Source organism: Eublepharis macularius, chromosome 6 (assembly GCF_028583425.1).
Source record: "Eublepharis macularius isolate TG4126 chromosome 6, MPM_Emac_v1.0, whole genome shotgun sequence".
In the NCBI taxonomy this organism is placed as follows: Eukaryota; Metazoa; Chordata; class Lepidosauria; order Squamata; family Eublepharidae; genus Eublepharis; species Eublepharis macularius.
The window spans coordinates 105,482,622-105,626,800 of record NC_072795.1 but is presented as its reverse complement, the minus strand read 5'-3'; the positions used below and the strand labels follow the sequence as shown (position 1 = coordinate 105,626,800).

Here is a 144,179-nt window from a genome sequence, read left to right as displayed (position 1 = left end):
ATGGTATGGCAGGTAGCACTTAGGATCACAAGGTGGCCAAAGCCTGCATTAAGACTGGCAACAACTGTGTTGTATAAATACTTAACAACTCTGGCAATACTGAAGCCTAGAAAACAGCTAGTAGTCAGGTGAACCAAACAAAAAGAATAATGAATCCTAGGCTTGCCATTCTCCAGCTGGGGCCTGGAGATATCCTGGAATTGCAACTGTTCTCCAGACTACAGGGATCAGTTTCCCTAAAGCGAATGGCTGCTTTGGAGGGTGGCCTCTGTGGCATTAGGTTCCTCTGGTTCGACTCACAAATCAAACAACAAGTCAGCAACCCTTATCAGATTAATTAAAAATTAGCCAGATAGAAATCCTGAACTATGGCTGATTCCACACACGTTGGATAATGCACTTCCAATCCTCTTTATAGATCATTTGGAATGGATTTTTTTGTGTGCGGAACAAAAAATCCACCTCAAACGATTGATAAAGTGTATTGAAAGTGCATTATCCAACGTGTGTGGAATCAGCCTATAAAAAGAAAGAACATGAGTCAGTCCAACACATCTGTCATTGATGAATAGTATAACCACACATAAGTATTTGGCTAGGGTGATATAAATACAGTATACTTAACAGTTTTCTAGAAGAACCAAGCAGGCCAGCAGCAGATCAAAAGTATGAATTGTAGCTGCATTAAGATTTTTGAATTATACCAAATGATAACTGGGTCTGCTTTTGAGTTAAACTTTTTGTATGGGGGGAAAAATCACAAATTTATACCAGCAGAGCACTTCACCTCTCACAGCAAACCCCCATTCACCAACATCTGAAAACCACGGTTCATTTAAAAACTGGATCTGCCAAAGTTCAGGTTTCTGTATCAGTTCCACACTGTCCTCTAACATTCACAGTCTTGGGTAAAATGATGCCTGAAGTCTGCTACTGTGCTGACAAATGGTAATAGTGCCATTACCTCTAAAGATAACACCAGGCTGTTAATGCCTTCTGATGTACAACAGCACATTTAACCTTGTCCTGCTTGACAGAATTTCCACTAGAAACATTGACCTACTTACTGTTAGGCGTCAATAGCAATAATGATTTTTCAGCCAGGGTATAAAGGCAGGATGTTGGATGCTGTGAAACTCTGCTCTTCTCCTCCCCCTCATCCCTTTGGGTAGACCTGCAGCAGCTTTTCCTGGACTGTCTGTACCACTTCAAACTGCAGGAAGGGAGGCTTTCATCTTTCAGTACTCCTGCAGAAAAACATGGGAAAGTTGTGTATCAGGAAGAAGTGTTCTAAGTGGCATTTTTCTTGATGATGCTAGGTTTCTACTTGCAGGGAGTCTGAATACTCCCTGTAGAGATATATAAATGTGTAATTTCCCACTTTGCAATCTGAAGTACCACAGACCAGAAAAATTAATGCAAGCTATTTTATTGTTATTTATTTAGCTACTTATACCCTACCTTTATCTCCAATGGGAACTCAAAGAAACTACTAAAGAGTCCAGTAGCACCTTTAAGACTAACCTACTTTACTGTAGCATAAGCTTTCGAGAACCACAGTTCTCTTCGTCAGATGCACATGAGACATCTTACATGAGGACTCTCAAGTGAAGAGAAACACAATGTTAGCCGGGAAGCTGAGTTTTAAAAGACGTATCAGAAGGTTTTTTCAATTTCACCTCTCTAGAGCTGGCAGAGATGCTCCTCAGAGGGTTTGTTAATTTCCTCTTTGCCTCCCTGAAGGCTCTGTCAGTTTCGCCTCCCCATCTGGGATGCAAAGAGGAAATAAACAAACCCTCTGAGGAGGAATCTCTGCCAGCACTAGAGAAGTGAAATTGACAAAGCTTTCCAATCTTTCTTTTAAAACTCGGCTTCCCAGCTAACATTGCACCTCGCTTCACTTGAGCATCCTCATGTAAGACGTCTCATGTAAAGAGGCTCCAGGTCTGCAATCCTAACTTGAAGGTCTCCATGCATCAAGCACACACCCACAATTCCTGCCCAGTGGGCAGAAAATCATACATGTGGCACACTCTGGACAGCTCCCCACTCCCCTCTTGGCTTTCTACCCTCATGATTGGTTTGGTTGTTTAAAGGTGTTTTAGAGTAGGGAAAGGATGCTTACCTGAATCTGTGAGGATTTCTGATGCAGGAAGTGCACTGCTGCACACCACCCTCCTGCTGATATGGAGCTTATAGGATCAGAAGCTTGGGCTACAAGGGTTCTCTCCTGCTCCTCCTCCCAAACCTCCCTTGCTTAACCCCCAAGCTTCACTCCCCTGTTAGAAGGTCATCTCAAAAGCACTGGATGTAAATCCTGTGATGCAATCTCCACCATAAAACCTGTGTGCCTCTTAAAGACCTCCAATGAACTCTGCTTTGCAGCTGTGAACTGTGGCTCCACCCCCAGCAGTGAGCCAATAGGAGGCAGATGACTCCCCTCACTCAGCAGAAGCCCCCCCCCCAATGAGGCCAGATGTTTCTAGAGCGCTCACCAAAAACTAGAATGACATTTTCAGACAGACACATTCCAAACAGCTTATAAGCTACACAACCTCAACCAAACCAGAGGCAAAAAGTCAGACACATCCATCTGTGCCTCTTGCACCAATATGATGTCCCTGTTGCCAGACTATGAGCAGAAACACAAGTGACAAAAGGCACAGATTGGACACTTGTCAGCTTCCCTCAAGTTTTGATGGGAAATGTAGGCATCCTGGTCTCACAGCTTCGCTTTCTGACTGCTGTCCAATGGACTTTTCAACTGTCACTTGTCCAACATTCCGCCAAGCTGCCTACATTTCCCATCAAAACTTGAGGGAAGCTGACAAGTGTCCAACCTGTGCCTTTTGTCACTTGTGGTTCTTCTCTAAATTACTCCAGATTGCAAGTTGGGAGGGGCCAATATTAGCAAGTTTCCTCTTTAAAAAAACAACACTGTCTGAACTTACAAAACTTGTCAACAAAGGTTCAAGACTTTCTCTGTCATGCTATGTTTCCATACAGGAGCGGACAAACATTCAGACATTCACCTCAAGTCTCAAATGGTACAGTCCAGAAACAGAGATATGATGCAAAAGTGTAGATTATGCTGTTTGTCTTTAAGGACAGCTTTTTAAACAATATGCAGATGCCCCTGGAAATAGCCTCTCTCTGGTGCCTGCCTTGTGACAAGCTATCCTATGGGTCCCAGTTTAGTAAGCCTATTTTTAAAATGCCCAACTCAAAGACCAGCCTATATCCCCAAGAGGAGAATGTGTGCTAGGGCCTGCCAGTTAGATCCCCAGTTACTTCACTGTAGACACTCCAAGAGTCCAGTTAAAGTTTCTTTATTAGAGATCCATCAGTATCAAGGCACTCAGACCACAGCATTGGCAGAAGTGACGTAAAGGGGTAAAGCAATGTTAGTTATAGGGCAAGGTGATAAGGACCGTTAGAAATTAGGCGTGCAGGGCCTAGAAGGTTGAATGGGGGAGGGGGAGAGGAAGACAAGGATGAGCTCATTTCATGTCTCAGGGAGATACGGCTCTGACCGGCATTCCAAGGACACTTTCCTATGCCAGTCGAGAAAGTGAAAGTAGCCACCTGCAAGATAAGTGATTCACAGCTACACAGATATTTCTTTACCCATTCTCAGAGCCTGAGAATACGATACAGAGTATAATAGACACACATGGCAGATAAGCAGGGCGCATCTGACAATGTGAAACAATCAGCATTGCGTGTCTGAACACTAGGATTCAGCTGACCTGCAGAACTACATCAGCACAGGCATCAAACTTGCTTCATGCAGTGCTTCATGCAGTGATTGTATCCTACTCGTATTCGAATACTAGGAGCCCCTTGCACTGCACCATCTCATTGATTTTTTTTCACCCATTGCTGCCCAGTTTGACAGACAGCACCTCAAAGGGCACTGCTGCCTGGGTTTACAGACTAGAAAAGCTAGTACCTTTCCAAGCATCTTATTGAATGGTATCCATGCTGATTCCTCCACCCATGTGGCAGGGAGCCTGGCTTACAAACTGTTTCTTTGTATTGTGGTAAAGAAAAGGGGTTTTTTTCCCCTTGGTCTGGTTTGTGAGCAAGGAAATGCCAAGAGGAAGAAATGAAAAGGAAAGGCAGGGGAAGCAAATTTAAATCTCGCTGAAGTAAACGGGATGTCATTCAAGTCATTCAGGGTGTGGGGTTGGACAATTGCCTGCCTAACCCCTGCCCAAGGAAATTCTGTTTTGCTGCACCCTGATTTCTGTCTTGGTGGTGAGAGTTGGCTGAGGATTTGTTTTCCCCCACCTGGCTATTTATAGCTTCTCATCACTGCATTAATTCTGAATTCTGAGTGAACCAAGTGGTGCTTTGTCTCCCAGTGGGAGAAACAGGTAGCATTACAATTAGGTTCTCACTGCCTTCTTAATGAGGAATCTTTATTTATTATAGAAGTGCTGTACTCCCACCACCACACAGGTTTCAACTGATTTAACTCATTTCCTGTGAGAAGACCTCAAAATAGCCTTAAAACCAGCGAAGTTCTAGAAGGGAATAGCATTTAAAAAAATTTTAAAAAATATATACAGACACCTACTTTTCAGTCCTAAATATACTTAAAGCATAAGACACAATCTAGCTTCAGGCGGTAAGCCTGCCAACTGGAGAACCACGCTGTCCTTTAAAATTTCCGGATGTAGCAGGCAGCTGCAACTTCTCCCACCTATCCATTCCCTCTTCCCTCTCGTGACCCCCTTCCCCTGCTTGCTGCCAGAAGGACTTCATGTGCGATCCACAGCAGGTGTGGGGGGGGGGAGGCAACAGGACCTGCAAAAATTAAGCAGGAAAGCAACAGTTCCCTCAGAGGGCTTTAACACACTGTGGAGTTCTCTGGCTTAGCAGTCCCCATTCAGTGCAATGGGACTTGCACTAGAGACTGGTGCCTGCTAAAATTCCCAAAGTCAGGGAGATAGGTGAATAAAGATTTTCATTTGTAGGAGGCTGGTAGGCAGTGACCTTGCCCTTCTCCCATGACAAGAAACCAGAATGAATTGTGTTGCAATCTTGCTGTTTTGCTTTGATTACACAAAAGCATAGAATCATAGGTTTGGAAGGTACCTCCAGGGTCATCTAGTCTAAACCCCTGCACAATGCAGGAAATTCACAAATACCCCTACACACACACACACACACACACACACACACAGAGTGATCCTTACTCCATATCCAGAAGATGGCAAAACACCATCAGGATCCCTAACCAAACTGGCCTGGGGGAAATTGCTACCTGACCACAGGGTGGTGATTGGCCTTACTCTGGGCATGTAAGAAGGGGCCACAAGAACTAAGCACAGATGTAACCCTAAAATAAGAGACATTTCACTAGTTTGATCACTTGGCATAAAGGCACACGGATCTCAGCTTTTTGTGGCACAGAATTAGATCTGGGTGTAGAATTTTCATTTTGCACCAAGAACATAAAATGTAGTGGATATCAGCTCCTTTTATCTTCGTATGGCTTAAGTGTCTTCTGCACAAGGCAGAACCTTCGGGACAACAGAGCAAGCAGTGTGGCCTCCTAGGGGCAAGCAGAGCAGCCGCATTTCCCTGGTGACAGCTCAGTATACAAGCAAAAGCAGGATTAAGAGAAGTTAGAGGAAAGGAACTTGTAAGAAGCAGGGCACCACTGGATAGCGCTACTGTGAACACTTTCCTGGAATCCCCTCTGGTTGACATAACATTACTCCCTCTGCAAAGGTACTAAAGCTTTTATTATGTTGATGCTTCATTTATATCTTTGGCTGTTAACACCCTTTTTGGGAAACCGTTTCAGCTGGTGCCTAGAAAACCAGAGAGCAAACCACTTCTCAGACATGCCATCCACATCCAAAAATATGCACACCTCCTAGACAGCTATGTACACATTGGCACACATGCAGACTGCCCTTCCTGCTGGCAGCCCAGGTGCCAACCAGAAAAAAGCTGGAAAATCATCACGCTAAACAAACTTTGGGTTCTTTCAATTCACCCATCATTTTCCAGGCAGTTTTATGAAGAAGACAATCGGTCCATAAATTGTATTTTTTGTTGCTGTTGTTCCGATGTTTACCAAGCAGAGCTGAACAGGTAGAGCTGTTTGTGGTAGATGATACCACTTTCAGCTGCAGATAGTGGCTCATGTGACTGGATGCACTCTCTGTTCCTCACTCGCACACACAAAAATCCCACTGCATGTAGAAAGCTAGCCTGCCAGCATAGCTGGAGGCTGTGTGGTAAAATAGCTAGCATGTCAGACTAGAACCCTGGGAGTCCCAGGATCAAATCCTCAAGAAGAGGAGGGGCCATGGCTGAGTAGCAGAGTCTCTGCTTCGCACGCAGAAGGTCCCAGGCTCGATCCCCGGCATCTCCAGTTGAAAGAACCCAGTGGAAAGACCTGAGACCCTGGAGAGCTGCTGCCAGTCTATGTAGAGACAATACTGGCCTTGATGGGCCAATGGCCTGATTCAAAATAAAGCAGCTTCACATGTGTTCATATGCATGTGTGAGAGAGACACTAATTTTCTGTCACATCTTTTCCAGGGCTGGGCCGTCAGCCTTGCATTGTGCTTGGCACTCAGTCCCCAGATCCGAAGGGGCCTGTCCAGATACCACATCAGGATAGAGGGCTAAAGCCTTCCTGCCCGTCTTGTTTTCCAGTCTGAAATGGCACTGGGGATTGCTATTTACCTATCTGAGATAACTTAAGTTTTCCCAAAAGGTCAAGTAGCATACCTCTCACCACATAGGAACAGAAAAATGATGTGGGCGGTGGGGGGGGGAGCTTAAGCCCTGTTTCCCCGTGCACTGCAGCTCTAACGCAAATAGACAGCCACGCTTCTGGGAACCGAGTTCCCAACATGGGACATGTGTGTAGTTAGACCATGAAGTTATCTTAGAGACCTGGAGTCATACACTCTTTATTGGTCTAAGCGACCCTACAGGGCTGTAGTGAGGACAAAACAGGAAAAGGAGAACCATGAATTTTGTCCTGGACTCCTTGAAGGAATTGGTGGAATAAAAATGGACTAGAGTCCATCTGGGAGAAAGTTATCCATTTCCCTCCATAGAGTTGCAGACTGGCATATCATGTAAATGTCTATCATCTTATTTTCTTGCTTTGCACCAAACTGCAGCCCAAGGCAACATAAATAAGTTGACTGGTTTTTTTTTTCACTCTGAGCCTCTTCAAAGGAAGATGCCAGCCTGCAATTCCATTGACAACTTTCTTTAAGATGGGATTGCTTTTATGTGGAACACCAGTGACACTGAGTGGTTGACTGTACACATTACAGCTTTGCATTTTGAATATGCCAAGCAGCTTTGTAAGCTTGGAGAGAGTGCCTACTTGCCTTTTCCTTTATTATTAACCCTTCATTTGTGCACTCATTTGTTCCTGGGAATCCAGATGACATTCTAACAGTTGCATTCCTGGGGTTTTTTGGTATTGTTTTCAAGAGCTTGTTTGTAGCAATTTAAGAACTTCTAGTGCAATTGCAGCATAAATCTTTCAGGTGTGAACTGATGAGCGCTGTTGTCTCAACTGGTACAGTGATGTGGTTGTGATGTACTTAGGGGTTGCCTGTCGGCTGCCCAATAGTCCACCAATTAGCTCCACCATCCTCCCTTTTAGTTCATTGGTGTAACTGACAAGGGACATTTTTGTCAGTTTTACTATTTCCTTCTCAAAAATTTAAAATTTCTATAAACACATAAGTTTTGGTGCACACACATGCCCTTTCTTCAGTTCAAGGTTTTAGCTATCACATACAAAGTCTGTCATGGCCTTGGCCCCTCCTGTATCATAGAATCAGCCATGGAAAGGGCCTTACAGACCATCTAGTTCAACCCCTTGCCCAAAGCAGGAACAGCCTAAAGCATCCTTGACAGGTACTCATCCAGCTGCTCCTTGAAGACTGCCAATGAGGGGGAACCCACCACATACCAAGGCAACTGATTCCACTGCTGAATTAATCTTAACGTGAAGAAGTTTTTCCTAACATCCAGCCAGTACCTTCCCTCCTGTTGTTAAAATCCACTGTTTCAAATCCTGTCCTCTGTTGCCAACAGGAACAGCTCCCTTCCCTCCTCTAAGTGACAGCCTTTTAAATACTTAAAGAGAGCGATCATGTCTCCCCTCAACCGCCTCTTCTCCAAACTGAGCATATATGGGACCGCAGTTAAGTGGCTGGCTTGTGAATGAACACTCTGCTGCTTTGATTCCCATTACTGCCATGAGCTCAGCAAGTGTGTAAGCCACTCTTCTCAGCTCCCCAGTTGTATTTTGGGTATAATAATAACACTGACTTGTTCATAACTCTGAATGGGGCACTAATTTGTCTAGAAGAGCTATTATTAATTAAAATGGCCCAAATCAACAGCTACCCATATATGTGCATTCTCTGTGGGGGGGGGGGCACCTTATGGAATGGCCTGCCTGAGGAGGTCAAGAAAGCCCCCCCCCCCTCTCCTGGCCTTCTGCAAACTATGCAAAACTGAATTATTCAGGAGGACTCTTTTTTTTACACAGGTAAAAGGGTTGTGTTGTAAGGAAATAGTTCAGAGAGATGCTTTAGTAAAGGGATAGAGAATGTAGACTCTTCTGCTGTGTACTATCTGCCACTGCAGGTATGCTCCTAGGAGGTATTTTCCATGCCATTTTAATATATCGTGCCAAATGTTGTTGATGTTCTGTTTCAGCTCTGTATTCAGATTTATGCTTGTTTTCAAATTTCTGCAATCCATCATCTATTATATTGTTTATTGAATGTCCCACCTATTGATTACACTGGAACTGTGTAATTTACCTTGAATCTCAATGAGAGAGGTGAACTGTAAATAATGTAAATAAATAATTTTTAAAAATATATTGAACGTTGAAGAAACAAATAGGTTCTGGAAGAGAGAGAAAGAGAAGGCTATCTGGAGTTTGCAGATGGGAAAGATGAACTTCTGTGAGGGGAGCAATTTTCCTTCCACTGTGTTGCATTAGTAATATGGCCTTCCTCGCCCCTTTCTTCCAGATTGCAGCTATGGAAACAGGTCCCCTCTGTGCCTTTTCCTCACTTGCTGCCACATCTCCCCTCAGCATCAGTGGGAGGTTGTTCCCTCACCAGCTGAGCACCTTTGCTGCATCCTTTTTTGTTTGTAGTACAATGTCCTGCTTTGCAGTGGCGGAGACTACAAGAGAGGCTTGCTTGGCTCCAGCCAGAGTGGCCAAGAGAGGAGGACTGTGGAGACAAAATTCCCAGGGCCCAGAATCAGCTCGAGAGCTCTGAGCTGGGGTTCTCTGTCAGCCAACACAGTTCCATGGAGCTTCCCTGGATTGCATCTGCTCTCTTCTGCCCTTTCAGCTGTCGCCAGTGCACCGTGATTATACAGACAGACAGTGAGATGTAAAGGCTGGGGGTTGGCTCAGCTTCCCCTGCCTGTTCCCACAGCGCACCTGCATAGCCAGCGAGCTCCAAAAGCCAGGCTCCCTCATACAATGATCAGCAGCAGCCAGTCTATTATGTTCTGTGATTTTGGCCCATAGTGATTTCAGCTAGACAGTGATTTCAGCTCATAAGAACACCTTTATTACCAATTACAACTAACAACTTGCTCCCAAGAGAGCCACATATATGCACCCAAACTGCGCCTCTTTTCAGTAACCCTCCAATAAGAACACATGCTACTAGGACCCTTCATTTGCATGCACTAGATACTACATAACGTATTTACAAAGCAGCAATTGGTGCTCATCCAGGAGAATCGATTGGCTGTTGCTAATCCTATTACCCAATAGGATTGAGGAGGCCCTCTTTACTTGAAGCCAGTCCAATACATAGCACCCCTCCCTTCTATGATCAGGACACCCCGCTCCAAACATAATCCCCTAGATAAAATGGTGGTTGGCGAGCCCTCTGGGACCTGCACAAACCTTCTGTGCTTGGGGTTTCCGCGACTGGGGGCCCAATGTCCATCACTGGCTCCAATGCAGGGGTGGCAAGGTCTGCCGCGGCAGCGCCTGTGCTGCTTGAAGTGCCGGCATGCTTCTGTTGTCCGCATGTGGCTGGTCCCCGCAGTTCTTGGCCACCATGGCTGGCTCAGTCCTTGACTCCGTGGAGAGTGGAGAAAAGTCCCCATCGTGCCCCTGCTCCTGCAGCAGCCAGTGCTGCTGCAGCTGGTTGATGTGCCGGCAGTAAGTCTTGCGGGCCCCGTGGTTCTGGTGACAGTTGCAGGAAAACAGACCAGCCCGTTCCCAAAGTTCTTGGCGTAGACAAGGTCGCCCGGTTGAAATGCCCGGGGCAGGTCTGACGCTCCCACCTCCCGCTTTGCGTCTGGGGCAAAGTCCGGATGAAGCTGATCCAAGAGGGTGATCAGCCTTCACCCTGTTAGCAACTCTGCGGGACTCCAGCCCGTTGTGACGTGCGGAGTGATACGCTGTCATAGAAAAAGTTCCTTCAGCCACTGGCTAAAATCCCTGCAACCGAGCTTGCGTAGTGAATCCTTCGCGGACCTCACCATGCATTCTGCTTGCCCGTTAGTGGAGGGATGGAAGAGTGCCGATGTTATGTGCTGGATGGCGTTGTTGTCCAAGAACATCTGGAACTCTCGCAATGTAACTGGGCAGAGTTGTCTGACACGATAGTGTCCAGTACTCCATGCGTGGCAAATAGGTGCTGCAGGGTGCGGATGGCGGTCTCCCATGTCATGGCCGACGCAGGGCTTACTTCCAGCCACTTGGAGTATGAGTCCACAATGACCAGGAACATGTGTCCTTGGAAGGGCCCAGCAAAGGCTATGTGAAGCTGCGACCATAGGGTATGCTTTGTCTCCCAAGCTTGCACTGATGCCTGCGGCATGTTGGGGCAGGCTTCCTGGCAAGGCTGGACCTATCTCTCCACCGCTGCATCCATCCCCGGCCACCACACATAGCTGCGGGCCAGAGCCGTCATCTTCACGATTCCTGGGTGCCCTACATGCAGTGCCTTGAGCACTCACTGGCGCAGCTTGGGGGGAACTATGACTCTGCTTCCCCAGAGGAGGCACCCTTTGTGCACTGACAACTCGTGCTGGTGAAAGCTGTATGGCTGGAACTCTGGTTCTGCTCTTCCGGCCAGCCACCCCCTCCACACCCAACTGAGGACCTGGGAGATGGAGGGGTCCTTGGCAGAGAGCACCGTGATGTCTGCCGCTAGGAGGGGTGGCTGGGGCAAATCCTCTATCTGCATGACCCCATGAGTGGGGGAGGGGTCAGTGGTTGGTCCAGCAATGGTAGGCGGCTGAGGGATCAGCGTGCCTGATAGCCTTACCTGGCCTGTAGAACAGCTGGTAATCATAGGCCAAAAGGAACACCAACCAACGCAGCATCCGGGGTGACATAATGTGTGGCATCTGCTGGTAGGCTGCAAAGAGGCTGAGGAAAGGCTTGTGGTCAGTTGTGATTTCGAACAGATGCCCGTAGACGTAGGCATGGAATTTCTTAACTTCTGCAACCAGCGCAAGGGCCTCTTTGTCAATCTGCGCGTAGTTCTGCTTGGCTTGCAACAAAGACCATGAAAATAGGCATCCAGTGGCTTAGGACTGCACCGATTCCGTATGGCAAAGCGTCGCTGGCGAGGATGAGCAGCTTACATTCATCGAAGTGTGTTAACATGGCGTTGAATGACAATAGCTCCTTGACTGCCATGAACGCACGGGAGTGCTTCTGGTCCATTGGGCGATCTTTTCCAGTAGCCAGTGTACGTGCTCCGCCAGCGATGCCTTGCACAGTAGGAATGCATGGTAAAAGTTCAGGAGCCCTAAAAACACTTGTAACTCCTTCTTAGAGCGAGGCGGCAGTGCATCAGCTATAGCTCGCACCTTGCTGTCTGTCAGGTGGATGCCATCGGCATCAATGAGGAAGCCGAGGAACTCCATTCGCGGAATGCCAAACTGGCACTTCTCTTTCTTGACCTTGAGTCTGTTGTCCTGGAGGCGTCATAGCTCTTCTCGGAGGCAGGCAGCGAGCTCAGTGGGGGATGCTCCTGTGATCAGCACATCATCAAAATATGGAATGACACCCGGGATTCCCCACAGCAAGCCTTCCATGAGTCCCTGGAAAATGCCTGGGGCTACACTGACCATGAACTGAAGCCTCTTGACCTCGACTGCCCCGCGGTGTGTCACGATGGTCTGAGCTTCCACTGTGGTATTGTCCACAGGGAGCTGCTGGTATGCTTGTGCTAAGTCAATTTTTGTGAATGTCCTCCCTCCTGCTAAGGATGCCAGGAGGTGGCTGACGACTGGTACTGGATATGCATGCTGCTGCAGTGCCTTGTTGATCGTGCACTTGTAGTCTGCACAAATTCGAACAGCCCCATTGGCTTTGATGGGCGTGATGATCGGTGTCTCCCAGTGGGTGTGCGACATGGGCTCAAGGACTCCTTGGGTGATCAGGCACTCTAACTCTTCATCTATGTGTGGTTTGAAAGTGAATGGAACCCGACTCACCTTAAGGCAAATTGGCAGTACTGCTGGATCGAGGTCGAAGGAGACGGGCGCCCCTTATAATATCCTAACGAGCCATCGAACATGGCGGAAAACTCCTCGCAAACTGCATCTATATCAGCTTGGTTAACTTGTTGGACTCTGGTGACTTGGATGCCCAACGCCTCAAACTAATCAAGTCCCAGCAAACTAGTGAGGCACCTCTTGACTACAACCAAGAGGAGAGGCGCATGAAACTCTTTATAGCTGACCACAACTGGAACCCGCTGTCCCTGGAATTCTGTCAGGATGAGGTCACATGGCTCCAACTGTCAGTTCCTCTGCAGGGGCACACTCGGTTGAAGGTGTCCATGGAGACAATGGAGAGTGTTGACCCAGAGTTCACTTCCATCTCACATGGAGTCCCCTCGATGTGCACCATAATGCAGATTTTTTGCTTGACGGCTGTCTGGGTGTTCAGGACGAGAGTCCTGCTGGAACACTTGTTTGTGGCATTACATTCATCGGACCAGCACGAGCCCTTCTCCACCGGCCGCCGGGGGCACAAAGGGAGGCATGGAGATTGTGGAGCTTCCCTTCTTGGATGCCCTACAGGCTCAAGCAATGTGGCCCTTTTTTCTGCATGCCTGGCATTCTGCGTCATGGAACGTACAGTACCTTCTCTTGTGGTTCCCCCGCAACTGACACAAGGAGGACCCCTATACAGCTGCTGCGTGAGGCGTTTGGGCCACACGGTTTGCGTTCGGTGGATCTTCTCTTCCTCTTCGATGTCGCACTCAAGGCTCTCATGGTGTACTTGTTCCGCCTTTTGGGGAAGGGTCGAGGCTCTGCGACTGTCGCACTTCCTTGGTGGACTGGTCTGCTGCTTCTGCTGCTAGTGCCTCCTCGAGAGCTTCCTTAAACATGAGTTTTTTCTTCACGAACAGCCACTGCTGCAGCTTCTCATCTCACAGGCCGCACACCAATCGGTCCTGGAGCACCATTTTGAGCTCCAGGAAGTTGCATTGTCCCGCCATTGCTGGAGGGCTGTGGTGAAGTTAGTCACCGACTCGCCTTGGGCTTGGTCTCTCTTGTAGAAAGCATGCCAGCTGGCGATTTCAGATGGTTGTGGTGAGAAGTGATCTCAGAGCTTGTCTTTAATCACACTGAATACCGTTGCCTGAAGCTGTGCAGGTGCCACCAGTGCCTGGGCGACATCAAATGTAGACCATCCACAGATGCTAAAGAATGTAGCTCTCTGCAACTCCGCATCCTCAAGCTTATTTGCTTCAAGGTAGAACTCAAACCTCATTATGTAGGACTCCCAGTCCTCAGAGGCTGAGTCAAACGGTTCGAAGTGGCCCGCATGGCCATAACGCACGTGCTTTGGATGGAGGAGGGAGTGAGTGCTGATCCGGCTGAGGCAACAATTCCTCCCCGGTGCATGCTTCAGCTCCGTGGCATGGAGCTGCCTACCCGCCTGAAGTGATTCCGCACTGGCTGTGGGGCTGCATACCCACCTTAAATCCCATCCTCATCACCAGTATTATGTTCTGTGATTTTGGCCCATAGTGATTTCAGCCAGACAGTGATTTCAGCTCATAAGAACATCTTTATTACCAATTACAACTAACAACCTGCTCCCGAGAGAGCCACATATATGCACCCAAACTGCGCCCCTTTTCAGTAACCCTCCAATAAGAACACATGCAACTAGGATCCTTCATTTGCATGCACTAGATACTACGTAACGTATTTACAAAGCAGCAATTGGTGCTCATCCAGGAGAATCGATTGGCTGTTGCTAATCCAATAGGATTGCAGACCTGAGGAGGCCCGCTTTACTTGAAGCTAGCCCAATACATAACACAGCCACTTGCCATCCTCCTCCTCCACCTTGCATCTACGTTGAACAAAGCCCATGGTTTGCTGTTTGTTCCCCACCTCATTTTCTCAGCTGTGTGAAGAAGCATGTTTTCTCCAGGAACAGAATTGTCATCTGGTAGACAAGTCCCTAGCTGGAAGATGTGGAGTTCGTTCTCACTTTATCTCATGCCCCAGAGAAGAATATAATGCAGGCGGTAGGGCTGTGGAACCTCACACTGTGACACTGAAGAGGCAACAAAAGCTTTCAGAATGAGCATCAGGGCCGAGGAAATACAGATCAGTTTCTCAAAAGCAGTGAGAGCTCCCAATAGGGTTGCCAACTGATCGAGGAAGAGGCTTCGTTTGCTCCTCTGCCTTTAATGGAAGCCTGATCTACAGAAATCAGTAAGTGGAACTTCTGACAAAAGAGAGCAAATGCTTATTACTCTTGCATTCCTGCACTTCAAGCTGCTGTCGAAGTCACAGTAGGATCCAGTAAGAAAAAGACCCAGTATCACTTATAAGACTAACAAAACTCGTGGTAGGGTAGGAGCTTTCACAAATCACAGCTCTTTTCTACTGTTGCAGACAGACTAACAGGGCAACCCCCTTGATCCAGAGTGGGATAATTGGAGGGGTGTGTGATGAGCGTTTGTTGCTGACGGATGTCGCTTTCTAAAGTTTGTGCAGATGCAGGAAGACATTATCATCTGTTGATTCAGATCGCCTGATTCTTCCCCATGGAGGATCAGATGGACTTTTTATTTGTCCCCTATTTTCCTTCCCCCCTTAAGCATCTTTATGTCTTGTGTCTCATTCTGTTCAATGGAGCTTATTTCCAGCAGTCACTCGTGTCTCACATACTTTTTATTTATAGTGCATATAGTAGTGTTCTAGACAGGTCGCTCAGCTGGGGAATCTTATTGGTTCTGCTTGTTCTTTTTTTTAAAAAAACACTGCAATCTTTTCTGTTGTCCACATTGGTCAGTATGGGTGCCTGCAGGGACCACTCATTCAGAGCACCCATACTGCCCAATATGAACAACAGAAAAAATTACACTGTGTACTCTAAGAAAACGCTCCTGTTTTTTTTTAAAGCACCTGCTTCTAGAGGTGAGGGAGAATCAGGACTCATTTTTTGTTTTAGAGAAGAGATACTTTTGAGGAAGAAGAAAGCAGTTGCCCATCAACACACCTGTGGGTGCCACAGTGCCCACAGGTGCCAGTTGCGGAAAACAATATGCCTACTAGCTTCAATCATCTTCTCTCTTCTTTTCCTAAGCAAGAGAGTGAGACAGAGTGAGAGCCTGTAAGACAGGCTGAGAATAAGTAAGAAAGTAATGGTGCCCCAAAAAATGGATCACCACCACAAATACCTTATCACAATGTGCACTGTGTAAATAAGTAAAATTTGTTCTTTTAGTAAACCTGTCCCTTTTTTCATTTCCCAGCCTTTTGGCTATGATCAGTTTAATAGGACAGCATGTCCCCCATTGGCTGGTGGCCAGGTTGCACATATGATCTTTGAAATATACACTTCCTCTCGATTGCGTTGAGAAGAGGCGATGCAAACATTAGCTACTGTCTCTTTGAGACGGAGTTAAGTCAATCTGTTCTTATCAGTTTAATAGGGTGGCAAGTTCCCCCACTGGCTGGTGGTCAGGTCTCCCATATGATCTTGTTGTATTCACTGCTCCTCTTGTGTGCTGAGATGAAGCAATACAATCATCCTCTAATAAGTCAATCTGTTTTTATAAGTTCAGCACTGGCTACTGATCAGGTCTCACCTATGATCTTGTTGTATGCACACGCCTGTTTCTGAATTCTTGCATCTCTCTTGTACTGTGTTTAAATGCTGCTTGAAAACTGGGACAGAGAGAGATAAATGTATAATAGCAAGCACATTATTCCAAAACTAAGAATCAAAAAGTGAAAAGGTCCAAAGACATGCAACAAAAGAAGAAACCTTTGGCAGAAGAAAGAGGCTGGAAGAACTTGTACATTATGACAAGTCTATATGGCTTTCCATGGAAATGAGGGGTATAAATGTGCAGAGCCAAAAACCTGCAAAGAGATATGCAATGGATGGTTATCATGGCATGACAGGATACAAGCACCTCTTGGGATTTTCTATATAACACCCTTATTAAAATCACAGCAGTGTCTTGTTTGAAATTCAGACAGTCTTGGAGGAATTGCTCACCTAGTGTCTCAAGAGGCATCGTTATACTGTTCTTGCCAATTTCCAGAAGTGTTGGCTTATTTTCTCTTCTGCAAGGAAAGTGTGATCAGTTTGGAATAAAAATTTATACAGTCAGACAGATACTACATTGCAAGGCTCAATTGTTTTAATGTATAACTTCAGAATCCGGAGAACAGACTCTTTGCTGCTGTTCAAAGAGCACTTTGGCCTAAGTTGCATGATGCTGCATAGAATTCAAAATTGCATTCTTTTAACTCTTCTCTTATATGAAAAATGCCAAGAGACTCAACATATTCAAGCAAACCTCAGCTATGCTGCAAGTGGTTTTATACCAGAATGCTCTTTTTCTTCCTACACTATTATTAGTGCAGCAATGTTTAATTAATAAAATTAATCAATCAAAGACAATGCCAAGCAATTGAAAAAATGCCCCCATTAATCAGATGCTGTTTCACACAAGGAAATCATGTGCCTCCTTCTAAATTGGGATCTGGTTTTCTTTACCCCCACAGTCTACTTGGGAGACTAGATGCCAAAAGGAATTAAATAAGAGTTGGCTGCCATGGATAATTTTTGCTAATGGAAAGGGGAGACATATTCCAGTTTCCCCTTCCACTGAAGATTTCTGGCTCCTCCTTCATGCTGCTCCTACAGGTCTTCTGTTCACCGGGAGGAATAGGCAAATAAGTCCTGTCCCACAGATGAAAATCCTTTCTGTTTTCCATGAGATTTTCCATGAGAGTCTACCCACAGTCAGGGGGGCTCAGACTTCTCCTATAACAACAACAACGTTTGATTTATATACCATCCTTCAGGACTACTTAACACCCACTCAGAGCAGTTTACAAAGTATGTTATTACTATCCTCACAACAATCACCCTGTGAGGGGGGGGAGAGAGCTCTGAAAGAGCTGTGACTGACCCAAGGTCACCCTGCTGGCTTCAAGTGAAGGAGTGGGGAATCAAACCCGGTTCTGCAGATTAGAGTCCCATGCTCTTAACCACTACACCAAACTGGCTCTTCTACATTTCAGTATCACTCATTGAAACAAATAGAAACTACAAAAAGGGATTTGGACACTTGTGTGCCTAAGCAAGAAGTTAGGCATAGGTTCCTTTCCAGAATACAGTTCTCTCTAGGTTCCCACTCTACTGGAAAATGTACAGAACTTAAGTGGGGGCCATATCCAAGGATATGTGAATGTGAACGCTATTGAGTGAAAGCCAGTGCTGCACAGTGATTGAAGTGTCACATCTAGGCGCTGGATGAACAGGGTTTGAATCCCCACTCTGCCAAAGACACTCACTTGGTGACTTTGGGTCCATCACAGGCTCTCAAGCTAACCTGCTTCACACAATGCTTATTGTGAGGATACAGGAGGGGAGGATGATGCGATAAGTTGCTTTGTATCTGCCCTGGGGAGAAGAGCTGGGTATACATAAAATAACTATTGTATTAGCTAAATTTTGAACCAGGAATTCCCTGCGTTCAGGTCTCTGCCATTAAGGCCTCTTCTGTATGGTGGACTTTACATTAGGCATCCTGCGTATTCAGCCCATGAGGATTGGATCCACTTTATTCATCGGTTCTGGCCCCATACTGCTTCGATTCTTTAATTCTACACTTTGAGGGAGTAGAACCAAAGTGGTGTCTGCACTAGAAAATGCCCCATTTCTGTAGCAGATTTGAGAACTCGTCAATTTCCCCAGTTGATCCCTGAGGAAACTTACAAACGTCTTAATGGCACCAACATCGCAACATTGCTACCTTGCTGTTCAATATTTTTTTAAAAAAATTCCAAAAAAGAATGGGCTAAAAAGTTCAGGAAGCACAGGTGGGACTGCACTGAAGACCACAGATGAACTTTAAAATATCAAATGGGATTCAGAGCAGTCTGCAGAGTTTTTATGTTAGCCATATTGCAGCATTCCCCAGGTTGCTGGGAGGTTTTCCTTTTTTTCCTCTAAGGCACCAACATTGTAACATTGCTATTAATTTTTTTTAAAAATTCAGGAAAAAATCTGATTGGCTGCTGTTCAACCATTCAGGATGCATGGGATTAAAGGGGAGGGTAAAATGCAGTGCCTAGATGAACAACAGTTAAAGGTAAGTGCAACCCTGTTTTGATCTATGGTCTTCAGTACAGTCCCAGCTGCTCGAAACAGGATTTTCTTAGCTTTTCGGCTATTAAGTGGGGGGGGGGTGACCTCCCCTGCAAACCACTCCGAGCCGATTTTTCCCACTGATCAGTTACATGGTTTGAAGAAGTTTCCCCTTCTTTCCCTAGTTCTCCTGTACTGCCACTGCTCCCATTAATATGTGTCAGAGAGCCTAATACCAAATAAAGCTTTCTGCGCTTCAGAAAAGCCTTGGTTTGACTTAGCTGGATAAACTTTGGGGTATGTATGCAGGAAGAAAAGCTTTAAAATGATTGTGGCAGATGCAGAGTTTCTCTGTGCGGAATGCAAAAAAGTCTGTGAAGCAGTTTGGAGAATGATTGAGATATTTTGACCTTGCGTGCAGAACTCTGGAGAGGAAATCAATGCTGTATGGGGACAGAACCAATGAAAAAGCTGCGTGCAGAAAAGACCTAAATCACTTGATGGTCTTAAACAAGCCTCCTTCTCTCAGCTCCCTTCTGCAGTATGAAGATAACAGTGGTGGCCTAGCTTATTGTTATTGAGATAACAAAGATAACTGAATACTCCCCAAACATTTTGCAAAAGTTTAGAGGTTCCATTTCTCCGCCAACCTACTCTCCTCCGTCTTTGAGACACAACAACTTTTTATAGCCATGTTCCAGTGCCTTCCAATCCAGGTACGGGTGGGGGCGTTATATGTGTATGAGTGCATATATTAGTACTGTACAATTACAGCTTAAGTGTTTGCAGGAAATCTGATATTCTTAAGAGTCTGCAAGTACTTTCAGGCTCTGCCTGTATGTGTAAGTATGTACCCACACACGCACACAGGCAAAGCACTAAAGTACTTAGAGACATTTAAGAATATAAGAATTCCTGCAAACAGTTTAAATATACAGTTCCAAAATGTAGCCCTTTACTTCCCCTGTCCTGGATGCTGCTACAAACAGTACTGATGCAAAGAGGAGGAAGGGTGATTTCACCCGTTTCCCTCCCTCACTATAGCTCCCCCCCACATGGCTTTTTGTATGAATGGGTGGGCTATGATCTCCTTCAGAGCTTTCTTGGGTGAGTCAAAATAAGCTGACATGATCCAACCCATCATGTGTCTCACTTTTCCTCTACTGATAACTCTCAAAGCAGCTTACAAAATCACAACAATAAAAACAATTTTAAAATTGTGAAGCTGGACAGACGCAGGGGTAGTCTGTTCTGACAGGTTAATCCTTGGTTTGAATACAAGGCTCTGACATTTCCCTGTCATTTTTGGTGAAAGTTAAAGCTAAGGGTAAACAGTTGGATTTTGATATATGCACTGCTGAAAATCGAGTTGCTTATCAACATTCTCTGTTGCTACATTTTCTAAAACAGACTCATTTATTGAAAAATGTAGCCGTAAACAACAGTATATAGGACATTCATTGCTGGGAAATTCCAGATTTTGCCAACCAGAGTTCTGGAATGCCAGTTCAGTAAGACCAGTTCTGATTTGCATCAATGTTGGTGGAGGATGGGGGTGGCAGGGTCTCCGTCTTCTAAAATGTGCGTCCAACACAGTAAGGTTTCCTGCTGCGCAAGATGGGCAATCTTTCCCATTGTCCATAAAGAAGATTGCCTCATTGAAGATGGCACCAACATCAAAAACAAGTTACACTTTTTAAAAAAAGTCTTAACTAAATAATTAGTTGAGAACTCTTTGATTGGGCAACAAGCCTTGCTTATCAAACACATAAATAAAACACAATGTGTTTGTGCTATCACATGAGCTTTTTAACATTCATCATTATTTAGAAAAGATATATTTTTCTTTTTGTTATTCAGCTGTCTTCCCTTCACGTTTATTCTCTAGCTGACAATTTCAGCATTATGTAGAACATGACTGATTTTTCAAGCTAATTAAAAAGCCTGTAGAATGTTTTGAGAATTGTCCACTCAAGAGTACCAACTTGTTACATCTTCCCATGTTCACAGGGGGCTGAAGTGCTATTTTGGTTACCTTCGGTTGAATTTTGATGGATTTACTTTTGTTTGCCTTATAACCAGAAGTCTGTTAATGCTGTGTCAGGGTTATTTGCAATGAATAATACATTGACATTTTATTCTCCCGTGGAAATGCTGATTTTTTTAAAGTATGTGTTTTGCATTTTCATTGATACTGGAACATTTTGTACATTGAGCTGTAGGAAACAATCTCTAGCTGCACGCTTCTGCTGAAGTATTGTTTATTATTGGGATCCCATCAATAATACACATGCCATATAATTAGATCCAGTCATGTTTCCGTTTACTGTCAATAATTTCACTTTAAAATTTCAATTTTTTTTTAAAAAAACCTTCTTCCTGACCTTACTTACCCTCCTTTCAATTTGTCACTGCCATATTTTACTGAAAATTGATTTTTATTGTCCCTCATGTTGTCCTGCACAATGTAGGGAAAATTAAAGAACTACCTTTGGCTGCAGTAAAACCAAACACTGTACCCTTCCCCCAGGGCCAGATAAAGACATACTGAGGCCCTAAGGTATGGCAAAGTCAAGAGGCCCCACAGTATTACAAAAAATGAGTAAAATCAAAAAGAGTCCAGTAGCACCTTTAAGACTAACCAACTTTATTGTAGCATAAGCTTTCGAGAATCACAGTTCTCTTCGTCAGATGCATGCATCTGACAAAGAGAACTGTGATTCTCGAAAGCGTATGCTACAATAAAGTTGGTTAGTCTTAAAGGTGCTACTGGACTCTTTTTGATTTTGCTACTACAGACTAACATGGCTAACTCCTCTGCAAAAAAAAATGAGTATTATTCTTAGAATGAAATGTAGTATATTTTTCTATTTAGAGGCCCATCATAATCTGAAGTCACAAGCTGTAACTTACTTGGCTTGTACTTAAAATCCACCTTTGCCCTTCCCCCTGGGAGGCTTGGCCTTCACTGAGAGGGATCTTCCAAGAAGGGGATCAGGTATCTAACCTGTGCCTGTTCAAGCTTTGCAAGAGAAAAACTGACCTTCATTTCTAGAGCTGCTTGGCCCAGGGCAAGACCAGCTTCTTCAAGCAAGATTCGGCTTGTAGAGGAGTCAGGAAAGGACTGGAAGTCTCTGTCCCTTCCCTTTCCTCCCTCCATCAAATGCCAGGGCAATCTTGCTAGCGGTAAAATAATGATCATGTACTTTAATACATTAATTTAAATACAACCATAATAAAGAACATTACACCAGTGTTGTTAGTTTAGGTAGGCAGCCATGTTGATCTGCAGTAGAACAGCAGGATTTGAGTCCAGGGGCACCTTAGAGACAAACAAGATTTTCAAGAGTGTAAGCTTTCGAGAGTCAGAGCTCCCTTCTCTGACTCTCAAAAGCTTACACTTGTCTCCAAAGTGCCAATAGACTCAAATTGTGACACCTGTGTGGTGTAGTTGCTACAGAGACAGATCAGGATCTGGGAGACTCGGGTTAGAATCCCCATTCTGCCAAGGAAGCTTGCTGGGTGACCTTTGGCCAGTCACACTCTCAGCCTAAATCAACCTCACAGGGTTGTTGTGAGGATAAAACGGAGGCAAGAATGATGTAAGTTGCTTAGTCCCCACTGGGAAAAAATGAGAGGCCTAAATAAATGAAACCTGCTGTTTTGACTATTATGCAACAAAGTCAGATTTTAAAGTATTCTAGTCCATTGACCTACCTAATCTTATAAAAATGTTCATCACTGATATTCAAGTTTTTTCTGGTCTTTTAAGGTACAGCTTCAGGTGTCTGAAGAAGGGAGCCCTGACTCTCAAAAGCTTGTCTGAAAATCTCATTGGTCTCTAAAGTGCCACTGGACTCAAATCCCACTGTTTCTTTGGTATACTGTTGCCCCATCCTTTCTTCCAGACTATTGCTTTTGCCTCCTTCGTTTTATCCTCCCAACTATCCTAGGAGGTAAGTCTGAAAGAGAATGTCTGCCCAGGTCAATCAGTGGGTTTCATGGTAGATTAGGCATTTGAAACTGGGTCACCCAGATACTTCTCAACTACTACACCACTCTGGCTTTATTGATCAATGAACTAGCGTCTTTTCCTACCTCCAGTCTTTGTCCATTTTTCCACTTGACTAGTCCTTGAACACTGAAGAATGTAAACCAAAACTAAATCCCAGAGAATTCTGAGTGTCTTCCAGCACAGCACAGAGAAATAGAACACTACATGCAATTTTTAAAGACTAACTTTCAATATTAAGTTCAACACAGTACAGTTATCAGGATAGGAAAGGTTCCTGTGAAAAGCCACCAGGGGGCTCCAAGGGGCAGTTCAACTTCAAAAGGTTTTGCTGGATTCCTATGTTATACATCTCTAATGCTGATGCCAAATTTCCTCAGTCAAATCTTGTAACAAAACTACATAGTTGACACTAATCCAAGCCAACAATACATTTTGTTTCAATAAATGGCATTTGTTCAAGTCATGTCTTTTTTAATGAATTCCAACTAGGGTTACCAACCTCCTGGTGGTAGTTGGAGATCTCCAAAAATTACAACTGATTTCTAGATCACAGAGATCAGCTCCCCTGGAGAAAATGGTTGCTTTGGGGGGTGGACTCTATGGCATAATACTTAGATGAGGTTCCTCCCGTACCCAAATTCCACCCTTTCCAGGCTCCATCCTCAAAATCTCCATGAATTTCCCAACCTGGAGCTGGCAACCCTAGTTTCAACCCAAGCTATGCCTATACACACCCATGAATTTCAGCAAAAGGAAGTTTTCAGTAGAAGCACACCTGGGATTATACATGTTTCATTACAAAGGGCACATGTGGAAGAACATTTTCCATGTACTTTCACAGAATACATTTTTAAGTCTCTTACTTGCCATTTGCTACTCATTTCTTCCTCCAGTGGCAACTAGTTATCTCCTATCCATCTCACTCTCATACATCTTTCCATGTTACGTGTCTTAGGGAAGTACGCTCATCCTGTTCCCTAACCTGATAACTCTTCCTATCCAACAATAGTGGATCATCAATCACTGTTTTTACTGATAATTCCACCTCCCAAGTATACTCAATTGAGCCTTTCCCATTTTATTGTCTCACCTCCGGAGACAGCAATCAAGGCATTGTCTTTGGGAGCAAGATGGCGGTTTTGCCCCAGGGTACATTCTGCAGTAAAATTGGGCTCTCAGACATGTGCTCCATGGGTATTCTGGATCCTTCCACACACCCTCAGGTTATGTCTGAGCTCTCTCTTTCCCTTCCGTGAGATGCTGGCCATCCTCGCTGCTACTTCCATGGACATTATTCTCTCTCCAGGACTCATAAATATCACCCCATCTCAATTACACTTTCCATTTTCCTCTGTTTTCTAGTTAGCTCTGTGTGTATGCTGTGTGATTTCTTGTGTTTCCTTTTGCTGCCCTGTAATAAAAACTGCTCCTGTTGAACACCCGCCTGGTTCTTTCAGCGAGTCCTCTAAGGGAACAATCCTTGTATACATAGGTGGAGATCCCGTTAGTTACCTCCTCTCACTGTTTCTCCTTGTATGCTAATTCCACAGGCCTGAAATAACACAGAAAGACATCATTTGGAGGTAAGAACACAGTATCTCCTAGAGAATCTGTTGTCTTAAGTAGTTTGTTTCAAGGTAGGCTGACTGTGACTAATAGAACATGTCTCACCCCAAATGTGTTTAGAATCAGAGTACTAAACCCTTAAGTGCTGACCAGTAGCATGAGTGAGCCTTAAAGAAGTCAAGATTATCTAGCCAGTGGTATTCCCTATCAACTATGAAGGCTAACAGTGTATGACATCAGATGTAAATCTATCTCCAAAGCTATACCCTTTCCTGGATTACCAGGAAACTCCACATATGCTACAAAATTCATAGAAACTAGAGCAGGTCCAACTGGAATGGTCAGAATATAAATGGGCTGAAGATATTCAGTAATGGTTAAGACAATAAACAATGGTTACAAGGAGAAGAATTGTTTAAAAGCTGCTTTTATTTTCCTTCACCATTATTGTTTTACAATACAAATTTCACCTTGTTTGGAACACACAAAAAACCCTACAGAAGATAACTCTGCTTCACATAAAATACAGAATGGATATATATATATATTTATATATATATAGATATATATATGCTTCTTCATTCTTAAAAAACTATTTTGTTCTGCACATTGGCAATTATAGGATAGAATACTTTCCCCCAAACAAAATATGTATGGCAGGATTGAAATTTTAGAGTTACATGCAGTTTCTGCACAATTCTGTTTTCAAGAAATCAATTGTTTTTCAACAATATTTTCATTCAGGGATGAGACTATATTATTTGATTTCTGATTTGCTGATCATTTGGAGGAAAAAATAAATCTCGTAAGAAGGAATTCATGGCTGTTTTCTTGCTATAGTAAAAATTCATGTATGGAGTAGACAATAAAATAATTTAAGAAGCATATTTCACTTCAACCCACCAAAAAAGTGTGAAGACTTGATCATATTTGGTTTTCCGTTCAGACTCGGTCTTTCAACATTACAAGCTGATTTCCAGGTCAATTTAGATATAAAATCAAAATGTAGTAATGTGTACAATACATATAACACCTTGGTTTCATGGAACATTTTATTTTAAATAAAAAATTCTGAAGACTGCCTACTGACCATACAATCAAGACAAGAAAGGCACTAGAAACAGACAAATCTCTCTCCCAAGAAGCATTTTTTTTATTTTAACTCTTTTCTCTTACATGTAAAAATCTTTTTAGATTTTATTTTTACGCATATCATTTTGAAAAATAAAGTTAGGAAATACTTAGAAAATCACTTTACAACAGAATAATTTTTTTTTGCACTTTTTGACACTGTCACTTGCAGATTTACAAAATCAAAGTTTACCAAACCTTTCTGTGTCTATCATTCGTAATTTCGGCAAAACAGGTAGAAAGATTCCTGTGTTATTATCCCAGTCAGGTATTTAGAAACCTTCATATAGACATTAGCTAGAAAATGGCTTACAGCCCAATCTTTGGGGCAAGAGATATGAAAATTATGTTTTCCCAAGAAAATAATACGCTTTATTCCCAGACGAGACTGGAAAGACCAGAACTTATGATATAAAAGCCTTTCTTTTTTGTTTATGCTGCTGCATCATATACAAAGAAACATGGTGATGAGCAATGCAAATCCAAAATCTATTAACAATAAATGTGTACAGTGCATGAGAAGTTACCATTTCTTTTATAGTTGTCCATCGCAGATCCTTTGGAGAGAAAAAAAGATCACAGTGCTTACCAGGTAAGAGAATAGATTAAAGTCAAGGTAATTGTTAAAAGGTTACAGGAGAGGGAGAAGTTCAATTTGTATGGCATCTTCTCTCAGGGAGTTCTTAGCACTTTGGGACAGTTCTTTTGCAATTTCCCATGGAGTAGCTGTTATGTGCCGTTCACCAGTCTGCTGTACTTCGGTTGTCTACCCAGATGTAATGTTGGCCAGGGAAATGGCCATTGATAAGAGCGGGGTACAATGCCTCGAACATTCTTTTCAAAGTACTGGAAGGGCCTGTACCACCACACCTGTGCAAGAAGGTTTGTCTGGGAAGCTTCTTTTAGCACCTGCAAAGAAGTATTTTTTTAAAAAAAACTCAAAGAAACAATCCTTGAATAGTAATTAGATCTATTCTTCAATATATTATAGTTGGAAAAAATGGATGTGATTGATCCTGAAGTAACTACTGTTCATGCATCTTTCCACAAAGGGGTTCTACTTCCCCCAATGACATGCCAGAAGTGTTGGGAAAGAATGCAGAACTGATTCCCTCATCCTCTTTCCAGCTTTTGTATCCCAGAGCAAGAAGTTCTAACTTAGCATTAAGAACAAGCTTACCTTTGTAGTCACACAGAACTAACAAAAAGTGAATCAGTTCCCTCTCTCTAAACACAATTAAAGTTTTAAAAGATTTCAAGAACAAACATATTGAGTAGATATAGCATATGCTACTGGAATCCCAAGATGCTGGCACAGCAAGTAAACATGTCATTCATCCAACTCGTGAAGCTCTTGCCAGGGAACTGTCAGTTAAAATAGTAATGACTTACAGTGCAATCCTAAGAAGAGTTACTCCTGTCTAAGTCCAATGATTTCACTGCCAGTAACTTCCCAAAGTCATAAATTCATACATAGAAACTTACTCTTCAAATTACAGTGCCCCCGCCCCCCAAACCTCAAGTTACATACTTCCAAGTAACGCAACACAATCATGTCTGTTGTACTTTTAATAGTACATGGAGGCCTTCATTTTTGGAAAAGTCTTTACCTTTTCTTTCCTATTCATTACATAAGTGGATGTAGAGGAAATGAAGACACAGAAAAGAAACTATTTCTGAACAAAAAAAGTTATCCCAATCAGTGATGTGGGTTTTCTGAGAAAAAGCGATTTGGAAAATTTCCAGAAACTTTTCAAATTAAATAATGCTAGCAAAATTTAAATAATGTTAACAAAAATATACCACATAAAGCCAGGAACATCTACCAGCACTGGAATTTGTCCATGCTTTGTATCCCACATTTATTCTGACATGATTGATATGCAGCACAAACGTGCAGATAACTATAAATAAATTGAGACTATGTTTACATATGTAGGGCAAAAATTTCCCAGGGAAAACCCCAACATAGGTAAATCCCCCCCACACACACACACACACCACTGATCACAATGTATAGGAATGGGTCAGCCTAAGCCAGTACATTAACTCAGTGATCGGTATGGCAAAGGCAGGAAAGAAAGGACTCACTTGTTGATTGGCCATTGTGTGATACCACCAGAAAAGTCTTGTAGTGATGTAGTAAGCCACCACCACATCCACAGTGTAGTGATCATGAGCCAAGAGAATACAGAACATCCCAACTATGCTGAGAATCCAGCAAATCCAGTGATACCACCAGAGTCGCCGAGGTGAATCTGAAACCAAGGGGGAAAAATCTCTTAAATCTCGTTCATCCTCCTCCACAGAAGGAAGGTTGACCAAGTATCATGACTGCAAATAGGAAACCCACAAGAATGACGTTTCATGCAATTTAAGAATAATACATTCGTTACAGCTGATACAACACTGAATCTGAAAGAGCTCATCTTTAAAATACAATCGTGAACCAAATTAACATGAAGCTAATTCATGACTGGCATTTTAACAAGCAAGTTCAGACAATGACAACCAAGTTGTTAAACAAAATCATTTAAAATTGGCTTTTCGGATCAAACAGCAAAGTGTATCTTAGGATTTGAAGCTGGCCAATTCTTCAGATGTACTGTCATATCCAGTGACATTTAAAAAGCTGCTTCCGCCTCTCTGAACACAAACTTCCCACTGACTTACTAATATTTACTTTTGATGCAAAAACTGATTTATCAATTTTTATCAGTCAAACTCATTTTTAACAATTGTTTTCTCTCAGAAAAGGTATTTTAAAAGATCAAAGCTCAATCCCACCAAATAGAAGCACCAGATAAAACATTTGCTAATACATGTGGCAAAACTGACAGGATGGGGGATATAATTTACAGGGACTGGGGGAGAAGGATTAATATATATTGGCTTGGATCATGTTTTGCGCACATTTCTGATCCTCTTCCACTGGCCCAAGTTCCTTCTGCCCACAGAAACCCTAGTTAAGATTTGCACCCTTGGATTCATTTTATTGTTCTTATAGAAGATCAAGCAAAGATTAACACTGTTATCCAGAGGTTCTATATTAGCTTTCCTTGCTAGGATATTTATATCCTAAAGTATGTAAGCAGGGAGGGAGTGATCTCAGATTAAATTGACTAATATACATTTCTATCTTGGTATTAAGAAAGATCAGAAACTTACACTCTCTGATAAATAAGTACGTCAGTGTCAACATAACTGTGTGACCGCTGTACAGGTAGTCACCACACATATCGTGGGCCCCTGTGATAGAAAGCCCTCCTCCAGCAAGCAACTTCATTATCCTCCTCATGTGCGATTCCCAGTCTCCAAGGAGCTAACAGAACATGGAAGGGGGGGGAGGGGGGAGAGAAAGAATTCAGCACTCATTATTTTGTAGTAAGATGCACTGGGGTTAGGATTATAACCATAAAAATGAGTTTATATTTATTCAGTACATGACATTATAAAGGAACAGATTATTAGTATTAAAACACCATGTAACTGGATGCATCCTAGTGGTCAGTGCTTAAATAAATGAGACAGTAATTTTCTTTTCAAAACTATAGCCCTCTTGTAAACATCTACCATAGAATCTCAGATTTCTTCACATTTGATATGAACTGGAAAAGGATCACTGCCAAATGGAGTTATAAAAAATAATGAGCGGTCAGGGAACAAGCAACTTGTTCAGCAGCATAACTTTCTATCAACAGCCAGATGGCCAGTTAGTTGGAATTATTTTTTTTTTTAACAAAAATCAGCAATTGGCATCCTCTTTATGCAGGATAGCAGGAAATGGCTGGAAACTTACTGTTCTTTCTGAATACCATTCACTTAGGGATGGCCTAAGCACTTTTAATTGCCAATTCCTTTGCATGTGAAGTGCAAGTTTAATTATATTCTGGTGAAATCAACGAGACACTGGAATCATGGAACAGGAAAGGGCCTTATGGCCCATCTGGTCCACCCCATTGCACAGTGCAGAAGATCTTAAATCAGAGCATTACCAACAGGTGGCTGTCCAGCCTTTGCTAGAAAATCTCCAGTGCGGGGAAAGCCTCCTCCCAGGTAACTGGTCCTACTGTCATATTGCTGTATTTAAGACATATCCCCTCGTGTTCTACTGAACCCTCCTGTAACTTAAACTCCTTAGACCTAGTTTTGCCTTCTGGAATAGCAGACATCTGTGTGACAGCTCTCTAGAGCTCTGAAGTATACTATCATGGCCCTCCTCTGTGCCTCCAGGTTAAACATGGAGTGTTCCTTAAACTTTTTCTCACTCAGGGCTGGTTTTCCAGACCTCTGCCATCTTCACTATTCTCCATTTAACACATTTTCAGTCTGTTTATATCCTTCGTAAAGCACAGCACCACTAGATCTTGCGACTTGGATACTAGGCAAGATCTTTTCTTTCTTTCTTGCAATAAATCACGCTACCAACTCATGCTCAGCTTGAGGCCAACTGCAACCCTGAGATCTTTCTCACATGTATTAGTACCAAGCCAGATATACTTGCAGATTTTATTCTCTCTCTCTTTTGCCTAAATGTAGAACTTGGTGATTTTGTCTGTTGAACTTCATTTCATTAGTCAGACAACTTTCCAACCTATTATGGAAATTTAAATTTTATTTCATATTCTCAGGTATTAGCTAACTCATGCAGTTTTGAATGGTGAGAACATTTAATAAGAATTTTCCCCACCTCTTCATCCAGGACATGTATGCAAAACAGAGAGAAGGGGGTCACTATGTCTACAGATCTTAATACCGACACAAATATTCACGATGGCATTCACACAAAATATTTCACTGGTATTTTACTGCTGTGGCTCCAAAGTATCACTAATTGCATTTGATCCTGAGAATACTTAGCATATTTCATTGGATGTTCTGAAGAACAGAACCATTTAATTGTCCATATTCAAGCAATTTAAGTTTCTTGCATATGTACATAACTGCTATAAAACAAATCAGATTACAAAGTCTGTTTTCAGAAAAGGAGCTAGTAGGGATGATGAGATGAACTGCAATTCAGTTTTTTAAATTAAAAGATTCATACTGCTCTCCTGTTCACTCAAAGCAACATCTACAAATCATCATAAAAGCTGCAATTAAAAACACCATAAAATTAGCATAAAAGAAACTATATTTCATCATACATACAGCATTCACATCTGATGTTTCAGAAGCACTTGCACTGATCATTTTTCCTGAAAGTCTGTAAGATAAGGGTTTTGTAGATGTCTTGGGGAAGATGTTTTTGGTGGGACCACCACCAAAAAGGCTCTAAGTTGAGCAGAGGAGATCCGCTGCATTATTTTGTTTTATTAAGAAACTTTACTGTTAGATTGAATTTCTTAACAGTCTGATGACCCACTAGTCTTGGCTAGAATTATATTATCGTATTTTGTACCCCGCTCAATGACTGACTGAATAATTCCATCTCAGACCTGTAATCTACCTAGCACAGACCTATAATCTGCCCTTTTCTGTTTTACCAGGAATCTCTATTAGAACGAATGGTTTTCATCATATTTTGACTGAATAATTTTGACTGAATATGTTTGTAATCCTCCTAGAGTCCCAGTGAGAAAGGAGGACTATAAATGAAGCTAATAATAATAAAAACAGTAGGCAACAGAAACTGTTCAGAAACCTTATGAGATGAGAGGGTCTCTATACAGGGAGAAGCGATCCTTTGAGCATGGGAGTCCTAATTGAGAGCTTCAGAAAGCTAGCATGCCCAACAGATTCAGCAACATTGGCTCCCATACATTTGAAAATGAGGAACTAACCCTGTAAACATTTTAAATTTGGCCTGAAAATTGGAAAATAAGATTCACAGTGTACTTGGATTCATTTTGCTTTCTGAGGTTAACAATATATACTGCTGTCAATTTGTTAGCACAAGTTCCTTTACAGCCACAAAGCTAGATAATGAACAGGAGACTGCTTATGGCCAACTCTGTGAAGTTGTCTAGCAGCAAATACAAGGGAATTAAAACATTCACACCTGCTTCCCATTTGAAACGTGGTTTGACAGAAGAGAGCAGTGGTGATCTCTGATTTTAAATAATCAACTTATTAATGTGGGAAGGAGGACTAGGAGTCATTTAAATGGGGTCATTGTACATTCTTAGAGACTATTCATCCATAACTGAGAACAGTTTACAAGCACCATTCATTTCCTCAAGGATGATGGGAAACAATGTAGAACAATTTCTAGAACAGCTGTTGGAAGCCTAAGGAAATTTGACAATGATATCATATTTATGCACGGCTTCGAATGCCTCTAGTTGTAAAGAACACACAGGCTTTCCAGAGCCAATCACTTTTCTGTGATTTAGAGGAAGACATGAATTAGAGGAAGACATGAAACCAAGAGCAGCAATGTAAGTGAAGTTGACCTACAGGAACAGTGACTTCACAAATCATTTCACTCTACTAGTAATTAAACTTGTCAAATGAAAATACTCAGCTGAGCCCTGAAGGCACTAAGACTGCATAAAAGCAGTCAGGCTGGCTAGACAAGAAACTCCTGCTGTCTTTCACTGCCCACACACCATCTCTTACTATGGGTGTATGGAGGGGAATGGGTGGGGAACCAAGCAATAGCTCAAGACAGGCAATATCTAGAAGCAACAGACTGTGGTTTTGCAAGGACGACTCACCCTTGAGTACGGATCCTACTGAATGTCACAACTATGCAGCATTTCTCCACTGATCCCAAGACGCATAGTGAGCTGACCTTGGCCACCGACATAGTAGCTCCTCGGCATTCTCTCTGTCCAGCACTGCTATTCCTCTTAGGGTGCTTCTAGATGATGCTTTTCTGCATGGGCATGCAGTCAGTTTAACATGCTCCCTGCAGTTAGTTGCCAGCCTCCAGGTGGTAGCTGGAGATCTCCCCAAATTACAACTGATCTGCAGGCCATACAGATCAGTTCCCCTGGAGAAAATGGCTGTTTTGGAAGGTAGACACTATGGCATTATACACCACTGAGGTCCCTCCCCAAACTCCACCCTTCCCAGGCTCTGCCCCCCAAATCTCCAGGAATTTCCCAACCTGGAGCTGGCAACCCTTAATTACAAAGCAGCTGCAGACAACTGCTTCTTTTAAAAAAAAGGAGCCCCCGCAATGGGCTTGGAGCAGCACCACAGGGGGAGGGAAGGCTCCTGCCCCCCTCTCCAACAGTTTTCTCTCATGAAAGCCATGCAGGGGGAGTTTTTTTGCTGGTCCATGTGGAGAATCTGTGCACAGATTGTCCATGTGAATCTGCAGAATTGACAAAATAACTCCCTCCCAAGTGGCTTTCATGAGAAAAAACTGCACTGTGGGGAGGGCAGGAGCCTTTCCTCCCCTCATAGTGCCATTCCCAGCCTGTTTGGGCTCTTCTTTAAAAAAAAAAAAGGAATCAGTTTCCTACAGCTGCTGTGTGACTGTGGGGAACACATTTAAATGAATGTACGCTCAGTCAGAAAGGTATCATCTAGTGGTGCCCTTAATTTACTAAAATGTTGGGAACATTGAAATGGGAGGAGACACAGTAAGAGGGCAGGTGGTAAAAGACAATCTGACTGAATCTGACATTTGGTGATAAGAATGTTGGGACCTAAGCTATTCCTTTCCAATGGGCAGCCTACTGCATTATGTTTGAGAGATGAAGATAAAATTGCTTGTGTCTGTAACATCTCAGAACAAAATCCGTATCTGAGATGCCAACCACCAGTCCTTGTTGCCCTTGCTTGTAGAACTACTACTAAGCTTATGTCCTCATTTGAGAAAGCCAAAAAGAAAATACAGGATCTGTTGTTTGTTCTGACTGAGGAATGCCTATGTGGTGCTGCAAGAGAGGAAAATACCAATCCCCACTGAGGGTAGTAGTTATCAGAGTGACTCTTTAAAAGAAACTCTAACAAACAATCCAGACAATCAGCAGTCCATCTTTCACCTTCCTTTTCAAGGAAAAATCATTAGATAGTGATACCGCTTTATTCCAGACCTTCCTGAATGACACAGGCTGTTTCAACACTTTCCAGTCCAACCTCTGGACTGCGTGCTTAACAAACCTAAGAGAGTGCGTTGATGGGCAACATGGGGCAAATATGGTCACCAAACTGTATCTGTACATTAATAGAGGGAACCGAACCTTGTTGATTTTACTAGAACCATAAGGAACATGATACACAAGAGTAAAGTGTCTGGGAGGCACTGATATTCTTGGATTCCAGTCCTTTCTAGAAGACTGCACCAAAACGGAGAGCGCTGTCTTCATTCTGGGAACCAAAATAGCATGGGGCTGGAGGTGTGGCTAAAATGGAAGGTAGTTCTGGTGGGCCATATAAATGTCATTCAGTTTTTCCTCATACATTGAGCACTGGTTGGAGAGGGCATGGGACTGAATCGGCTATCATAACTAAACAACGGCTCTCCAAGTGAAAACCGAAAGGATAATCCCTAAAGTCAGGAAAAGAAGATGGGATAGGGCTTAGTCATTAACCACCCTCTAAGGCTGAGCAACAAGTGATATGGATTAGCTTTGCTGTAACAGCTGCCAATTTTCCTTGGCAAACAGTACATGTCACACTGGCTAAACTGTTCCAAATGCTTGAGACCCATGGAGAAAGCAAGATGGGGGAGGACTAAGTAATGATAGGAAGGAGAAACGAATTACCTTTGGAGAACAGTTGAAATGCGTGCCAGGTACTGGGAGTGTAGTTACGTACATTGTAATACACCGATACAGGTACAGCGTGCCAACTATACAAAAAAATCTTCTGCCAATAATAGACCTGAGGGAAAAAGCAGGAAAAACGGTATCACTTGAAATGCTTGAGGTTTTATTATAAAATAAACATGCTGGTCTACTTGTCCTCTATGCACTGTTGTACAGCACATTATGACATTTGAGTGTACTTAAAAACATTAAAAATGAACAAAAATGTATGCACATTATTTCCATTTAATGGAGATAAAAAAGACAAGGCAAAAAAACAGAGGACAGCTGAAAAAACAGAATGCCAACCATCGGAATGATACCTCCCAACATTCTGTCTTTGCATGACGCAGAACAAAACCCAAGGCAGAATGGTGCAGGCAACAGCAGGTTAATTCACAGCCCCCTGAATTCTAATGAACAAAGTACTGGATATGACCAAAACTTTGATTTTTATCCCCCAAACTACGGGCCATCAGGACAGAAGGCAACTTCCATCCTTGCTATGAGTTGCACTTTATTAAGCAAAGGACTGCCATTCATTCCTCCAGGAAAAGGAAATGCTACACAAGGGATAATTTATTTTATGGACTGAGCATTCTGCCCCACCACTACTGGAATCGGTTCACCTGGCTCTCACCAACAAGGACAAGACAAAGCTCTCACATCTTATTTCATCCACAAAATATAAACTGCAGGCTGTCTAGTTTCAATTTGCCTCAGGGCAAATCAACCTTTCAACCCTTCAACTTCTACTTAGTTTTTATTGTTTTTCAGTTGGCTCACACACATCATCTCCTTTAGAATGCTACAGCCAGTTTCCAACAGCAAAACCTAGCAGAGACAGAGAGGTTAATTTCCTTCTTCCTTCCCTACACAATCCCAAGGAAAAATGAGGCTGCACGACTCTGCAGTTTGCAACTGATCTTACAGAATCAGACAGTAACCTTCATCTTGTCTGAGGCCTAAGTGATGTCAAATCCCCATCCTCTCAAGCACAGAAATTCACAGCACATGGTCTGATGACATCATGGGTGGAGATCTATTTATCTTGACAATATGGCCCGCTTAGATGCAATCAAGGTTGATTTGCCCATGTGACTGTTTCATTTGTACATCCCTGGTGTAAATAGTTGCTTTGAGATTACCGAAGGGCTTTTCATGCCCAGTGAGATTTTTCATTGTGTTATTTTGCAGACTCCAATCCTGATACATGCCTACACCATACTGCAAACTATGCTTGAAAACCAGCTAGGGTTGCTGTTTGAGAAAAGTCCAAAGCTCCTTTGGGTCATGAAAAAACTCTCACATTTCTTTGTATCCAAGATGATATAGCACATGATATAGCAGATGATATAGAACATTGCCATGTTGTCCAAAGCTAAACTTTAAAAATTGGTCTTTAAGAATGAGATTATTGAGCTAAAAATTAGGTGTTTCTTGGACTACCTGTTGATGCTCAGTACACAATTCTATCATCTTCTAAACACAAGGAAAGCAGAAATGAATCCAGTCTCAATGTACTGAAATGTAACAGTAGTGGCATTTTATTAAGACTTTAAAAATAGCAACAATGATAAACATTAGGAGTCACACTTCCTAATACAGTAAGAAGCTAAAGAGGGCAAAGTTGAGAAACTGTAGGCACTATGTTTGTGTTATAATGTACAGAACCTCTGACACACTGCTACTTAAATCAGTTTCCACCAACTCTACTAGAAAAAGAAACTTTCCAACTCTTTCAAACTTTATGATAATTGGTTTTCATTGGACAGGGTCTGGAGAAGCTATTCTATTACTGATTTTAATTAGATGAACATGTTACAGTCACCATACGAAGCTGCTTTGAAACTGCTTTCTGTTGAAGCTTTCTACAGCAATCCACCCCTTTAAATTAGAGGATTTTCTGCAAGTTTCTACAGACAAAGTTTATAGCAGCATGGTGAAAAGGGGAAACATTCATACATATTGGGAGTTCTTGTAAGTGGCAAATCACTATTCAGGTTATGGCAATACAGCATTTTGCTTTACTGCAAACACTGTTACATAATGCTTTTCACATTCTGCAAATATAACCATGGACTACATTTATAAGGGTTAACATCAATATGAAGCTGGTTCTGTTTTCTGGAAGTGCTGTTTTTTAATCAACACACCGAAATGAAATTATTCCATAGTAGACAAAGACCAAATGAAACAAAATCAAACGATATGCTTTCAAAGGTTTTACTTACTTGTATTTTAAAAGCAGCCATTGGAGAAACCAGAGCCCTACAAGGATCAAGCCATTAATCTCACAGATAGAAAAGGCCCACTGCACCCGGTCAAAGTAATCAAAAAAAGCATCCGGTAGGGGTGGCTCCACCTCCTTGGAAGGCACTCGTTCATGGACCACTGAGATTGTCACTGTGGTTAAGGTGAAGCAGCAAAGTGCATAAAGGAAAGCTAGAAGAGTCTTCCCCCACTCCATGGGATACTGGGAACGCTCTGGCTCCGGCATAGGGATTTGTATCATTTCCTTCCTATAACCATTTGGCATCCCATTCAGTTTGGTTTTGTCGCTGAAGCCATTTTCACCAGTGGGGGGCTCCGTACTGATAATCAAGTGCCCATTGGCATGCCCATTTTTGTGTGCCTCGATGTGGTGCTCCATTTTTAAAGTTTCTATCATGTATAGTAGGCGCTGGCCATTGTCCGAAGATACACGTGACAAAGGTGGCTTCTCAAAATCCTCCTTCGTTAGACTGATCAAGTCCTGCCCAGTGTAATGTTCCAATGGTTCACAGTATTCTGGCACAGCATTCTCCAACAGCCAATCTGCAACCTCCTTGGGTGACCAGAGCACGACTTCTTTCATTTCATCAGAAAATGTACATGCAGTTTTAAAATCAACTTAGACAAGACAGCTGTCACTAGTTTTGCTGAACAGGAAACTCCTCCTTAGCTAGCTCATCCTGTCTGAAGCGTAGCAGAAACCAGGTTTGCAAGCTCACACAGAACAGTTTCAACTCTCCTCGTGCAGTTATCCACATGCGGCATAAAAGGGAAACGTTCACTTTATTTTGGGTTTGCAGTCGCCTTTCTAAAATTTAGGGGCAAAAAAAAAAGAGATAAAATATGGTTAGAATTTTATTTACTTTTCATATTCACTAACGTAAAAAATAAATTCTTACCAGAGGCAGACAATTTTTACTTTAATGCAAGAAGATGAATTTAGCAGTCTTTTTTTCTCGTGCCAACAACTAACTGATGCTAATGGATGTTTGATCAACTGAAAGAACTGTGGATATTGTACTGCCTGACTTTGGATGTGTTTTTCTACATCCTCAAGAAATAAAGAAATCAGCATTTCTTAACAATGGTCCTAAAATGTTATACAGCACAATTCTATGATGCATATAATTTTGGGACAAAACCCTCATCGGTATTAAATTTATAATTTTATGCAAATCGACTATTATCCGGGATCTTACTGAGAAACTCATGGGAACTCAGGGACAACTCGTGTGCAGGCCGGCCTGCAGGCGGAGAAACTTATTAGCTTCTTTAGAGCTCCACAGTGGGACAGGAGTGAGGGAGGTGTGTCTGCACAGAAGAACTAGATGAACAATAATTACAAGTATGTACGACCCTGTTTTCATCTTCGTTCTTCTGTGTATCCCCACATTGGGAAGATTACCAGGCTACACACAATAAAGAGGTAGGGTGAATCTCTCCAACTCAATTTTATTTGTTTACATCATATTACTGAGAAGCATTACTGAGAAGCATCCTCAGCAAATCAAACTATGAATAAATAATTTAACATCCTTTCCCAATGTAGGGATGCACCGAAGAACAAAGATGAAAAAGAATTAAGCCTGCTATACACACACAAAACAGCCACGCTCAAAATCAAGAATGTTAGAGCTATCTTTATGACATTCCGCCTCTTAGACTTGATGCCAGAAAAAACAGGAAATCTCATAGAGACGGAAGGGGCTTCAAATGCTCATCTTTGAAAGGATTGACTCAATACACCATTTATATTAAATTTAGGCTCGGGATTCAAACATTTGTTCTGTATGGAACAGCATTTCTGAAGGACCATCGCCACTCCAGGACTCCTGATCCTCCTAGATGCAACCTAGACGCAGAAAAACAAGAACAGTGATGCTGGATCAGACTAACGGTCCCTCTAGCTCAGCATCGGCTAATCTGACGCTCCCCCACACACAAAGTCTATAAAAGCAAGGCATATGGGTAAAGTCCATCCTAGTGTTGCGTCCCAGCGCTGGTATTCAGAGAATTACTGCCTCTGAACACAGAGATGCCATTTATTCATTGTAGCGAACAGCACACTGATGGATCTGTTCCTCAATGAATGTGTCTAATCCCCTTATAAAGCTAGTTAAACTAGTGCCCTATCCTCTATGGCAGCCAATTCCATAAATTAGTCAGTTCCGAGTAAACATTAGGGGTGTGCAGTTCAGCTCTGGAATCTGGGGGAGGAGAAACACCCCAATTTTGTCTGATTCAGCAAAATTTGGTTTTTCTTGATCTAATTAAAGAATACCTAATTAGATTTGGTATTCTGAATTCAGGACACCAAATTAACTTGATAAACCAGGCTTGGCTGTTCCTTTGCTGTTTCCCTGGAAAGAAACAGCGAACACACACCAGTTTCTGCCTATTTTGCAGTGAGGAGAGGGGGGGGGTCATTTATCATGCAAACTCCACCAAATCTGGAGGGTACCTATTCCTGACTGTCCTCTAAAGACCCTCCAAGTTTCAGAATGATTCGACCCCAGTATTAGCAGTCAGATCCCCTCCTCATACTGCAAGGGCAGTTTATAGATACTGAATATCATAAACCCCTTGCAATAAATGTGTTCTGGACCCATTCATGCACCCTCAGATATATCTGAGTCCTTTATCCTTGTCCCCGTGAAATGCTGGTCATTTTGCTGCTGTTCCCACAAACCCCTCCTTCTTCAGGACTTTCCCAAATTACTCTCTCCCATTTCCTCACTGTTTTCTTAGTTAGCCTTATGTGTGCTGTATGTATTTTGTGCTTCTTCCATTGCCTTTTATTTCTTTTAATAAAAAAAAACATTTCCTGTTGAACATCTGCCTGATATATTAGAGAGTTCTCTAAGGGAACAATCCTAGTATGCATAGGTGGAGATTCCCAGTTAACTCCACTCGCTTTGACTCCTTTAACAATAATTCCCCCAACCAAGTAAGGGGACCTTCTATTTGGGTAACACTGGGGGCCAATTCTATGGACCCCTGAACAAGATGCCCCCAGCCACTCTATTGTTTTCTATGGAGAAAAAATCAAAGCAGACTCCCACTGCAGAAGCACACTGAGGCAAGGCTGCCATGGCCAAGGAACATTTCCAAATGAAAGCTCATCCCAGAGAAAGCCTAACAGAACCAAACTGAAGCATGGAAATGGAATCTCCCCCAAGTGAAGCAAGGGGACCAACATTACACCAGAGTACTGTGCTCATTCCATCCAAACCAAACTTAAGCAAGGGGTAGTGTTGCAACTTAGCCCAACAGAACCAGTGTCTTTCACAGCAGCCAAGCACTGAGTTCATCCAGTGGGGGAATACCACAGAACAGAACCAAGCAGCCAGAAGTACAAGGCATTCCTTTGCTTCAGTTTGCTTCTGTTGAGCTTTCTCTGGGAAGAGCTTGTTTTTGGAGTGTGCCTTGGCCATATCAGCCTTGCCCCAGTATGTTTCTGCAGTGGGAGTCAGCTTTGACTTTTTTCCCTATAGGAAACAATGGAGTGGCTGGGGGCATTTTGTTCAGGGCAGGGACCCATAGAATCGGCCCCTGGGGTCCAATCTTCCTGAAACTTGGGAGGTCTTTAGAGGACAGTCATGAGTAGGTACCCTCCAAATCTGGTGGATTTTTCTTGAAAAAAGCCACCCCAGCCCCCTGGACACTTAGTTTTCTCAACAGGGAATAGAGAGTGGCTGAGGGCACCTTCTTTCAGGGCCCATAGAATTGGCTTCCGGGATCCAATGTACCTGAAAATTGGGCAGTATTTATAGGACACTCAGGAGTAGCTTTCCTACAAATCTGCTTGAAAAATGACCTTCCCAGCACATCGGATAGCCCCTAGATGATATCCCCACAGGGAATAATGGCCAAATAAAACTGAATTTCTCTGATATAGCTGAACTGAATTAGAGAATTAGTTTGGTATTCCCAGAATTCCAAACTTTGAGGGGACTCCAGTATACTGAATCTGGATTTCCCAATGGGGGGGGGGGTGCACAAACCTAGTACAGATGCACTTGATTTTTGTCTGTTCCCAAACGTCTACCTTTCAACTTCATTGTGCGTCTATGAGTTCTAGAATTATGGAAGAGGGAGAAACAGTTCCTCGTATCCTCTTGTTCACACCATAATTTTATAAACATCTATCATGTCCCTCATTAAGTAACTGAATTGTAAAATCATAGAGCCTAGGATCATCCATATTGTAATACTTAACTAAGTATAGTTCTATTAATTAGTCCAATAATATATTTTTTTCTTGCTGGAGAAATTCATCATTCCAGACACCATCCGAGAAGGGGCTTGGCTGCTTTCTCAAGAACGTGTCTGCAACTCCTTTCGTATGAATACAGGCGTCAAGTCCTACAGGTGTATCATCCACACAGAAGTGACATCATGGCACTGGGTGATGCTAGACAGGTAGGTCCCTGCTCCCCAAACTCTCCCATCGGTTGCTAGCCTGAGGCAACCCTACGTAGGAGAGACTGATATGCAGGGCCTAGGACTAGAAGTTCTACTGCCAAAGTAAAGGCTTGCTCATTCACAAACTGTTATCCAGCAACAAGACCTCAGTGTGAAGGACTCCTAAATTGAGGGCTAAAAGGTCCCATGTTTCCTTGGCACTGTAGTTCCCTCCTTGCTGCCATTTTGCCATATCTAAATGGTAAATTCTTATCTCTTTTTCCTAAGTTTGTGGGCTTCTTGAAAGAAAAAAATATAGCTCTAAAGAGTTGTGAGTATGGGATATATTTAAATAGGAAGGAAGACTGTGAGAAGAGGAAGAAAGAGAGCTTATTTTGAAAGGTGATGCTGTTTAATCTGATTGTTCTTTTGTGCAAGACTTCCCAAATGGCTAGGGCCTTGTTTTGATCTCTGTCTCCCACTTACAGTTAACGAAGGGGGAGAAATTGGCCCAGCCATCCAGGGAGGCTTTAGAAAAAGTAATGAACATGATCAGAACCATTACCAACCTCTCATTTCAAATATAGACGGGGGAAAAGGATTTTTTTTTAATTAGCTTCATCTTGAAAGTAATACAGACAACTAAAATTCTAGTAAACCACCACTAAGGTAGTATATTATATGTAGTATATTTATTATTTTATTGTACTTTTACTTTGAGAATTACCTCAAGTCTGGAGAGATGACACACATTTTCTTTTTTGTGTGTGCAGTGATCTCTTATACGTCAGTTTTAAGTAAAACTGCCTACAAAACACCAATTATAAAAAATACCTATATGAGACAAAAATGGTTAAACAGTGGCACTGGTCTCCTGTAAGAACAGTCAGGATATATCTGGAAAATGAAGCAAGGTGCTGGTTTTGTAGTGGTGACACTGCACCATTTTTTCCATATGTTGTGGAAATGCATACGTACTCAAAGGTTTTGGAAAATCCAAAATACAGTAATATCAGCAAGCCTGGATATTAATTTTCAATGTATCCCTGAACTGTCTGTGCTTAATAAGGCTTAACTAATTCAAAAAATGTTTTTGTTGTTGTTTAAAAATGAATAATAGTGGCATATGTTGTATTTCCTAAACATCAGAAAATAGAAATAGTACTTCAAAAGAGCGATTGGACGGTAAAAATGAAAAAGACGTTTAAACAGATTAAGACTTTTTTGGTATGGGCAAGTCACAGCTGATTTATGACGACCCTGTAGGATTTTCAAGGCAGGAGACATTCAGAGGTGGTCTGCTGCTTCCTTATTCTGCATAGGATTAAATACATGGAATGCAGATGTGCAGTAGTAATTTATGTAATAACACATATATGTTTGTATATATTATTTCGATTTAAAATAATGAATTTTCTGAATAACAATGGGAAAATTATCCTATGAAGCAAATCTCTGAGACACATATTTCAGAAAACCCCAAACAAGTATTCCTTAAGTATTAACTAGTTTTATATATATTTGTGAAGCACATCTTCAGAATGACTACTGATAATGCTGTTAAATGGTCAAATTTGTTAAATGTACAACCGCAGATCAAGACGTGAACAAAGATAATGACAGTAAATAAGGAGGAACAGGAGGCCTTCAGTGGGAAAGAGTCTTCAGGAGATGTTACAAAACAAGTCTGGTGACTTTAGATTGTGAAAGAGACACAGCATGGTTACTCAGTAAGGAGTTTGTCATTGGGAAATGCATGGCAGCTTTGCCAAAGATTTAGGAATTCAATTATTTGGCAATCACGAAAAAGCTGACATTTTAAAAAGCCAGTAATAGATTGTCCAACTAAAGGGTGTTTGTTCTACATGTGAAATGTATGAAAAAAATCCTCAAACTCAAGAATTTGTGAGGATATGGCTGCTTCAAATCAAGACATTTAGATTGCTGATAAGAAAAAGGAATTCCTTGAAATTATTACAGAGGTATTAATGCTTGCTAAACAACAGATAAGTTCAGTCAGAATAGCTTACGCGAGGTAATTTTTATGGAAGCTGGCTAAGATATCAACCCAGCACACCAAAGTTGTGTTCTCTCTTTTACTAAAACAGCAGCAACTTCAATGAGGATCCATGAGAAAATGCTGTTGGCCATGATGCATCTTGATCCTGCATTTATCTTGACTCAACTTACTACTTTCAGCTAAGGATAAAAGAAAAAGATCAAATTCATTTATCTAAAACATGGGCTAACCTGGAATTTTTTGAAGTCTGATATTCTAAGAGTTGAACTAACTATAACTTTTTTTCATCCCAGCATTGAGCCACACAGTTGATGACCGTGATCTACTCCTCAAAGCATACAAGGCTACCAAGAAGCACTTTGTTCAAAAAAAAAAAAGAAGAAAAAGAAAAAAGCAAGGCCCACAAAAATATCGGTCTTTTCCTGGAATCTTTTGTTCATGAATCTCACCTCAGTAAAAATCAAAATATTCTTCAGTATTGCTACAAAGGGAAGAAAGTCTGAATTATAGCAGTTAGCAAAACTAGTGTTTGCCGGTCCTGCTATACAAAGAAAGTATAGATAGAATATGTTCTGCACTCAAATTCATTCTGCTGCTCAGCAAGCATCTCAGAATTCTGGATGATGTAACAGTAGAGTGAGCACATTGTTTAAAATGAATCTGTTGTTTACTGATTGGTCTATCAAGGTCAGTAATGTCTACTCTGACTGGCAACAACTCTCCAGGGTCTAAGGCATAAGTTCTTATCTACTACCTGATCCTTCAATGGGCAATACCAGGGATTGAATCTGGGACCCTCTTCAGGCACTAAGCCTTGGACTTTCCCTAAACATTTCCCCAGTAATTTCTTCAGTTTTCCTTTCTTAAGGTTAATTAAAAAAAAAAAAGACTTAAAAGTTTTTTGGGAAGAAATGCTGAGAAATGCATTCTGCAGTAAATTGAAACACATTGCTTAAAGTATTGTATACAAAGAAAAACAATTTCCCCTGCCCCCAAGTTAAAAATAAAAATTAAATAGTTATGGCATTCATTTTACAGAGGGATGACATTTAGGGGTGTGCACCCCCCCAAAATTCCAGGAAATCCAGATCTGAGTTTCAGGGAAACAAACAAACCCAGGTTCCCTAAAATCCAGGTAAAATTCTCTAATCTGGTTCGGCAAGATTAGAGAATTCCAGATTAGGCCATTATTTTCTTTGGGGAAATCTACCTGTGTGGTTGGGGGGAGGGTGTTTTTCAAGGAAGCTTCATCAAATATTCAGGAAATGTACTCCTGACTGTCCTCTGAAGGCCCCCCAAGTTTCAGGAAGATTGGACCCTGGGAATCAATTCTAAATTGTAATTAAGGGTGTGCAATTCAGTATTTATAACAAATAAAACTAGAGAATCTAGAATATATTTGGGTTTAGCCGCAAATGCAGCTACAACCAGCTTAATGCTAGCTAGCTGTTTCTCCAGCCTGTCCCCACCCCCACCCCGGCTTTTTACCCACAAGGGAGAAGAGGGGGAGTGAGAGAGGAGGGAGGAGGAGAGAGTAACCAATGAGTAGATGAGCTCTTTATTTGGCCAATCAGGATGTAATGGGAATATGAATTAGATCACATTATCCCTAGTTATATATGTGTATTAGTTTTTTAACAGGTGTATAACTACAAATGTTCCTTTCATCTTTGACATCTAATGGAAAGCAGTGGACAGTAGCAGATATGGTTCTTTAATTGTTAGAATGGACCCATCATGATCTGCTCACCTTCTCACCTTCTAATGATTTATATAGTTTATCTTGCACATGGACATGACATTATTTTTGGCTAGGCAAAATGTCACATGATTAATAATCTAATAATCAGCTACATTTAAAAAACAATCAGTTTTTTAAATTGTTGTGATGTGTAAAAAATCTTAGATTCTTCAGTAGATAAGGAAAAGGTAGTCCCTTGTGCAAGCACTGAGTCATTACTGACCCATGGGCATCACAACGTTTTCTTGGCAGACTTTTTATGGGGTGATATGCCATTGCCTTCCCCAGTCATCTACATTTTACCCCCAGGAAACTGGGTACTCATTTTACCGACCACGGAAGGATGGAAGGCTGAGTCAACCTTGAGCCAGCTACTTGAACCCGGCTTCCGCCAGGATCAGACTCAAGTCATGATCAGAGCTTGGGCTGCAGTACTGCAGCTTACCACTCGGCACCACGGGGCTCATTCTTCAGTAGATAGCACAGATTAATTCGTGTAATTAGTGTAAGATGCCACTCAGATAAGGAGATAGGATTTTGCTGAAAGAAATCTCATGAAGGTCTAGGTGAGAAAAATATATTTAGATGTGTGCCAATTTTAAAATTCAATGCATCTCACAGTAAATTTGGTTTTAAATCAATCTTAGATTTATTTGAGAGATGTTAAGTGAGTTTAAAAAAAATTAGCATGTACTTGTTCAATACTCATAGGTTTTATTTTAATAATTTACATTTTGGTATCTTGTTTTATTAAAAAAATTAAATTTCCATAAAGAATAAACAGTGGACAGGAATGACTAGGCACAATTTTGGTGGAATTTGCTTGAAAGAGACCCTACAGTTCCCAAAATATTTCTTCCATAGGGAATAATGGCTGAATAGATTTGGGATTCCCAAATAAAACTGGATGCGAATAGAGAATATGATCCGAATATCAGGACTACTGAATATTTATGGTATTCCCAGTATCTGGATCCAAATAAACCCCCTTCAGTTCAGTTCAGTTTATTCATCTTAGCAGCCCATAGGCCATACACTCTAACAAAGCATAAGAATTAAAAATAACAGTTAAGGAAAAGGTTGCCACGCCTGCAATGCAGCTTTTACAAAAGCTACTCAGTAATAGTCTTAATTGTGAGGAGTCGGGAATGTTCGAATGCCAAAGGGCAGTCACAGAAGCGTTGATCCGATGGAAGCAGCCCTTCATCTGGGCTGTCGGCAATGTATCGCAACGTGCAACTATGTATGACCGCCTCCGTTTTGGGACAACTAGTATACTGAGGTAATGAGGCGGGTCGAACTGGGCAGGCTATTTAATTCCCATGCAGAGCTGGGAGCATTTTCGTGTTGCATCCTTTTAAAGGCAGTCCCCCTTTTATTTTTGCTGCACATCCCTAGTTGCAATACATCAAGCTAATATTGAAGGAGCTATAAACCTTTTTAAAAATGTCACAGTTTTGGAAAGGATAAAATCATAAGGTGGTTGATGCAAGGGAATGGAGAACACCACACTGGCAGTCAACTGAGTGTTGGCTTTGGGGCTGGGTGGCTGCAGTGGTAATAACTACATTTACTGTTGCTGTAATCCAAAAAAAATTGTGTGGATAGTTTTTGCTATACTGTGTTTTCAACATGACTGTGCAAAGATTTTTGGTTCTTTGCATTGCAGTCTGAAGCAGAATGACACCTTCCTAAGTTCATTGAAGTCAGTGGGCTTAAAAGAATGTAACTCTGCTTAAGACTGGACCATTAGAGCCCCATCCTAAGCCCAGCTCTAAAGGCCTAGGATGGCAACTAAGCCTTATATGGGCATATCTCCAACACAGACCGGAGTATCCAGAAGATATGACAATGGCAGCCAATCGGCATGAGCAGCCCATAATAACGTTCAATGGGGCAAAACTTCAGCCGGACTCAGAAGTTCAGCCAGCCTGATTCAGGGGTCTCCACATGTGGCAACAGAACCAGGGGTATTGCATATGCTTAGGGCTGCCAACTCTCAGGTTTGCCCAGAATTTTCCTGGAATTACAACTTATCTCCAGACACAGAGATCAATTCCCTTGGAGAAAATGGCAGCTTTGGAGGGCATCAAGTCCCTGCTGAGCTTCCTCCCCAGTCATCACCTCCAGATCTCCAGGAATTTGCTAAGCCAGGGTTGGCAACCATAGTTTTCCACTGCCTACTGCCTGTCTCTGCACTCTTCCCTGTCCTGCTCCATATGGCTGCTGTGAACAGCAAAGCTGCTGGAGGGTACATAATGCCCTATGGTATTTCTCATTCTTGTGCACCCAGTTGGGTGACCAGTTAGAAAACTGTTCCTGAGTGCAGGAGGCATGGGGTCTAGTTTGGCCGATGCTTCCTGTTCTTCTCCTGCACAGCCTGTTGCTAAGCAAAAGGAAGTGTTGTATTACAGCAAGCTCCCTCTTACTGGGAATCAAACATATGCCTTCTGGAGGCCACATGGGTATGCCTCTAACTACCTGTGAATAAAGGAGTCAGCTTTTTTCACCCCACCTCCAGCAATCTTCTGACATTCTGTATGTAGGTGGTAGCCACGCAACATCAGGGGACCATCAGGATGCCCGGTGTGTGCCACTCATAGGGCAGCACACTGCTCCAAGATTGGTAGATGTTGGCAGGGTTCATATACACTCCAGTGTGTTCACTATGCAGTCAGAGCTTCTCCCACAATTGCATGTTTCCCATTTGCCCTCCACAAAACATCCACAGGAGATAATGACTAGTGCCATCTCTGTGCTTCTGGCCACAAGGTCTTAGGGCAAGATTGTTACATACACAGTCACTATTAACAAATAGAGTTATCTGAAAACAGTTGTATATTTTCTGTAATCCATCTGAACCTCTATCTGAAACATGGAAACCGTAACAGAATGGTTGTTACTGCAAAGTAAGTCTGCATTATGGTCGTAACAGGGGGTAAGCAATTCTCTCCTTCTCTGGTGTTACTACCATCCCACAAATTGGGCATAATCTCTCTCTGCTTACCCCCCTCCCCGGCCGCCCCCACATATAATATGGGTATGGTAACAGTGAACAGTTTGTCTCTACATTTTCAGCACAGGGAGTGTTTGAAGGGCAATTTAAAAGTAGTTAATTTAAAAGTAGCTGCTGTAGCACAGTGGTTAAGTGGTTTGGCTGTGAATCAGCACTCTACTGGCTTGAATCCCACTTCTGCCATGAGCTCAGTAGGTGGCTTTGGGTAAGCCACTCCTCTCAGCCCCAGCTCCCTAGCTGTATTGTGGGGATAACAACACTAACTTGTTCACCACTCTGGGTGAGGCACTAATCTGTCTAGAAGAGAGATATAAGCACAATTATTATTATTAGTTTTGCAGTGTGCTATAAAATCACTGCAGGGATCAAACATGTTTTACTGTCTTGTTACCAGTGGGGACCCCCCCCCCCCCGCTCCTGTTATGGAGTCTGCTATGGACTATGTCAGCTTCCTGCCTTGCAGTTCTAAGACTCTGCCAAGAACTCTGTTAGGGGCAGCATTGCCCATGCCTGCCTCCTGGCTCTCTGCTGTTATGGACTGTGTCACCAACACCTGTTTTTTGCCTCCTTGGACACAAACCCCACCTGGGCCCAGAACCATGCCGCTAGCAGCACAGTGCCATCTGGGAGGGCCCTCCGCAAGCCTGGCCAGGCACCCCCTGGTCAGTTCCCACGGGGAGCTCCTTGCAGGACGGTCACTGAGTCTGCTCCCGCCACTGGGCAGCCTGCTAGCCAGCCCACGAAGAGTGCCGGAAGAGAAGCCATGTTCTCAGGCAGCAGAGAGTCGCCATGGACAGTTTGCTCTGAGGCTGCCATTCCAAGATCAGGCTCCTGTCACGTTCACGGAGTCCAGCCTTGCCCTGATAAGCATATCGCTGGAAGCCGCCCTGAGATGAAGGCTACGTGCTAACTGTCCAGAACACCTAATGGACACATATCAATGCAGCCATTGCATTCCAGGGGTGGATCCCATCAAGACAACTCCAGCTTCCTGACAGATCCGATCAACCCGCCCAGCACTCCCTCCCCTCCTTTGTCCCCTCTTCCCAAGGTGTCACAGTCATATATTCAGATACTAAAGTGGCCCATTAGCGATAGTTGTAGAACCATTAAGCTTTTGTTTCCCCTCCTGAGAACCACCTGGGAGGCCCCCACCTCAGGGTACATTTTTGGGTACTTAAGCAGGCTCTGCCTGCCATGAGGCGTGCGCCATTCCTCTCCCGACCCCGACTGTTACTCTGCATATCTGGTGCAGGCCTTAAATATCGCCCCGCTTCGCTGCTACCGTCTCTGCTGCTCGCCGTGATCAGGTGAAGTATCATCCCGTTCCATCGATCTTTAGTGGGTACGTGCAAATGCAAACGGCTCTATTTTTCTAATCTTTATTTCTTAGCCCTTGTATGTCTCTTGTATGATTGTGTTATTGTAGGCTTATGCAACATTTTAGTAAACACATTTTGTATTGATGAGTTGCCGCCTCTTTATTGTGAGAGCAATCCGGAAGTTCGGACTCTGGTATACACTGGTAAAGATCCATACTAACTTAAGCCAAACTGCTTGCTAATTTCCCCTTAAAATAGCAGTTCTGGTAACAGTCTCTTCTGTAAGCAGTTCTCGTTGTTACCACACTAAGAAGATACAGGCAAGGATTTAAAATACACAGGTAATCAGGCCTGTAGACAGAACAACAAATCAGTCTAGTGCTCTCTTATATCTATTTGGGGAAAGTGTTGCAACTAATCAAGCAGCTTGATTAGTTCTCCCCCTTGCCCAGATATGCTGAAGAACAAAGAAAGGAACCCAGCAGTGGGTAAAGGAACAATTAAACCTTTTACTCAGTGATTGCTTCTGGGACAAATACAAATTAATCTTTTGGCCTAGCAGAGCCATGTAGCCATTAGTAGGGTTTTCTAAGTAAATAAATTTGATTTGGGATATTTGTCTGAAGAAAAATAATCAGTGGATGGTGATATCATCCTTCTCCACTCTCCCAAAGGAAAAAAAAATATCCAAAGGCAATAGGCAAAACAGATGGCATATTTAAAACTCTTTAAAGCTGGATAAACTTTCCAAGAATGGTGACTGGCTCAGTAGAAGGCACAGGCATACCTTTTAAACACTGGATTTAATTTGTGTATGACAAAGTTATTACAGATGAATGTGATTTTAGGACTTCAAAACTGCCTGTCTTACGATCATAAAAGAATGAATCAATTCAGTTTCTGTGGACTGACACTTCTCAATTTTACCTCCTCATGAAGTTGTGGGAGATGTCTACAAATAATTCTATAAGCTAAAGTAATGTGTGTGGCACTTTACAGAGCAACCAAAACAATAACCCTTTTTGTGAGAACAACCAAGAAACAGCACTGTCTTCTCAACAATAAAGCATGCTGCGGTACTGATATCCTAGTGCTATTCTACCACCACAGCTCTTCTCAGAAGATCCTATTGCTGCTGGTTCTCATTTCTCTTTTAGCGCTTCCATATTACTGTTGGAAGATCCAGCCGTAATGCCAAACACTGCAGAGTTGCCATCATCAAAACTCCAGATGTACAACTTTTGGCATCACAGGCAGAAACAGCGTGATGTGCCATCCTTTGCATGGAAGCATCTTCCACACTCCCTTATGCACTGCAAGCCATGTCACTCCAGTGGTTGAGCTCCAACAGGTAAGAGAAAATTGGGAAAACAGATTCTAAAAAATGAACCCTGAGCCATCATGAAGCGTAACTTGGCTTGAGAAAGGTTCTTTGAATACTGAGCCATCCCATATTGTTAAGAAGCGGTTTTCCTCAGCCATTCCTTCAAACTCTGTTGACCTGACTTATCTTGTTTACAATAAGCACCCACGTCAGCATTTAAATGAGAACTACCCTTGCTACGTGGGAAGATGCCAGAAGGATGAAAGGGCACAAGAAGCCACAGTTCCAGAAACAGAGTTACACAGGCTTTGGAAATCAGAACCGGCAGCAGAAACTAACCAAGGGCATAGAAACATCAGACACGAGGATGGAGGTGGAACTATGGGTTCTAGAAGAACAGACATAATAATCTGAAGCAATAAAACCACAAAAAGCGCTTGGACGATTGCGACATGAGCTTCCTTGGCACTGGTCTTTGTTAGATATATCAAGATTAAAGGGGAGAAATAGTGTGCGTATGCAAACACATACCCATGTATGTTAGTAGATGGGCAGGCACACGTTCATGGTATAGAAGTAAAATAACCTACAATTAAAAACTAAAAGGAATGAGAACCCTAATGGGAATATAAATGCACTCTTGATGCTGAAACACAATGAAAGCACAGTACAAAAAAGGAAACCATTTTATTTTAAAACCTGTTTTCCTTCCTTTTCTCCAATTATATTGTAAAAAAAAACAAGGCAAAGGATGTTTTCTTTATAATCTGCAAACAATCAGATGAGTCCAGGGCAGCTGAGGTACCATTCCAACATGTCTCTCTCAGACATGTACCTGACCACTCTGTGAACACGAAGTCTAGCACTGCCATCAAGTACATGGTAAGAATTCACTCATGATGACATCTTAAGATGTGGGTTTCAGGTTGCAAAAGCTTACATGGGAATAAATTTCGTCTTTAAGGTACCCCAAGATCCCTGCTTATTTTTTGCTGTCCAACTAACATGGGTGTCCCTCTGGAATTCTGGTCTAAAGTGAATATGAAACACAACCCCTATCCCTCAACAATATGGATGGAATGAGAATATGGGTACAGTGACAAACCAAAGAGAAATAATGAAACTAGTTCCAAGTAAAGAACCCCTTGAGAATGCACTCATTTCCACTAACAAAGGCTTAAACGAAAACCCATCTCCCATAATAAACAATGTTAACGTTTAAAATTATAAACACACACTAAGGAAGATTGACACAAAACAAATAGGCAGTAAATTAGTTCATCAACAGCTTTCACCAAGCCTGCTTCAAAAGCTAGCAATATATGAAAATCAAAACATATCAAATATGGTGTAGTAGTTAAGAGTGTTGGACTAACATCAGGGAGACCAAAGTTCAAATCTCCACTCTTCCGTAGAAGCTTGCTCACTGACTTTGTGCCAGCCACACAAAATCTCAGCCTAACCTACCTCACAAAGTTGTTGTGAGGGTAAAACAGAGAAGAATGATGTAAGCTGCTCTGGGTCTCCACTGGGGAGAAAGGATACAAATGAAATAAACAAATCATATCCTTTTATCCCCAGATGACTAGGAGTTAGCGTGTACTGCTATATTATGTTACTACCCACCATCAATTTGGGCATAGTCAACTAGGGCAATCAGGCACGTACAAATATTACATCTTTCCTGGACCACACCCATGGAAGAGCCAACTGTATTATATCACTCGTTATCCATATTTGGCCCACCTTTCTCTTCGCTATTCTTTACTTCTCACACATTTGATTTTCCTATTCCTATCACTCCCTCCTTCCTTCTCAACAACCCCTCTAGCCCTACTGAACTCCTCTGCCTATAAATTTTTATGCCAACCAATCCTCCTACTACCTCTTTTTCCCAGAACTGCCAAAGGACTTTTGGAAAGCTCCACATGCAAAGGGAAGATGATGTTACTATTTTATTAGCATTTACACTTTGTAAAGCAGCAAAGAAACATTATTTTTCGGCAACTTTTGCGTCGACTAGTTCACAACCATCCCAATTGTTTAAGATATCCAGACGCCTCCTAACCCCTAAATCTGAACCTTTATAGTCCCAAGAACAGACAATTAGCTGTGAGGTCTTTGCTAACCTTTTCACAGATAAAATAGCACAAATACGCTCTCATCTAGATGCTAACTACAATGCAAACGAGATAGAAGAAATGCTTAATACACCATTCAGCTTACATTTGGACTGCTTTGGACCAACCACAATGACACATCTTAACAGGATCTTGATGTCTATGAAAGCCACTACTTGTGCGCTCGATCCTTGCCCATCCTGGCTGTTAACATCAAGCAAGGACTACATAAGTGAACCACTGAGGTCTATTGTAAATCAATCACTAACTCAGGGCAGCTTTCCCCAGTGGCTCAAACAGGCAGTTATCTGTCTGCTACTTAAAAAACCATCCCTAGAACAAAATGATATGGCCACCTATCGCCCAGTCTCTAATATGCCCTTTCTGGGCAAAGTGATTGAGAGAGCAGTAGCTGACCAACTCCAGACCTTCTTGGATAACTCTAGAGCTCTGTACCCTTTCCAGTCAGGTTTCAGATCAGGGCATGGGACACAGACAGCACTAGTAGCATTGGTGGATGATCTGTAGCCTTTGATACAGTAGACCATGCCATCCTGTTGAGGTGTTTAGAAACAGAAGTGGGCATCAAATAATGTGCCCTGGACTGGTTTAAATCATTTCTCTTGGAGCAGACTCAAAGGGTTGCCATAGGAGATCAGCAATCTCCCAAATGGGAACTATCTTGTGGGGTTCCGCAGAGCGCAATCTTATCTCTCATGTTATTCAACCGCTACGTAAAGCCTTTAGGGGAACTCATTTGCAGCTATCGAGTGGAAAGTCATCAATATGCAGATGATATTCAACTCTATATCTCGCTATCCAGGTCCCCACAGAATGCAGTAGAAATCTTAGATCGCTACCTGACAGCTGTGGTGAAATGGTTGAAAAACAACAAATTGAAATTGAATCCAGACAAGACTGAAGTGATGCTTGTTGGGAAGACAGAGATTGTTAAGGACATTGTACTCCCCACTTTCGATGGAGTTCGTCTGACCCTTGCAGACTCGGTTAAGAGCCTAGGGGTTATACTGAATCCAGCATTATTACTAGAAAAACCAGTTAAGATAGCGGCAAAAAATGCTTTCTACAACCTCATTCTAGCCTGGAAGATGGCTTCTTATCTTGATACGGGTGACCTAGCCACTTGAATCCATGCTATGGTAACATCAAGGCTTGACTATTGTAATACTCTATACATAGGTCTCACATCTAAGTTAACTAGGAGGCTCCAATTAGTGCAAAATGCTGCAGCTTGACTGTTATCAGGAGTGAGCCGAAGCATGAACATCATTCCCATCCTACAGTCACTCCACTGGCTACCCATCAGTTACCATGCTCAGTTCAAGGTATTAGTTATTACATACAAAGTTCTTCATGGCCTTGGTCCGGCATACCTACGGGACCATCTCCCTCCCTATGTTCCTCCACGGCAGCTTTGCTCATCTGAACAGGGTCTCTTGCAGGTGCCAGCCTGCACATGGGTGAAGTCAGCAGCAGCCCGTACACGGGCTTTCTCTTTGGTGGCCCCTATTCTGTGGAATGACCTGCCTGAGTAAGTCAGAAGAGCCCTTACTCTCCTGGCTTTTTGTAAATGATGCAAAACTAAACTATTCAAAATGGCTTTTTACTCAAATGGGAGGGCGGTATTGTAGGGATGGGGGTCTCAGATGCTTCGCTAACGAGTTAGGGACCATAGACTTCATCACTATATTGCCTTACATATTATCTGCTGCTTTAAATATGTACTCATATGTACCACCAGTGCTCCACGTTGTCTAATGTTAGTCCTAGAATTATGTTCTTCTTCAGTATTTTTTCTACTCTGTATTGGATTCTTGCTATTACTATGTCTTTTAAACTTGTATCTATTTACCCTATGGCATTGTTTATGGAAATGTCCTTGATACTGTATTGAAATGTACTTGATACTGATTGTACTAATCTCAGACTGTGTAATCCGCTTTGAATCTTAGTGAGATTCAAATGACATAAATGAGATAAATGACATAAATAGTGAGATAAATGACATAAATAAGAAAATAAATGCTGTTAGCTTATGCTTGACTTTAGCCATTACTATTTCCATTTTGCAAATTCCCATTTAGGATCTAACATAAAGATTGATTAAATAATTTTCAAATGTATAGCCTGAAACTCACACTTATCACATCTGTATCCCACACATTTTCTAGAGGATTTAGGGGCAGCATTGTTGAGTTCTCGCGTCATCCTCAAACTCACCCTATGAGGTATACTAGGCTGACTGTAAGTGACCTGCCTTAGACCACCCAGTAAGGTTCATGGCTTAGTGGGCATCTGAATGCAGGTCTCCCAGTAATATAACCACTACATTACATCATACTGTTCTCCTATAGTATTTGGCAATGCTACAGAGAACAAAAAAAAATCTATGAAAATAATTCCAACACACATGTCCAAAGAAGCAGTGGTTTGCTTCAGCATCCTTTCCCACCTTTATTTCAACTTGGCATGTTTAAGAATGAATCTGAATTACACTGTCATCTATCAATTAATTCAGTCAAATTGTGCTGTAGGCCTTACAATCACTCAAACTTCCCTGGACTGAAATGAATGTGCTGACACACTATTATTTCCAAACGGAACACAAGAGAGCATTAAACAGACAAAAGTGTCAGAAGCATAAGCTTACCACAAACACAATCAGTAGAAACTTGATTCATTCAAAAAGTATGCCATGGCTTCATTTTCTGGTAGAATGTTAAACAACATGGCCTACTTTGGAAACAACAACCAACCACTGTATGATCACTTTCAGGAATCTTTTTTGTCCTATGCTAGTTTGTCTAGGTCAGTAATTTTCAATGTCTCCATTCAGGCAAAGAGCAGAAAAAATGTGCAAGCCTTTATATTAAAAATTAGATTCATTTTATTTAATCCTATAGGTTAGTCGAGTCAAAATTGGGATTATTAACAAAAGTCTTAACAGTGAAGGAAATATCATGAGCCACATTTTCTGAACACAAGTTCAAATCCACCTCAACTATGAACTCATGAAGTGACCCAAAACTTTCTGTACAAACCCCTCACCTTTTTGCAATAGGAATAATAATACTGGTGTCAAGACACTGACTATGCCCAGTCTGTTTCTTGGCCTTTTTCAAACACTGGTTTGGGCTTCTTGGCCTAGTTAGAAGCAGAGAAGGCCTTTTCCTCTAGGAAAGTGCAGTCAAGATGACACTGCAAGTTCCCAGAAAGATAAGGGTGAGATGGAATTAGCCACAGGTACAGATAACAGAGCTTCAAGGACAGAACACAGAAGGGAATTTTGCACTCACATTCCATCTCATTAATGCACAGCATTCTGGAAGTGGAGTGATTTGCTGCTAATTTTGAGGAGGTGCCAAAGACACGTTATCATAAGGGAAACAACTCACTGATAGCTCAAGCTATCTGCAGACAGGTGGCCTTAAAGCTTGAATCTTCATTCTAGTTACATCCTTGCTCCTGACAACATCTTTGGGATGGTTGCTGGGGGGTGCCTGTAATTATACACCATTTTTGTGCATGAGCCTAATTGATTGGACAGGAATCAGCCTGGAATTCTTTTCCCTGGATTTTGGGCTACAAAATTTTGCCTGTACCCTTTGCACTGTAGCTGGATAAGGTAACATCGGGTTTAGGACTGAAAGCTTCTATAGTGTTATTAGGATAGTTATTTAGCTTGTTGTTATTTTCTTCTCCTGTTTGCACACTTCTATAATTGTATTCTCCTGTACTTCTTTTAATAACCTTTATTAATCATATTCTTGAGGTGTTATTTGGGCTTCAGTCTGAATCCAGCATCTTGGCCTACTTGCCAAAGCTACCTAACTAATTGTTTTGTGGAACTCAGTCTGCAAAACAGTCTACCTTGCAGGACTGACTTCTTTTTACTTAAGGCATGATAGGACTTGAGATTTGTCTTTCTGTCTCAAGTTGAAAGTTAGCCAGAGAGACTGGTGGTGGCTCTACTACTCTGGAAGTGAGGATTTACTCTCCAGTTTTGAGTATTTTTTACTTTTGACCCCCATAAGACCCCCTCCCTGTCCCCCATAAGTCCTTGTGGGACAGAGAGGTTTTGACAACTAATTTACTTGGCATGTTAACTACACGGAAAATCCCTAGTAGATACATCGCTACATCAGCAGATAGAACCCAATAGCATAGGGTACAGTCCCAGTCCCTACCAAAGCATCTCTCTGGGGGCTACGGCCTTGTAATCTGGGGAGAAAGCCCTCCCGAATAATTCAGTTTTGCAGAGTTTGCAGAAAGCCAGGAAAGTAGGAGCTTTCCTGACCTCCTCAGCCAAACCATTAGATAAGGTGGGGACTACCAAAGAGAAAGCAAGTGTACAGGCAGCTGTTGATTTTGCCCCAACGGAAGGACAGTATCTGCAAAAGGCCCTGACTAGATGAGAAAAGCTGCCATGGCAGAACAGAGGGGGAGAGACGGACGTATGGATATGGGGGGCCAAAGCCATGAAGGTCTTCCAATGTGATAGTCATGACCTCGAATTGAGCCCAGTAACAGATGGGAAGCCAATGGAGGGACAGCACAATGGGAGTGATAGGCATGCTCTGTCTAGCTCCTGAGAGTAAACAAACTGCACCATTCTACACCAGCTGGAGTCTGAGACGACTTTGAGAAGAGATGTATGTGGAGTGCACATTACCGTGGCATGAAATCAGGTGGCCAGATTGGCAATGTCAAGATAAAGGGGCTATCTCCCAGGTCAGTCAGAGTTGGGAGAAGGCTTTTTTTTGCAGCTGCATTTACTTATTTCTCTAGCAGCAGTGCTGGGTCTAGTATAACCCCATGGCTCTTAACTGAGTCAGCCAAGGTCAACTGAACCCCATCAAATGTACTTCAGGATCTCTTTTTTCCACAATCAGCTTCACTTCTGTCTTGTCTGGGTTCAATTTCAATTTGTTTGCTTTCAGCCAATTGATAACAGCTGTCAAACTACTCAGTACCTCTACTGAATCATCAGAGGATTTGGATAAGATATAGAGCTGCGTATCATCTGCATATTGATGGCATCCAATTCCATAGCTATAAATAAGTTCTCCTAAAAGCTTTACATAGAGGTTGAATAACAATACCTGAGGCTATCTTACCAGCATGGTCACTGTCACTACAAGGGTATTCCTGGGCTGTGTTCTTGCTCCCCATCTCTTTAATCGTTTTCTATACAACCTCTTTCAAAAAACTGCATCTACCGATCAACATGCCCTTAAATTGGCAGGTCACTCTATTTCTATTCTCCTTTATGCCAACGATACGGTCTTGGTCTTGCTTTCAGCAGTTGGTATATGTTGCAATTTAAAAATATTTGCCAAATATTGTAAATCTGAATCTGTAAACATTAACTATAAAAAAACAAAGATAATGTTTTTTTTTCTAAGGCTAGAATAGTGTGCTCCATGACATGTTTACTTGATGCCCATCCACTCCAAACAAGTTCACTCGCTCAATTATTTGGGCTTCTATTTTCACTCTTCTTTCTCCTGGTTCCTGAATTATAAGTGAGCCTTGGCCAGCTCAAGAATAAATCTTGCAGCTATTCATACTAGGGTTGCCAACCTCCAGGTGGTGGCTGTAGATCTCCCAGCACTACAACTGGTCTCCAGGCGACAGAGGTCCGTTCCCCTGGAGGAAATAGCTGCTTCGGAAGGTAGACTCTATGGTGCTATACCCAGCTGAGTTCCCTCCCCTCCCCAAATCTCACCCTCCCCAGCCTCCACCCCCCCAAATCTCCAAGACTTTTTCTATGCAGAGCTAGCAACCCTAATTCAGAGGTTCTATTAAACACAAGTGTTTAAAGCAAAAATTATGGCTTAACTATTATACAGAGCCAACCGGATTCAAGCTATTAATCCTTCCATCAAACACATTCAAACTACCTTCTTGTGCAGTACTTTTGGAGCACCTACATGTATAGCCTCATTCGTCCTGTACGAAGCAACTTTCAACCATAGCCTGGACCACTGCAAACAGTAAAATGTTAAGATTCTGAAGCATTTCTACAAGTGTGTAACAATACGAACAGTGAGTCACTGTATCCGTTTAAACTGAGAGCAAGAGCCAAACACATGATGGGGGGAAAGGAAACATGACAAGCAAGTTACATGCTACTTATCTTTTATTTTCAGTGGGTCACAGAGAATTACTTTTAACTTCAAAAATCAGAAAACGTCAATTCAAGAAATGTTAAAGTATTAAATTAAAAACACCGTTCTTTGCCATACCTCATCATACTATCAGTCTCTCCTAATGTTACATAACTCTTTAACTCTGAAACTACATGCAAGGTTTTGCTTTTTTTCCCCCTCAACGTTTTATCCTCTGGAGAAAAGTTCATTTCTCAGCCCAAAATTCTTACCATTTATGATTTGCAAAACTGTAAGGAAAAGTAAATTTACTACAGTTTTATCAAAGCTTTTATTTGAATTCTTAAGGTAACTTGTTTACTGGAGTCTTTTTAGATAAAGCTTTTCCTTACACTGAATTTCTGAAATGCCTTTTATTTTGTTTCATATTATAATCTTAATTTATGCACATAGGATTTAAAATAGTTCTGCTTAAACAAGAATCTACAAATAATCTTACAGACACCCAGGCATAGCTTATACAGAAGTGAGAGAGAGGAAAAACTGCATTTGCTAAACAGGATAAAAATGTAATGCAGATAAACTACGGTAAAGAACTTAAAAGTTATACTTTCTGCTTTTAAATGGTTCATTTTGCTAAAAGAACACCTGTAGCATTCACAGATTGGAAATGCCCCCAATAACGGCAAATGCAATCAAACTTCTTACAGTTTCATCATAAGCAGAGATGTACCCTTCTAAGCCTACTGACTTCAATTGACTTAGAAGGATGTACTGTGCTTTGATCTGTACTGTCAGTGAAGCATTAATACAGTGGACTTTAAATTGTAAACCAATATAGTCTATAGTCCACAGAGAACTAACACATTGCAAGGTGCTGGCCCATCCTGTTTTGAACACCTACACGGTGTTTAGAGATGCTAAAAATACACCGTACTTTTTCTGTTTCACCTCTATATAAACAATTGTGACAGTTACCATCATCCTATTATGCAGTGAGTCACCAAGTGACTATCAAAGATGCAACATCATCCAGAGGAAGTTAACTATAGAAACATAAGAGAACTCCAAATTGGGATGCTTTATATAAAGATTTACTACTGGTGCATAACGAAAAAGAAACTTCTATAAAAGAAAATAAGCATTTTTCTGTCCATGAAATGATCCTCACATTCAACAGTGAAGCGCAAATTATTATTATTCTGAAATGACAATTTCTTCTACAGATAGAAAAAACTTAAGGGCTCAATAAAGAGGAAAAGTGCTTGTAACTGCCATTATAAAATTAGTACGCTTACAACTATATTAAGCTTTGAATTTTAATTAAATATGCTCTCAATCAGCCTTCCATTTAAATTTCTCAAATCTTCTGCTGCACATCGTACCATTCCTAAGTATTCAGAGGTCTACTGTATACTGAAATACATTTAATTGTTGCAACATTAACTGAGAAAATTCTGCTCTTCTCTTCTGATTGCTGCCTTCACTTGTATGCATGCAGAGGACACTTCAGCAGATTAACTTTCAGAAACCTTTAACAAAAACTTCCCTGCTGTGTTCACAGAGATTCTTCCATTTCTTTCCTTTTGATTTAATCATAAACAGGGAATTCCATCAAAAGCCTTCACAGAAAGCAGCAAAATAACAACACAGGTTGTAAATTATATATGCTTAGATAAAGCTCTTAAATAAAACATTCATACCAAAGCCACAAGCTTGTTCTCCAGCTGCATTTCTCCGTGTACAAAGCAATGTCAGCAGCTTTTAAGAGAAAGAGGAGGAGCAAGACCATACTGGGAAATCCAGTTCATCTGCAGAAAGCCTGTGACTTATGTAGGAGGAAGTATTTTCCGTTATAAGGAACTTTAAGCCTATCACCAGAGCTGGATCTATTTCGCTGAAGTCTGCAGAGACTAGAGAATGAGCATGGGAGTGCTAATAGAACACAGATTTCATGGCATGTTGGGTGTGGCAACCAGCAAGTTCTGTCTTCCAGAGCTTAAAATTAAAAGTGGCAATTATAAGATGGAAACAAAATGAATCTCATCGTTTCCAGAAAGTGAACTCCCCCACTCCCATTATCTTCAGATCAGCTAACCAAATCTGAGGCTTTATAACTGAAGATTTTTTGACACTAAATACATTTGTGACAGTCTAAAATTCATTCCCTGACCGCAAAAATGTTTGCACAAGCTCAGGTTACAAACTGTCATATTCTAATACAGTATTGTTACTGTAAACAGAATCTTACTTAGCTTTACAAACAAAATCAATGTATATGATGAAAGTAAAGCCATATTACTGAATCACAGAGAAAGAATGCATTTAAAATAGTTTGTATTTAAAACAGCGTGTATTTAAAATGTTTATTGACCACCTCTCCATTACAAAATGTAAAAAGTGATGCACAATAATGTAAAACTCATGAGTGAGGGACCAGCAAGGACTTGGGGGGGGGCATATCTTTTCCCCCTGTATACCCTTCCCCACTATTTCCTTTTCCCCTTCTTGTGGCAGCCCCCATATCTTCTCCTTTTTCTTTCTCTCCTTTCCCATCCAACAGCCAATCAACGTTTAATCTGTACTCCCGCTACAAGTTTTCACCTTTATTTATAATTTACTTCATTTAAATCTTTCTCCCAACAGGGACTTAAAGCTGCTTAAATTGTTTTCTTCTCCTCCATTTTATCCTCACAATAACCCTGTGAGGAAGCTAAGACTGAGACCGTGTGACTGGCCCAGACTCCTAGACAGCAGCCATGGCCGAGTAGGGATTTGAACCTGGGTCTCCCAGATCCTAATGTGAAACTCTAACGAATGCTCCATCCTGACTATTGGAGGGTGGCTTCAAATTACCCCATAGCAAGTTGCCCGGTGGTTGCTGCCAGGCCTAGCGCTGATGAGTCTTCCTCAAAGGCCAAAACAGCCCTAGAAGGGGCTTAGGCCTTCTCCCTGCCTTTTATTGACAGAAACCAAGGCTCAAATGTTGGAAATACTGTTGCAGTTGCCTAGTAACTGCCACTGAGGGCATTCACTTCCTTATATCTAGCAGCAACCTTTATTGACATTACACATTCATTTCTTAATGCTACAAAAGCTGCTTATTTGAGGGGGGGAGGGTTAACTCTCAAATGGAGAGGAGTTTCTTCTGGTTTGCAGAATGATCTAACTTCTCTCTCTATGGCTCCAGTCTCTAACCTTTAAGTAACCACAGATAGGGTCATGTAGAGAATTGGATATATAGATATGTGCTGATCCTGATACAAATACCAGAAACCAAGCAGAACAGTAGGAGTATTAACACAGTATTATTAAAAGCCAAAGAATAAAAAAAAATGGCCCAGTGCTGAACTATATTCAATGAAGGTACCAGGTAAACAGAAAGGAGGTGAGTATTCCAGAACTGTAGGGGCAGCTGCCAAAGAGGTCCTATTTCTTGTGCCACCCATCTTGCCTCCAAAGGCCAGCACCATGACTGAAGCTTCCAGTAAGTCTTCATATAGGTCTCCCCTCAAAGTTGACTCAGAGACTCTAGCTGCTCTCAGGAGCTAGACGGAGTATGCGTATCACTCCTATTCTGCAGTCACTCCACGGTCTTCCTATCAGCTACTGAGCTCTATTCAAGGTCATGCTAATCACATTCAAAGACCTTCATGTCTTTCACCCCTTATAACTATGCAACTGCCTCTTCCACTACGTTCCACCACAGCAGCTTCACTCATCTGGACTGGACCTTCTGCAGACACTGCCCTGCAGTTGGGCAAAAGCAACAGCTGCCCGCATGCATGCTTTCTCTGTGGTAGCCCCCCACTTTATGGAATGGCCTGCCTAAGGAGGTCAAGAAAGCCCCCCACTCTCCTGGCTTTCTGCAAACTATACAAAACTGAATTATTCTGGAGGGCTTTCTACCTAGATTATACAGCTGTGTCGTAAGAAGTAACTCAAAGAGAGGTCATGGACTAAATGCTGCTCTCTTGGGTACTGTCTGCTGATGTAGATATCTGCCTTTTAGAGAGTTTCCACGCTGTTAAACATGCCATGTAAATTAGTTATCCTGTATTTCAGAAAGATTTCATCTCTGTGCTCAGCTTTATGTTTGTTTTCCAAATTTTCTGCTACCATAGCCTACTGTATCTCTTTCACTGAATGTCCTAACAGTTGTTCATTATTGTACATTGCTCAATGACTCCTGACTGTTGGATTATATTGTATTTTCAGTTGCACTGTGTAATCTGCCTTGGTTTTCTACATAAAGACTCAGGGCCAAGCTACAAGTGACGAATGACACTTGAACGGCGTGGATTGAGTGGAGCGCAAGTGAACAGGGAGAACGGCCCTTGGATATTCACCATGAAGGGTCCTTCTCCTCTGAGGACAGGAGGACATCTTGGGTGATTCCCACCGTCCAATCAGGGAGGCAGGAAGTTAATTTTTCTTCCTCTTCCTTGATTGAGTGGGACCACCCCTTGACTCTTCAGTTCGGGTGACTCCCCTCAGCAGTATCCGTCCTTCTATAGTTCCTAACTACAACTATGAAAAAGAACGTTACAACGACACAACACTATACATGCTCTGCAACCATGAACTAACAGCAGAGAAACAAAGTGTAAAACAGACATTATGAAGTTAATGGTACTCAGGTGCCATTGCACAAAGAGAAAAATAGAAACAGGAAGGAAGAAGAGTGCGGCTCAGGCTTGGCTTCTGCAGATGACGAAGATCTTGGGAGGGTAAGATGTCCTCCTGTCCTCAGAGGAGAAGGACCCTTCACGGTGAGTATCCAAGGGGCATTCTCCCTCTGAGGCGGAGGACATCTTGGGAACTCCCAAAGCAGTCCTTTAATATTCGGGTGGGAGATCTTCGTCCATTAGTACATGCTGAAGCACTCTTCTTCCAAACGCCGCATCAGCTGACGCATATATATGGATGTGATAGTGTTTAATGAACGTGGACACGGATGACCAGGTGGCCGCTTTACAGATGTCATCTATTGATGTGTTCCTTCTTAAAGCTGCGTTGGTCGCTGCACTCCTGGCTGAGTGTGCCATAATTCCCGATGGTACTTCCAACTTACGTGCTCTGTAGGCTTCTGCGATGCATGTTTTGATGCTGTATGCAATAGCCGAGGAAGACATCCTTTGTCCAAGCTTGGGACGAGCAATATTCACAAAAAGAGAGTCCGTCTGACGAAGCGGTTCTGTTCTAATAATGTAGGCCTTGATAGGCCTACGGACATCATGGTTGTGCCATTCACGTTCCCTGTGATGACGAGGGGACGGGCAGAACGATGGAAGATCAATCTCCTGCGAACGATGGAATCTAGACATAGCCTTGGGAATGAAGGCCGGGTCCGTCCTCAGGACCACCTTGTCCTTATGAAAAACGCACAATTCTGGTCTGATTGATAGTGCGCCCAGTTCTGAGATGCGCCTCGCAGATGTTATGGCCACGAGAAAAATGGTCTTGAGCTTGAGCCACCTGAGAGAAACGTCCTTGAGAGGTTCAAATGGTGGTTTTGTAAGAGCTGATAGTACTACCTTCAGGCGCCATGTCGGGAACCTGTGGACCACTGGTGGACTCATTAAGGTTGCACCTCGAAGAAATCGTTTGATATGAGGATGTTCCATTAAAGGGGCCCCTTCCTCAGTGGTGACGACTGTGCTTAAGGCTGCAATCTGTCGCCTTAGGGTCGCCGGTCGAAGACCTCTGTCTAGCCCGTCCTGCAGAAAAGACAGGATCACTTGCATTGGTGGATTGAGAGCGGACACCTTTTTCCTCCTGCACCATCTGTTGAATGTCTTCCAGGAGACGTTATAGATTCTGACAGTGGACTTCTTCCTGGATGCTAATAAAGTTTCGATGACTTCTGGAGTTTAGCCTTCTCTTTGGAGATAGCCCCGTTCAATGTCCACCCTGTCAAGAGACCACCATTCCGGATGCGGGTGCCAGATCGGACCTTGCTGTAGCATGTCTGGCTGCACCGGGAGTTTGAGTGGAGTCGCTACTGACAGAAGCAGAAGAGACGAAAACCACGGTCTCCATGGCCACCAAGGGGCAACCAATATTATTTCGGCTCCCAGTCCTCTGATCTTCCGCAGAAGTTTAGGTATGGTTGGAAGCGGAGGAAAGGCGTATAGCAACCGTGTCTCTCTTCGCAGGGAGGGACTGGTTCGACCGCTTTGATGGACAACAGATGCTGAATGGCCTGCATTGTGATGGATCTTCTGATGGGGTTTTTCTTTAAGGGGGAAATTAGAAAATGCTCCAGTGGCAAGGACACGAATTCTATCGAGTAACCATGAGAGACTACTTCCGTGGCCCAGGCATCCGCTTTGGACTCCATCCAGGCTTGTTGAAACAGAAGTAGTCTGCCCCCCACCGGAGCTGGTCGCGAGTCAGGGCTTCTGCCCCTTGTCCTCAGAGTCTTGCCTGTTGCTGCGATGGCCCTGCTGCCTGTTAAACCTGTTCTGGAAGTTCCCTCTGCGTGGTTGAGATTTTGGGGGATTCCATCCATGTCTTTGGTCTTGACGGTGCCTGGGTAGGGTATGGTGGGATCTGAAGGTTTGAAAGCCGAAAGACCGCCTTTCAGGTCTCTTTAGGGACTTCGGAAGGGCCTTCTTTTTTGTCCCTAGTTTCTACCAGAATTTTGTCTAATTGGTCTCCAAAAAGCTTCTTTCCCTGGAAAGGATATGCCATAAGGATGACTTTGGCCTGTAGATCTGCTGGCTAGGCTCTAAGCTCTAAGCCAGAGTAGACGTCTGGTAGCCGTGGTGGCGGCCATCGCTCTAGAAGAAAACAATAGGACGTCTAGAGTGGCATCTGACACGAATGTGCAGGCTTTTAAGATCCTACTCACTCCCTCGAGCAGACTTCTATTGTTGTCTGGGAGCAGTTGAAGAAGTCTCCTGGTCCACACCACAGACGCCCTGGAGATGCTATAGAGGAGGCTCTGATGGAGAAGGCTAGGGCTTCGTGAGCTCTTCTCAGGAACACGTCTCCCTTTCTGTCCATTGGGTCTTTGATGTTACCCTGGCCATCCCCTGCGAGGAGGCCTTGGGTCTGTAGAGCAGCCACTGGAGCGTCCACAATGGGAACCTGTAATAACTCTGCGGCAAAGTTAGGCAAGGCATGTAACTTTTTAATTGCATTTGGCACCTGTTTGCAAGCTCCCGGCATAGCCCATTCAGCTTTTAATTGACGCTCAAAATAATCTGGGAATGGGAACACTTTGGGTTTCTCATCCTACCTGGGAAAGAATTCCCTGTTCCCTTTGGCCCTTTGGAGTTTTTGATCTTCCTCCTCCTCCCCCACTGGACTGGGTTCCCTCAAATCCAAGGCTGCTAAGGTCTTGGCTAACAGATATTGGTAATCATCAGCCTGGAAGAGCCTATTGGATTGTTCAGGGGTACTGATCTCCATATCATGTTTATCCTCAGATAAAAACTCCCCCTCTTCAGAACCCTCACTGGGGGAGGAGGCTTCATCTGCCCAACCAGGGTTTTTGTCTGGGACCCATCCCTGGGATTGTTTTCTGGCCGACTTAGTAGGCCATGAACCACTCTGGCCCAGACCCTTCTGAGACTTCTTGGGTCAATTGGTAGAGGCGGTCCGTGAAGTTCTGGGTCCCTCTGCTTGGCAGAGTGCCCTGAGCTCATCTCTCAAGGTTTGTCTAATTACTGACCTTATAACTGGTGATAAGGTGGCAGCAGAATCACGTACATGCTGATCTGGAGCTTCTCTGCAGTAGCCCTCTCTGGAAATGGGTCGATTTGATGCCATTTCTCCCGCCGGGAGGTTGGCAAGCACGTCTTTCGAAACTGGCGGGAAATCGCCAGCCGTGGCTTTTCCCGCCGAAAAAGGGCTCTGCTCTGCCGCGCCATCTTCGTGCTCCGTTTGGCCGCATGCAGGTCTTTTCTGCTCCCTCTGCGAAAGTCGAGGCTGCTTCTTAGAGGGCTGCGCTTCCTCTGATGCTGCTCCATGGCCGGGTAGCCGCGCAAACCGAGTAGGCAAGCCAGTGCCGGCAGGGCTTGTTCCCGCCGCCGGAAGGACGGCTCCAGGGGAACAACCCTCAGCCCTCTCCATAAAGCTGTCCTTGGAGTCCGATGACTCCCTCGAGGCCATCTGTCCCCGATGGGACGATCTCCTTCCAGCCGCTCCACAGAGAGGGAAGGGGTTAAGGAAGGTAGAGAGAAGCGTGGGTAAAGAAGGGATTGGGATAAGGAAGAATAAGAGAGTAGAAGGTGTGAAAAAAGGAAAGAAGGTAGCAGAGCTAGCCTACTAAGAACTGCTCTCCCCTGAGGCAGGAAAAGAACTGAAGAGTCAAGGGGTGGTCCCACTCATCAAGGAAGAGGAAGAAAAATTAACTTCCTGCCTCCCTGATTGGACGGTGGGAATCACCCAAGATGTCCTCCGCCTCAGAGGGAGAAATACACTTGCCGTTCAAGTGTCATTCGTCACTTGTCGCTTGGCCCTCATTCTATTCTACATAAAGACTCCTCACACGTAGCTTCTTGTGCAGATCTATTCTACTCCCAACAATCTTCTATTCACTGAATTTTTTGAAACTTAGCACTTAAGAGGTAAGGGGTTGGTTCTGTGTACAAAGATTTGCAAAGGATCAATGGGATTAAGGTCTTTTTTCTCAACTATGTATGTTTATTTTATAACCTTTTTGCTGTGACCTCTGTAGATACAAATTCACAGTTTTGAGAATTGTAAAACCAAGCATCTGTGATAATCTAGGTAGAAAAATTGCCCAATAATCTTACAGAAACCTCTGGTAGAACATGACATTGCGAATGGATTAATGGAATTTGTTTATCAAAAAATTTAAACATTGCATGAATATACTGCCTCATGCTACATAATTAAAAACTAATCCTTATTTCATGATGATAACCTTTAGATATAATGTATCTTAAACGGAAAACAATCTTTAGATAGATTTTCCTCAAAAAACATTTTATTTAAAAAATCTGATTTAAATTTTAAAAATCCATTTTTTAATTTTTTTTAAAAAAATTGATTTTTATCCACCCTGAGAAGTGAGGAAGGATGTTGTTGGGATGAATTTTCTTGCAGAGTTTTACATGACATAGTTGTTTTGCTTCAACTCTCTTTTTCAGGATTATGCACTACTACTTTCTATACGGGTTGGGCCAGCTACATGACAAATTGGGCATGTGCAAATGTACTTTGGACAGGACAAAGGTTAAGAGATTAGTTAAGCTAAGAAGTTATGTTCTCTCCAAGGATTACATCCCAAGAAGGCTGAAGGATTATCTAACGTCTCAGAGTTAGCATAAACTCCTACGCAATCTCTGAATCTTCAAGTTCAGGATACATACTGCATCTCCTATCATACAGATCTCAGCCCCAGTCACTAACCAATCATAGGCACTCAACCTTTCATCATGTAAATTAACCTTAAGAGTCAGACATCTTCAGAATAACTATCTAGTATTAACTAGCCTAACAAAGCAGGAACATTCAGAAGCTGAAAGGAATTTCATAGCTGTATAATCAAACAGTATTTTCTTTAAATAGATCCAGGGCTTTTTTTCAGGGGGAACGCGGGGGAACAGAGTTCCGGAACCTCTTGAAAATGGTCACATGGCTGGTGGCCCCGCCCCCTGATCTCCAGACAGAGGGAAGTTTAAACTCCCCTCTGTCTGGAGATCAGGGGGCAGGGCCACCAGCCATGTGACCATTTTCTCTGAGGGCAACCCACTGAGTTCCACCACCTCTTTTCCCAGAAAAAAAGCCCTGAATAGATCAATGGATTTACGTTCATGATTATCTTAAGATGTTTGGGGAATAAAGCCTTTACAAAGAAAAAAAGATTTATTAATTCCACTATTTTATTTAAAATATTTAAATCCTGCCTTTCCACAATGTCCAAGATGACTTACAAAGTATAAACTTAACGGTTAAAAACATAGTTAAAACACACAAAACAAACGCACATTAAATTAACTGTAACACCTGCAACGTATATCTCAAGCAGCTACCGAAGACATTCATCAAAATTACTCTGCTTTACATGTTTGATGGAGAGTGTGTGGGAGCGAGAGAGAGAGAGACGGCACGCAGGAGAGAGCGGAGGGTGAGTACCAGGTTCCCAGTCCCCCGCTGAGGGACTCAAGGGACCTGGCAACCCTAGTTCCATGCCATGATGGGCTTTAAAAATAAACAGCTCCTTGAATTGCACGCAGAAACAAATAGGTAACCAGTGAAGGTGTAATATGATCATGCTGGCTTAAACCAGCCAATAATCTAGTGGCAGCATTATGAACAGTTTGCAAGGGCAGCTCCACATACAATGCTTACAATAAACTAGCCCTGAGATTACAGTGGCATGGATCAGCACAGCAAGGTTAACACAATTAAGACAGGGAGCCAGTAGAAGCATTCGGTACAGACAACAGAAAGCCCTCCTAGCCACTTCCCCAACTTGCTTTTCTAAGAACAACACTGGATTCAGTGTTATTCTCAGGCTTTTCACCAAGTCAGTTACTGAAGCAGGCCATCAACATCATCCATTTGTATTAGTGGTGCCCCATAACAATCAGCCTTCCCTACCAGTATCAATTCTTTCTTTCCTGACAGGTTTAACACCAAGACTACCACTCCTGGTGCCTTAAAGAAATGTATAGTTAGATGTCATCTCCATACTGATAACTGTTAACCCTCTAGGCTCCAGATGATCTCTATCAAAGGACATACATAGATGTTAGACAGCAACAGTGAGAGAATCAGTCTCTGAGGGACACCACAGGCCATGTTCCATTGATGCGATTGATGCAATTTCTCTTTAGCCCTATGGCCTTCCAGTCACTTTATCAGGATAGTATATTCAACAATATCAAAAGCTGTCAACAGGTCCACTAAGACTGGAAAGCTATTGGGTAACACTTTCTAAATACAAAACTCAGAAGTAATTTTCAAGGAAGGACAATCCCCCACTTAGATTACTGCCCCAGCTCCATACACTAGTCACATTTTAATGAAGATTCTTTCCCTTTATTCCCCTCTAAATTAAATGGTGGCTGAATTTTTTTGTTCCCTCTAGAAAATACAAACTTCCCAAACACAGCAATATTCTACTTTATTAACAACGCATGTTAGCAACAATACAAAAAGTTGCCTTTAATTAATAATAGACTTAGTTGCCTTCTCCTTTGGCCTTTGGAATAGGACAGAATGTTTTATTATATGCAGCTTTGTGTTAACTGAAGCAACACTGGTACTGTGGCAGGGGGCGGGGGTGCTGTACAGGCATAGAAGCCTCCTTGAAAACATACATCTTCATGAGAAAGGATGTAAAAAAAAAATTTTACCTGCAGAGAAAGATTGATACTGTACAGTGATAACTGCAACTCATTTGTTTTTTTAAGAAGGAAATTTTCAGTACAATTTTTAGGAATGCAAACATTCTGGTTCTGACCAATTTCAGAAATCCCCTCCCTCTAATCTTCACAGCAATAGTCTTTCAGATGCTTTTAACAAAAACAACTTTGCTTTCAACAGTTCCAGAGATTGCAAATGAAAGGACTGTTCATGTTTGAACAAAACCACATTGCAATCTAATTTCCACAGTATAAAGGAAAATCTAATTAGAGAATGCTGATTTCTAAACTAACAAATATTCTAAATGTGCAATAAAAATCTGCTGTAAGATCACTCATATCACTTTCGGGTAAGTGACAAAAATAACAAAAAATTGTTTTTGAGCCAAGTGAAGTATCCATTCTAAAATTATAGTATACTAACAATTTAAAATACATGCATATGTGCGTGCAACCCAGCTATTTCAAAATTGGTAGTGATGCTATATTTACAAGATACATTTAAATTTCAAATACAAAAAGTAATTTTGCTCCATGTATTAAGCTAATGAATGTTTTGTTGTTGTTGTATCATGTATAAACAACAAATGCTTGAAACCAGTATTTATTCATATCTGGTCACAAAATGGGGAAAGTATGCCATGGAAATTTATTTAAAATACAATAAATTTATGAAATCATCTTGCCTGTATGCAGTTTCAGGGTGACTATTATTTTAAACGGGGATCCAAACCCGGCCAGAAACCTAGCCTCAAAACTGGTTCAGAGACTTCTCTTCTATGAACCAGAACTGTTTCCTAACTTGAAAACACTTGTAGTGCAATCTTAAGAAGACTTATTCCAGTCTATTGATTTCAATGAGTTTAAACTCTGTTTAGGATTGCATTGTTGGTTCAGCTGAACCTTAAAAAACAGTGAGCAGCAGAATGACCGGGTTCAGTTCTTGTCCACAGGAGAAAAAAAAACAGGTTCAGGCTCAGCTTGGATGCATGGCTTTAAGACAACTGACTGGATTTACATGGGTACTGTTACCCACATAGCTATGTAGCTCAGATTTAATTACCTAAATGTTTGCACTTACATTATAATTATACAGAAAGGCCATTGTATATACAATAGTAAATAGGACAGATGTTTAATAGACTAAGCAAAAGCCATTTGTTTATTCACCCCCTCATTATGTAAGGACCCCCTTTCATCCATCAAACTGTTGGTGAGCTTGTTAATACCACTTATTTATGCACCCAGGCATTTTGTTGAGCTTGTACTTTACTGGGGGGGGGGGTAAAATACTGTTAGAGGTTGATTAATACTATATCGTTTTATTTCTGTCTTAATTGGTTTGCAGGTTTAAAATGTTTTGTAAGTTTAATGCTGCTATTGGTGTTAGTGCTTAATTCTATAGCCATTCTTTTATCTGTATGTTTTTAAATGTATTATATATTTATTTTTAAAATGTGATTGCTACATTGCTTTTCTGTGCTACACATACAGCGTTCTATTTGTGGTGGTGAAACTTTGCCCGGCATCAAAGTGGAAAAAGGTGAGGGACAGAGTGCCACCCCTTTTGGTTAAGCTAAGAAGAGTAGGGGAGAAATGGGATACTTTAAAAGTCTCTTCATTTTGGCAGAGTTTCTTTTATTCCCAACTCTGGGAACTCTCAATCACTGTGGAAGGACAGGACAGGCAATGGAGATTCTTACTACGCTGATCTTGTCCCCTCTCAAGACTCTGTGTTTATTCCAGGAAGAACTCTGAAACAGGTTATAAAGAATTAAAAAGGCTGGAGAACCTGTAGTGGACTTTTCTGGGAGCTATTATGAAAAACTATTCTGTGAGTACAGCATAGGCACTGAAAGAACCCTGACCTGACCTCTGGCACAAACATAGCCCTGGGTGATGGCAAGGAATGGAGTCAGGGCAGACAGTTCTTTTGTAAACAGGTACTAGAAGAGGGAATGGAAACCAGGAATGCAGTTTTGTGAACAACTATTGTACTAAAAACAAAAATGGGGGAAATGCTTTTTTTCCTGGGGAAAGAGGTGCTGAGTCTAAGGCCTGCATGAAATTCATATCACTTGCATTACAAGTGTGGACGGGAAAGAGCTGCTGAACAGTAACACAGGCCCTTTACCATCACATATCCCAGAACTAAGCCCTGGTACTGAAAATAGATTCTAAGGTTCACTCCTGGTGAATTCTAGCACAATTAATCTCTATTCAGAGAATATTTTTTCTCTATTCTTTACATTTTTTTGCACACAATGAATCTGTATAAGCAGCTCAAGCCCTTTGGTTCCTGAAAAGCAGATACAAGTTGGAAATAGGAAAGAAAAGGGGACATAATGTAGCATGTTTAAAGCCAATGAGAAAGAAGACTGAACGGCCCTTGGATACTCACCGTGAAGGGTCCTTCTCCTCTGAGGACAGGAGGACATCTTGGGTGATTCCCACCGTCCAATCAGGGAGGCAGGAAGTTAATTTTTCTTCCTCTTCCTTGATGAGTGGGACCACCCCTTGACTCTTCAGTTCGGGTGACTCCCCTCAGCAGTATCCGTCCTTCTATAGTTCCTAACTACAACTATGAAAAAGAACGTTACAATGACACAACACTATACATGCTCTGCAACCATGAACTAACAGCAGAGAAACAAAGTGTAAAACAGACATTATGAAGTTAATGGTACTCAGGTGCCATTGCACGAAGGGAAAAATAGAAACAGGAAGGAAGAAGAGTGCGGCTCAGGCTTGGCTTCTGCAGATGACGAAGATCTTGGGAGGGCAAGATGTCCTCCTGTCCTCAGAGGAGAAGGACCCTTCACGGTGAGTATCCAAGGGCCGTTCTCCCTCTGAGGCGGAGGACATCTTGGGAACTCCCAAAGCAGTCCTTTAATGTTCGGGTGGGAGATCTTCGTCCATTAGTACATGCTGAAGCACTCTTCTTCCAAACGCCGCATCAGTTGACGCATATGTATGGATGTGATAGTGTTTAATGAACGTGGACACGGATGACCAGGTGGCCGCTTTACAGATGTCATCTATTGATGCGTTCTTTCTTAAAGCTGCATTGGTCGCTGCACTCCTGGCCGAGTGTGCCGTAATTCCCGATGGTACTTCCAACTTACGTGCTCTGAAGGCTTCTGCGATGCATGTTTTAATGCTGTATGCAATAGCCGAGGAAGACATCCTTTGTCCAAGCTTGGGACGAGCAATATTCACAAAAAGAGAGTCCGTCTGACGAAGCGGTTCTGTTCTAATAATGTAGGCCTTGATAGCCCTACGGACATCAAGGTTGTGCCATTCACGTTCCCTGTGATGACGAGGGGACGGGCAGAACGATGGAAGATTCATCTCCTGCGAACGATGGAATCTAGACATAGCCTTGGGAATGAAGGCCAGGTCCGTCCTCAGGACCACCTTGTCCTTATGAAAAACGCACAATTCTGGTCTGATTGATAGTGCGCCCAGTTCTGAGATGCGCCTCGCAGATGTTATGGCCACGAGAAAAATGGTCTTGAGCTTGAGCCACCTGAGAGAAACCTCCTTGAGAGGTTCAAATGGCGGTTTTGTAAGAGCTGATAGTACTATGTTCAGGCGCCATGTCGGGAACCTGTGGACCACTGGTGGACTCATTAAGGTTGCACCTCGAAGAAATCGTTTGATATGAGGATGTTCCATTAAAGGGGCCCCTTCCTCAGTGGTGATGACTGTGCTTAAGGCTGCAATCTGTCGCCTTAGGGTCGCCGGTCGAAGACCTCTGTCTAGCCCGTCCTGCAGAAAAGACAGGATCACTTGCATTGGTGGATTGAGAGCGGACACCTTTTTCCTCCTGCACCATCTGTTGAATGTCTTCCAGGAGACGTTATAGATTCTGACAGTGGACTTCTTCCTGGACGCTAAAAAAAGTTTCGATGACTTCTGGAGTATAGCCTTCTCTTTGGAGATAGCCCCGTTCAATGTCCACCCTGTCAGAGACCACCATTCCGGATGCGGGTGCCAGATTGGACCTTGCTGTAGCATGTCTGGCTGCACCGGGAGTTTGAGTGGAGTCGCTACTGACAGAAGCAGAAGAGACGAAAACCACGGTCTCCGTGGCCACCAAGGGACGACCAATATTTTTTCGGCTCCCTGTTCCCTGATCTTCCGCAGAAGTTTGGGCATGGTTGGAAGCAGAGGAAAGGCGTATAACAAACTTTTCGGCCAGTGGGAATTGAGAGCGTCCGTGCTCCCTGCCCTCGGATGAAAGAACCTGGAGAAAAATCTGGGGACTTGATTGTTTAGGTGAGAGGCAAAGAGATCCACTCGTGGAATTCCGAAGTGCGTTGTTATGAGAGTGAACATTTCCTTCTTCAGAGACCAATTCCCCGGATGCAGGGACTCCCTGCTCAGCCAGTCCGCATGTACGTTGAGGACTCCTCTTATGTGTTCCGCCTGGATAGACCTGAGATTGCACTCTGCCCAACTGATGATCTTGCAGGCTTCTCTTTGGAGTCGAGATGACTTGGATCCCCCTTGTTTGTTTATATATGCTTTCGTGGCTATGTTGTCCGTGCATATCAGGACATGGCTGTGGAGGATCCTCTCCCTGAAGTGTGTCAACGCCAGCAGGATGGCTCTCAGTTCCAGGACATTGATGGCAAGAGTCACCTCCTTCTCGGACCACTTGCCCTGGGCTGGAATGCCCTCCAACGTCGCCCTCCAGCCCTTGAGGCTGGCATCGGTGAATATCTGTATGAGCTGGTGGGAGAGGAAACTCTTGCCCTGCTGTAGATTGGCATCCACTGTCCACCACATCAAGCTGTCCTTGAGCGCTCTGGGCACCTGCACCTTGATATTCGACCGCTGTGCTATCTGCAGTTGGAAAGGGGCGTAGCAAGGCTTGGAGTGGTCTGTAGTGGAATCGACCCCAGTAGATTGCCTCTGCTTTGGATACCAGTAGGCCCATGAACTTCGACAAATCCATGAGCATGGAGGAAGCTTGCTTGATTATTGCTCCTGCCAGTACCCTGGTCTTGTCGCACTTCTTGGGAGGAAGGAAGAATCGGCCCTCCTTGGTGTCGATAATTAGTCCCAGATGTTCCAGGCGTTGAGAGGGTTGCAGTGAACATTTGGCTAGATTTATTATGAAGCCATGCTTCTCCAGGAACTGAATGGTGAATGTCATCACCCGGATGGACTCCTCTCTGGATCCCGATCTTATCAGCAGGTCGTCCAAGTAAGGGTGTAGGTGGATGCCCGTTTCCCTCAACCTGAGGACTGGGACGATCAGCAGCTTGGTAAAAACCCTGGGAGCGGTTGCCAAGCCGAAAGGCATTGCTCTGAACTGAAAGTGAAGGTTCTTCACACAGAACCTGAGGAATCTCCAATGCGCTGGGGACACTGGCACATGTAGATAAGCCTCGGTTAAATCTATCGAGGTTAAAAACTCCCCCGGCTGTAGAGCCTCTGCGATGGATCGGAGAGTTTCCATCCGGAAGTGCCGAATTTTTATGAACTTGTTCACATATTTCAGATCCAGGACTGACCTCCAGTCCCCATTCCTTTTGGGGACTGTGAAGAAAATGGAGTACACACCGTGTTTCTCTTCGCAGGGAGGGACTGGTTCGACCGCTTTGATGGACAACAGATGCTGAATGGCCTGCATTGTGATGGATCTTCTGATGGGGTTTTTCTTTAAGGGGGAAATTAGAAAACGCTCCAGTGGCAAGGACACGAATTCTATCGAGTAACCATGAGAGACTACTTCCGTGGCCCAGGCATCTGCTTTGGACTCCATCCAGGCTTGTTGAAACAGAAGTAGTCTGCCCCCCACCGGAGCTGGTCGCGAGTCAGGGCTTCTGCCCCTTGTCCTCGGGGTCTTGTCTGTTGCCGCGATGGCCCTGCTGCCTGTTAAACCTGTTCTGGAAGTTCCCTCTGCGTGGTTGAGATTTTGGGGGATTCCATCCACGTCTTTGGTCTTGACGGTGCCTGGGTAGGGTATGGTGGGATCTGAAGGTTTGAAAGCCGAAAGACCGCCTTTCAGGTCTCTTTATGGACTTCAGAAGGGCCTTCTTTTTGTCCCTAGTTTCTACCAGAATTTTGTCTAATTGGTCTCCAAAAAGCTTCTTTCCCTGGAAAGGATATGCCATAAGGATGACTTTGGCCTGTAGATCTGCTGGCCAAGCTCTAAGCCAGAGTAGACGTCTGGTAGCCGTGGTGGCGGCCATCGCTCTAGAAGAAAACAATAGGGCATCTAGAGTGGCATCTGACGCGAATGCGCAGGCTTTTAAGATCCTATTCGCTCCCTCGAGCAGACTTCTATTGTTGTCTGGGAGCAGTTGAAGAAGTCTCCTGGTCCACACCACGGACGCCCTGGAGACGATAGATGCTATAGAGGAGGCTCTGATGGAGAAGGCTAGGGCTTCATGAGCTCTTCTCAGGAACACGTCTCCCTTTCTGTCTAGTGGGTCTTTGATGTTACCCTGGCCATCCTCTGCGAGCAGACCTTGGGTCTGTAGAGCAGCCACTGGAGCGTCCACAATGGGAACCTGTAATAACTCTGCGGCAAAGTTAGGCAAGGCATGTAACTTTTTAATTGCATTTGGACCTGTTTGCAAGCTCCCGGCATAGCCCATTCAGCTTTTAATTGACGCTCAAAATAATCTGGGAATGGGAACACTTTGGGTTTCTCATCCGACCTGGGAAAGAATTCCCTGTTCCCTTTGGCCCTTTGGAGTTTTTGATCTTCCTCCTCCTCCCCCCCTGGACTGGGTTCCCTCAAATCCAAGGCTGCTAAAGTCTTGGCTAACAGATATTGGTAATCATCAGCCTGGAAGAGCCTATTGGATTGTTCAGGGGTACTGATCTCCATATCATGTTCATCCTCAGATAAAAACTCCCCCTCTTCAGAACCCTCACTGGGGGAGGAGGCTTCATCTGCCCAACCAGGGTTTTTGTCCGGGACCCATCCCTGGGATTGTTTTCTGGCTGCCTTAGTAGGCCACATACCACTCTGGCCCAGACCCTTCTGAGACTTCTCGGGTCGATTGGTAGAGGCGGTCCGTGAAGTTCTGGGTCCCTCTGCTTGGCAGAGTGCCCTGAGCTCGTCTCTCAATGTTTGTCTAATTACTGACCTTATAACTGGTGATAAGGTGGCAGTAGAATCACGCACATGCTGATCTGGAGCTTCTCTGCAGTAGCCCTCTCTGGAAATAGGTCGATTTGACGCCATTTCTCCCGCCGGGAGGTTGGCAAGCACGTCTTTCGAAATTGGCGGGAAATGGCCAGCCGCGGCTTTTCCCGCCAAAAAAGGGCTCTGCTCTGCCGAGCCATCTTCGTGCTCCATTTGGCCACATGCAGGTCTTTTCGGCTCCCTCTGCGAAAGTCGAGGCTGCTTCTTAGAGGGCTGCGCTTCCTCTGATGCTGCTCCATGGCCGGGTAGCCGCGCAAACCGAGTAGGCAAGCCAGTGCCGGCAGGGCTTGTTCCCGCCGCCGGAAGGACGGCTCCAGGGGAACAACCCTCAGCCCTCTCCATAAAGCTGTCCTCGGAGTCCGATGACTCCCTCGAGGCCATCTGTCCCCGATGGGATGATCTCCTTCCAGCCGCTCCACAGAGAGGGAAGGGGTTAAGGAAGGTAGAGAGAAGCGTGGGTAAAGAAGGGATTGGGATAAGGAAGAATAAGAGAGTAGAAGGTGTGAAAAAAGGAAAGAAGATAGCAGAGCTAGCCTACTAAGAACTGCTCTCCCCTGAGGCAGGAAAAGAACTGAAGAGTCAAGGGGTGGTCCCACTCATCAAGGAAGAGGAAGAAAAATTAACTTCCTGCCTCCCTGATTGGACGGTGGGAATCACCCAAGATGTCCTCCGCCTCAGAGGGAGAATATATCCCGCACAGCCTAGGGGCAGGAGCAGTTCTGTAGTGGTGATACCGATGGAGGGACATGCAAGGGAATTTTGGAGGCTGCAGAGAAAAGATGCAAATGCATGTAACTAAATTTTATATATTGATTGGAATTAATCAGCCAAAACGTTGGCTGAAAGCCCTAAACCTGTTTTGTGATAAAAAGGAAGATTGGAAAAGAAACAGCTTTGCCTCTTATTGCTTATGGGGCGGGGGGGGGGGGGGGGGAATGATAGCTGCCATCATTCATCTGAATAAAATCCATAGACAACCAGTATTTATAAAAGACTTCTTATTACAGTGAAGTGAGTAAAGTAGATAAGCCTTTCAAAGTCTGCAGAAGGGCAAAGGGAAGAGATAATAGAGGCTAAGTGAATACAGAGATTAAACCAACTAGTCAACTATCAAAAGACACACAAACAAAATAAGGATTTCTGCATAAGGTAGTTTTCAGATTCTGCATTACAATATAACAGGTCCTGCAGCTCTGAACTTGCAGACCATAATCCAAATACAAGCGGAACTGCTGCGAATCTAGAACAGAAAGGGAACTTAAAGCTTTAAAACTGTATTTGCCCTACCAGTGTGTTTTCAATATTTAATACTTTTAAAGAGTTCTTGAAGAAAATGTGAGATGGAAAGTAAAATAATGAACAGTACAGTCATTATGCTTATGATTATACCCATTCCAGTTTTAGCTTTAAAAAAACATTCTGTGCACTAAAAAGGGAAAAGGCAAAATATGATGAAAGACAATGTCATTATAGTTAACAGAAGTCTGGCACAATCTAGTATACCTTTGTAACGTATGACCTTTGAAAGGATCTACTTACAGTGAAATCCTATGTAGATTTACCCCCATCTAAACCCATTGAAATCAATGGGCTTAGACTGGAGTAACTCTGTTTAGGATTTCACTGTTAGAGTGCCAAAGGGAACAGAAGAGAATGTAGCCGAATAAAGATATGCCTATATAAGTTAAAGAACTCCAACAAGTTTCTATATTTCTAATGAGGCACTCTGAATCTTTTTGCTTGTTTCAGAACTTTACAAATAAATCTATTAAAGAACTAAGCGGCCCCATGCTTACCTATTTTGTTTCTTGCTGTCACAGCATTGTTATCCATCCTCTCAAACTGCTGAAGACATGCCTGAGTCGCCTCCTACCAAAACAAAGAACTCCATTCACAAAATTTGTCATTCACTGATATATTACCTTACAAATAATATACTTCTCCAGTCTTGCATACCTTAAAACAATACTAGTAATTACAGCTTATTTTATCCAAACAGAGTTACGTTAATGGCATCTACTACTGACCTTCCTCCTTCTCTAGTGTGAGGATTAAGGAAGTCCGAGGCAAGAGTGACTGGCCTTAATTTATTCCTGGTTGCAACTACAAATGCCCCCTCTCCCAAGACTCTTCTTGAACCCAGAAATCAGCATTCTACTCCATTTGTCCCGGTTGCTGAGATGGAGGCCTGTCGGGACCAAAAACTATATGGGTACAGACTTCAGTTACTTATTGGGGAAGAACAAACAATTGGATACACTTGTCAGTGAATGAATCTAAATATTTCTTTCTCTAGAAAGAGAGAGACAAACTTCAAATATACCACTTAAGAAGAAAGATTGATCCTACACAAAATATCTATACAACTATAAGCTGCAAAACAGTTAAGAAAAAAATCACTTTAAAATAAAACTCAGGAGTATGAAACACTTTCTTGGTACATGTTACCTGTAGCAGAATATCACTTGGCTCAAATCCAAGCAAAAGACAAAATCTGCTGTTTATCCTAAAATTCCTTTCTTGGTTGTACAGTGCCTGCCTGAAAACCAAACAAGAACATTCTTTGATCTACTGAGATACAAGGCCCCAGAAAGTAACAAGACCAACCCTATAAATTTTGAGAAGAATGTACTTATGCTGGAAGAATGTGACCAGCTTCCAAGAACTGAAACAGATGCTGTTTCAAATTAACAGAAGCAGTAACTAGCACTAAATGTGCTAACCTCCAGGTGGTGCCTAGAGATATTCCCAGATTACAGAGAGCAGAATAAAATGGCTGCCTTGGAGGGTGAACTCCATGGCATTATATTCTGCTCGAGTCCTCCCCCCCCTCCCCAGTTTCCACACCCAAATCCCTAGGAATTTCCTAACCCACAGTTGGCTGCTGTACTAGTAGAGCAGGACATTTTAAGCACCAGATTCGGGTGTTGAAAATCCACAGTGCAATCCTGAACAGAGTTACACCTTTCTGAGCCCATGGACTTAAACAAATTTAGAAGGGAGTAACTCTGCTTAGGATTCTGCTGTCAGATTCATACTCTTACTTGGCGTTGAAACTCAGACAGTATTCTGGGGCAAGCCATTTCTCTCATTGCAATTGTGTGCGGAGTAATTCCACTCTAAGCGCAATGAAATCTGCATGGGATTGTACAGTAAATCACTTCCCACGGTTTTATGGTGATAACACACTACTCTTGAGTTCTATAAAAAGTTAATACAAATTTACTAGGTAACAGGTACATGTTTATAAGATATGCCTTCACATTCTACATATCACACGAACACTTGCGCTCTAAAAATTACACTACTTGCTTTTATATATTTTTCAACAGACCCAGAAAGAGGATTCTTGCAAGCCACGCGTGAGGCTATTGTGTCACAACATGCCTTAAAAATTCAGTTTTCTTCTGAGATTTGGAGCAAGATCATATCTGTGTTTTTCTCACACAATCTGCTACCGATAACTGTGTAAGGTGCTGGCACAGTGTACAATGTGGCCTCTCCTTTATATTAAACAATCACTTGCAAAATACTATGCAAAACCTCTACCCCAAAGCATATCCTATGACTGCGTGGACTTATACCATTCCCTTTCCTCACAACCATCACTTATTCCCTCCCTCATTAGCAACATATTTGCCCCACACTCTTATTCATCTAATTGATGCTATTATTACTAATCGCTTTTAACACAGCTAGTGTAGTGTAGGGGTTAGAATTTCTAACTAGAGTTTAGAAGACCCAGGTTCAAATTCCCCATTCTGCCATGGAACCTTGCTAAGTTACTGTTGATCCAATACTACCCAAGAAGCTTCATGTGACTTTGGACCAGTCTCAGCCTAACCAACAACTAGGGTCGCCAGTCTCCCAGTCGGCATGGGATATCTCTGCTCCCAATCACCAGTCCCCACCACCACTCACCTGACCAACAAGGGGAAAGGTGCAGAACAGGCCTTCCGGACTGCGCTCCTAGTGTGAGGCAACAACGTTGCCTCCAGGAGTGATGTCATCACATAGGACCCAGGAGCAGAGCCCAAATCAGCCCAGCACGAAACCCAGGAGCACTCTTGGGGCCTGCACAATGATGTTGGTCTTTGAAGTGAAAACATTGCACAGGGAGAATGGGCATGCTCTGCAGAGCTCCTATGGGTAAGTGCCATGTCCATTCACCCCACTAGGAGGGAATGGGGACCTGGCAACCCTGCCTACAGCTTGACATTATTTTAAGGATAAAATGGAGGACAGCCACTCTAGGTTAATTGCAGAGAACAACATAGCATTGATGAAGTACATCAGGGGCCCAATCTTTTTGAGCCTGTGGGCACATTTAGAATTCACAAAATGGCTGCCACAAAACGGCTGCAGGAGGTAGAGTCAGCCACAAAATGGCTGCTAAAGCTTAGCTCTAGTCACACAGTGAAGATCCTTGTGCTATGGAAACAGCTTCTGCCAAAGCAATGTTTTTAAAGATCTGCACAGCCAATCAAATCTCCAATAGTCAATCAGAAGCAATGCTTGACAAAAGCCCTACCTGGCCCCACCCACTTTCTAAAAAAAACTTGGTGGGTACAAGGAATAATGTCAGTGGGTGCAATGGTGCCCACATGCACCACTTTGGGGACCCCTGACATACATACATACACTACACACACACACACACACACAAAATAAACCACAGTCCCAGAAAACATTTCCTGTACATCCAATCTCAAGTTCTCAGGGGTACTTTGGCATTAATACACTTAGTTCATCAACACCGACAGCATACAAGCCAAAGAACTCCAGCAATCAATTGTCTGAAGGATCACCACGTACTACTAAAAGTTTACATGAAAATGAAATCTATATTATTATACCGCAATTACTATCATATTATAGTTTCAACTGTAACTAAATGGCTTTTTATTAGAATTTTCAAGTTACAATTACTGAATAAATGCTGTTCTTGAAATGCTGGATCCATCTATGTGTTTCTCATATTGTTATCCTATCCTTTCTCCAGTGAACTCAGGAGGGTGGGCATGGTTGTTCCCCCTCACCCTGTTATATCTTCATAACATACAAGATAAGTTAGGCAGAAACAGAACCAGTGATCCAAGGCCACCCAGTAAGTATCACCAGCAAAACTCAACCTCCCTGTTTTGAGACAAAAGATAACACTTAATACTCAGTCATATTTGAATCCAGTGGCACCTTAGAGACCAGCAAGATTTTCCAGATGTAAGCTTTCAAGCATCAGATTTCCCTTCTTCAAATACCCACACAGACTAACTACTTGCTCTCCAAACCATGACTGGAAACCAAAGTACATGACTGAGCCTTGGGATCATACAATACCAAACCATGGTTCAGTGTTACAACTGAACCGTTTCACACTGACCTGAAATGATGGCATTTACATAACATTTTAGAAATGCTTTCAACAAAGTAACATCAGCCAATAATCATAAACTGTAGGTCTGCAGCTAATTGGCATTAATACTAGTTCTACATATTTTATATAAACTGTCCTATGTCAACTGCAGTCTTCAGCTTGCCCCCCCCTTTCTGTCCCCCAACTAAAATGGCCCCAGTTGGCATCTATTGGAGCCTGTTCCCTCCTGACAGTGACGTCCATCTTGTGGAAAAGATTCCCTGAGGAAGTGAGTTTTTAGGAGATATTGTAAGGTCATGCTATTTGCAAGGGCTTTTACTGAAGTTGAAGCTGCAGACATTTTCTTGGGGTTTTATTATATTTTGTGTGTTTTTAATCCTGGAGCTTTAAACCACTTGAGCCACAAAGAAATATAAATCTGTTAATAAAATAAATAAACTTGGCAGATCCAAAATCCTAGGGGGGAGGCACAAGTGCTATATTCAATAATCTCATAGAAAAATCTTTGAATTTGACCACATAAATATTGGGATTTCCTTTTATCATCTTACTGGACTGATTGATTATTTAGCATTTTCTGCCATCTATAACAGCAAAACACGCAACAATAAAATATGCTAGACCTCTAAAAGAAGTGCCTCTGTGGTTAAGCGGTAGCTTCTTTCCTAGGAGAAAGCCCTTACCTAGCTTGCTTAAGCCAACCAAGAGCATTTCCAGAGTGCAGTGCTGTGGCAACAGTTCCAAACATAAGTGATTTATCATACAGAATGGGTGAGTCATTTGTAATATGCAACAGACTGTTTCAGTTCTTCTTAGAATATGAGCAGCTCTCTAATTATGAAAGCAAATTTTTACAAAGCTATTTCAAGCACGTGATTTCCATGGCAGCATCTGTAGTAACAGACAAATGGTGCTTTATATTCTTACACAAATCTTCAACCTGAATCAGCATATACTTTCAAATTAACTTCCTAGAGAGAGATCTAAGAACACAGGGCAATTTTCCACACTGAAGGGTACAAAAGGTGGGGTTTCAGTTAAGGGTTGCTGACATATATTGTAGCTGGTTGCCATACATACTCTGAGCCTATGCACCCCAAAACCATCACGTCCCATCCTTTGCATACAAATGTAACCATATCCACAGTCTTCGAGCCTCCTGCAGATTAAAGTCAGAAGTCAAACCAACATCAACCTTCCCATAGCATGCTCATGGTAGCTAGTAAGATCGACACTCTGTATAGCTGCTGCTAAAAACCGATACAAGTTAAAAGAAAATATCTGCTGCTTGCAATGGATGGCATTGTACGGCTGCAAATGATATGATAGCCAGCTAGCTGTCTTTGGGCTCTTCCTCTGCTACTGACCATGGAAGATCCTGAAACAGCAGCAAGGATGGAAAATGAAGAGCTTTACAGTGTGCATTGCAAGCCAACAACAGGAATAGAAAGGTTACTAGAAAACAGACTGATACCAGTTACGCAAGCTACCCAACATGGCCACAGAATAGCAATGTTGTTTTATTTAAACATTTATATCTTTCTTTTCAGTAACCTTCGCCCCTAAGCCTTAGAACAAACGTTAAAAAAACCACAAAACGAATGAAAAATAGATCAGAACAATTAGCAAATACAATCAAGAATAAACCAAAGAAAACTTAACAATGAAAATGCAACATTAACAAAACTTAAATAAACACCGACAGCAGATCTTGACCATCATTATCACTTCCTCAAAATGATCGCCATAGTCTGTTCCTGAATCTTAACAGGGATGAGTCCAAACATTTGTCTGGGAGAAGGAAGTTCCAAAGCCACTCAGAAGGCCCTATTGTCTGATCCAGCATACAGAGCAGGGCCTCTACTGCTGGCCTAAAGAGGGCAGTGTAATGCAATTGCGGAAGAATCCCCCTCCCCCAGAAGGATTAGGGATATGATGTTGTCAGGTGACCCAATTCTGGTTTCAAGGATATTAGCACTAAAGAGTCCTACGTAGGTGCAGGATTACTTCCTCCTTGTGACTGCCTACGGAAGGGTTAAAAGACCTACTAGAGTGCCCGGTGCAGACAGTAGTCCCAGGCCAGCTTGATCTAACAGATTGCCAGGTGTTGCTGGTCCTGGAAGCTGGGCATGGTAAGCAGAGGCCCAGTACATATAACACAAGGATGCTATCTGCACTGGGGCTGGCTTGCACTGAAGCCTCTGTTGGAACCTGTCTGCCTGCACTGGAGCATTTTAAGTAAAAGAGTTTTTTGTTTCTTCTAAATTAAGGGATTCTGTTTTGTTTCACCTGTAACAAGGGAGTGCTGCATGCCAAGTTCTCCCTCAGCCCTGTTAAAGACTTTATCTAGCCAAAATATCTTGTTTCAAGTGAGGGTTTTTTTTGACCCCCTCCTCCCAAATCCTCGGAAAAAAACCTGCCTCTGGCAGCACAGACAGGTCAGCTCATGTTAGAGTATGTAGTGCTTGTGGCACCCTGGTCCCAAACAATTAAGGGTTTTAAAGTCAAACTCAGTCCTTTGATCTGAGCCCAAAACCACTGGGACCCTTTGTAGCACCACATTTGGATTAATATGATCAGTTAACCATCAGACAACCTAATTCTGGACAGTTTGCACGTTTCAGAAAACTTAAAAGATAGCCCCCACGTAATGTACATTACAACAGCCCAGTGTGGAAGTCTCCAAGGCATGCATAACTGTGGCAAAAAAAAGTTCCCCAAGAAGATATAAAAGCAATCCTTGGCCACAGCAGCTATCTAGAAACTCGGGAGCGGTGCTAGGTCCAAACTGTGAACTTGAGGTTTCAGGAGTACAATCCCATCCAGCACAGGAGGAACCCCATGTCTAGGTGAGATTAATATCCAACCAGCAGCACCCTTTCTTTGACAAGATCAGACTCCATTCAGTTCTTCACTATAGCAGAACAGAATCTCTCAGTCTACAGTCCAGAAGTTTACCATGGTCCAGTGTATCAAACACTACCAAGAACTAAGCCACATTTACAGTTTAAAGATCAAAAGTAATCAAAAACAAATAATATTCACAAAGTGTGATAAAAAATTATTGGTGTCATTTATCCCAATAACAAAACTAAGAAATGAATCGAGTTTAATACTGCCTGAATAGGAGAGAAGGTGGTGTGGTATAGGCTGAGTGCATCAGATTTCAGAAGCTAGCAAGATCAGTACTTGGACAGGTAACCACCAAGAATGACTCTGCAGGGCAAACCATCTCTGCTTCTCACTTGCCTTGCAAGCCCCTTGCTGGGTTCGCCAGCTTAACTACACATGTGCATGCATGACTGCCTGAAATGTGTAAAGTGTTTATATCACATCTTTTTTCTACCATGCCCCCAAGACACTTTAGTCGTTTAGAACCAATCCAATATATCAAAATCCAATACATCAAAAGTTCAATAACTAAATTGCTTAAAGAGCAATAGAAAGTAGTACCACCATCCACCAAAGGCTCAAGAAAATAAAATATTTTTGACTTGAGGCCTAAAAGATAATAAAGTTGGTGAAACATGAATATTGCTGGGTGTACATTCAATACATGGGGAAAGAAGAAAAAAAGAAAAGTCCTCATGTCTGGGGGCTAACTATCAATGTTAGGAACACCTACAGCAAGGCCTCTAAACCTAGATGAGCCTACGAGAGAAGATGGTCTTTCAGATAATCAAACGTGCACGCTGCCTCTCCAGACCAGCTCAAGGTAGCTCTGGCCTGCCTCTGATCCTAAACTGTTTGGAACTTTACAGGGCAAAACCAAGAGTTTGAATAGTGCTAGGAAATGAAGTGCAAGCCAGTGGAATTCTTTCAACGCCGGTAAAGTACCTGCAGCTACATAACATGTAAACCGAAGGGAGTAAAATGATCTTTTCAGCCTAGTGAGTTAAAACCGAAACAACTTTGAAGTTCCACACTACGAAAGATTAAGTCCAAGGTAAGGAACATAGATTTCACTAGTAAGTTGGTAAGCAACGCTTTCTACTTGGGAGTGTAATGATCCAATATGCTTTGAGTGGAATTGTTCTGTTCATACATAGTATAATGGTACATTCCAATATACAAAATTCTAGAATGTGTTTGGAGTCATAATATGATCAATTATACACCAACACTTTTCTGATATTTTCCTTCTTTTTTCAAAGGAGGGGCTGAAACAGTGATATATAACCAGCCTTATTATTTCTTGAGAAATACATGAAATATACAGTAGTACAAGAGTGCTAAACAAATGTTTCATGACAGGGATCATTTTCTGAGGCAACTGCTTTGGCAAAAGCGTCAGCCATAACTGACTTCTGCTAGATCATAGTCCAAATGCTGCCATGATTTCACTGCTAATACTAGCACTAAATTATCAAAGGCAAGATGACTTTGGCTCAGGATATGCTTGGAGGGTATACCATGCAGCAACTTTACTGAACAAAGTCTACCGCGGTCTGGCCTGTATGTGATTAGGAGACCTCTTTGGAGTCTTAAGTAAGTTACCTTGACCTGAATGATGGAAGAAATAAGTATCTTCCCTGACAAACCATTAAAGTTAACTTGACTAACAGAAAGCAGATTGAAATTCAGTTACAGCACTCATCTAATCTTTTGAATTTTAATCACAATCCAGAGCAGGATTTCTCCACTACCAGTGGTGAAGGGCAAAAGAATTTTGTGTACCAACGACTGCCTTACAACAGCAGTCACTGGAGAGTTATATGCCTTACCCTGGACCACTGCCACTGAACATAACGTTATAAATAAGCTAGAGTTACTTACTGATATGCCAGTAGCTGGTTTGGGCACCTTTGTTTCCTAGGAACTATATACATTCTCATGATTTCTTAGAATGGCCGGTAGTCCAAACAGCTCAATAGTCCAGTAATTCCATACCTACCAGAATAGAAACGGAATGTTCATTTGCAGGGTGTGTGTGTATGTGTGATTATTTTCAAAGTCACAAGTAATGAGGTTATATTACTGTCAAACAATCCAGTGAACTAGCCTGTGTACTGTACCCTATTCAATTACAGTTAATCTGTTTGTTTCCTCCAACGAAATAAATTCCTTTCTCTCAAGATTTCACCAGATAAAGACAACATATGTCTTAAAGTATGTTTTATTATTGGTTCAGTTATTATTCGGGCTCTTAAAAGTTATGCGACGAGAACTTTTATTTGCATTATGATTACCAAACCTACACAACACACTGCTCTTAAGTTTACAAGGAGCAATTTACAACTTATAAAAGCTCTTGTTTTTAAAAAGAAGAAAGGTACATTTGTAAGAAAGCTACATCTGTTAGGATTTCAACAGGAATTTTGAGGACTAAAAAAAGGAGAAGGGGCGGGGGAATGAAACGGGAAAAAGAAAAAAAGAGTTAAGAAATAACCTTTATGACTACAAAATTGTATGCAAACTACAGCACAATGCTCATTGTAACAGAACTTGCAATGCTACTATTTCAGCTGGCAGTAATATTGTTAGTACTAACAATTGCCATCCTGACTACTATAGCACCATTTATACACCACAGGAGGCATAAATGATTCTATAACAATGAACGCAGATAAAACTGGAAGTAGTAAATCATAAAAAAGTTCAGTATATCAAACTGAAAACTGGTAGAGTGGGAAAAATCTGCCCTGTGAGCAGACATCATTCGTATATACGTATAATGTATAATGAAAAGTCTGGGACTATCTTCAAAATATGATTAACCTCTCAGTAAGATAGTAAAGAGTCCAGTAGCACCTTTAAGACTTTAAACCAACTTTAATGATGAAATAATGAATAATGAAATGGAGAGAACTCGTTCTATTCTCCTTTCTGGGACTATCTTCAAAATATGATTAACCTCTCAATTAATGCATCTGACGAAGAGAACTGTGGTTCTCAAAAACTTATGCTACAGTAAACTTGGTTAGTCTTAAAGGTGCTACTTGACTCTTTACTATTTTGCTACTACAGACTAACACGGCTAACTCCTCTGGACCTACTCTCAGTAAGAATGGCAAACAAAACAAAAAGATTAAGGCAAAATGTCCTAATTCCTCAGCCCATGAAGTCTAATTGATCATTAGAGCTTCAGCTATGGGCAGGGGCAAAACTGGAACGCAGAGACAAGGCAGTTTCTTTTCTAATTGTTTACAGATGTATTGGTCTAAAAGCAAAAGCCAAAAATACAGAAGGAATCTTTGAAAGCAGCCTGCCTCCTACTGGTTTCCCATCATAGAACTGTATGGCTATCCTTAAAGAATACTTTACATATCTAGATAAATGGCCAACTCCTTCAGAATGACAGTACTAAACATGTCATTCCAACATGGTGCAGTATTCCATGAAACGGAACGTCCTCAAACATTTAAATAAATATATAGCAGTACTCCACCATCTCTTACATTTTGTTGTACCAAAACAGAATACACCTATGCTAAAAAGAAAATTTTTCCATTGATGTTATTGCCAGTATTATATCATAATAATTAGAAAAGCTCTCCTAGCAGCCATCTGACTGCACAAGGAGCCTCTTTTCTTTAACAGTACTAGAATTCATTATCCTCACTGTCTCTCTCTGTTATGCACATGAAGACATATTATCCTTTTTCTACAGAATCAGGAGGTAAACCAGGACAAACTAATCTAAATTATGTCAGTGGAAAAGTCTGGAACACAATTCCAATACCTAATTGTTCTAATTCTCTTGCTTTTCCTACTGAACAAGTATTTATCATCATGACCCTTCTGGTGACGATTCAATAAGAGAACTTTTTTTGCATGGTGTTCTGAAGCCAGACTGAGGTTAAGAACTAGGGGTGGGGGGAGGGCGGTGATAGACAGACCTTTGTAACAGCAAGTTTGGGGCTGTACAAACAAAGTTTTATTGGAGAGCTGGGAATGGGTCATTTCATCTCCATAGAGACCACAACTGAACACACTATATGAAAATTTCAAATCCTGTCCTTAAATACGATATTTGAAAAAATATATTCTATCAGCCCAAAACAAATCAACTCTTTTACATATCAAAACATGAGTTAAGTAAATCACTGTTCAAGAACGGAAGGAAGAGCATCCAAAGATCTGCCGCAAGCTCAGGGTTAAAGCACATGGTTTTCCACTCCTTCCATGCCTTACCTATACTCCCCTCCACCCACCAAGTCTATGTATTTGTCAGCTTTTAAGTTAATCTGTTCCCAGCTACATCAAATGTAAGCAGGCTTCTGAACAGCTACCTGGCTGGTTGCCTATGGTGAGTTAACAATAGGCGGAGAAGCTTTACAAAACATTGTGCTTATGAGGGAGGCTTTCCAGATAGCTGATGAAGAATTTCTTGTTTTGCTGGGTCCCATGGTGGCATAACAAAAAAATAAAAGAGAATCTTTGCCAAAAAGCAGTAGCATAATACTGTTTATTAAAAGACACTAGTTCGTCCTCACCTCCATTTCGAGAGGGTTACAAATTACAGACTGAACTTTTCTTTTATGGCCTGAAGCATCTTCTCTTTCCCCTTTCCTTGCTTTTCTGTGCTAAATATCCAACCAGATGATGAGTTCCAGGAACTTGAAAGCTTGCTCACTATTTTGTGCCAATTTGGCTGGTCTTAATTAGAAGGTATTACACTGCTGTTTGATTTTTAATAATGGGTCGATGCTGCTATCTTTGTCCATTTGCCAGAAGTAATTTAAAGCAATTATGTATCTCTGTAACAAACCACTCATTACAGATCTATATATTCTTTTTTAAAGTGTAATTTCTTTCATGTGCAGACCACAGACACAATGCTAAAACTATGTGGTTCCACGGTACTTTCTTGAATTTACATATTGCCCCAAATGTCTAAAAACACTGTTTTAAATTTAAGTACCTTCTCTTTTCTATTTAGTACAGAAATGGAATAGTAGAGATGCATTTACTATTACATGTAGCACGTAAGAGGAAAGTCAACCTTTAGCACTCTTTTAACTAATTCAGTTAATTGCAGTGTTTATCTTTCAAAGTAAAATATCTTTACCAAGTTTCCAAAAAAGTATCACACAACACAGCCTGCAAAAGGAGCAAGAATGTTACTCACTGTGTTTACATTTTCCTCCCTGCTTCTATTAACTCCTTGACTTCTTGTTTTGTATAGTTGTGAGTGACAAAAGGAAAGCTCACGATGCATTCCAGAAGTGATAGCACAGATTTTTTTCTTACAGAGAGGATATCACATATGAAAAACATCACATATAAAGTGGCTGCAAATTCACTACGTTCTTCAAATATTCTCAAACTGTTAATCTCTGCTTGGCTTCCACACAGTTTGGACATTAATTATGCTCCTAGCAGATGGAACTATTCTTTTTCTTTATAATCAACAACTTTCTTTGTCCCAAAATTTGCTAAGATGTTGAAGTCTTAAAGCACAGTCTTAAATAGAGTTACAGATTTCTAAGTCAACCCAAGTTTAGAAAGTTGTATCTCTGCAGATGGCAATGTTTCAATATGATGCACATAACTAGTATTAAAAAGCCAGAGCTCAGTGCACTTCGGGAACATCTTTGCCTTCAAAATCCTCACCGTTCTCTTCTATGGGGTTATTGTTATTTCTCATGTTGGCTGTTTGCAAAATCAGCCAATAACCCAAATTCCTGTCATCAAAAGCTGCAAGAGAGATTAGACATACCCATTTAGAATGCACAAGGAAATGACAATGGATACTGATACTGTGAGTCACGTTATTTTCAGTCTCAGAGTACAATTGATTGCTATATTAGAGATCAGGAAGGATTTTCTGCCTAGTTCAGAGCTGGTGGCTGACTCAGGCAAGTAAGCAGCCTTTGACCATTTCAGTTCCAGGAGGAGAGGTTACTATGCCCCTGCCTGAGTTCTACATGCAGCATTTTGCTGTACCTACCTATGATTTTCTTAGCATCAGAAGCATGCAGTACTTTCTGCTATTAAGGGGAAGTTAATAAGTCAATGGTTACTTTCTAGTATCACCCCCGCCCCCGACAGTATTACTCTGCTCATTGGCAAGGGAGGGACACCAATCATAATTTTCTGCTGCCTTCTTATGAAACTTCAGATAAGAAAGCTGCATCATAAATATTCAACCAATCTTGTTGCGATGCTAGGATGATAACCTGTGGTGTATGTGTGTGCACACCCCCATAGTGCAGGCCTGTGAAAATTCCTGAGAAGGGACTAAAAAGTTCATCTATAAACTGAGCAGCAACAACCTACTCCTTTCCCAGGGAAAGCCTCTTTGATCCTAGCAGCAAAACCGGGAGAACACACGGGAAAGAAGAGCAGAGCCCCTCCGAACATAGATTGCATTCCATTCAGAATTCAGCAGCTACGGAGCACATTTCCTCCTCAATACTCACAAGTGTGCAGTGAAGTTCCTGTCCCCTCTCAGTAGTGGTATCACTGCCAGGCCATGTTTCTTCCTCAAAATGCAAAAGGAATTCCAAGACAATATAAAAAAGGGAAAAATATCCAGATTTCACGGATTCTAACAAGCCTGCAAACTGCACATGGGTACATCTGATATATGGCCATCCTCTAAATGGTGGCATTTTTTAACCAAAGGAGAAAACCATCCCTGTTCTTATAGCTTACGGATAACACAAGCGCACAAGAATAGTTCTCTTTTTTGTTCTGCATTACTCTAACTCTTCCAGGGCAAGAACTCTCATAATTCTGCAAATATAAATCACTAAAATTGCTCAACCTGCCAAATCCTTAACACTTTGTGAGATTCCCTAATCTGTTGTTAGTATTCCCTTGATTTTTATACTAATTTTGATAACTTGTTGTATCTTAGCTCTTGTGATCATATGCTCATCACTTTCTTGGCTAATCTATCTGTCTAGCACTGCTCATATGGCTATTGCCTTAAACAGAAATTAAAATGGGAAGAACCTTACTTAATGTCATTTCTCTGATATTTAATTATTGCCCCTATATATTTTGCCACAGAAAGAGGAACGGAGTCATTTGTATCCGATAGTAACCTTGTCACCTGCACTCTCGTATTAGGTAATTCCATATGAGGTAGTTTTTAGCTCTGGTATTCATATGCCCACCGCTTTCTTGTACACAGTCATCTGCAGGAGCTAATACCACAATAAATGAATATCTTAAGTTCTGCAGCATCCTGCCCCTTTGCTGTTAAAGAGACCACAACCACAACTCTATTCTCTATACTATGAACATATCTCTAATTAGCTTATAGTGCAGTGAACACTATTTTCTGCACAGCAAATCCTCTGTCCTTTTTGGGTGGTGGTGGGTTTAGACACTGCATTGCACTCCCATATTGTTTAGCCAAGGTAGTTTAGAGTTATTAATCCCCATAAACAAGTTCACAACACATATTTCGTGAACTTGGTGCTTGAGTGCCTGGAAGCAGTGGTCAAATGAATGAGGATGAACAAGATGAAACTGAATCTGGACAAGACAGAGGTAATGCTAGTTGAAAAATATCACTGTGGAACACATGAAGCTGTTCTACCCAGATCAGGCCACTGATCCATCCAGACCAGTATTGTCTATTTGTATTGACTTGAGCTTTTGAGGCTGAAGCCTTGCTCATCATTTGATTTTCTCATTGGAGTTGTCAGGGATTTAACAGGGGACTTTATATATGGAAAGTGTGTGCTCTACCGAGTGAGATACGCTTCTTTGGTAGTCACAGTCACTCATTTATCTGCAACTGATCAGGTAAAGAACTTAAGGGTTCTCCTTGGCTCTAATCTACTTTTTAAAAAGCAAGTAGGAGTTGTTTCTCAGAACTGTCCTGTTGCATCTAAATTTGGCATACAGGTTTTCGTTCCATCTAGGTTTGACCTTGCTGAGCTACTCCATTCTTCTGTAACTTCCAGGCTTGGCTACTGCAATTAATTAATACACGAAGTTACCACTGAAAATAACTTTGGAACATTAAATGATGCAGATGTGATCACTTATCTACTGCTGACAGTGGGCACATGTATAGCTTGTTCTTCATCATTCACACCAATTGTCAATATGTGATTAAATAAATAAATATGCTTCCTGCTCCACTTCAGTGCTGATTTTGATCTTTAAACCCCATGACAGCCTGCAGTCAATTGATCTGATCTCACATCTAGTTTGAGCTTAAAACAGGACGCCTCCCTTGCCTATGAAAGTCCTGTTAACCTGCCAAGAGATCACTATGATACTGAGAATCCAGCCCTGGGCCAGATCCAACCATCCTCCAAGGAGTCTTCCTCTAACTTAAATGGCTCGTCCTACAACAGAAGAGCCTTTCAAGTTGGAGAAAGGCTCCTTAGGCTGGAGGAAGACTTTGAACTTTGCTTGGTGGAGTGGGAAGATCCACGCCCCCTTTCTGTGGTACACTGTGCTCCCTCTCAGAAACATGCACATTTTCTTTAAGACTATAAGAAAGAATTCCACGTGATTTAAATGCAGGAAGCAGCAGCAGTCCCACACTTCTGGTCAGCATCTTGCATCCTCTCAGATCCTCAGAGCCAGCCAGCCATGAACGGGGACAGCTCATTCACCCATCTACCAGACAAGTAGGAACCAGCTTATTGCTCCAACAGATAAATGTAAGTATCCTGAACAGAGCTCCCCACCTCACATCTGGTGAGCTACTTAGTGCTTCTTACAGAAGGTCCTCATGGTCCTTTCTTATGAGATTAGATACATTGATTTATTAGCACAGCCAATCCACAAAGTACATATGCAGTCGATGTTTGGCATGTACCAGTCCCAATCCATGTAGAATAGCGAGGCTGTTTTCTAGATCAAGCAGAAGTTCACTTTTTCTGTGCCAGGTGGATCCACAAACAGTGCTTCATTTCATTCATTTTTACAAGTGCAGTAGAGAGCCATATTCCATATACATTATCCATCTGTGGGGGAGGGGGAGTAGAGAAACATCACATGCAACCAAGGGGCTCTTTTTTATGCAGGCTCTTTACCTTGGGAGGGAGGCTCTCTCTGTTTGAGAACTCCCAAATTTAGATAAGTCTAGCCTCAGGAGTGGTCAGTCATATTAACAGGCATCGTATAATTAAAGGCAGCGGTTTGGTCAATAAAGTTTTAGAACCATTTTGACAAATCTATAGAAGTTCTGATTGCAATGAAGGGAGATTTTAAAAGATAGCATGCCTATTTAAAAGCATTTCCTTTGAACATTCTTACAGTTTTGTTGGCATTATGAAAACAAACTTTGGTTGTGATATTCAATACTACATTCCATTTTACCATGAAGAATAATTTCCTCATTTCAGCAAGAGTGGTGATGTGTCCTGGCTTTAAATTGTTAAGACAGACAGAGACCCTTAAAGGAAGGGAAAACTCTTGTTTCACTTGCTATTATGCTGTCTCAATATCTTAAAACAATAGTACTTCAAAAAGGCTTTTTATTCAGATAGGAGGGAAGTATTGTAGGCAGGGAGTCTCAAATGCTTCACCAATGACTTAGGGACCATAGACTTCACCATGTTGCCTTGCATATTATCTGTTGCTCAAATATGTACTCCTATACTACCTGTGTTTCATGTTATCTGATGTCAGTCCTAGAACTGATTATGTTCTGTTTCGGCAATTCTTCAACTCTGTATTGGATCCTTGCTGATGCTGCATCTTTGTAAAATCCTATGACATTGTTGTGGAAATGTCCTTGATACTGTATGGAAACGTCCTCGATACTGATTGTACTAATCTCACGCTATGTAATCCGCCTTGAGTCTCAGTGAGAAAGGCGGACTATAAATAACATAAATAAATAGATGAATAGTCTAACCTTCTTGCCAAATCCAGGAATTATATGGCAGTCCACATCGCACTCATTAGCGACCACTCATGTAGGCTGTTATGAAGAGACACAAAACAGCATAGGCAAGATTATTTCTTTAACTGTATCATCCTCCAATTAAAAAAATAAAATGTGCACTGAGGAAGCCTTTTATTCCTGTTTCGCACCTCTTTCTGGAACCAGCGCAACAGTACACAGCAGGTATCTTAAAAGAGCTTTTATTTTGTGGTGTTCATTCTGCAGTTTTCCTTCTAATCTGTCAGTAGACAATTATCCAAGTTCAAAGGCAGAAGAGTTTTCCTACTCAATTCAATGAGGACAACATGGCCTGAACGTGCCAAGAAATGTATACCCAGAATACTAGAACACACAAGTGTTTCAGTACATCTGCATCCAGCAATAGACTACTCAGGAGATAGAAATACCCCCTAGTTTCAAGAAAGGAGTAAGGTAGATGCACAAAGAAAGTGACTAACTCCGGAAAACATGAAATGTATTGGAAACTCCTGAAGAAACATTGTTGCTGTACCTAAATTACTAAGTAAAACACTTCTCACTGTTAAGAACCAAGAATATATGAAAATAAGCTTCAAGGATACTATTTCGCCTATTTCATGAAGTGTATTCTGTAATACCAACAAAATTTTACCTCTGCTTTTCCATCCCCTGACTACACTTACTCAAGCCCTACCTGTCAAATAAAGTTATTTCTTTTTGAATGTTATACAGACTCCAGAGCCATTTCCAACAAAAAGGAGGAGGGCTCCAGCTTTTCCCCATCAAGTTCCTGAGCTGGGCTAAAGGCCAAAATTATATCTGTGCGTCAGGGTGGGACTTTCAAAACCACAAATATTAACACACTACTTGGGGCTGCTCAGTCAAAGCAAAGAAACTGAATTTTGGCAAGAATATCTGCCTCACAGCGGGAAGACTGAAGGTGGCATCTATCATAGCTACCTTCCTCAATTTTGCAGATACTTAATAGTTATTAGTGAAATTACAGGAATATGGAGGCAAGTAACTGTTCGCTATGAAATTTGTTTTGCTGTATCCCAAAGTAATCGTTGCCACCACCACCAAGAGAAATACTGGACATTACATCGGAATGATCTGACCAGAACACTTACACTGTAGTATAAAACACTTATACTCTAGCATAAAACAGTCAAAATAAGGCAGGATGAACAGACTGGAGACTGGAATACAGCAGGAACTGGAAACCAGATGCCACAGTGGGTTTAATTTAAGTCAACTGAACATTTCACTTTAGCACACTTGTACAGTTATCACATTCAATTACCCACCCAAAATTCATCACAGGCAAAGAAAAGCCAGGATCTTTTGCCTCTCTGATCTCTTCTCCATGCACCAATGTATGTGCTAAGCTGCCAGAAGGGAACAGAGAAGAGCACATTAATTTTAGCCAATTTCAGTCACTGCCTGCCTGCCAAGATCTGCAAATGTGTTTCCAACTTTCTGTAAATCTCAGGAGCCTTTAAGTGCACATTTGTATATTCCCAAAGGTTATAAAGAAGTATTTCAAAAGGGTTTCTTTCTTTCTTTCTTTGATGAAAAGAAATTTAGAATATCAAAAACAAAATTATGGGCTTTAACAGGGTTGAGTGTGCATTGTAAGCCATTAGTTATCTACATTCCACAATATGGTTGAGAACAAAATGAGGAAAGAAAAAAGTACTTCCAAACTGGCACAGAACAACAAAGAGGAAATCTAATCAATCCATTAAGAGTGCCATTCTAAACAATGTACTATCTAACAAAGAAGGAAGAGCTCTATCTAAAGCAATGTACATAATTCAAAGAAATGGTGCTACTCCCCTTTACTGTCAACAGGTATAGCTGCATGTGATGGTTCGCTCCTGGTTGTCACCACTTTCATTATATAATGTGATTGTGAGGCTTGTGGAACAGCCCTGATGTGATGCCGAATGAAGAGGGAAAGCTCTGAACTCAAAGGCTGTCTGGACTGAATGCTGTCCTATTACCCACACACACTGATCTCTCCTTTCCTCCTGTTTAAACCTCAACTGCCACAGCATCCATAAAAAGAGAGTATACAAGCTTATATTAATTGGATAGTAGCTTTGCGTCCCCTAAAGGGCTTTTATTTGTGACCCTTATAATATGGCAGTTCATAGTGAGGTGATTAGAAACTTCTTTCCCACAAATGATTTGGTTGGACAGCCAGCACACAGAGGTGGCAGAACCACCACCAAAGATTTAGTTACAGAAAATAGCAACAGTTAAGGGTTTTGTGTGGAATAAAGAGTAAGAACAAAGATACAACTGGCTTGTACTCCACTTCCCAGAAGTTATACTTTTCCCCCACTGGGAGTTAACTGGTTGAACCGGAGTCTAAGTTTATAACACAAACACTGAGGGGCTTTTCTCCCCAGACACAATTCTTCAGCATGTACGGTTTCTCTGTAACCCCTTTACCACTACTGACAGGCTTCTTCTCAAGTACTAGGCTGCTCTATTAAACTTTCAGAGAACCTGGCATCAGTACCAATACAGTCCCTTTATAGGGTGCTTGTTCATTTCTTTAAACAAGTTTCTTACCCCTCCCAGACCACAAAATCCTAACTAAAAAGTCCAAAATAAAAAGCCTAACTCAGCTTATGCATTTATCCAGAGCTGCAATATCCCTGTTCAAGGGGAAAATGTATCAAAACTCCTGTCCCCCCACCATTCTGTGGAGCTCCAGGGCCTCCTATTGGCTCGCTAGTCTCTGGGGCTTGCTTGTGGGCAGAATCCCCAGGACTGGTTCAGAGTCCAAGAGAGAGACAGAACTTTGGGGTTGATTGGCATACCCCAACTCTTACGATCAATGCGAAATGGCCAAGACTTGACCAGAGGAAGAAATAATTCACAGTAGAGATGAGCGCAAACTGCAAGACAAACTAAAGTTCGTCATGAACCAGGCCGGTTCGTGCTTTGCGAACCAGTGGTTCATGGAAGCCCATTTTCCACAAACTTCCATGAACTGGTCTGCCTGTTCATTTGGTTCGTGTTAAACTCCAATAAACTCCAATGTTGGGGATCTCCCCAACAAACAGCTGATCCAAGCCAGCAGGGTTAAAATGCCCCTTTCCGTGCCACTTCGCAGCAACATGGAAAAGGGCATTTAAACCCCATGAACCACGAACTGGTTTGCGAACTGGGGCAAAGTTTGTGGTTTGTGAAACAGGACGAACCATGAACTGCATGGTTCGTTTTTTTCCCGGTTCGTGCCCACCTCTAATTCACACCATAGGGCTTTCCTGCCTTCCTCTTCCACCCCACTATCTCTTATGTTCACCATCAATATGTTGGCAGGAATCCCCCCCAAATCAGCGATCTATTTACATGAATGCAGGTGCCCTCTGCTCCATGCAACGGGTTCTTTTAGAGCAAAGAAATGGTATATTACTTCTTTGCCAACTCGACAATGGTTAGTATAGGAAAACATGAAGCATATGTTCAGAGAATCTTGACATAATGATCTTCTGTTATGAAATGGGCTCTAAGGAATCAAATTGTTTGAACAATCGTTTACTCCCATCTTATCTTTTCTTCACATAAACAATGGAAAACATGAAAACCCAAGCATTCTTCTGGGACAAGAAATATTTTTTCTACCTAGCATTACTTTTAACACAACAAGAAGGGCATTATCCTTCCCTTTATGAATCTCATGAAGTAAACAAATTTTGAGATGTGTCTATAATACACTATATTATTAGATTTAACAGTGTTGTGAAAATCAAAGTCGAATTGTTTATCAACTGGTCCATACCCTGAAACATCGCTTTGACAATTTTTTGACACTGAGCTCATTTGCAAAGCAATAACCCTAAACAACTGAGGCCTTGTGTATTCACAGCCATTTCTGTGCTGCCAATAATTACTGAAAATATACCATGATGGTGTTAAGTCCCTTTTATGGTATGTAAATGAGGAAACATGACAATACTTAAGAGTAACAATCATGGTATATGCGAAATGTTTCAAGTACTGAGGGTTCTCAACACAGTATTACTAATCATGTTCAGTATAGGCCCTGGTCACCCACCCATTTAGGCAAAGTTTGCCCAGTCATACAATTAAGCTAGGCAACTACATGGAATCCAAAATTCCAAAGATGTCTACCTCAACTATGAAAATGTCTTGGAAAGAATGCCAGTACATGCATATCTGAAAGGGACACAGTAGTTTGGAAATCTGTTATACCCCAACATTCCAAGGGTCACCACTGAGAGACTGTTGATCTCTATTAGCTGTGAAGAGCAGAGTTACAGGCCTTGATCCAGATGACACTTTTAACTCGCATTAAGTCAAGATGTGCACAAACCTCACATGTGTATACTCCTCACTGTACCCATATCCCTTCTCACATGGACAACGCTGGTTAGAAACTAATTATACTCAGGTCTTTTTTTTCTGGGAAAAGAGGTGGTGGAACTCAGTGGGTTGCCCTCAGAGAAAATGGTCACATGGCTGGTGGCCCCGCCCCCTGATCTCCAGACAGAGGGGAGTTTAGATTTCCCTCCGCGCCTCTGTCTGGAGATCAGGGGGCGGGGCCACCAGTCATGTGACCATTTTCAAGAGGTTCCGGAACGCCGTTCCCCCGCGTTCCCCCTGAAAAAAAGCCCTGATTATACTTATGTGCTAGAAATAAAGCAAATTTTAGCAAGGAACCTTGTAATTAAAATGCATTAACAGCTATAATTTTCTTGAAAAGTTACAGAAGCATTTTCAACTTGAGTACAGATTCATCTCAGACATTCTTCCTCTAACATTGTTTTAAAAAAATGCAGTGTTATACTCAGGAAAAATTACTTTACCATTAATAAATTTATAAATAAGTTTATAAAAATTGCCTTAAAATAAATGCAGGGAGTTGTTCACATATATCATCACAATAATTCTTACAGTAAGCCTGTAAGCATTATTCCCATATTGAGGAAGAAGGGAGGAAACTATGGCTGAGAGAGAGAATGGCTTGTCTAAGCTCCTCCCCTGATTTCATAAACGTGTTAAACAGGAAGAGATACCATTATAAGATTAGAAGAAATTACACAAGCCTCAGGAGTTCATGTTGCAGTCTAGCACAAGAAATGTGGTGTTGCAGCTTGCATGGCCTTGTTTCCAGCAGTGGAACAGATACTGTATTGTACAGCAGAAAGTCAGATGCAATGTGGCATTGAGATTAAACTTTAAGTCTGAAGTGCAGTCCAATGAATTGTACATTGAACCCAGAAACTGCCTCATACTGAATCAGTCGATTGGTCTATCAAGATTGGTACTGTCTACTCAGACAGGCAGTAGCTCTCCAGGATCTCAGGAAGAGGTCTTTCACAGCACATTAATATCTGATCCTTTTCATTGCCAGGGATTGAACATGAGACCTTCTGGATTCCAAGCAGAGGCTCTACCACTGAGCCATGGCCCTTCCAGATGATGAGGGGTTCAAACTCCAGATGAACTGAAGCTTCACTGGATAAGACAACACAACTGCTGTGCACATTAATGGGATGTTATCCATCCTGAGCCTTTGGATAGACAATACAGCTAAGTAAATTAATGTTAATGCATCCACTTAGCAGCAACAAAAGCACAGTCTGAATACTGATATCTACCCATTTATTTAATCATACTAAGTGCTTGTCTCATGCTTCTCTATGAGATAAACTAGCTACTGTACGTCTCCAAAAATCACAAAAGATACAAGAACTACAAGGAATTCCAACTGCATATGAGCCACCCTGTAACAAAAGTCTACCAAGAAAATGTCGTGATGTGATGTCCCCCTATGCATCAGTAATGACTTGGTGCTTTCACCTTTACCTTTTCCTAGGAGTTTCAATAATTCTGGATTGGAAAACATGGAAGAAACCCATAGCAATCCAAAATGTACATGTTCAAACATCCTTGGAAACAACACACACAGTTACATGGCACTATTTAATTGATTACGGAGAACAGTACTAAATTCTCTGAATTGGGACTGAGTGAGGTAGCAACTGCTAATGGCCTGCCATCTGAAAACCCAAATTTTACAAAAAAGTTTAATTATTTTACCTCAAAAATGATGTCCCTTGCCAAGCAAAATGACATTTATTCTTACTGAAGCTTTTTCTGATCCTGGCATCAAAACAATAAAAAGCAAAATAACAAGATTTCTTTCTGTAAAACACACTAGATTATACTTTTCTGGACCGCATAAATAATCATTTTTCAGGAGGCTACTAACTACACCAGTTTTTCTCTTTAGTTTGCTATAAAGCAGTGCTGGCTGAACAAATTAATCTGAGGAGGAAGACTTTCAAAATAGCAATCACATTATTATATTCAGTTAGTTTTAAAAGTCTTATTTCTTCCATGTTTAAACTACTCCTGGGTGTTTTGATCACCAGTAGCCACAATCTGGCAACAGCTGTAAAAACAAAGTTAGTAGAATGTAATGGCTAGGCTTAGGGGTTTAGATGTGAGATCTCACTTTTAAATTTCCAACCCAACTCAACCAGAAAGCTTAATAGTTAGTCTTGACCGTGTCACAGCCAAACCTACCTCATAGAGTTATCGTGAGACTAAAATGCTATTCTGAACTCCTACGAGGAAGAATGATATGCAAAACTATCGAAATAAATAGCTTAACCTGGACTTGAGTTACAGATGTTTCTACAAGACTAATTTTCAAGGAATTTTACATAGGCTAAAGCCAAGATCCAAAGAGCTTCTTGTACAAAAGTACTCTACATATACATCCAGGAGACTTGGAGAACTTTTTAAAAAGGAAACTGAAACTTCATGTTAACTGGAACCTGCTATAGAAGTTCTTAAACTTTAGGGAACAGCTTGTCAGATGGGCTCTGGTACTGCTTGGGGTACATGGAGCCCACCACATCTATTTATTTCTTTATTTATTATTTATGTCATTTATAGTCCACCTTTCTCACTGAGACTCAAGGCAGGTCACACAGTGTGAGATTAGTACAGTCAGTATCAAGGACAATTTCATAAACAATGCCAAAGGGTAAATAAACACAAATTTACAAAGACATAACATTAGCGAAAATCCAATATAGTGCTGAAGAAATGCTGAAACAGACATAAGCACTTCTAGCAATACACAGAGTTAACATTTCTCTCTGGATTCTAGCACAGGTAATTTGTTATAAGACTGCCTACATAGAATCTATTTAATATAATCACCAAACATTAAGGCAGCAGATGCAACTGCAGATTTTAAAAAAATAAACGAAGCCCACATACACCAATTTTTAAAATATATATATATATATACAATTTCCGACACAAAACAGTGACGAAGTAGACTGTCACATACAATTTCTCAAGTTCACTTTAATTTTGTTTTACTGTAACTTGCATAATTTTACTCTCACGAACTTGTAATGGATATGGCAAACACAGTATACTTTACTTGGTATCTGAAGAAGTGAGTTGTGATGTATGAAAGATCATACCCTACCACAAATTTTATCTTATAAGTGCTACTGGACTCCTGCTCTTTTTTACTGCTACAGTACACTTTAGAATTCAAAAACATTTAGAAGGACATGACAAATTAAGAATAGTTTTAAGGACCACAATCTTTTAAGAACATAAATGGAACTGAGCCAAAAATTATTTATCTCTGAAATAAATTCATAAGATATTCCTATATTTGTTGTACAAAAGCAGTATCTTCCTCATGTACATTTAATGGATATGTAATTATTCCTAAATTCTAGTTCTTTACATAAACCTCCAGAATAATTTTACATTAGGCTTTGATGATCCTTGAGATGAGATTCTACAACTGGAGTACTGCCTTCAAAAAGATTTCTTAATATGTTAAGATAGTATATATCTCACTCATAATTCTTATGCTATATTCAACACGTATACTGCTGAATATGCTATTTACACTAAATATTTATACTATTCCCCCGGTTCATTTTTAAACCAAATGCATGCCAGTTCTTTCTTACACATAGATGTACATGTGTTCACTATAACACGCAAAAGAGGGTGTTACGAAGAAGCTATGTCGCAAATGAAACTTAAAAGTTTGGTTACTAGCCACCCTATAGAATTTCTAATATGCAGGAGCAATGCAGTCTACAAGCTTACAGTCAAAACTAGAACCTCTCCCATTCCAGCGAAACCATTTCCTTGCAAGAACATATCAAGAATGATCAAAGCCACAAACAGCTGCCAACGCTTTCCATTCACCAATAGAAACGTGCCAATTACAGTATCACTTATACATACAGAACCTACAAAAGACAATAATTTACATCTGACTAAATTATTCATAGTATCTTACTTATACAACTATGAAAAAGAAAGCGACAGGAATCGCCAAAGCTGAATTTGAAGGGTATTAGACGTTGCTGTTGCCAGGAGAAGAGAATATTTTCCATTGTTAAGATTTATGTTGGTGAAAAACTTGGCAAGATGGAAAGGAGTCAGGTTTTACAAAGTGTGCCCAGAACTGTTAAATTAACATTTTTCTTTTGCAAAATTACTTTTTAAAATAGCTAGAAAGAGTCAAAATACCTGAGCAGTATTTTGACCACATTCATTCACGTTCCAAACACTGGCATGACAAATCTATCGTCTGCAAAGTCTGTATTCAATATAGCACAGAAATTTTTAACACAGCGTTGCTCAGCAAGTTAGATGACTGCTTTGAAGGAAGCATCATTGCACAGATATGCATCCATATGTGTATCACAATGCTCACTTGGGCCATGTGGAACTGACTGGATTCATCTCTTGAAGAGTTTGATGTTCCCACAGAGGCCCACCAATTATTTTACGTGGCATCAACTTGTGCAGGGCCAGTAGATTTGATGACCAATTGCTACAAAGAATTTTGAAAAGCAGTCAAGAAAAACATGAATATACAGCACAACTAACTGTGCAATTCAATGATCTGCAATTCAATGTGCAATTAATTCCATGATCTACTGGCACTTTCATTATGCTGGGAACAGCATAATGGAAGTGCCAGCAGAAATCGCATTCCATAATGGAATCCAGGGCCAAAAAACTTTGGTTATATTTTAATATCTGTTGGGCATGATCCAAGTATGTATTCAACAGTGTAGTCAGTAATTTAAATATCCAAGTACTGGTTCCTCTTTCAAAGCATTATAGTTTTATACAACACAGAACTATAGTTTTATACAACACAGAAAAGAATTATTTGTTCTTCCTAAAACTAAAACACAGTTCAATAACATCATATCATGCTTAACGATTCATAACACTGGCTTTAAGCCTCATAGTCCATCATCAGCACATCTGAGGCTTAATTTCTGTTTAAAAACTCTGCATCCACAAGACATCTCTTGTTCTTTGAACTACCTTCTTGTAAGCCCAAGACATGAATATCATCAAACTGTGAGTGGGCAGGAACCATCCAGTACAGCAAATCCACAGTTCTCATGTCAATGAAGCAGTCTAACTGAGCATTTAATGGATTTAAGGGCTCAATACAAAAATGATTCTAGAAGATACAGTAATGAGACTGATAAAAAACAGCAGCAGCCGTTCTTGGAAAGTGAGCTGAGGAGCTTTAATTCTAAGTTAGTCTGAAGGCAGTTAAATCAGTTTCTGTCTTCAAAAGCTGCTTTTTAAAATTGGCTTTTTCTTGAGTCCAATCGATCTAGCTATAAGGCACTAACTGTTCTCTGATTGTTTTCTGCTCATGACTGAGAACAAAACTATTCTAACTAGGCAATAATGCAGGGGGTTAGCAAACAATGGCCTCCCTTTATCCAGGCTCACAGATAAGAAAGCTTACGATACGGTTTCCTTAAGAGGGGGCAGCAGTTTCTGCAGTTCTCCCCTCCTACCACCCTACTATTCTGTTCTCGAGGGCCAGTAACCCTGTCAATAAATTTGGGGGAGGGCGGGCCACTCAGAGGGCTGCAGCAGGAACAAACAGAAACTGTCACTTCTTCAGAAAACTTAAGGGCATTTATGTTTTCTTAACTGCATGGCTGGATACACACTCATTTACAAAATGTATATCTTTAAACAGTCGTACACAAAACGATCTGCTCCAACAACAAGATAGTTTAATAATTGTCACGCAAGATGATATGGTGATATGAATGGAATCTGACCATTTTCCCAATTCACTAGACCACAAACAGAAGATCCAAGAAATCTCTTGTGTGCATCTTAGCTTTACTGACAGGAACTTTACCATATGAACAAAGAGAAACATCTCTAATCAGATCAAAGATTTAACACGTTCTACTTGTGATATTTAAAACAATGCTGCCAAGTAACATTGCAATTTTCATGCATAAGATCATTTTCACAAGTGGCACGCCTAGAGCAGTATAAAAGCACACTTATTATTATCATCAACTATTTGACCATAGTTAAATATTCCACGAAGCCAAGAATGCCCCACCACAGCATTTTACCTTTTTACTTCATTATGCTGCCATTTGTCAGACAGGCTAGGAAAGAAGGGCTATTTGCTGCCACCTGGCTTAATGCCAAGCAATTCCAAACAGGAAGAAATGGTTTCCTGCCTATTTAGTACAACTGCCATTAAAATCTTTTGTGTTTTAATAGCTGCTATTAATTTACTTTATTTCTGTTTTCCATTTTCTTTTTCTTCAAATGAAACTGTGGATGGACCCTAGGTAAAAGTCAAAACCAAAAACTTTTTAGTAAATTTTTTTGAAAGTTTACCTAATATTGTTATGTTATATTTATTATAATTTGTAAAGTCAATTTAATTTTTTCCCAATATTAACTAATTCTAGTAATTATCATATTAATTTTTTTATTGCTCTACCCAAATTTTATGTATTAATATTCAAATAGCTAATATTGCCAGTTGCTCCAAAGAGCGAAACTATTGTGCTAGAAGATAGTTTCAGGTGGGTAATCATGCTGATCTGCAATAGAACAGCAAGATTCGAGTCCAATAGCACCTTAAAGACCAACAAGATTTCCAGGGTATAAGCTTTCAAAGAGTCATGCTCCACCAGATATCAGATATGAGTCAAATATTATGCTGGAAGTATTTGTGCACATTCCAACCTCTGAATCATATATGGGTGAGTTCCCCATGATGTCCTCAAATCTGATTCACAAGTAGAAGTTAGATTCACTCCTTCCACTTTTTCACACAGAAGTGACTCATAGGAATAATCCACAGCATGGATTATTCCACGGAGGAGGAGGAGGAGGAGAAAAAAACATAGACAGGATATAGCATCCCTGCTCAAAATGTACTTTTCTCTCTTTTAGTTCTCTGTCATTAATTTTTCCTTAAAAAGGCCAAGCCTCTACTCTATTACACCAGTCAAAAAATTATAGTGAGCCTCAAGGCACAACTATCAACAAGAACAGTGATATAGAGTGAGCTTTGCCAAGAGGTGTTCGCTACAGGCAAGAGATTTCACAGAAGACTCTTTTCTATCAATCATATTTTTAGCCTGCTGCTCCCTCCTCCTTTTTCCCTGTCTCAAACATTTCTTTGTGTTATTAAACAGTAACAGGCATTATCCAAATTGCAGTTGGGTAGGGGAGCACTGTTTTGATTTGGAAAAAAAATCCTACACGTGCATGAAAATGCCAAAAGGCCACGTTGCTGTAAAACAACCTAAGCAGACATCTCAAAGCAAACATATTGTACCTCAACAGCCACAAATGGCTCTTCTATAAGAATGAAAAGATCTAAATAAAAACGTACTGAAATCTCTTTGTTTAATTATTAATGCACTACAATCAAACTGGAAAAGTTTTAGCTCAAATTCTTTGGGATCCTTTTGACAATTCTATGTGCATAGCTCCACCTTAGCCAAGATTCCTCCTTGTAAGGGATACTTCCCTTCAAAGATGCACACATGTGTCTTGTCTTTGTATCACTCCCTGCATCTATGAAGTTACCCATGTTTCTTTTCTTAAAAGGCCAATTTAGAAGGGAGAACCTTTTCAAATATTTTATAATAAAAAGGTACTGGTCAACTCACTCTCATGTTCCATAGGCATCCTTCCTTGATCAGCGTTCAACATGCCAAACAATAATAAGATGTGTCAGACTTAAAACACTACATTTATGTTGAGTAAAACATGAAAAGAAAACATTACTAGTAAAAATTAACTCCATTATCTCAAGAACAGGCTATTTATTATCAGCCCAAAATTATGCTAGCAGAGCTGAAGTACGCAACACACAACAGACATTCAGATCTTAATAAACTTTGGGTGGGGGTAGGGGGTAGGCAGGATAGGTTATAACGATTCTTTTATGAGAGGCCTACAAGACTATGTAGAACAAAACTTTAAGGAAACAAAACTGGCAGTGAAATCCTAAGCAGAGCTGCCTTTCATCCTCTCCTTTATTGCTGGAACAATTCCGCCTTGCATGCCCTGTGGAACCTAGAAAGGTCCCCACAGGGCACGTCTATCATCAGAAAGCAAATTCCACCAGGATGGGGCCACCACAGAGAAAGCCCTCAACCTGGTAGAAGAGAGACGAGCCACTCAATGGCCGGGCACCACCAGTAAGTCTCAAGGTGAAGAACACAGACATCATGGAGGAACGTATCAGGAGAGGCAGTTCTTCAAGTATGATGATCCCAAACCATGCAGGACTTTAAGGGTTAAAAGTTACACACACACACACACACACACACACACACACACAAAGGAGAGAAGCAAACTAGAAAACATGAGAAAAAGCTAAAGCTTGCAAAGGTAACTGTGTTACTCTATCATAGAAGAACAAAATTCGAGTTCAGTAGCACCTTACAGACCAACAAAATTTTCCAGGGTATATGCTTTTGTAAAAGATGCCACAGTAGGGGAGAAGTCAGCAAAAATGATGTTCCCTAGCACCTGTGGATCTTTTCTATGGGATCCAACTCACAACACTGTATAAATCTTTTCCAAGAAAGCTTACCTAAATATACATGAGTTCTATACCTGCCACAAAGCCCCAGATATTCCCTTCTAATTAGGCTCAAACTGCACACAATTATAAAATCATACCAAGCAAGCAGTTAATGTCTGTTCTTCATAATACTCAATTTGAAATTATGATATTCATCTACAACCATTTTCCATACCGCTTGCAATATCCACAGGTTGCTTATCGGCCTACAGGACTGCCAAAACTCCAAGCATCTCACTTCTAGCGCTCACAGCTGGGGAAAAGGCTGGCACAAAACTAAGCCCAATATCCCACAATCAGAAGTTAAAAAGAACACCATGTATGTTATGTCTTCAGTGTCAACTTAACATTTTAAATTAACAACTGCAAAGCTCCTAGACATCCCAACTAGTTGGAAATGTCAGCTGGCAAGACAGACTTGTCACCTTTCACAGTCTGTCAAGATAAAAGGTCATATAAGAAACAGAGCTGAAGACCTGTGGCTTATGTAGAGAGACTGAAGATGTGCATATACATGTTTCATCTAAACGAGGATGACAGACTTTCCTTCTCCCTCCTGTCACTTTCCTTCTCCCGAAGACTTTTCCTTCTCCCCCCCACTCCCTCCTCTGCATTTTCTCCCCCCTGTCACTGGGAGGTACTGAACTACTATCAAAGCACACACTGCTAAGTGGTTTTGAGGAATGGAGTTCTCATTCACATCCAGCAGATCTCCTCCAATAATTCTGTCAGATTTTTCTTTTTAGCCTGTTATCCGCAGAGTTTATAGTTCATCCCTATTCATATTTTTAGGGGACTCATGTTAAGACTTAAAAGAAACCTATCTTAGCTTTAACTGCAAAAGACAGCATTTTAATTACATAATTGGTACAGCATTTTTATTAAATGAGTTAACAGTACCATTACCACTGTGGTGTAGTGGTTAGAATATCAAACAAGGATCTGAGACACCCAGGTTTTAATCTCCACTCTGCCATGGAATATCACTGGGTGACCTTAGACCAGTCGTACACTCTCAGCCTAACCTACCTCATAGGGTTGTTGTGAGGATACAATGGAAGAGAGGAGGACAATGTAAGTCATTTTGGGTTCCCACAAAAGAAAACCAAGGAATAAACAAAGTAAATAAACAAGATACGTTTCCACTTACGTTTTCCTTGTTAGAAGTATAGCTGGAGAAGAATGCAATGGACCACATGGTAATATACACTAGAATTTTAATGTATAACATAAGCACAAGTCTATTCCAGGGATTCATCTTGATTATTAACCAACAACAGACAACCAGCAAGGTCAGAAGATTTGTACAAAGCAATAGACCAAGGATTCAGCAACTAATACACAGGCATAAAATACAAACTTCCCAGGTTAAGAATACTTCAGGAAAGCCAGATGCTTTCCCTGGAGCTATCTTCTATTTGACACCAAGGAAGTGCCCATGGAAATTTCACTCACAATACGGTAATTCTTCATTTAAATACCTTCATTTTCTCCATTTCTCTATAAAAGCTCTTGCTTAGTAACTTAAATGTACCCACAAATACGTGTATTTTGAGAAATGAATGAATGTTACAAAAGCCTCCTCCATGTGCAGCCCATAAGCTTCTGCCATTTATCCACATTTTATAATATTTTCTTAAGAAATTCCAGAACAGTACACTTTAGTCTGTAACAGACTGCTGCTATCTCTTCCTTTTTTTTTTAGTCTTTTAGTTCCACAGGGTAAATTGTTTTTTCATCATCTGCACCCATGAAATCCTGCCAACTGTATAGATTACTTTCTTAAACCAACAAAATAGCCTCCAGCCCAAGAAAGATTACACCGCAGTAAAATCGCTACAACGCCATGATTCCCTCCCCCCCAACCCAAAGTATACACTCTCAACCATGTTTGCTTAATTTAAAAATTATAGTAACTTGCTACTATAAAGACTCAGGAAGAACAATAACACACAGTGTAGGCTATAAAAATGCCATTAAACCTGTAAGGATATTATATCCTGTTTTCCTGTCAATTCCTTTTCCAAGAGCTTTTAACACTGTTCGCGGGGGGGGGGGGGGGGGGCTTCTCTAAATAGAAAACTGAGTTGGTTTCCACAAGCAATCCGCATTGGCTACACTTCAATCCTGAGTGATAAATGTCACTGACAAATAAGAAACATTTATTTAGTTTCATCGTTGCACATTTACCACTACTAAAATCCATTTGCCATTTTATAGCCTGACCACTGCTGGGAGATAATCTATGAGGAGTTTTCTCAATCCCAAAGTCATGTTTATCTTCTGAAGAATCTGAGCTGGACCTCTCATAAATAAAGGAACTACAGAAGATCTCCATAGCTGAGCTTTGGCTTTAAAACCAATTGCTTCCTTGCCTAGATAGATATAACTTGATGATACATGTGGAAACAGAGAAAATGCTTATGAACTGTAGTGGGAAAGGAGATCTAAGCAAGGTTGTTTTGCATTACATATCCAAGGGAACTAGCTGTAAGACTGAACACAAAGATCACAAGTAAAGAAAAAGTCAAGCCATTTAGTAGAGAAACATGAGGGGAGCTTTTATCAAAAAGTTCCAGGGTTATACAATTATACAAAATATGCCGTCTAAAACACTTTTCTTTTGCCACAATTTGTTGTGTAAAACAACAAGTCTCAAGTCTGAACCTGAACGTCAATACCAGAAATGATAAACAGCTTTGCCAAAACATAACTATTATGACTTTTTGGGGCTAGCAATCCCATTTTCAAGTCAGACCTTTAAAGCAACTCAGTAGAACCAGAACCATATTTTGGAACTTGAAAAATGAGTAACTGGTACAGCAAAACAAATGTTACCATCTTCCTCCCTCTACAGTATTACCCATTTCAAGCACACTAACACAGATCTCTGACCTTTACTTCAGAATTTGAGATTTAAAAGGCAGCACAGGTAATGGAACCTCTCCCCTTCACCCCCCCCCCCAAATAATACATCACACAGTTCAGCTTTATAATTAGACAAGATAAACATGTATATTACTGGAATCCTACTCAAATTACTAAACTGCTGCCATCACCCTAAATTTCACTTATTCCGCAGAGACTTCTGTGGATATCAAAAAACCTCATCAACAGACAGCAGAGAATTCCCACTCCAATTGTATGATTTATATTGTAACTTTACAGGAAGCACTATTGACAATTTAAGAATTTTGTACAGCACTTACTTACATTACATACTTCAGTAATATTATTTATTCCTCGTCTTAAAAACACTGGCACTCTGAAACAAGAAGAATTTGCAATGAGAGAGGATTCTGGTTCTCTTTAAAGGATGAGGTAGAGAGGACTGTATAAGCAACTATCATTACAGCATATGTGACCCCCAACTCAGAAAAGCTACCATGCACTAGAGAAAGAGATGTCTGGTTAGGACCCCTTCTAACTCATTTGTCACAAACTGGAGAAAATGCCACCAACCTCAACACAAGACTTACACAGGGATCTCAACACATGACTGCAAAAATTAATAATGTGGAACACATTCCAAAATAATTTGGCACCATCCACTACCAGGCCAGCATGATAGGGAGTCCTGGGTGACTAGACCACCAATCTCTGGTAGCTGGGAGCATCCGGGGGGGGGGGGGGCTTTGAGTGTATCTCTTTAACAAGCACATCCTAGGAGACAGCAGCAGCTGAGTGTGGCATGTGCCCCTTCCACGAGCACCACCTCTGTGTGTGTTCGGCCAATCTACCCATTTAAAGGGTAAGGACTTACAAAAAGCCATCAACTTACTCAGATACTTCTAAATAAACCCTGAAATATGCATCTAGTTTATAGAGCATGAATTTCTTGAGTTCCCCACCTTGCAGCACACTCCCTCCATAACAATATTCTTGTTCCTCAAAGACTTCCTATCGTTCCAGAAGCAAAGCTTTCTATACTTTTCTATTCCTTACTACGCCAAAGACAGTCTTGCCAAGATTAACCAGGACATCTACTTCTACTGTTCCTAGATGTTCCAGTCAGATGTATCCATGAAGGTCCTGAAGAAGAATACTTGACAATGGCTAATATGCTAGAGGGAAATCAGTATACTCAAATTCCTCAAAAGTCACTATGGTTAGGGGCCCCCTGGAGGCAGAAGGGGCTGCTGGAGGAAAGAAATATCCCCCTTCTAAGCTTCAGTTGGAGTTCTTTCCACTCATGTCCTGGGAGAGCTGGTTGAGAGTTTGACTGGAAGTCGCTTGTGAAATTTTGCTAAGAATTTAAAAAGAAAAAATTTAAGATTTTCACAATTTTACCTGAGAATATTTAACAGTTATTTTGTACTTCAGACTTAATCACATTTACATGGAAGTATGTCCCAATGACTTAAATAAAACCCTTTTCTATGCATGACAGCTCAACATTAAGGGCCATTGATCTTGGGGGGGTTTAGAATTTAGGGATTAAGACTTTATTCCCAAATCCCTTATGTTATTATGGTGTCTGATGAAAAAAATAGTATTTGTTTTTCAGTTGAATAAATCTTGCTTAATATGCTGTACACAAAACTTGACAGTAAGTTTTGCCTTTATAGTTGTTAACAAAATAGGCCATCTCTATTTAATCTAAAACTGAAATACATGGAGGCCAAGCAAATCCATCTGATTTAGTCACCTTATAATCATCTGGGCCTGGTTCTGTTTTGTTTTTTGTTTACTCTATCCTCATAATTGGATGTGAAAAGGAGAGGAGAGGGCTTTAGCAGATTTCTGTTACTCTCCTTAAAATTATTTGTTTTTTGAACTTAAGGATATACTCCATGATTTACTTCCCATTTAACTTAATTGCAATACTCATTGACATTGTAATAGTGCTCTACTATGATTTACTAGGGTCCTTTGCTTTTAAAATACATTGTTTTTTTAAAAAGTAACTATTCAGAAGCAAGTTAGATATAAAGTTCAGTCCTTCAACTCAGTAAGAACTATGGCTTATAAATAAGCACCTACCTAATGTTTACACAAATGAGAACATGAGATGCTCCTTGGCCACTTAGAACATCTGTCATACACAAATGTTTAGTATTTAGCAATTCCATTATTTATTACGCGGAATAAAATAATGACTAATATTAAATAATTATTTTATAATTAGGATTTTAAATACACACACATATACTTTTTCACACACAAAGTCCTAAAACAACAGGTATTAACTTACAATTTAAATCTATACCTCAGAAACTTTTGAAACGACAACCCGAATCTTGAAGAGAGAATATCCATATTTACTGTATTGATTTACTGTACTGTATTGATTAAAACCAAAACAACATATAATACTAACAGAACATAGCAATTATTCACATACAGAGGAAGAGTTAAAATGCAGATGAGCCCCTGAGGATGGGCGGTTTATCAATCGAAATAAATAAATAAATAAATAAATAAAATGAGATCGTAAGCAGGATATATTTTGAATAGTTTATTTTTTCTGCAGCAATCATTCAACTACATCCAACTATAAACTATCATTTAGTTGCCTCATCAAGAATAAATCACAAATGTCTCAGCATATGAATGCAAAGTACAGTCATTTTTCAAAAAGCTTTCTTCGTTATTCAATGTGGTACAATGTGACTTACAATAACAGATTAAAAACATTTATTATTATTATTATAACATTCAATTTATATATCATCCTTCAGGACAACTTAATGCCCATTCAGAGCAGTTTACAAAGTATGCCATTATTATCCTCACAACAATCACCCTGTGAGCTGGGTGGGGCTGAGAGCACTCCGGAAGAGCTGTGACTGACCCAAGGTCACCCAGCCGGCTTCAAGTGGAGGACTGGGGAATCAAACCTGGTTCTCCAGATGACAGTCCCACCGCTCTTAACCACTATACCAAACTGGTTTCATATAAATACTTTATAGTTAAAATAATCCCCAAATCCCTCCCCCCCTTAATAAAGAAGCCTGTCATTTAAACACCCTCAGAAGCCCTGGCAAACATACAGGCCTTGAAGTGCCTCCTGAAGATCTCCAATGTGAGGACTCATTCACCTCTTCAGAAAGAGCCCATTCCACAGAGCAGGGGCTATAATGGAAACGGCCTGAGCTCTGGTCCATGCCAGATGGGTCACCACGAGAGATGGTATCACCAGTAGATAGCTGCCTGAAGACCATAGCTGGCACACAGGGACATATGGAAGGAAAGAGTCCTTCAAATATATGGCTCCCAGGTCATGGGCATTAAAGGTCATAACCAGGACTTTGAATTGAACTTGGAAAAAGACTAGCAACCAATATAGTTTGTTTTTTTAAAAAATGGGCAACATACGTTCCCAATGGCTAGCCCCTGTCAATAGTTGGGCTGCTGCACTCTGGACCGGTTGTAGATTCCAAGTTGTTTAAGGGCAGCCCTACATAGCAGTAACACAACTGAGAGGTTACAAAAGCATGGATAAGCATGGTCAGATCAGCTGAATCTAAGTAACAAGTGAGTTGGCAAACAAGATGCAGTTGCTAAAAAGCACTCCAGGCCACCAGGCCAGCTTGTTTTTCAAAAAGCAGGACAGGGTCCAGGAGCACCCCCAAGCTCTTAACCTGCTCTGAAAAAGCCAACTGCACTCCATCCAGGACAACTGGGTTTAATCCCTCCAGAATATCAGCCTTCCCAACCAGCATTACCACAGGTTCACGCACTGTAAGCTTTTAGTACCATGGGTTTGTATACTGTAGGACAAAACTTCCTTTTTAGCAGATCAAAAAAATATTTTATGCCATAAAATAAATACTAACTTGATCACAACTACTCAAAAATCAGCCCAAATAAGTATTTTTAATACACCTGTGCAGGCTTTGCTTCAGCAATTCTGCACAGCAGAGGCGTTCCTCAGTTATTGGGCAGACTTCCTATAGATGTGCTGTGTTCCGCTCCCACATTAACCAGCACATCTACATCACAATCATTTCTCCTTCTTTCCTTTGTTAGTGACTAGCGAAGCACAGTGGATGCGCTCCAGGAGTCCATGAGGATTCTGGAAGAGTTTCAAAAGTAACTTGTGACGAGACATCATAAGCAGGGGAGAGAAGACTTGCTGCAGAGGTATGTGTACAGTGCTGTCATTGGGCAAGGGTTTCCTTTTGGCTTCTTTCCTTACAGTTTAATCTTAAGTGCCATGATTATTGCAAGAAAAGAAACTCTCAAATGCTGCACACTTCGGAATTATTAAAAACATAGGCATAAGATGGCATCCCCTCCCCACGGGATTTTCCTTTTAATTTCATTGTAAGCACTTATTTCATGCTACATTTTCCTATTTAAAACTACACATACTGCCAGAACTCCAATTTATCACTGTTAAACAATTCAGAAAAACAGTTTTCTGTGACGTATGGCTTTCAGATTATTAACCCAGAAAAGGGGGGGGGGGATTCTTACCCTTCCCCATTGCAAGTTGCAGTTCAAACACTTTAAAGTGTCATAATACCTCTGGAACAGTTTGATTTCTGATTCTATGAGCTTTCATAGGCAAGAGTCTTTACAAAACTTTTCCATACACAGGTGGCAGTACTGCAGAAAACTTCACTGCAATTACATTCAATTCTGCCTATGACTAGGCCCTTTCTAGTTTGAAAAAAATTCAATTGCATGACAAGTTCTTACCTCAAAGCAAAAGGAGTACTAATTTGCGCTATGGCAAATCAGCAGTAAGAACACATTAAAGAAAGATTTTGTGGACAAATTCATAAATTGGTATTTGTGAAGGGGAGGGGGTAAGGGGATGCTAAGTGGAAAACAATAAGGACAGTGCTATAGAAGCATTAAGCTTGTTAGAAACATTCTTGTAAATAAAATACCTTAATTCAATATTTCATATCAGGACTTCAGAAGGAATACACTGCCAACACATGTAATCCAATCACTCTGTTAACAACCTGGCTAGTCCCTGTACAGATGGGGAAATTCACAAAACTACACTACACAAAGACAAAACAGGGGTCTCTGCCCTAGCTAGGCAGAAAAAATATGTTTGTAAATTAGCCAAAATGGGGGGAAACCCTCAAAAGCCTGATGTCTATTAACAATATTTCAGAAACAAAGTGTTGACAGAGGCTGAGCAGCAGTTAAAGGAAAGGGAACAGAAAACAGCCTGCTCAAGTCTGTGAGAGCTTAAGAGATCCCAAAGTAGAAATTTTGAGGGATAGGGTAGAATTTGTCAACCGTTTCTCTCCCCCACTTCCCAGCCAGTGATTCCTTGTTAAGTTCCTGGCCCATCACTATATTTAATAGTAAAATGACTGGCCCTTATGCAAATATTTAAAACAGCGTAATAGGGTCAGGCACAGGAAAAACAGGGTTTCTCACCTGTAACTGTTGATCGTCGAGTCTCTTCTGTGCAGACACACATTGGGACTGCGCAGGCGCAGGCCAGCCGCGGAAAAGATTTTTCTAGCTCTAAGAGATGTGAGGGGGACGTTCGGATCCACCGCGCATGCGCGCCGGTGTTCCCGCCAATTTTGAATGCATATATATCCGAACGTCCCCGGCATTCCCTCAGTTCACCTGAGCCGCCGGAGAAACAATGGAAGAAACCAAGCACTCACAGCGGGGCAGGCGGGAGGGAATGTGTGTCTGCACAGAAGAGACTCGACGATCAACAGTTACAGGTGAGAAACCCTGTTTATCGTCTTCGTCCTTCTGTGCAGCCCCACATTGGGAGAGTAACTAGCATCTCACCAATGGGGGCGGGTGTGAGTGTCTACTTGAACAAGGACTGCAGGACAGCTGTGCCCACAGCCGAGTCACGTCGTGCATGCACATCCACAGAATAGTGCTTGATGAAAGTGTCTGCAGTGGACCATGTCGCAGCTTGGCAGACGTCCCGGAGCGGCACTCCTCGTAGGAAGGCAGCAGAAGCAGCTTGCGCTCGAGTGGAATGAGCGGTAACCAACAAGGGACACTGGACTCCAGCATGCTGATAGCAAAGTTTAATCGTAGACACAATCCAGCGAGAGATGGACTGGGCAGAAGCAGGTGAGCCCTTGCGAGGGCCAGAGTAACACACAAACAGGGCAGGAGACTTCCTGAAACATTTGGTGCGGTGCAAATAAAACAATAAAGCACGCTTTACATCCAATGTGTGTAGTGCTCGTTCCCCTGGGGATGAAGGTGTTGGAAAAAAGGAAGGGAGGAACACCTTTTGCTGTAGGTGAAACCTTGAGACTACCTTGGGCAGAAACTCCATGCTAGTGTGGAGCATGACAGTACCAGGGAAAAACTGCAGGAAGGGAGGGTCACACCGCAGGGCAGACAGCTCCCCAACACGCCTAGAGGACGTGATTGCCACCAGGAAAGCCACCTTCTGAGTGAGCAAAGGCAGGGGACAAGAAGATAGAGGCTCAAAGGGCTGGAGCATCAGCTGGGAGAGAACCAGGGAGAGACTCCATTGTGGAATGGGATGGGCCCTAGGAGGGAAGGTCTTGAACAGGCCCTTCAGGAACTGCTTGGAAAGCCAGTGAGTAAAAACTGTCTTCCCATCAATCTGCTCATGGAAGGCAGAGATTGCAGCCATGTGGACCTTAATACTGGAAAACGCAAGGCCCTGGGAGCAGAGATCCAGGAGGTAGTCCAGGATGACAGGGAGCGGGCAACTAAAGGGAGAAACCCCCTTTGGGGCCAACCACCGGGAAAAACGTGACCACTTCCTCTGGTAGGACAACCTGGTGGACGGTTTCCGGGCATTCAAGATCACCCCAAGCACCCCAGAAGAGAGGTTCATTCCCGGTTGCCCAGAAGCCAGGCAGCCAGATTCAGTACAGCCACATCGTGATGCCACACCCCGTCCCTGGTTAAGAGGTCCGGGGCGTGAGGCAGGGGGAGGCATCGCCCCTGGGACAGGGAGAGCAAAAGGGGGAACCAATCCTGGCGAGGCCACCGAGGGGCAACGAGGATACAGCGGGTTCGGTAGGCCCTGACCCTGGAAAGAACCTTGTACAGGAGCGGAAAGGGCGGGAAGGCATAAAAGAGCCCTGGGGACCAAGGTATTTGGAAGGCATCCCCTAGGGAGTGGCGGCCAATGCCGGCCCGGGAGCAGAACAGCGGGGCCTGTTTGTTGCGGGCAGTGGCGAAGAGGTCGACCAACGGCGTGCCCCATGTGCGGAAAACCTGGTCGAGGTAAACCCTGTTTAGGGACCACTCGTGCTGAGGCAGAAACACCCTGCTCAGCGCATCCGCCGAGGTGTTGAGATCCCCGGCAATGTGCACGGCTCTGGGAAGGACGTTGTTGACCATGGCCCAATTCCATAGAGTTGTTGCCTCCTTGCAGAGCTTGAGCGAGACCGTCCCTCCCTGCTTGTTGAGGTAGTAGCAGGCCGTGGTATTGTCCGACAGGACCTGAACCCTCCTGTTCCGAATGGCATCTGCAAAAGAAGCGAGGGAGTAACGGATCGCCCTAAGCTCAAGAAGGTTGATATGCATGGATGCCTCAGATGGGGACCAGATGCCCTGAGCCGAAAGCTGTCCACAGCGCCCCCCCCATCCCAAGTTGGAGGCATCGGTATAAACCGTGACCTCGGCTAGGAAGGGGCCGAAAGGACAACCTTCAGACAGGTTCCCAGGGACAGTCCACCAGGCCAGAGAGCGCAGCACCACCCTGGGGATGGAAAACCTCTGGTGCTGACCCATGGTGAGGGGGTTGTACCTCCGGACAAACCAGTTTTGCAGAGGCCTCATACGCAGGCGCGCAAAGAAAACCACCCCTGTGGTGGAGGCCATAAGGCCCAACAGAGTCTGAACCAAAAGGGCAGTCTGATACCGGCAATGCATAAAATGCCGGGCCAAAGCGGAAAGCCTGGCCAACCGGTCAGGGGGCAGGTAGGCTCTACCCAGCAGGGAATTGAAATGGACCCCAATAAACCTAATGGCCATGCCTGGGGTCAGGATAGACTTATCCCCATTAACCACCAAGCCCAGCCTAGCCAGCACGGACAAAGTGAGGGCAATATGGGCCTGGAGAGAGTCAGGCGAGGGTCCCACCAGGAGCCAGTCATCCAAGTACGGGTAGATAAAGCAACCCTGGGACCGCAGGTATGCCACTACGGTGGCCATGCACTTTGTGAAGACTCTGGGTGCAGAGGCTAGCCCGAAGGGCAACACTGTATATTCATACACAGAATTCCCATACACAAACCGCAGGTATTTCCTGTGGCCCTCAAATATAGAAATGTGGAAGTAGGCATCCTTCAGGTCTAGAATGGCCAGCCAGACGCCCACTTCCAGGAGTTCCATGACTCGCGCCAGGGTCAGCATGCGAAACTTCTCAGCCTTCAAATAACCATTGAGGCCTCGAAGGTCTAAGATGGGCCGGGAACCTCCACCCTTTTTATCCACAAGGAAGTATCTGGAGTAAAATCCCCATGGGGAAGTAGAGACATTGACCACCCGGACAGCACCTTTGGTAACCAACTCCATAACATTATTGTGTAACACAACATCACAACATGGAGAACAACGGGGAGGGAGAGAGAGAGGGGGTGCATCCGTAAACATTAACTTGTAACCATGGGCCACAATGGACAGGACCCAAGCGTCAGAAGTAACACGTTGCCAACAGGGCAAAAAAGGTCGAAGCCTGTCCAGAAACTGGGCAGCAGAGGAAGCACCCTCGGAGGCCAACGGGGGAGCGTTCAGGCGCAGTCAGAAGACCGAGGGCTTCTGCGCCGAGGTCGAAGGCTTGGGCGAAGAGGGCTGTTGCCTGCCCTTGGACCGGCCGGAGCGCCTGGAAGGGTGACGCTGCTGGGCAGAGTAGGATCGGTGACCGTAGGACTGGCCCGAGAAGAAGCGCCCTTGACGCTGCTGGTAAGGCTGGTAAGGGGTCTGGTAGGATCGGAACCGACCATAGCGATACCTCGGACCCGACGACTGGGCTGAGGGGGCGACCCCGAGGGACTTGGCCGTCTGCTGATTCTTCTTCATCAGGGAGAGGGACTCATCCGTCTTCTCCGAGAAGAGCTGGGGCCCCTCGAACGGGAAGTCCTCCACCTTCGCCTTCTTCTCTGGAGGCAGGGCCGTGGACCGGAGCCAGGCGTGCCGACGCAGGACCACCGAAGTTGCCATCGCTCGCGCTGCAGAGTCGGCGGCGTCCTTGCCAGCTGTCATTTGCTGTTTTGACAGCTTCACGGCCTCGGCTTGGAGGGCCTTAACCAGGTGGCGGCGATCCTCCGGGAGGTCGGAGAGGTAAGAAGACAGCCTCTTCCACAGGAATAGATTATAGGATCCCATTATGGCCTGGAAGTTGGCAATACGGAATCCCAGAGACGCGGATGAGTAGAGTTTCCTGCCCACGCCATCCAGCTTCCTGCCTTCCCGGTCCGCCGGGGCCGACGAGGAACCGGAACGGAACCGAGCCTGACCCTCCTCAGCCACGATCGACGAGGGTTTCGGGTGATTGAAGAGGTACGGGCAATCATCTTGCTTTAAACGGTAGTACCGTTCCACCTTCTTTGCCGTCGCGGACAGGGACGCCGGCGCCTGCCAGAGCGCGAGAGCGTTATCAACAAAATCCTCCACAGGGGGAAACGCCACCGACGCGGGGGACCCGGAATACAGCGCCTCCAGCAGCTTACTCTTGGGCTTGGAGGTCGTGGAGGAGACGTCTATCTCCAGCGCGGCGGCCATCCGCACCATTTGTTCGGAGAATAGCCTGTAATCGTCATTCGGGGACGATGAGCGGGGCCCACCCACGGTGTCATCCGGGGAAGGATCCGAGGCCGCGTCTGAAGAGCACTCCGACGGTGACGCCAGACCTTCATCATCCTCGGAATCCGAAAACTCCGGCGAGGTTTGCGTCGGAACCGAAGACCGGTGAGCGGTCGGGGCCGACGGATAAGTTGCAGGAACCGGCGGTCGCAGAGGTAAGCCCGGAGGTGGAGGAGCGGGTGCTGGGAGCCCGACTGGCTGAGCCGGAACGGAGACCATCGGAACCGACGGATGTTGCAGGAAGGGCAGCGACTGCTGGAACCACGCCACAAAATCCTGCCAGGAGGTCATGTTCCCAACCCCCGCGACCGGCTGGCAAGGGGGCAGAGGAGCAGGCACCGGGGCAGGCCAGCGAAGAGGCATCGGAACCGACGAGGTAGACGGCAGTGGAACGGAGGCCTCTGAAGGCGCCGGGGCGGACGGCAGGGAGCGCTCAAAAGATTGGAACGGATCCGGGAAAGGCGGAAACGGCACAAATTCCTCGGGAACCGACGGAGGAGGCGTGCAAGGAGGCGACGGGGTGTGGAGACTCACCACATCGTCGGGTATCAGGACTGGTTCGGCCGGAGAACCAGGCAGCACAGTCGGAGCTGGGGACAATGCACGGTCCTTGGCCCTCGACTTCGCCTTGGCCTTCTTGGACGGGGGCTCCGAAACAGCCTCCCGAACCGAAGGCTTGGAGGAGGACTTCGGCTTGGGCGCGGAACGCTTCTTGGCCTTCCGGCTCGAAGGACGATCCCCGGAACCGGAATCAGGACGGGCCTCCGGAACGGGTTGCCCCGTCGGTTCCGAGGGGAGCGGCTCTGGCGACTTACGAGACGGCGCCGGTGACGGAGCGGCGGAGCGCGGCCTATCTCCCGAAGAGCCTGACGGCTTGGGGGGGAGAAGGTTGGCATCCCACAAGAAGGCACGGAGCCTGGCCTTCCGATCACTCCTTGCCTTCGGAGTGAAGGACATACAAATGGAGCAGCGCTCGACAACATGCCCCTCGCCCAGGCAGATGAGGCAGAGCTCATGGCCGTCCGAATGGGTCATCTTAGTGCCGCATTTATGACACTTTTTAAACAAAGATGTCTGCGACATAATGAACGGTATCTCCCGACAGATGACAAGGGGAAAATACCGACCAGCAGAAGAAACGATCCAAAACTCCGAAGAGACGCTTGAAACGAACGCTAGACAATAAGAACCTTTTCGACGGCGGCGAAAAAGGAACTGAGGGAATGCCGGGGACGTTCGGATATATATGCATTCAAAATTGGCGGGAACACCGGCGCGCATGCGCGGTGGATCCGAACGTCCCCCTCACATCTCTTAGAGCTAGAAAAATCTTTTCCGCGGCTGGCCTGCGCCTGCGCAGTCCCAATGTGGGGCTGCACAGAAGGACGAAGACGATCTAGGGACATTTTTGTATACTGGGGAACCTTCCCCTTTAACCATCCCAGGTGGAGGAAAATTCCCCAAAAATAAAGAGAAAGAAGCATGCTGCCTTCAGAAGCCTGGCAGGGACTACCTAGTGGCTCTTAAATGGAAGGGAAGCAATTGGCTTACAGGTAGTTTCCCTTTAGTTATGCTGGGGGGGGGGGGGGACTGATGTTCCCCCGCCGTTCCTTGACAACTCTCCTGATCCAGAACAAAACCCAGACATTTCTCCTCATAGAACTGAGCAGAGAGAGGCTGGTAGAGGAAGGAACAAAGAGTCCACACTCCTTCTTGTTGCCATTCTGGCTTGCAACATGACTCTGCAGTCTTCTGGCAGATGTTCATGCCGCTGTTTGTGAGCCATCATGGAAATGGAGAGCTGCTCTGCCAGGTCTGCTAAAGGGTTGCCTCTTCCAGCACCATTTACCCAAGCCTTGGATGCTGATGTCAACAGCATGGTTGACTGAGCAAGGACAGAGTCCTACTCCTTGTGCTCTGCTACTCTCGTCCTTGATTCCATCCCTACTAAATTGCTTTAACTCCAGGTTAAAGGTATGCTCAGAAAAGTACTGATCAGAATCAGAGATGTTCGGATCCTAATTATTACATTAAAAACACATGTTTCAGATGCAAAAGGGCCATTACAGCTCCAGACCAATACACTGGGTAAAATTCTGCACAGTGACATGAATTATATGAGGCAGAGCAGTCTCACCTATTTTAATCAGGAACCAAAGGCACATCATGTGATGCAACAGTATCCAGTTAGTTTGGGAAAAAACCTGCAGCCCATCTTAGAAGAGCTTCAGCAGCCAATGTAACCATGTGAGCTTGAATCAGCAAAGTATCCTCCATTTTGTATTATGTGACAATATCATGCATCAATGTGAGTTGAGATTATAGACAAAACTGCCACCCATCAGTCATAGTTTACAGACAAGAAAATCTCACTCTTCCCAACCATCTCAGAACAGTATTATTACTTCCCAGACAGAGTGTATCACAAAAAAATGATTCTGCTATTTTAGTTACATATACAGAATCCATTTTCACACACTATCAGCCTAACTTACCTCACAGAGTTGTTGTGAGGATAAAATGGAAGAGAAGAGAATAATGTAAGTTGCTTTGGGTCTCCAATGGGGAGAAAGGTGGGGTATAAATGAAGTAAATAAATAAATGTGTGCATCATGTGTGCTATTCCTTACATGTAGCAAAAAAATCTTTAGACAGTAAAATAAAACGGAAAATAAGAAAAGATAACTAGGAAGCAAATTTTAAAAGCTTGAATGCACAAGAGTGAATAATTAATGAAAGCACTTCCACAACTATCTTTAGGATATCATTATAGCCACCGTTTTGATTCAATACAGAAAAGATCTTCAGTTGACAAGGCACTGTGTCAACACTCCAATTGACAGGATCTGCAGAAAAGCATACAGGTTGTAGAACGCAACAAGAGAGGTAACAAATGTGAGTGAAGAAAACAAAACACTTATCTGAAAGAAACCAGAAAGTTTAGCTTTTCCTCCGAAGGGCTCTAATGCCAGCAGTTTCCACAGCCACAACATAGTCTGCATTCAATCAACTTAACTATTACCTCCTCTAGCTGTACCATTTGCTACTGATTTTATATTTGTTGTCACTAGACTGTAATTCCTACTAATTTCAGTGGAAGTTGCCTCCAGGTATTGCAGCTTTTGTTACAGTAAGTCACAATTATGTTAGAAGTTCAGAACCTACAGATCTTAGTATGGAAAAAGAAGAGGGATCATGGATGTTCTAGAACGCCTCAATAAACCACATACATGGTGAACATTGCTCTGGGTGCTATTTTCTCACCCACTCGAAACTCTTAACTTGGTGCCCGAGCCTTTGCACATTTATTCAAAATGAAGTCCTAGTATGTTCAGTGATGTTTACTCCACAATAAAGAGCATATGATTGCAGCCTTAGTAATAAAACCTACCACTTTCTATTAATAAGTCACCTGTTCTAGAAAATAAAGGCCAACCCCTCATCCAACTACTATGACAACGTCAACAGGTACAGAGTGCAATCTCAAGCTTCCAAACAGCCCACAGGTTAAGTGAAATTTTCACTCATTGCAGTCATTTTCATTCTTGGAGAATGGAAACTTGAAGGTACAATTCTTGTTTGAAAACATGTAAAACATGAATAAAAAAGAAACCTGACTGAGAGTCTATTCTATACTTCATTGTTTCTTGGCATACTTCAAAACAGAACAAGCTTTTCACCAGTTTTCTATAATCAGGGGGGCGGGGGGAAGTTTCTTAGCCTTTCCCTTCCTGAACATTTGGTACTGAGTGAGAACAAATTATATCCATGTTCTCCAGGCCATATATGCTGGAAATGTGCAGTCTACTGCAAAAACTGTTTTTGGCTCTCCCCCCCCCTCCCCGCCACAACCCATTTTAGGTATTAGAATAAATCTATGAGTCAAAAAACAAATTTTAAAAACTCTAGAAGGGAAACAAAAGTCCAAAGAATAAATCCGCTGGGTAAAAGAAAAATGGCGATATCTAGAGGTACAGATACCGACGAATCTAGGTAAGTTGAAATATTATAATTATGATAGTATTTATAGGAGTATAAAAGAACAAATACAGAAATGGAGTTGAAAAAGCCTTACTTGGGCAAATAGATTGCATTTAGTTACCAAGTTTTATTTTTGAGAGCCAGTTTGGTGTATATTTGGTGTATATTTGACTGCCAGTTTGGTGTAGTGGTGAAGAGCACAGGACTCTAATCTGGAGAAACAGGTTTGATTCCCCACTCCTCCACTTGGAAGCCAGCTGGGTGACCTTGGGTCAGTCACAGCTTCTGTCTCGGCCCCTCCCACCTCACAGGGAATTTGTTGTAGGGATAATAACATGCTTTGTAAACCGCTCTGAGTGGGCGTTAAGTTTTCCTGAAGAGCAGAATATAAATCAAATGTTACTATGTTATTATTATTTTGCCTGGGTTTCTCTTTCTATTTCAGCTTTACCCATAGTATTAACAAATCAAGAGATAAAGCTTTGGCAAACAATATTAAATAATTTCATATGGGAACAAAAGGCTCATAGGATCAATTTTGAAACAATCAGAAGACCACAAGGCAGAGGAGGTCTGAGATTTCCGTATCTCTTGAAGTATTATGAGGCGTTTAACCTAGCCTCTCTCTTAAGAACATTAACTTCAGAAAAACGATCGAATTGGGCACATATTGAGGAATATTATATGAAGCCTAATAAGTTGAGGGAGGGTTTTTTGGAATAAAAAGAGCATGTCTAATAAAAAAGACAATCTTAGTGAGCATATTAAAATCAGGATTAAAATTTGGCATAAATATAGGCATATACTATCGCCTGGTATATCTAAATTGTCTACAATAATTAATCAAGATTGGTTTCCTCCAGCTCAAGGCAACCAGGAATTTGCAGTTTGGGAGCAAGCACGGCTAAACACATTACATTCAATAGCACCAGAAGGTACTCTCCTTAAAAAAAAGAAAATAAGAAAAAAAAACTGGATATAAGATAAATAGGTTTAGATACTTACAGGTACAAAGTCTGTTACAATCTAAACATATTAAAGAGGCTTTAGAACGTCCTTTAACAGACTTTGAATAATTCTTCAAAACCCAAAAGAGCACGTAGGCTCAAGGAAGTCACAACCACACACAATTATTACAGTGTAATTCCGATATTTACATCACATACAGTCCCAAACTTACAGAACCATAACGCCCAAATTACAGACCAACGGAATACAATTTCACCATCCAATATAATTCCAACGGAATGTCCATAAATAATCGGTGGTAGCAGCAATGCCACAACGGGCCAATGATGGCTATTAAATTCACTGAAACCAGTGTCCATGGCGACGAGCTTAACCGGTCTCCTTCACTTTCACTCGTTTCAGCCCACTTCCTTCTTCAAGCCGTTACTTATCAACGTCTTTTTCTGCAATTTTAACCTCCTTGTCCCATTGTGTCATTGTTCTTTCGGTATTGGAGGTTAAAATTAGCTTTTGATACCATCCTTCTGGAGAGGCTGACTGGGTTAGGAATGAGGTTCTGCACTTACTTGACTGACCATTTCTAGACAGTGGTGCTGCTGCTTGGCTGTAAGGCATTTATGCTACAGAGTCCCACAGGGTCCTGACTTCTCCCCATGCTATTTAACATCTACATGAAACTGCCAGGAGAAATCATCATAAGTTTTTGGGTGAGATGCCACTAATCTCTATCCTTCACTGCTAAGTCAGATGGTCTGTGGAAATCCTGATCATAAAATAAAATCTTATATTATGTGGAACTCCTGAACCAGTGCCCCGAGTAGGTAATGAGATGGGTGAGGGCTAATAAACTGAAGTTCAACCCAGCCAAGACTCTTAGTCAATGATAAAGTTGTATTGTCGAAGGCTTTCACGGCCGGAGAACGATGGTTGTTGTGGGTTTTCCGGGCTGTATTGCCGTGGTCTTGGCATTGTAGTTTCTGACGTTTCGCCAGCAGCTGACGTTTCGTGTAGCACCTCTGAAGATGCCAGCCACAGCTGCTGGCGAAACGTCAGGAACTACAATGCCAAGACCACGGCAATACAGCCTGGAAAACCCACAACAACCAATGATAAAGTTGATTGAGGATTCAACCTGTCTTATACTACAGCAGAAGTTTAAGGGTGCTGCTGGATTCTGGGCTACAGCTGAAAGCTCAGGTCTCCTCTGTGGCACACTGCACCTTTCATCAGCCTTGGTATGGTTGTTCCTCAAAAATTTCAAGCTCACGATGGTGATCCATGCTCTGATTACATCCAGGTTCGATTACTGTAATGTGCTCTAGATGGAGCTGCCTTTGAAAACTGTCCAGAAACTTCAGCTGATCCAAAATACAGCTACTGTCAAGGGCAGAATACATGGATTTATCACCCTTCCCACATGATAAATGATGTGCACTAGGTGCCCATCTGTTTCTCAGCATAATTCAAAGTGCTGGTTCTTACCTTCAAAGCCCTAAATAGTTGGACTGCCGCCCATATTATTCAATCTGCCAGCTAATATCTTCCTTGCAAGTCTTAATCTCTGCAATCCTGCATTCCAAGGTGAGGCAGATGGCAACCAGCAACAGTGCTTTTTCAGCAACGTCATGCGACCTGTGGAATGCCCTTCCCATTGAGGTTCACCTGGTGCCTGTGCTACACTCTTTCAGGCACCCAGCCAAGTTTCTTTTTACTCAGGTTTTAATTAAAGGTTGATTTTTAGTAGCAATTTTGGATTCTGCTTTTAGTCTGAGAACCGCGAGGTTCATTTTAACTTATTCAATATTTTATGTTTTTATACTCTGCCTGTGTTTTTAATGTTGGGATTAATTAATAATTTGTGGTATTTTATGCTTTTATGATGTTTTGTTTTGTAAACCACCTCAAGCAGGTTTCTTAAAGAGACAGCATAGAAATTCTCTAAACAAATAAAAAAGGACACTTCACTTCTGTCAGTGCTTCAAATCACCACCCGTAACCAAAGAAGATTAGAGTTTCTCATTTATCTGATATTCATATTTTACACAAAACAACATCTGGAGCATCGTAAGCCCAGGAGAAACCTTTTTCTATAAAAAAACGAAACCGGCACTAGCATTCTTTGCGTCTTTGAAATGCTTTTTCAAAGCAAATACTGCACCCTTTCAAAAACACTCTAGTTCAAAGACAAAAGTTATTGTTATATTTGAATCAAAGCCAAAAACAACATCTGAGTCGGATGTGGTGTGTTAGGTAGAAGTGGCAATAGCAACAGTGACTCAAACATTTTTGTTTATAATCATTGTCTAACATTTGAAGCTTTCCATGGAAAATAAAGTGCTATCTGTTTACTTCACTTATACCTTTCTCCCCAATGGGGACATAAAGCAGCTTACATCATTCTCTTTTCCTCCATCTATCCTCTCAACAACCCTGTGAGGAAGGTTAGGCTGAAAAGAGAGCAACTGGTCCATGGTCACCCAGCAATCTTATATGGCAGAATAGGGGTTCAGACCTGGATCTCCCAGATGCTTGTCCAACATTCTAACCACTACACCATGTTAAGAAACAGGCCTGCTTGGCCAGGGTCTGTAAGCATTGGGTAAGCATTGCCACTGTGAGAGTGAAACTATAGAAGCTTATTTTGCAGCACAGGCGCTGTTGTTTAGGTCTCCAAGGTTAAAGACAAGGCCCAGCGTTCCAACCATTTAAGTTGATCAAACCAGTCTACGGTCCTCATAAGATGATGGTACGTGCTCATGGTAGGGTTGCCAGCTCCAGGTTGAGAAATTCCTGGAGATTTGGGGGGAGGAACCTGGAGACGGTGGGGTTCTAGGAGGAGAGGGATCTCAGTTCTGTATAATGCCATGGAGTCCAGACTCCAAAACAGCCATTTTCTCCAGGGGAACTGATCTCTGAGGAGTGATGACAGGAAATCAGTTGTAATTCCAGAAGATCTCCAGTCACCACCTAGAGGCTGGCAACCCTAGTTCATGGTAATGCTATGAGGGCTTGACACAGCTGTAGAATAGCAACCTCACATGCTATTGCAGGGTGCTGACTGATGGGTGAAATCTCCACAGGTTGCTAGACAATTGGGAATAAATTGGAAAAGTCAGTTTATGCTTTTTCCTTTGGCCTGCTCTGCCAATATTGGCTTACATTTTTACATGATGTCTAGGATTTAAGAAACGTTGATCCTCACTAAGAATATGTTACATCTTCAAATTACCACCAAGACTTAGAGTGGCAAAAGACTCTATCAGGTACGTAGAGTATTAGGATGCTCTTGTTTTATCTATCTTTTTAACATATTTTCCAAAATAAAACCTTTTAATGCACATTTATAATAAATGAAATATTCATAACTATGTGGTATTTCATTGATCTTCGGCTTTAACCTAAATCAGTGCCCAGACCAGTTTGATCCAGCAACCTCTGTAACTTATATGAAGACTCAGCAGCAGAGATGACTCTCAGGCAAAGTCCAGTAAGGCTTGAGGCTTGTTTTCCCAGTTTCTGAGCTACAGAACATTGGGGGAAGTGGTAGCAGTACTACCACTGCTGTGTTCAGGGGTGTGCTTTTAGGACTGTGACTTTAATCCCCGATTCTACCAACTCCCCTGGACCAGTGGGTTTTTTTTTCTTTACGTACCACACTAGGCCCAAAGAAAAGTCCAGGGAAGCTTCCAATGATGAAACTGGGCAAAGTAAAAAGAGGTGCAATAATCATATGCTATGAAATCCCCTTTTTGTCAAAAATATGCTTTAAAAAAACCCTGACATATTCTAAAAACTTTGGGGGGGATATTTAATATCAAACATATGTAACTTCCTCCCCAAATAACAGAGCAGCTGTGCTTGCTTGTATAACTGTTTAAATTGCACAACATAGTCTTCCAAAAAAAATAATACCCAACATGCAAGGCTGTGGAAGGAGCTGCCAATAAAAGCCCTGCTTGGGAGGATCTAGAATGTTGGTCAATGGCAAACTAACAAGTAAAAAAAGAATAAATAAAGAAGCAAAATGATGCTTTGAGAGTTGAATGCCTGTGTGAATAGATTGGGTCTCATCAATCATTTCCTTGCACGCAAGGGGGAGGGGAAAATTACTATTTTTGCCAAGTCCTCTCCCCCTACCCCAAGCTGCTCCGGGAAATCCCTTGTCCTCCAGCAACAGCATTTTAGGAGATATTTTGGGCTGCAGCAAGAGGAGGAAGGCAGGGAAGTCACACTACGCTGATGGAAACCCTTCCATCCGTGGAGATTTTTGACAAGATCCAAGCCTATATATTTCTACAAATCTATTTAGGATGCCATTACAGATAACTTCCTGTTTTAATTCAGAGAATATGAACATTTTAAAAAAGATACTGAGTGGATAAATAACTGTTCTATCAAAAGCATCTGAAAGTAAGCAAATTGCAAAACACCAAAAATGTATAGCACCAAAAAGGTCTTAAATAAATGAAACCCGAAATGTTCACGTGCAAGTAGGCACAACTGCAGTTTCACTAAGAAAAGTTAGATGTGTTTGATCACAAAAATTCCCAAGAAAGATTTTTTTTAAAAAAAATGCATATAAAAGCATATTTGAAAAAAAGAGAATCTCATACTTTATTTTTATTGCAGTGTTTCGGCTTTGCCTCTGTTCTCCAGTGTTTGTTGTGGCCTCATTTTACCTTCCATTAGCAGTAACATCCAGGCTATATTGCACCATGCGCCCAAACTAAGCCATCACTAAGATTTCATTCAGTGCATGCACAGAATTTTCTTCCATGCACATCCAAATCTCATTACTTCATAGGTTTTAAAATCAACAAGAGCCAGGCATCTGTTTTCTATATAACAAAAGTATTCAAAGTAACATCTTCATTCAGAAATGAAGCTAGGCTTGCATGGTACAGAATAACTGACCAGGTTTGCAGAACATTTTAGCAAAAATCTAAAAAGTGTGGGCACTCTAGGAACAAATTCTATAGTAAACCACCATAACATGATGTACAGGCTAGAGGACTACGACCAGGGAGGGGCCCAGGTATAAATCCCCACCCTGCCAAGGATGCTTGCTGGGTGACCTTGGGTCAGTAACATGGTCTCAGTCTAGCTTACCTCACAGTGTTGCTATTGTGAGAATAAAACGAAGAAATAGAGAACAACGTTGTAAGCTTTTGGGGGAGAAAGGCAGGATATAAAATATCTTAATAATAATAATAATAATAATAGCACATTTAATATTAAAGAAATCAATGCAAGACATAACTTTTACACAGTCTGTACCCTGTGTTTAAATCTTAGTTAGCCAGAATAACTTCATACTTGCAGTTCTTGAGTGATGCATTTGACAGTGGTTAGAGCTCTACTGTTTCATTGCTGTTCAGGCTTTTCCATAGCTCCTACCACCAATTTAGATATGAAGCGGGGGCGGCACTCATTAGCAACCTAGTTAGTCCGTTCTCTGATTGTAATCCCAACATATTCAAGAATCCAACAAAAAAACCAACAATTGTTTAAAGAATGAAGCATTCCTAAATGGGGAAAAGATGACAGAAAACAAGGGGCAGTGAGCTAAATGAATCTAAGGCTATCAATGAACTGCAGAATGAGCCCATATGAGTTTCCCTTTCCACAAATTCAAGACAGGAGAGATAATACAGTGTAGTGACTATGGAGTCTTGGGACATGAATACATCAGTAAAAATTGCAGCAGAATTGTGCAGGATGAATTATGCAAACGATAATAGCTTCTAGTACTTTTCACAGGATTGCCACAGCCCATCAAAGCTGGATAAGTAAATGCAGGTCCCAAGAAAGTTCTGATCCAGCATGGTGAAAGTGGCATCACTAAACTAATATTATTAAGTTCTACTTGCTGTGGGCAAAATTTAACTATAACTGCAATCACCATGGAGGAAGATATCCCAGTTCCCCCTTCAGCTTTAATCATTAAAAAGGTGCACAAATCACTTACATTTTTATATTCAGCCCTTTTATATAAAGTAAATTGGCCTTAAGACTTTGTCCACTTAAAGATAAAAAGGTTACACAAGTGAGTTGTTCAGATCTTCACGATACCCGAAGGAACTGTTAAGGCCTTCCATACATTACAAAAAAAAGTTTGCCAGCAAGTCTTATGTTCAGCAAGGAGCCACAAGCCAATTCTAACTCTCATATGAATGGATGCGTTTTCAACACCTGTTCCATCACATTCACACTTTTACATTTTTTGAGGAATACAGTTAAAAGACCTTCATATACATCTGAAATATAATGTGGGAAGTGGCCAAAAATAAATACATGCAAAGATAAGAATTCTAATTAAAGTATGTAAACGGCATATAAACTATTCTTACTACCAATTAACTATGGGAATATTAGAGCACATGGAACAGTTTGTCTACATTTGAAGTACAGTCACTGCCACTGCTAGCAGCCTGCAAAACCAGCCTCTAAACTACTCTTTATTTTGTACAAGTAGCTGGCAACTCATTAAGTGCTAGTTTGTGCCAACAATTTAGCCAAAGTATAGGCTCTTCTCGCATCCTTACAGTAAATCCAGCAACATTTCTACAACATCATCCTTCAAACAGCACCTTCACCCTTATTAGCTGTATCATAAATTCACTCAAAGAATATGAACTTCATTGACAATTAAAAGCCCTTTTCAGTCATTACATTTTATCATACTGGGAAAGCGTGCTGCATCCAATTCCCTCCAATCTGCACAACTGCCCTTTGGTCTAAAATGGGTCATGTTTGCAGCCTCAGTACATGTGTACCAGAATCCTTGGGTTATGTACGTGTGTACCAAGGCTGAAAATACACATGCTGCTCGTTTCAGATAAAACTGTGATCTCAACAGAACTGCATTTAACATGCACATTTTGAAAAATAATTACTGAAATAATTTATAAATTCCACAGATTTATATATCTACTAAGGAAAACTTAAAGTTACTCAGTGCAGGCTCTTCCTACAAAAAATTAATCCACACTATCATTTTAGCACTAGCCCTGAGCTCCACTGACGTAAAGTGTACAAACCACCCTTACTAGTTCTATACCCCAGTAGACTCAAGCCCTTCAACTAATTGCTACCTACTGTTCAGGAAAGTTAACAGCTCCTCAGCTCAAACACATCTTCCATCTACTGTTCTGATATGGCTGAAGTTAGTAAAGCGCTTATAACAACATTTTACTCCCATAGGAAAGCCTTTCCTATACCTGCACGCACATCATTTAAACTAAAAATTTTAAGAATAAGAAATACTGAAGACATGTCATGTGTTTAAAACACATTGATTACATTCTACAAAACTTCAGTAGCCTAGGCAGGAAAACAAATAACTTTCTACGATACTGGATCTTTGATCATTGTAGTAGAACATATAACTTTATTATGGATATCTCCCATGGCTCCCTCAAAGTGAATAATGAATTCTCTCAGTACCAGGATCCCAAAAGGACAGCTGACCCTAAAACACCCTTTTCTAATTCTAACACAAGCTATAAACATGGCACATGAGGTATTTCTCCTTAATAACTTTGCCCTAAAAGTCACCATATCCTCCATGCTGAAAAATTCTTTCAATTCTCCACTTCCATACTTAAGAATACCACTAACCAGCTTAAATGAAGTGATCTTTGGCAAGCCAGTATCTCTCAGACAAGCCTCTCCCTCTGGTATGCAGGTACTAACAGTGCCCTACCTTATCTGCCTGTTGTGACTGATAAAATGCCTATGAAGCACTTTGAGCAAATACAAACTTTAATTTTAAAAAGGATTATTGTTATTAATGTACTCCATGGCACACACAACCACCCAGCACTTAGCTTCATACTGTGACACCCTCAGTCAGCCACAAACCCGCACACACCAATCTGCCTTACTCTCCTTGCGCGCTTCTCTCATGCTCTCATTCTATGCATATTTAAGATGAACAGGATTCAGTTTAGGATGACATTGTAAATCCTCTTGAACTGTTGCTCAAAAGTAAGTCCGAATTCAAAGTGCGATCCTAAGGGCCTGGCTTCCAGAACCGTCACCGCCTCTACATCCCCACCCCCACCCCACACACACACACAAACTCGGAACACAGCAGCTGTTCTCCCAAGTGTAAGAAGCACTCCCTGTCCACTTCATTTCAGCCTCCCCCCCCCAAAAAACCCCTGGTCCCTTCAGCTCTTTTTATCTTGCCATGACACCCAACCCCCCCCCCCCGCCTCCATCCCCACGAAGGCACAGATATCCTAGCAACTCACTGGGCCAACCACAGCCCCCTGCTACGCCACACATCCTACTTCAATCCCACCCGTGGCCACACTACCCTCCACCTCACCCCGCCCGCAGGCTCGACCCCCCCCCCCCAGGCTACCCAGCCCCTGCCTGGCCCAACGCTTCGGGGGGGGGCTGGCTTGCCGTGCCTGGAGTGCCCCCCCGCCCCCAATCCCTTCCCTCCCCATGCCAAGGCCTTCAGACCCCACCCTCTTCTCGCTCCCCCTCCAAGTCAGTCGCTCGCCTTCTCCCCACGCTCGCAGCCGCCTCGCTCCCAGTGGCCCTTTGCCCGCGCTCCGGCTGCCTTGGCTACTCTGCCTACGGAGACACGCTGCAGGGCAGAGTCCGGTGGCGCACCGGGGAACCGGAGGCACTCACCTCTCCTCCCTCCGCGGCGGCCCCCTCCTCCCCTCTCCAGACTGTGAGTGCGGGACAGAGAAGGGAGAGAGGGTGGCGAGCGGCAGCTTAGGGAGGGACCTTCGGGCTGGCCTGCCGGGCCGCCGGGCGAGGCTTAGGCTGGGCTCGGCAGCCGAGCGGGCGGGCGCATTTCCTCGCGCCGGCTGCCTGCCTGCGCCCAGAGGAAGGCGGGAGGGCAGGAGAGGCGGCAGCGGCGGCGGCAGCTGGCGGCCCGCAGGGTCTGGGACGGCGACGGGCTGGGGGCGGGCAAGCGGGCGACGGCCGCCCCACGTGACGGCCTTGTCATCGCGCGCAGCCATCTTTCGTCGGGGCGGCTCCGCCTGCTGGCGATGCCGAGGAGCGCCTGAGGAGCCGGCCGGCCGGCGTGGCCGCTCTCGCGAGCGGGGTCTGTGGCGCGCCCCGTCGGGGATACGCGGGGAAGGGGCTCTGGGCATGGAGCAGGGGAGCCGCGTGGCTGGCTGGCTGAGCCGCCGCCGCCGCCCGGTTTTCTTGAACCGCTGTCTTATCGGGCTGACCTCGTTTCTGTGCCTTGGCCTCCTTGAGCCTATTCGCAGAAGTACGCCGGGCCCCACTCTGCTGGGCAGCGGTGTTCCGTGGAAGTGAGCGTCCCTTGGATTTGCGGGCTTGCAGCTGGAGCCTAAGTTGGTTTACTGGGAAGCAAGGCCTGGACTTACTCGGGGGAAGAGTGCTCAGGATTCCCAATCAGCATTCAGAAAGTGAATTGTGAAGCGTTTCCTGGCATGGAGAGAAAAGTACGATGGAGAGGCTTCGGTGTGTGTCAGGTTGCCAGACACAAGCGCAGAGATATTTTTTAAAAAAAACATTGTTCGGGGGAAAGAAAGAAGCCCAAGGGGCAGGTAGCAGGGCATATTAAAGTCCAGCAAGTGAGTAGTCGCCTCCTCTGATCTAGATAGGTTTACTTTTAAAGTAATTGTTTTGATTTTTTCCGACCGATAGAATTGGTTCTAAGCATGTTGAGGGTTCGTGAACTGGTTTGAGCTGAAATTTGTATGTGACTGCTAGTGGCACCGTGTGAAAGAGAAACCCAGAGTTTGTAGGCAAGAGAACTTAATGAGTTTTTAGCCTCCCCCCTCCAGCAGTTTTTAACCACCCTTTCACACAGTCATTGCAAAATGGTTCCCCCTTATGTGCTGTTGTTTATGTGGAAACCATGATTCACATGGAGTGTAAAGGTGACATCTTTTGTAGGTCTTGCCAGGAGCATATTGGGTGCCAAGAAGCTTGAAGGTGAGGTGTGCAATGGGGCCTTGAAAAGTTCCCAGGTGCCTGAGACTGATTTGTGAGACTGATTAATTCAGTGTTGATTAAAATTTTTGAACTCTCCCTTCCCCATGGTTTACACTTACTAATCTCTTTCACTCCCTTCAGGGGGAAAAAAGCAGTTTCTCAAGCAGTCCTTGTGTGTCTGTGCACGCACATGCATTCACACATGCCCACCAAATCAGTTTGAGATGGTGGAGCAATGAAGTTACAGTCATCACCATAACAAATACAGTGTACATGAAGCATGGCCTTCTACCCAGGGATAATTAGTCCACATAAATAGTAGCTCACAAGCAAAAGAAGCCTGCCTCTAGATCCCTTCCTGCCCCTCCCTGAAATTTCACACCTCATCAAGATGTTCCACCCTAGAGCATTAATCCAAAACACTCGGATTACCCAGGGGAGCTCTTTAGTTTGAGATTTAGGACTGGCAGCATTGCAAATAAAAAGCGCAGTAGTTTTCTGGAGTTCAAAAATGAAATTATATGCCCTTATTAAAGCTGCATTGACACCCACAGTAAGAATAAATAATGCCTTAAGTGTATGTCTCATGTTTTTTCCTCTATGTTCAAAGCATTTCACAAGTAATCATTACCACAATAGTAGGCCAATATTATTTTCTTTACTCCACATGGGGAATTGAGACAGACTCATCTAAGGTTACCTGATGAGTTTACAGTTGAAGTGAGATTTGAACCTGTAATGTGGCAGTTGACAGTCTTAGCCTCTACATTATGTCAGCTCCTTTAAAAGATTACTTTGAAGAGATTAGGCAGAAAGATACACCATCTATATGTTTCACAGTACATCCCATGTTTTTCTTCCCTATAAGGTACCAGCCTGCACCTGGGCAAAATCAACAGCAACCTGTACACGGGCTTTCTCTGTGGTGGCCCCTACCCTGTGGAATGGCCTGCCTTAGGAGGTCAGGGAGCCCCCACTCTCCTGGCTTTCCACAAACAATGCAAAACTGAATTATTCAAAAAGGCTTTTTACTCAAATGGGAGGGCTGTATTGTAGGGAGGAGGTCTCAGATGCTTCGCTAATGAGTTAGGGACCATAGACTTCAGCACTATGTTGCCTTGCAGATTATCTGTTGCTTTAAATATGTACTCCTATATACTACCTATGCTTCATGTTGTCTAATGCCAGTCCTAGAATTGATTATGTCCTGTTTCAGCAGTTGTTTAACTCCATATTGCATCCTTGCTAATGCTATGTCTATGTAAACTTGTTTTTATTTATCCTATGACAGTGTTTATGAAAATGTCCTTGACACTGTTTGGAAATGCCCTTGCTACTGATTGTACTAATCTGACACTATGTAATCAACCTTGAGTCTCAGTGAGAAAGGTGGACTATAAATGAATGAATGAATGAATGAATGAATGAATGAATGAATGAATGAATGAATGAATAGTGAAAATGGGTAGGTCTGACCCAGAGTCCTCCTGCCTGCATGGCCTTCCCTCAAGAAAGGAAATGCTTTCCCCTTCTATTACAGACACACACACACACACACACACACACACACAGCCCTGAGATGGGATGGATTGGGCTCAGTTTCCATTATAGTAGATGAGGGGCAGATGGAATATCACAGTTATGATGACTGATCAGTGCTGAAGAGTCTCCCAGCCCTAGGGGAAAGCCCTATTTGAGCAGATAGACTTGATTTTACAGCCAGGAGTGAAAACATGACATCTCTTTGATATGTTAACACATCTTTATTGGCCAAGCTGGGCCTGGTGGGCTTTTGGGCTCCAGAACCCAAGGGCCAGATCAGTGAAGGTCTTATTTGACACATGTGGGGAGAGTCCTGAAAACGAGCTGTCCCTTCTGAGTGTGCATTTACATGACCAACCCACATTTGAACTGCATTTGAGGCCATACAGAAGGACCAGCATCTAATATACACACAACACCCATTTGCGAGGAGGGAAGGGCAGATGCTCAGGATATCTGTTCAAATAGCATCTTTTCTGTTTCTTATTCTGCATTCTGGACTTAAAACTATATTTACTTCTGTATCGTGTAATAAAGTTGTTTTAATTAAGACACGTTGCCTTGATTCCCACCCCTGGCCTTGGCCACACACAGTATGAAACCAACCCTTTGGCTGCTGTACCTCCTGGCAGCAACCAAGGGAATAAGGCATAAGAAACAAGAGGGGTGGCACACTACCTCAAGGATGGCTCCAAATCCTGTATAACAGGGAATTTTGGCACTGCGTGGAATATCTGCTGAGAAGGATGGGTCTCCCTCACCCAAAAGAACATATTCTGCTCCAACCCCCGAGCAGGGCTGTATCTCTGTCACATGTTCAAGGGCCGTTTGCACAAGCAGGGAATGAGAGCATCCCACTGGGCAGAACCATCACAATCATAGCTCACCTATCATAGCTCAGAAGGAAGCTTTTCTCCAGTTCTCTGATTATTTGCCTGGACAGGTGTTATTGGGGAGGGGGAGAAATAGGATTCCAGCAGATGTTTCAGACACCAGTGATGTGAGAGAAGTAACAGGATCCTTAAATAATTACTCCTAGGTAACAACTGTAACAGGTACATGCTAAACAAATACAGCTCAAAGCTCACAAGAACGCCCACACCTTCAGAACCAGCTGCATGATGTACATGGCTTAAAAGAAGAAATGAAAGCAAAGAGAGTGTGAGGAAGTGGTTAAAAACCACTTTAAAACAGGACAAAATTACTTGGAAATATTTAGAAGATTTTCACTCCCATCCTGGGAGGGAAGGCAGCATGGTATAGCCCAATCTCGTCAGATCTTGGAAGCTAAACAAGGTTGATACTTGAATAAGAGACCACTAAGGAAGACTATGCAGAAGAAGGCAATGGCAAACCATCTCTGCTTCTCATTTGCCTTGGAAGCCCCTTGCTGGGATCGCCAAAGGTCAGTTGTGACTTGACAGCACTTTACACACACAACTACCATCCTGAATAGGGTTAGATCCTTCTAAGCCCATGGACTTCAATTGATTTAGAAGCATGTCACTCTGCTTAGGAGGACACTGTTGGAGAGACTGTGATTCAACAATTGGTAAAATAGATGAAGAAAGAACCTGACTCCAGATTACAGTGCAGCAAAATTCAGATATTGACGTAGCATTTCTGCCGTTCATCTCTACTATATACGTTCAAGTGATCAACTATATAAATTCACCTGCATGCCGCACAGATTCTCTGCCACTGAGCCACAGCCTTCATTCTTCAGTGCTTGACATACGCAACCAAAAGGAGACTTGAAGCAATCAAAATACATCAGCAGAAAAGGGCAAGATTTCATGTCTGTTCATGTAGATGGTTGTTGTGGATTTTCCGGGCTGTATAGCCGTGGTCTTGGCATTGTAGTTCCTGACGTTTCACTAGCAGCTGTGACTTGCATCTTCAGAGGTGTAGCACCAAAAGGCAAAGATCTCTCAGTGTCACAGTGTGGAGAAAATGTTGGCAGGTAATTTATATCTATTCAGGAAGGTGGGTTTGGGCTGAGTCATCCTGTAAGAATTTCCCAGGGTGTGGAATGCTAATGGAGGGAGGCTTCACTGTATCCTGAGAAGGTTCTTTTACATATGGATTGGTGCTTGATATGCTAATCTTCTCTGCAGGGCTGTTGCGGGATGTAGAGTATTTCGTTAGCCTGGTGTTTGAGTTAGGCTATGTTCAGCCACTGCTGATTTTTCAGGACACAGTATCCTATTCCAGGACACTAAAATGCTGGACAACACTTCCAACTACTTCGTCAGATTGCACAGGGAAGCCATTGAAATTCATAAGCATAAGCACAATTTCAACAGGAAAGAAGAGACTTTAAGAATGAATAGAGCATGGTTTCCAGTCCTCTTTTCTTAATCCCCTTTTTTTTTACACAAAAAGTTTGGAAGTGTGTGCTGTGCCTGTAACTTGTGCACTAGGTAAAAGACTAGGTAAAAATAAACCCTCTTTTTGTTTAATTGTATAAGCTTTTAAAATTGGAATGTTACAGGCATCTATTCATTTGTCTTCACTTTCGGGAGCAACCCAGAGACATGCTAGGACTGGGAGGAGGAAAAGGTGGTTATGTCAAATAAACAGGATGCACTGAGGCAGATGGGTGCATAGATTATAAGGGCAGAGGAGGTTTATGTTTGCATAATAGCTATTTTGGGGCAATGAAGCAACTGAAGGAAAAGGGAAAGATTAGAAATAAGGTTGTGGGTCCTGAGAGTACACCATATAGCATGGGGATAAAATTAATTAAACAATTACTTAAATAATTGTATTAGGGGAATCACCTCCTCACTTTGAGGTTTAGACATGGATATCCTTAGTTCAAAAAGCAGAAGACAGCTACTGAAACATAACCACGTACTGAAGGCAGTTTCAGTTGTGTGGCCGTGTTGGTCTGCAGTAGAAGAGCAAGATCTGGGAGCACCTTAAAGACCAGCATACTGGAGATAGTATTTCATCAAAGATAGTATCAGAAGCACCAAACATATCTGGTTAGGACAATAGGTATCATTAAAAGACCTCCCCCCACCCTGCCAATTATTTCTGCAGACGCCCATGTCTGTCTGCACGAGACCTCTTACATGAGGACACTCAAGTGCAGGGAGACACAATGTTAGCCAGGAAGCATAGTTTTAAAAGACAGAGCCAGCAGAAATCGCTCATCAGAGGGTTTATTAATTTCATCTCCTCCTCCTCTAAGGCTCTCCCCAAAGGGGAGGCAAAGATGAAATTAACAAACCCTCCCAGGAGTGATCTCTGTCAGCTCTGTCTTTTAAAACTACCCTAGTTTAGAGAGGTGAAATTGGCAAAGCCTTTGACTCTGTCTTTTTAAACTACACTTCCCAGCTAACACAGCATCTCCCTACACTTGAGCATCCTCTCGTGAGAGGTCTTGTGTAAAGAGGCCAGGCATAGGGAAGTGGGCAGAATCTGAGGCAGGACACAGCTTGCTTCTTTAGAATGTGAGGTTTTCCCCCAGTAAACTCTGCAGGCTTAAGACCTCTTTTTGTTGTTTCCTTCCTGTAGAAATTATGAAGTCTACCAAAAATTGGATGTGGGATGAAGGAAATGAAAAAGGGAAAATGAGTGCAAAAGAACTTTAGCATAAACTGAGCTGAAAAGATGGGATGGCTCAGGGTTCCTCCAAAGCATGTGCTCACTAGTAACACAGCAGAAACGTTTTTGAATAGGGCTTTCCCGTTCATATGCAAGCTACATGGATGAATGCAAACACAATCTTCTAAAAGGGAGCAATGTTTTTTGCATGTAGCAGAATATGAAGCAGTGAAATATCATCCCACACCAGGCATAACTATCTTGTCTTTCAAATAATTCTAAGAAAATGTTAAGTGTATTGCATGTCCCATAGCAACAAAACTGGTAAATAACAGGGTCACATCATTCGACCCAGAGAAGACCCTTGTTGACTTTCAAGGTGATGGACTTCATCATCATGAATATAGCTCATTCTCAGTGTGACCCAAATTGTGGATACTTAAATCCAGAGACTGGATCAATGAACAAACAAGACATCTTCAAGTAAGTAATGATGTTGGTCTGTAGTAGAAAAACAGGATTTGAGTCCAATGGCACCTTAGAAACTAACAAGATTTTCATGATAGGAACTTTCAAGAGTCAGAGCTCCCTTCATCAGATACACAAGGAAAGCCCCAGATTTGCACAAAAATCTTAAATTTAAGATTTGGGGAGTTCAAAATAATGCATTGGGGAATTCAAAATAATGGAAGTAGCACATGTAGCTTTAAAAAACAAATGCTATCCTATCAGTGGCCTTGCTAGGCAACCGCAACATTACTTCCAGAGTTCCAGCTTTGGTTTCTGTCAGCAAAAGGCAGGAGGAGGGGCAGGGCCTTTTCCAGGGCTATTTTGTTCTTTGAGGGAGGACTGATTGGGGCTAGATGTACCATCAACCACCGGCAACTTGTTACATGACTCACTCGGGACTGGATGCTTGCTACTATTCAACAGCAGTCACCCCACAAAAGCCTGTATAGCATAATGGTTAAGAGTTTCAGACTAGGATCTGGAAGATCTCAGTTTGAATCTCACTGGTGACTTTGGGCCAGCCATACAGTCTTAGCCTAACCCACTTCACAGAGTTGTGAGGATGAAAGGGAGGAAAGGAAAGCTGTTTCGGGTCCACATTGTGGAGAAAGGAGGTGGGATCGCGGGATCTCTCACCGCTAGCTCCTGTTTTCCACCACCACTCGTTAGGAGAAAAAAGATTAAAATCATTGTAGGTGTGATGATATTATGTCACTTCTGAGGATAACCAGAAAGTGACATCAGTCTGCTCTAGGAATTGCCAGAAATTTGTTTCCAGCAATTCCTAGCTCACACTAATTCCTAGAGTATACTAACGTCATTGTGCTGATGGTGCCCCCCCCTCATTTCCCTGCCCCTCAGAGGTCTACTGGTTGCTAAGTATAAACAAAGCAAATAATATAGTTAAAAATGGGAGGGGGCAGATCAAAGGGGAAGGGGGGAAGCAGGGAAAGGTGAGGATATGAGGACTGCCAGGAAAAGAAAAAAGTATTGGGGATACAGGGAGAAGTGAGGCGCTCCCCACAGTTTCTTGCAGGTTTTCCCACTGTGCAACTGATGCCAGCCTGTCCTAGCAACTGTGCGGAGGTCTTCCAGGGAGTGGCTGCTTGGAGCTGGAGGGAGGAAAGATGAAGACAAGAGGGCAGATAAAGGTAGGTTGGCAAGGAAAGAAGGAAATAGGAAAGGAGAGAGGCTATGAGAACTTTCAGGGAAGAGAAGGAGGGGAAGTAAGATGCCCACCACAAGTCCTTGCAGGTCCCCTCATTATAACTTTGATTGATAATCCATAAAGTTTCTGCAGTACAAACACTTGTTTCTTTATTAGGAAGCAGCACATATAGATTCTTACAATAAGTACTAAGCAGACACAGGAGCAGCTGGCATGGTTGTTTTAGTACCTGGCACAAATCTGTGACTGGTTAGCACTTGGTTTAGTCTAATACCTCTCTTTCTGTAAAGCAGCTCTAAGAAGCCCTTTAATCCTCTAAATATATTTGCCGGCCATTCACATCACATTTCACATTGGGAGCCAGCGCGATGTAACAGCTAGAGTGATGGACTAGGATAATACTAATAACAATAACAACGATGTGCTTGTATAGTGCTCTTCTGGGCAGATTAGTGCCACATTCAGAGCAACGAACTGCTAACAATATTATCCTCACAATACAGCTGCAGAGCGGGGACTGAGGGGAGTGGTTACGCAAGGCCACCTGCAGAGTTCATGGCAGTAGTGGCAGTTGAACTAGCAGAGTGCTGATTCACAGCCCAGCTACTTAACCACTATGCTGCAGCAGCTCTCTGAGATCTGGGCGACTCGGGTTTGATTCCCTGCTCTGCCATGGAAGCTTGCTGGGTGACCTTGAGCCAGTCACATACTATTAGCCTAGCCTACCTCACAGGGTTGATGTGAGGGGGGAAACGGAGCAATGAAGAATGATGCAAGCCACTTTGGGTCCTCATTGGAGAGAACTTCAGGATATAAATAAAGTGAAATAAAAATATAAAAATAAATAAATATTGGTTATTCTAGTAGCCTATCTACCTATCAATACACCTCAATTGCAAAATTTGATTTTCTTTTGTAAGAGAGGCATATTTGGTTCTGTATTGAACCACATTTGGTCTAGAGTCACAGTTTGCAGGCCTCCAGTCTGGGAGTACATCAAATTGGTAAAGACAGTTTCAAAGATTATTATACTTAGGAAGCAGAAAGCTGTGACAGGCCCCTGCCTGCTTCTAAGCTCAAGCTGCTGCCAAATGTTTGCTGTAACAAGGTTCTTTATTTCTCCTAGAAGGGTGCATCTGGTTTATTTCCTCTTTCCCTCTGTGAATCTGAATGGAACCTATAAATACATGATTCTGTGTGGGCTATAGGGCAGCAGGAATAGAACTGTGGTAGGTCTTGAACTAGCATCCCTGGGGTAGGTACTTAACATCCATGCAGAATTCCTGTGAATGTAGCATACAAGTTGGGAGTGTTTTCCATGGCTTCTCCCAGTTGTACATAAGTTAAAGGATGGATTATAAATTCTCCATGGGAGCTATTTCTGAAGAACAAAATGAAATGGCTACTGCATATCTGAATTCCTGTTATGACCATTTCCTGATCTGTTCTGTGCTTCTTCCTTCATCTCTGAGCCGTGTCCATGGCTATTTTTCCTAACCCGCCCCTCATTTGAAAGAACGCCCCCCCCCCCAATTTGGATTTATAGTTTAACTTAAAGTAACTGGCTTCACCATGGCTTAAAGCATTATAACGTTAATCTATCTAGAAGTTAGCCCAGGACTGCCTTATGGCATCTTTACGGAAGGTAGCATGTCAGATATGCAGGGGTGGAGTGGTGTCATAGTGGTTCTGATGGCAATATTTACCTGCGGCAGAATGGTTGGTGTATGTGTTATTTTAGA

General features: G+C 42.5%; 1 protein-coding gene across 4 annotated transcripts; it reads right to left on the bottom strand.

Annotated features, from left to right (window-relative positions):
* Positions 1–24,638: 24,638 nt before the first annotated feature.
* SGMS1 (sphingomyelin synthase 1) lies at positions 24,639–134,649 on the bottom strand. Of its 4 annotated transcripts, XM_054982966.1 has the most exons (8): positions 134,376–134,649; positions 87,085–87,198; positions 78,731–78,803; positions 36,298–37,145; positions 34,022–34,139; positions 28,527–28,680; positions 27,450–27,616; positions 24,639–26,267 (listed from the first exon to the last, which is right to left on the bottom strand). In XM_054982966.1, exons 4-8 carry the CDS (start codon positions 36,918–36,920, stop codon positions 26,088–26,090), a joined length of 1,242 nt encoding a protein of 413 aa, XP_054838941.1. In that variant the 5' UTR covers positions 36,921–37,145; positions 78,731–78,803; positions 87,085–87,198; positions 134,376–134,649; the 3' UTR covers positions 24,639–26,087. The 4 variants fall into 4 exon arrangements, with proteins under 4 accessions (XP_054838941.1, XP_054838940.1, XP_054838942.1 ...); XM_054982965.1 differs by lacking the exon at positions 87,085–87,198; XM_054982967.1 differs by lacking the exons at positions 87,085–87,198; positions 134,376–134,649 and adding an exon at positions 78,962–79,054.
* Between the last annotated feature and the right edge of the window lie 9,530 nt (positions 134,650–144,179).

Bases quoted from the DNA above. Each gene is read 5' to 3' on its own strand.
- SGMS1 (XM_054982966.1), bottom strand. From the start codon at position 36,920: ATGAAAGAAGTCGTGCTCTGGTCACCCAAGGAGGTTGCAGATTGGCTG. The intron at 34,140-36,297 runs GTAAGTAAAACC...TTTTTCCCTCAG, and splicing joins TGGCTGCTTTTAAAATACAA to GTCTATTATTGGCAGAAGAT. The intron at 26,268-27,449 runs GTGAGTCCTTTC...ACTTCTTTGCAG, and splicing joins ACACAATGGCCAATCAACAA to GTGCTAAAAGAAGCTTCCCA.